Here is a 144,179-nt window from a genome sequence, read left to right as displayed (position 1 = left end):
GCCTCGGCAGGGCTGTTGCCATACAGCCACAATCTCTTACCTTTCCCCTGAAAAGCTGTAGACATCCAAATGGCCCCCACTGTTCTTAAACCCCAAGTTGTGCTCAAAAATTGCTCATTCTAAAACTGTGCCAAGGTTTATGCTAACCGTGTCACTGTAAGGATGGTTTGGGGTCATTACTCAGCCCTATCCCTAGCCCTGTTTGGATTGGAGCAGATACAGCTGTAGGATACTTTGAGGCCACTTGGGAAAACCCTGAGCCAAAGTTTAAAACCAAGGTGTCACAGTATTAAAGTGAAAATAAACAGATAAAAGATGAGGCTACTTGTGAGGGAAGAAGAGAGATTTGTACACATCACTTAGTCTGGCTGTTCGCATCACTAGTTTAGATCAATAAAATCTATTCTCTTATTACATCTGTGGCTAGCCTTACATCTTCCCTTTCCAGAGGGAAAAAAATACACCATCTGTTATACTGCATGTCAGCTCTCTATCAGCCCCTAGTCTGGTTTCCTTGCCTTGTAGGTCTCTGAAGAGAGATGGCTGCAGACTTTGGTTACTCTAGTACTCTAGTCAGCACTTTCCCATTATGTTGTCTGGGTCTGTGGCTCCTCTGCAGCCATCTCTTCCTGTCTGCTTCTGGAGGAAGCTCAGGATGTCTATTATTTTTTCTACAGGCTGGCCCTCGCTGAGCCACAACCTTCCAGAAAACATGTGTATCTTCACTAGAGATGACAATTTTGGTGCCTGTGCTCTGTCATTACACTCACAGACATTGTCTTGTGGCTAGGAAGGCACTGAAGTCATGTGATCTTTTATCAGAATATACCTTTTGCATTTGCTGTCTCAATTTGTTTACACCAATTCACACTTGCCCTGTTTTCAGCATGGTATGCTAGGTCCAGAGGCAGTCCAACTTTCAGTCTCTGCTGCTAGCTCCTTCTCTTAGCTAATACTGCTTTTGTCACTTGCCTGATCATGGTATCTAAGTCAATTTATTAACCTGGTAAGGTATTGTTGTGGCTTAACCCCAGCCGGCAACTAAAGCACCACGCAGCTGCTTGCTCACTCCCCCTCACTCAGTGGGATGGGGGAGAGAATCGAAAAAAAATAAAACTCATGGGTTGAGATAAAGACAGTCCAATAGGACAGGAAGGAAGAAGATAATAATAATAATGATAATAATAATAAAAATTACAATAATAATACTAAAAGAATTAGAATTTACAAAACAAGTGATGCACAATGCAATTGCTCACCACTCTCCAACCGATGCCCAGTTAGTTCCTGAGCAGCAATCTGCCCCTCCCAGCCAACTCCCCCCAGTTTAGATACTGGGCATGACATCATACGGTATGGAATAATCCTTTGGCCAGTTTGGGTCAGCTGTCCTGGCTGTGTCCCCTCCCAACTTCTTGTGCCCCTCCAGCCTTCTTGCTGGCTGGCCAAGAGAAGCTGAAAAATCCTTGACTTAGTATAAAGACTACTTAGCAACAACTAAAAACATCAGTGTGTTGTCAACATTATTTTCCTACTAAATCCAAACCACAGCACTATACCAGCTACTAAGAAGAAAATTAATTCTATCCCAGCCAAAACTAGGACAGGTATTATCTCTGTTTTTCTTTGTTAGTTTAGTTTTCCAGTCAGATGAATGACAGGCCAGGCACCACAGCAGCGGCAAGAGTGCAGATCAGTGAAGAGCAGGAAAGGGAAGGAGGATTAGGAAGGATGGGAGGTGGGAAATAGAAACAGGATCTCCCCTTTTTTGTTGTGGGGAATTGTTAATTCAGTATTATGTATTATGCTGTGTTATGAAATTGCATTTCTAGGTTCAAGGGAGGACCACTATTCCTTGCCTATTAGGTTATTTTGCATTTCTAAGGATCCTTTTGAAAATTTCAACACCTTTTTTTCATGATACCAAAGGACTTTGAGTGTCTTAGGTTCTACATAATATGCCTAAATCACACATTTTTTCAGAACATTTAATCTAGTAGAAATCTAATTGTAACCCTTTACCTGTCATTATCATAGCAGGGATGTTGTACCTGACAAATACAGATCTTACGAGATTACATATCTGAGAGTAATTTTCTGTGATAATGATGTTTCTTGATGGTGAGAATAAGAAGGTAAAAACAGTATGCAATTTTTTCTCCAGTGTATACAAACAAACGTGTGCCAGTCCTGGACAGGACAATGATGGTTTCGTTAAACTTACCTACCTGCATAATACTGAACTAGTAAATTTTTGCCATTTCATTCATGTTCTTTAACAACACTAATATTTTTAGCTTGCAATTTTCTGTATGGCACTTTTCATCTTTGGGGTATTTTTATTTTCCTTGCTATTTCTTCATTTCTTTTGCTTTAAATTGTATTTTTCTACATTTTTCTTTTTGTTTTCATGGGCTCCTCACATCCTATACATGGCACCTCTTTCAGGGACTCCTGGGAGATAAATACACCTTACCTCACTATATCTCCAATACAGACATTTTCATCTGAACTGGTCCTTTAGAATCCATTTATAGTTAATGGAGAGAAACAGGCGTATCCTTTAATATAACCTCAGCCATTGTTATAACTGTGGTGCCAATACCCATCTCATAAGTAATCAAGATTTCAGTTGTGTTCCAGTTTGTATCCCAGCTAATGATATATCCATCAGGTATTCTTACAAATAGTTTCTCTTCTTTTGCAAATTTGTTTGTTTGTTTGTTTGTTCAACGCTGTCCAAAGTCTGGACAATGCTTAGTATGTATTTTCTTCCACACCTTCTGCTGTCTTCCATGTTGCCTCCCTTTGTAGTCTTCTCTTTTGTTTTCTTGACTGTTCCTATGATTTAGCTCTTTGGTAACACAGCTGCGTCACACAATCTGGTCTGCCTCTGCTCTATAGTCTGGCAAACTCTCATGGTTTTTTCTACTTTTAATTCATGATTTTCTAACAGTATTTTTTCAGTTGTTGATCCTCATTATTACCTGATGTCAGATTCCACAACACTCTACAGACTGCACATTTGACTTTACAGACTGAATGTTACGACCCAGACCGGACAGACCAGAGGGTCGTAGAGGTTCTGGGATCTCCCCGGGCTAAATTAAGGTGAAACGACACCAAACGATCACTTTGAATGCTTTATTTGAACAGTCCAAACTGTGGAAGGCATAACGGTGGGCAGTGTGGGTTGCAGCAAAACGTTCACAAGAAGAGAGAAAAGAGAGGAAAAAAAAGAAAGAGGGGGAAAAGAAAAGAGATAGTCACCACCCTTGGATCCCGCCGTGTCGGCGACGAGCATGGTGATCCTCCGGTGATGGGCGCGCGCAACCTGGCTCTTTGCAGTTGTGTCTTTTATAGTCTAAATCTCCATCCACAGTCACGCCTCTTGAAGACTCATAAGGGTTCATTCTAGACAGTTCTCAACATATATGGTAGTGTTCCAGAGGGTTCTTCAACCAACTGAGCATGTGCGGTTTATTGGGGTGGTGGTCTTAGGGACTTTCCAAGGAGCTACAAGCCCCCTCCTCAGATAAGCTTTGTGTGGCCTCTGGCCATATGTGGTGGGTTACCAGGCTGGGTCTGCCAGAACACAGGACCGCATATCCTCTGCACACCCCTGTGTCCATGCCAACCAACTTCTTGCTGATGACCCTCCCTCTTTGTTATGCAGACTGTACCTTGGTTGCTACAATGTTTGAGACATTTACAGACATTAACTCTTTCAGTCCCTCACACTGAAGTCTGTTATAACTGTCCTCAGAGTTGCTCCGTCATTTCATTTTTTCACACAAAGCTAAAAACTTCCAAAAGCTCATTGTTGTAGGTGTGCAATATGCTTTGGATATTATGCCATTTAGTGCCATCCTAGGTTACTATTTGTGTGTGCTTTATTATTAAAGAAGTCTAGAGTCTCTGCATGAGCAATATTAAAATAAAAATCTTCTGGCAGCATTCACTTTCATGAAGAGACAGAACTCTCTTTTGAACCTCTTCCAGTTTTGCAGAAGAGAGAGTTTTGTTCTTGATACCAGGTGTTCTTGTATCTGGTTGAAGAAAGCTCTGGATTGGCATTAAAACTCTGAGGTATCTTCCTTGCAATGGAAGATAAACAAAGCAGCGATGAAGGGGACAGAGGCAGGGAGAGTGACCTCTGTGTTTTTTAACACCTACTAGCTCAAACTGCAGCTGCTTCAAACCAATACGTTTTCATTTCCCTCAGAGAAACTACCCAGGGTATGTTTACCATAGTGGCATTTCTTACACTATTTTGGCTACTGTGTGAAATGAGAAACAAAAAGATACAAACTCTACCGCATCTCCAATCCAATGTTCAATTTGCAATAGTGTTGAAATGGTTGCCTGACCCAGAATTCAGCCGGTCAGCTTCCTGGAGACACTGCCTGCTGCCCTGGGCGTCATGACTTCAGCCCTGTCCTAAATCCCTGTATTGTGAACATAGTGTATGTACATCACCAAAAGCTCACAATTTCGGGAGAGAATAAAGATTTTAGAGCCCTGGCCAGAAAGCCCCCCAGGGGGGTCACTGCCCCCCCTGCTTTGCAACAAAAAAAATTACAACTTGAATATTCTGGTTGACTTAGCTGAAGGTCAGATTTTTGAGGGGAGCTAGGAAGAGTAAGGGTCTTGCCACCTAACACCACACATTAAGCCTCTCCTACCACCTCGCCACTACTCTTAGATCGTTCAGCTGTTTTCAGTTTTGGGATGGCATCAGAGAGCTGTGGCCCTCAGAGAGCCCCATTCCAGACAGTGTATCATAGTGTGCAGTAAATTAAATGTGTTCTCTCAATTTGTGTCCTTTCTGTGCTACAGTGTCCCTGCCTGCTGTGCTGTCCTTGAAATGCAATGTGAAATTAGCTCTCGATAGTGCAGCATGGCAGAAATCAATAACAGAATTATGCCAGCATGTAGGATGGGCTGCTAAACCGTGGCAGCCCCAGCAGCATCTCAATGCACCTCATGACGAACACTGAACTCTGGAAAAGAGAGGTGTCTCTCTTGTTAACTGCTGTGGTTCTGGCTGATGTGTTCCCAGAATGGCTGAGACATTGGAAAAGCACTGAAATACATCACCTGGTGATTTCTAGCTTTTATAAGTACATTTCCTGACTATGTAAGCAGACTTTAACTCACCGAGAATACAAGCCTCTGCTTTATTACTACGCTGAAAATGATCAGATAAAAGCTTCTAGAGATAAATATTTTGGAGCATGTTTGTGTGTTCCTTCAAGGAAGCAGAATAATCTGTCACAGCAGATGAAACTTCAGTTAGATTTGATGACTTTTACATCAATTTACTAAGTAATCTGATTAAAGCCTCAAAGTCTTCTCACTATGATACTTAATGACTTGCCCTGGGAAGAATGTAATACTGTCTAAAAAGATGTGATTAGGACTTCTGGTTGTTTCTGGCTTCAAAATCCTCAAGGTGCGTGAATAAAGATGACTTCTAGTGATATAAATCATAGAAAATAATAATGAAATTATTTGATACTTCTGTGTTACTGTAGCTACAGAGAGATACAAAACTTAGCAGAACAGGTTGTTTTCAGGGGAATGAACTCCATAAAAAGGAAATAAATGTTTTAATCGTAATGCAGTGGGCCAAATTCTGTCCTGGCAAGAATCCTTTGAGCCAGATCCCTGACCCTTCTCCAGTAATTTTGTGCCATAAAAAAATGCACAAATCATTTTAACAGGCCTAGGAGAATTTCAAACTATGGCAGAGATTGCAAAAGTAGATTGCAATTTTTTTAACAAAATGTTCATTCACTGGAAAACATTAAGAAACTGAAGCCTAAACTGTTGGAGGAAAGGGGTTGCTTTGGACAAATTACTTCAGTGTATTATATTATCTGAGTATATGCACAACTTCGATAATGTTTATTTCTTGAGCTAGTCTTGTCTTCAAGGAGATGAAGGCAGGCACTTGTATTTTCTCCATTTCTGGTTTCATCAAGGATTCCAGTTTGATATTCAGTGCATTTTTTTGTGGGTGATTATCTATCTGAGGACCACCTTCAGAGTGTAGTAAAAATAAAACCCGAGGGTGCCTGCAGGAGCCTCGTTTGTTAACATGTTAAACAGCCATGGTTGGAAGAGGAAAAGGAGAGGATTTCTCCCGTTTCCCTGTCTCTTCTCCACCCTCTGTTCCGGCACGCAGTTCCGTATCACCCCTTTGGCTGATTCGGTACAGCCCTACATTGTAACTCAGCTTCTAGAGGAAAGCACAAGAAAACAAGCAGATGCACCACTGAATGTCCCCAAGGAGGCAGGAGGCCACCTCGTCAGCCTGACTTCTGCAGCTGCCAGGTTTTGAGGACTTCCTTGAGTGACATGTCCTGGAAAAGCAAAAGACATGAGCAACTTTGTTGGGGCCAGGGAACGGTCAGAAATCCTCTTCAGGAAAAGTATAAGGCTACCCTTACTCCTTATTGCAACATCAATTTTTTGATTGCCTTCTCTGAATCCTATCCTGTTGAACTGAGCCCTCCAGTGCTACGATCAACCTTTCTAATTTTCCCTCCCATTTTCCTTCTTCTTCCTGACCTAATTGCCATGAGGCACCCTGACATAGCTCCTGATGGGTCTCTCTTCCCTGCTGACACTCTCCTGCCAAATTAGTCAGTGGGGGAGAAGGAGGAGAGGAAAGGAGGCGACGTTCCCACGCCTGCAGCCCCACAGCGCTGGGGCCAGCCATGGCAAGAGCTCTGCTGGCCTCTGAGACCTGCACTCGCACACACACCTTCCCACAGAGCTGCCAAAATGCTTCAGTGCAGAGCCAACATCCCGGGGAGAAGGCGGGGATGCATCTAAATTATTTCCCTCAGAAAATATCCAAGATGTTTAACTGTAGCAAATCAATTCTGATTACCACCAGGTGGATTTCAGATGGAAATTTGCTCAGCCTTCTACCAGCCTATCCACCCAAGGCAACCCTGCCAGAACCTCCCATCTCCTGGGAAGCCTACCAGGCACACGGCCAAAGAAGTCCCTTTGACTCTGGCTTCCAGATTCTCCTGCTCTCCAATTCCCCAGACATTAAGGCTCCTGCGCCGCCCACCAGGAAAGCTTTTAGTGGCACAAGGCATTCACAGCCCTGTTGGTGGGCCGCCAGGGAGATGAAATTACTAAATACATTGCAATTTACACTTTTGCAAATTTTTTTTTCTTCTCCCCTCAATCTTCTTGGTTGAATTTGAATTAAAATACAGTTGGAAATGCAAATTTCCCAGGGCTTGGAGATTCCAGTTTTTGCAAAGATTAAGATACAAGCTTAGTTTTGGGGTGGCACTTCAAGATACGCACTAGGTTAGCTGCTGATTAGTTTGGCAGATGGAATGGTGCAAAATCCCCAGCATTGAGATTTTCCAGGGGAAGGAAATGCTGTAGAAAGACTAGAGAGACAGCCAAGGAAAACAGAGAGAACTAGAGACAGGAGGATGAGGAGTTAGAAGACAGCGGGAAAATGCAAGGTGAGAGGGGGGCATAGTTTTTGAACAGTATTATGAACTACAAATCTTTGGTTTTGTTGTTCTTTTCCTAATATAAAACTTGTTATTTTTTCAGTTAGAAAAAAAAATCTGAAAAAGAACCCTAAATACATTTAAGACAGGTTTAAAAAAGTTTTACTATATTGAACCAGCTCTAATTAATGTCCCAGGGTGAGTCTGAATGAGCCAATAACATCTGAATAATAAAACTAAAAAGGCTAGAAGTTCAGCTGCTACTCTAAGACAATGGCCTTGATTGCTAGACAAGCCGCCTTTTGCTATCACTGGGAGAGATACGGCAGTAGATTCACTTTATTCTAGCATGTTGAGTTTATATCCTGCCTCCTGGATAATAATTGAGGAGAGAATCCTGCCTTTTTATAAAGTAATTTTGACTTTGCTCACATAAATGAATCAAAGGGAAGAAAAGGCTTTTAAACAGAGACTTTATTTGTGCTTGAAAATGAAGGTGTGAAAAATGAGGCTGTGCTTTAAAAATCTGTCTTTGTGCAGTCTCGGGGCCAAATTACAAATTGATTTACATTCTCTCTTAACCTCATGTCAGGAAATCACTTATAATTTGTGCAACTCTTTTTTTTCTTTCTGAACAGTTCCAAGTGCTGTCTCTGATGATGTCACCCCGATCCCAGTTCTCCAGCTGCAGAGTTCCAGGCACAAAGAAGCAGATTCAAAATAAATACAGAAAATAAAGCATTCAGGCTTTCTTCATTCATCAAAAATCAAGGTAGAGTAGGCTGGAGGGGCCAGCAGATGCAAGCATAAACTATTTTTTTCTCTTTTAATATCTTGTAAATGTTTTTATTAAATGTTTTCTGGTATATTCTATCTAAATACTTTTAAAATGTGTAGTTCTCAGTACATAGCTAAGCATTAATTCCAAGTAGTGCTAAATAGGAAATTAATTTAATCAGTTCGTTTTAAGGTACTTTCAGCTCTTTGATAGGCATTTGGAAATCTGAAAGTTGGCCAGATCCCGAGTTCGACTATTTAAAGGAAGTTTCATTGATTTCAGCAGAGCTGCACACATTTACACCAAATGAATATTTGACCTATACTTCCTAATATGTTTTCTGAAAAGCACTGCAAAGAAAAGTCTGGATTTCTCTAAGTAACTGTTCCCTTTTCTTGGCTTAATATTGCACACATGTTTTCTCACTTAAACTTTGCCTCATTTGGCTTTGGTTTTTTATGTAGCCTTTGAAACCATTTCTAATGGAAAAATGCAGCTGTTAGCAAGATTTCCTAAAATGTACATGGAACTAATTTTCCAGGCATTTCTCTCAAGGACTCTGATGTATCTACAGAAGACATTCTGCCAAAAGGATTTTTAATGTAACTAAATGATGAAAAAAAAAAAAAGAAGTAAAAAAAAAAAAAGTAGAGAGAAAACATTCACTTGTAAGGCTAACAAGAAGGAAAAATTGATTTTTAGTAGTTCACATTTACATACTTGCTTTAAAGAAAATCTTGAAACTCTCTCACCAGCAAAGTTATTTTGCAGAAAAACATTGAATTTTTAGTGTGAATTAAAATAATCACAGATAAAAGGGTGCAGTAATGTGACGTGATCTAGAATTGTATAAATATCATCACCATGGAATCTGATTTTATACGTTGTCTCTCTGCATCATGTTTTCAAAGGCATAACTGACCAAGACTATACAGTCCTCAGCTCACTAAGAGTAGACAAGCATGTCATAAAGTGCCACCTTCTCAGCCTGTATGGCAGCACAAGGCAAGGGCAGTCAGAGAAGTCGGTCCGGGAAGGAATAGGTTCTCAAGATAAGAGGAAGCAAGATTCAGCTCATATATCCTTCCTGTCACAGTCTCTTCTTTGAGACACCAGTGCTGCAAATTTATCCATGTCCACCTCCACACAATTTGCAATATGAACCTCAGTTATCACAGATGAAGTTAAATAACAAAATTATTAGGGGAAATAGACATATTTTTAAACAATCCCATTGGAAAGAGACAGCCATGTAGTTAAATTTTAAAACATCGGTCTACTCTTGGCTCTGAACTGGCTCACTACCACTTGGGAATGTGTCTTAAATTCTCTGGGACTGATTCTTTGTTGTCCTTATTCTGCATTGTAATTTACAGCTGTTAAAATTTCAAGCAATTGAACAGGAGAGGTTAGACTGGAAGGCTCTAGTCCATTCTTTGGATAAGTTAGAAGTTGCACCATGAAGTACAAAATTGTAGAGAATCATAATTTCATTTCTTTATTAATCCCAGCAGTAAAATATATTTAAGATACTGTCTGGCCCCTGTAACTGATATATATAAACACATCATGAATTTTAATATGTTTATCCTCATAACAACACAGAAAGGAAAGTGTTATTATTTCCATTTTATCGATGAGTAATTGACGGCACAGTTTCATGTTAATGGAAAACCAATTTGATGTGAAGTTGCTGCCAAAAGGTGTGGTCCTATTTCGCCTTCTGCACCAGCTTGCTGTTTCTGCTTCTTCTCTTATGCAAGTCTAAGTGTATAAGTCCCTTATGCAGCTAAAGCTGCAGCAAGCTTACCCAGCAAGGTAGGAAGACTGAAGAAATTCTCCTTTCAGCATCATCGAGTCAGTAGATCAATTTAGCACCACCCTAAATGCACCTCACCCAATGGCAAGAAACTATTTCAAAATTAAGGAGCCAATTTCAGCTTGCCTCAAAATGAGTGGGACATTTGTGACAGAGCAAAAAATTAAACTTGAACTCTCACCTCCTATGCCACTTTTCTAATGACTTGGTTCTTTGCTTTTGTTGTATTTACTTTAGGAATGATATGATGGGTTTAAAGGGAAGACAAAACATGACAATGAAAATCAGAATTATAAAGGTTAATATACTTTGTTACAAGCAGGAACAATTCCACTTATCTCAGGAGTCAGACTGAGATCATAGTTTCATGATATTGGCACTCAAATAAATGACACCAGTTCATGGATTTCATGGCTCCTTCCTGCCTCTGGTGGCCTCCATTCAATAGCTCTTTACTATTCTGTTTTACCACTGCAAATGTGTGAGGGGTCAAGCAGCAAATGGAATCAATTAAATGATCCAGGTTAAAGAAAGACCTTTTTCTATTTTGGAGGTCACGAAAAGGTTACTTTTAAATTACCGCATTTACTGCATAGTCCACAGTCATCTGTGTCAAAATAACCTGGAGGGAGGAAGAATAGCAACACTGGTCAGGTTAGGAGTTGGAAGGCAGTGGGATGGAAACTAAGTCACACTTTCATTAAAACCAGAATATTGTCAAATTATGGCTTTATACTTGCGGTGGGTTGACCCTGGCTGGACGCCAGGTGCCCACCAAAGCCGCTCTATCACTCCCCTCCTCAACTGGACAGGGGAGAGAAGATATAACAGGCTTGTGAGTCAAGATAAGGACAGGGAAATCACTCCACAATTACTGTCGTGGGCAAAACAGACTCGACTTGGGGAAATTAGTTTAGTTTATTACTAATCAAATCAGAGTAGAATAATGAGAAGAGAAATGAAAACTAAATCTTAAAACACCTTCCCCCCACCCCTCCCTTCTTCCCCAGCTTAACTTTACTTCTGAGTTTTCTACCTCCTCCCTCTGACCAGCACAGGGGAATGGGGAGTGGGGGTTGCAGTCAGTTCATCATGTTGTCTCTGCCGTTCCTTCCTCCTCCACACTCTTCCCCTGCTCCAGCATAGGGTCCCTCCCACGACAGTCCTCCACGAACTGCTCCAGCGTGGGTCCCCCACGGGGTCACAAGTCCTGCCAGAAGACCTGCTCCAGCATGGGCTCCTCTCTCTCCATTGGTCCACAGGTCCTGCCAGGAGCCTGCTCCAGCGCTGGCTTCCCACGGGGTCACAGCCTCCTTCGGGCATCCACCTGCTCTGGCGTGGGGTCCTCCATGGGCTTCAGGTGGATATCTGCTCCACCGTGGACCTCCATAAGCTGCAGGGGGACAGCCTGCCTCACCATGGTCTTCACCATGGGCTGCAGGGGAATCTCTGCTCCGGTGCCTGGAGCACCTCCTCCCCCTCCTTCTTCACTGACCTTGGTGTCTGCAGAGTTGTTTCTCTCACATCTTCTCAATTCTCTCTCCGAGCTGCAATTGCTGTTTGTGCAGGTCTTTTTCCCCTTCTTAAATACGCTATCCCAGAGGCACTACCACCATCGCTAATGGGCTCGGCCTTGGCCATCGGTGGGTCCGTCTTGGAGCCGGCTGGCGTTGGCTCCATCAGACATAGGGGAAGCTTCTAGCAGCTTCTCACAGAAGCCACTGCTGTAGCATCCCCACTACCAAAACCTTGCCACGCAAACCCCATACAATACTATCAGAGGCAGAGGTGGCCAGAAGCATTTTTTTGGACTGCTTTAGATGACTGAAAGCCTAAATATCAACACAAATCTTAAATGCGTATTATGTGTGAGTACATATAGTAATAAATCTGAATGACTGTTAGTAATAATGGTTATTTCCAGAATATAAAAATAAAATGTAGGAAGAATGTCTAAGAGAGTATTGAACAAATAAAAATTACATAATTAGCCAACAATTTAAACAGAGAAAAAAATATTTGCTGTTAGGTGGTGACTACATGCTAACAGTGGCTTCCCAGTCATATACTTACCATTCTCCATACAGTCTTTCTAAATGACAACAGCTGGATGGCTCCCTAAATACAACAGAGAACAAGTCATAACATGCCACTCTCTTTGAAACATATATAGAGAGTTCAGGTAGTTAAAGTATCAATTAATATTATGTATGTTTGAGGGAAAGTCTGTACGAATTGTTTTCATTAGTTAAAGATGACAATTACAAACTAATGATCCAAGGTTATGGAAATAAAATAAAATCAATTAAAATGTATTAGAGCATAAGCAATCACATTCATCTGTAATTAATACAATTCTGACTGAACAATGAAAAGTTTTAAGAAATTCTGTTTGTTGTATGTTTGGCATATGCATTTATTATGCTTAGCACAAACTTAATCAAAAGACAGCACCTGTTCAAGGACTCCTTCATTCCGTAAGACAGGGGTTAGAAACATTTCATGGCTATGTCAGCTCTATAAACAAAGACTACCTCATGTTACCTCAAAAAGCAATATAGACTGTATGGTGTGGCTGGGAACAAGTACTGGGTGTGGGAAGTAACATAAAACTTGTTATTGCCAGGAAGCAAATATTTCATTAATACTCATCCTGAAGTTCATTTCTCTGCATTGAGAAAGCAGTGATAAAACCTCCCTGCATCTTGTCTCCATGAAATTTTTCATCCTGTTCTCAAATTCTTGTTAGTTGCCTTGCTAAAAAAAACATATTTATTTTAGGGCTAAAGATTTAGCTTGTGTTCACCGAGCAAAGAACTGCAGTGGTTTAAGACATTATCACTGTCCAGTTGTTTGTTACTGCTCCACTGGCTGCTACTGACCTGTTAAGAAAAAAGTGAAAGTGTACCTCTATTGCTTAGGTTAATGGTCAGACACAAGACACATTCTTCTGTTCCTCTTCTACTTAAAAATTAATTCAGTCTGTTTGCATTATTATAAATGTTCTATTCACCAAAAGGTAGAGCAGAGGGACATTTTAATATTGTCAAATGAAAACAAGAACATCTTGATTCTGAAATAAATTACTTGGAAACAAAAATTTTGCTTTGGTTACACTATACAAAGGATCGTTTATAAAATGGGCCTAGGTTATTTATGGCAGGTCTGAGAGGAGGCAGGCATTCAGATTAGGAAAGGATGTCATTTGGAAAAAAGTCATATTTATAGATATGTGTTCTCCTTGCTAGTGCAAATGTAGATACAGAATTGGCAGGGCTCCTGATTTGACTGTTTAAAACTCACAGGTATGAGTGCTTTGTCCATTGGGAAATAAACGTTACGCTCCCTGATTATTTTTCACAAGGACTTTGAAACAGAGATGGTTTCTAATTGCATAGTTTTCAACTGGTTACAGTGATATAAAAGTAGATTAGTGAATGTTTTATGTGAAAGCAAAGACCTTTTTAGGGAGACAGACCAAACTAAAGAATTAGCTATTGACATGGGATCACTATGTCAAGAATTAGGTATTGGCAATGGAAGACTTCGGAGATGTTGATGGGGATGGGCATGGATTCTGCAAGCCTCCTCAAGGCAGGTAGTTTATCTGGCAAATAATTCCTCAGGTCTATATGATCTCCAACTTTGTTATTTACTTTCCCCATGTCCTGTTTATTTCCTATGGTTTTTTTCCAGTCCTATAGTTTAGACAGTTGCAATATAGATGACACTATCTGATTTAGTCATTTGTTCTCCTTTTATAATTAAAGGAGAATAAACAGACTCTTACAGCAGATGAGTCATCTGACATGTATTTTAGATGTCCACTTTGAAATTAGATGAACCCTGTGAGATGCAGGTGTCTGCCTTTGGGCAGATCAATCCTACTCACTGCCTCCAGGTGTTGACTTCAGCTTTCCTTAAGCATACACCAAGGTAGTTTCTGAATTCAGTTCAACATAAAGGGAAAGAAACAGAAGGAAATCATACAATGAGCAGATAAGAAACTGAGTGAAAACATTAGCAAAGCTTTTAGAGAAAGAGAAATGCCAATGGAATTAGGTACATTTTAAAATACACACAGCACAAAATGGAAGACACACTATCCCATCAGTTCATGACCTCAAAAATTCAGAGCTAGCTGCAATAGAGAACTTAAATTTTTACGGCTAGATGCTATAATGCTTACTTTGTAGGTTCCTATTCCCTAGATTTGAATAGAAAAAACAGAGTAAGGTAATTAAAATCTAATACCTGTAGGCACTTATGCTTACTGTCATCCTACATTGAATGGGAAGGATTCGGACAGTCTGAAAAAAACTACAGTTGAACAAGATAGTAGAAAATGCTAAACAGAGGAATGTACCAAAAAGCCACATTTTCTAAAGAGCCCATATACCGAGATAAAGGTGCAAGAAAGTTTCTTCATTCATTTTGAATCCAGACTTTTAGTCTTCTCCTCAGAGAAGATGTCTGATTATCCTCATCTTATTAAGGCCCATCTAATTATTTTACAAAGTGCCTGGAGGAAAAAAAAGTATTGCTGGTATCTACAGAATATATAGGGGCTTGGACTATCTTACCATGATTATTTCAGTTTTTTAACCAATGACTGTTGTATGTACAATGACAGAACATTGCTGGGAGCAGAGGCAATAGCGCAGGTTTCCTTCTTCCTAGATGAAAGCCCCAAAACACTGAATGACAGATTTAGACTTCCTTCTTCAAACTCCCCTTTTCCCCGTCTATGAGTATTAAATTTTTTTCTACACAGGGGTGCAGTGCAATAAAAGGAGGTGGACTGAACCTTCTGAGGAAGTTACTGATCCTGGATGTCTTTTTCCGGGTCAGTGCTCTAACCATTAGATTATTAACAAAAAAAGAAAAAAAAAAAAGAAGACAACATTTTCTCCTCTAGATATATATTTGGAAGAAGTGTAACTGTGTCTACATTTTACTTCATCCTTCATTCAGCTACTGATTGTAATGAGCACATAAAACATCTAAACTCCAGGATTTTGTAGAATCCAGGAATGAGGAATTTGAAGATGGTAAAAAATGTGAACCTACACACAAAGATATGGTTTCATCTTCTTAACTACACATTTAACTGAGGCACACAAGCTCTGATCCATCTTCCAGGCTCCTCTCCCTAGACAGCGGAAAGAGACACAGGCATCAAGAGCTATATTGTCCTCTAGATTGGAACATTTTGCTCTACAGATGAAAGCTGCTATATTTGGTGTCTCAGACACCAAATGTCTAAGTAAGGAAGGATGAAGATGGGCCCACCCATATCTTAGCTTAGATGCCAAAATCCTTATTTTTAGACCACATTATTTTTTTGGATCCAGTCCTGACATCTCAAAAGAAAACAGACAAAGTAGAAAGAATGAATTAAGAAGAGCAGTAGCCAACAAGGATTTTATTAGTTTACATATACCAGGTTAGGTTCTCCACTGGCATATCCTGAGGCAACTCTTCTATTGGAACTACATCAATATGCATCCACTGAGATCTGACCTTATATTTTCAATAGCTTATTCTGTTCTTTGAGAAATCTGAGTCTTTGGGCACAACTGTAATAAAAACAGAGAGATGACAAGAAAATACATTTTTATATATATGGTCAGTTGTTTTATCAGTATAATCTCCCTCCAACAAAGCACATAAAATGGAAAATCTGAATTATTGAAAGACTGTGTGTCTACTTGGTTAGAGGATGAGTTGCATAGCAAAACAGTAGCTCCTTTATCATGTGACTGGATGCGTGAGTGATTGTGAAGATCAGTATGTCCCTGATATTCCCTTTCTCCATAGACACTCTTCTGGACTAAATCAATTACTGCTCTCAGCCTCCATGGAAATTCTGTATAGATAGGTTTGCAGAGGTTTTTTTTCCCCTTGGTCTTGAAAGAAAGTAAACCTGTGAAATAAAGGTAGACCATGAACAATAAAGTGTTAATGATTGCCAAACACTTTATCAAAATGTTACCTAAAAATCACTTTAAAACTTAAAGCATAGAAAACTTGGAACCAGATGACAGCTCTGTCAGCCTTAAAAATTAGTTTCATTCATGTCATCTCTGTGAATGACATACCTCTGCACAGCTTTTAAGATGCTCTCTGCATTTTTGACTCAAATCTTCATCATTCAACAACTTCCTGTCTTTGTTTTTTTAAATGGCCTCTTGATTTTTCCCACCATATCCCTCAGAATTGTCACAATCTTCACCAATACTTTAAATAGATGTGCACTATAATTTTTCTGGTAAATAAGATCAGAAAGAATAGACTTAAATTGGTGATTCAGGAGATTATGAAGGGTTGGGAAAACTAGATGACCTCTTGTAGTCCATCCCAGACTGAGGCTTTTTACAACAGTGGCCTGTGACCAAAGATAAACCCATGACAGCATGGCATGCCAGGCTTGAGTCTGACAGAATTTACACCCTCAAGGAAAACTCCAGCCGTCTGCAGGATATCTCATTTGACAATGCAAGAACTGACTGCTGGTCTTTTGTTCAGTACGTCTCTGAGTACTCTGTTGGTTTGCATATACTGTAGTAATCCAGGGGACAAAGTCCAGAAGGAATGTTTGTTTGGGCCTAGAGCTGACATGTTCCAATTCAGTCCACATAAAGAATAATATATACGTCACTGTTGTACCCTTTCATCCCCCCAAAAATGGCATAGTGGAGACTTTGTTTCAGGAAAGCTTCAGAAGAGCTTTCCTGTGCCTTCTCTGTGTTCTCCATGGTACGATAGAATGTTACCCATCCTCCTCAGGAATTGGTAGCATATATTTCTCTTCTTTTCTTCCCACCTTAAGACTGTAGCTATTTGCTACCCACGCACAGTCTTTTAGGCAGGAGAGGGAATAGCAGTTTGCTGTCAGCACTTTTCTCTCCTCTCTGATGATTTGACAAGTCCATATAGGGGAAGAAAACGTTACCTTAATCTCCTTATAGCTCTCTGCATGTGGCACCATTCTGAGCATAGTGTAGCTCATGCATATTTGCAGGCACAAAAAGCTATGAGCATTTAGGTCTTTCTATTTCATTTGTGCTTGCTTTATGAAGCTTGCTACTAGGCTGTTCTCAGCTCTCCAGCCGTGCACTGGATTCTCTTGAAGCAGAATTGTAAGGATCTCTCTCCTTTTCTTTTTTTTTATGCCTGTCTAGAATTGAAGCAAATTGGTGAACGTTGACTGTTCTATTTTACATTTTAAATTTAAACTGAGTCATGGGTTAACCACATTTCCACACCTGGGATTTGTTTTTCTTGGATTTATTTTATATCTTTAATAAGTGTTAGAGCAAATGTGCTAAGGAAATACTTTCCAGTTTTACCATTTTTATGTTGTTATACTGAACTTAGTTTCAATTTTTGTTTTGAAGTCAGTTTTATTTTCTTAACAAGTTCCTTTGAAAAGAAAAACTTTAATTTCAGTGCTGGGCTCTTCTCCCCTTCAAGTTACCTCCTGCCCCCACTTCTTTTAAGTCTGGTGGTAATGAATGAATTCACACGCAGGTGGGCACAGAAAGCTAGCAGATCCCATAGTTTATTTTTAATGTGGTTGGAATGGTGTTCCTTACACTCTCTTCTTGCCAAGCTGAGAGTGAAAGTGTTGGGGTGATCTCATCCACAGAAAGGTGTGTCTACATGCTCCCTTTCACAGGTGCAGCAATAGAAATCCTACCCACTCAGTAACCAAAAACCCATCATGTTTGCTCAGTATATTGCAGTCCTGCTTCTGCTCTTTGGGTGAGTGCTGGAATTGGCTCAAAACCAACGTCAATTTATTATTGTTGCTTTTTAAGTTCAAAGACAACCCCAAAATTTGGGGATCTTGATTCAAAGTTTCATTTATCATCTCAAGGAGGTTCCATGAGGATGACAAAATCTTTCTCTTCCCAGGGACAATCTAATTTCCTGTTTATTTTTATGCAATCTAATGCCATGTAGTTCATGTCTGTGCCATTTCAGGCTTACTCATGACTGTATAGTCAAGAAAATTATTGTGTCCAGTGTAATTTAAAAGGCACCAAATACCTCCTCTGGGACGTGCTTACAATCTTCAGATCCTACTCAGATGAAAATTATATCTTCGTTACTTTAATCTTATCACTTCTAGTTACAACCCTGTTTTAACGATATTAAATAATTCTTGTTCACCATTAGTGTTTACACTTAGCAAGTACATATAGCCTTTTATCCCACCTATTAAAGTGTTATAGCTGACACAAATTAGCTCATAGCTGTTAGGACTGGATAAGTAACAGGGGAAATTTTCAAACAATTATTTATACCTCTATTTGCATTCCATTTGCATAGCACATTTTACAAACATCAAGGCAAGCAAAGTTCTATCTGCATAAATGTGAATGGCAATGGAAATGATTTGGGAGTTTAGAGGCAAAACCCATTTCAAGTGGTTGCAGAAGTCAGGTGGTGACCATACTGAGGTCTGGCTCAGCAAGGCTAGTGCAGAAGGAGAAGCAGGGAAGTCACAAACAGTGCGCAGCAAATTGCATGCAGCATGCATTCTTCAAGAGAACCAAATCTGCTCAGGTATGACTGGAGACAGTGAGGGGACACCAGCAGTGGGGCTCAAGTTAGTTACATTTAACATACATGGTGGTACAGCTTTGAGCCTCAAGGTGACCCCAACCAGTTGACGGTTCACAGAGCAAGTGCATTGACTGTCATTCTCCCTGTGCTTTGTGGTCATCCAGCTGCCTCACCTGGCAGGGAGAAGTAGGAAAAGGGTATCTGCTAATTGAGACCTGTCCCTACAAGCAGTATGGACAGAATTGTCACAAGGCACCGTATTGCAGACTTGGGCGTGAGATCAGCTATCAAAGGCAGCATGGATTCACTACTCACTTTCACAAAGGGCATGTAAGTAGAAAGCCCTCATCAGTTACTGAACTTAGTCCAAACTGTTTTGGCCATGCACATAGGCACACATGTAGCATTGGGATGGTTTACTTTCCAATTCATGAAGGTGTGATGCAGTACGCATGCTCTTCCTGTTCGTCTAGGGAAAGCTAGGTTGGAAAATTTTCTTTCCAGTTTTACCTGCAGTCATGTACAAATCTCCTCCCAATATCTTTGGAGAGTACTTTGGAGAGGAACCAAAAGCAAAGTTAGAAAGAGCCAAGTGGAGGAGCCAGAATCAATACTCAGGAGAGGCACAAACCTCACAACCCAGAAAGGCAGATTTATATCTCTATAATCAAGGCTTCACTGTGCTTGCTAGTGCTCTCTCTTCCTCTAATCTCCAGAAAAGGCTTTGCCACTGGACTCCATTTCTGGATGCCAAATCACTGTACCATCCTAGAACTGTATCTGTGAGACACAATATAGCACTTAACTAATAGCACAGAGCCCAAAAGGTCAAAAGAGAATTGATATTAGCTTAATTTCAATTTTTATGCTTTTGCTTAAGGACAAAGGTAATATGATTTTGGCAGAAAGCCATTATCTTAAATCTGCTAGCAAGCTGGAGGGGAAAAAAACCCTCAACAAATACTGCATTTTAAAATGTGAAATAATATGAATAATAGCACATAAATTTCTGTGTGCCCTGTTTACAGGAACAGGTAGGAGGGAATTAATCAAAGGATATTGTAATCAACTGCACTTCAGTAAAACATCTACCATGTGAATGTATTGGCCTACCTGCCCACCTACCTCTTAACCTAAAGTTTGTATGCAGTGAAGGGGGGGAGAGGAGGAGGAGGGGGAGGAAGTGGAAGCAGAAATTGCGTGATGGAAAATTGTTTCTGCATGAAATGTGCAGGTCAAAACACCTGCATGTTGAGCAGATCATCACTCCAGCACTACAGGGAGATTTATGAGACTTTTTTAAATATAGCTTCGCTCCAGGCCCTTAATTAACACACAGATCTGTCTGAAAGTAGAACTAAAATCTAATTAAACTTTGCATTTAAAAAGAGTTTACATTAAAAGCACTGAGCAACTGCAAGAGCAATTTTATGTATTGCCCTTACAGCAAACACAGCAAATACATGCTAAAGTAAGGAATGCAGATTCTGTTTTCTTTGTGCAGTGTTTCTTTCATCCATATGCTCACACATACAGAAGATCGATGTAGGTCCCTCAGTATGGCTGTATTCTTGAAATGGGGGAAGAACAAATTCATCTGATCTCTAATTTCAAACATGGCTTCTTATGCCCACCTACTGTTTTATAACACTTCCTTGCTACAATTTATTTTGCTACAATTTATTTTACTTTACTTAACCTGTCTGAAAGCTCACTGTCTAGCTTAGTTTTGTTGGGGTTCTCTTTGTAGGCAATGAAAAGAGGCACCTCTGTATGGCAATTCATCCCACCTACATCAGATATCTCTTTTGGGACAACAGAAATCTCTCTATGGAGGTGCCAGTCTTCTATTCACTGCAAAGTAAGTTTAACACAACCAGCTTAGATTAGATGTTGCTTTTGAGATGATTAAGGTTAGTTGAGTTGAATCCCCAGGCATGAATTAAGTACATTCATATTTCTGTCTGTATGTTAGGATAATTTGAGGAGATACACTATAATGAACAAGTTTGGACGTTTCCAAGGCTAGAAATTTTAATCCGGAGGATCTGACTCTGGAGATAGCTTGCTCCATACTCCAGGGTTTTCACCTGAATCCAGAAAAATCTTTGCCAGTTCTTACTAAGAGGAGGTGCTTGAGTTGTGAAGATCTGCATGGACAAATAGCAGATCTGGGTAGTAGGGTGGATACAAACGAAGGGCTGCAGTTTGGGGTGCTGGAACAAAAGCTTCAAGTGGCAACAGCCAAGGAGGGAAGGAGTTAGAAAAACAAGCATCTCTGTATATAAATATATACCTATGCTTTTTGGTAGTAAGTAGGTTTGACATATGTAGGATGATGCATGAGGGCAGGAAACAGGTTGATTTCTGCTGCCCAAAGATGTTGAAGGCATGGCAATGAAGTGCAGCTTACTTTAGGATAATGAAAATGCACAGGGCACAGCAGAAGAGGCAAGACCCAGCTGTTCTCTTGGGCCTTCTGGACACTGTTTTTTAGGTGACCTAAATATTCTCTGTTATCTAATATAACTTCTGTAAATACTGGTCTGAATTTGCATCATAAAAAAGCTGCATACCTTATCACCTACATAAGAGAAAAACAAATCTTTTTTGTCCTTCTTTTCTCCTTAGACAGCAAAACAAGAAAGGGCTGAGGGGAAGACAAGCTGTATACTGTCAATCAGCATTGCTTTCGTTTAAGTCAGTGATGAAGGAAGGGGAGACCTTTCAGGCCTTGATGTTACTTGTAAGAGGTGTTAGATTGGTTGCATGTTTAAAAAGAAGTAAGAAGGAAATTTCGAAAGGAGATAATAATGGTGTATGGTCTTGCTCTTCCAAAGATAGGTATAGATAGTAATATGAAATAATAATCTGCTAAATACCTGGAATGTATTTTTCAGTGTAAAACTGTACCCAGAGCAATTTTTAAAGCTCCTGTGGAAACATACAGAGGCATTAGCACAGAAAATTTTCCATCCAAGGATAGTTTTACTTGTAATTGAGAAGTACTTCTTGGAGTTAGCTATTTGCTTGTAGCAGTGCACTTCCTGTAATTAAAAAAAAAAAAAAATAATTCCAGCCAAGAAAAAGCATTTTCATTACATTAAGTGTATACAGTGATCATTGGGGTGAGACTCACATTAGGACAGGTGAATTCATTTCGCCTGCGTTTAGATACCTACCTGTAAGATAGATGTCCAATTTAAGCTAGTTGTTTATTCTCTCCCATTACTCCATTGGAGTTCTCTCATTCATCCTTTCTCACTCTCTGTCCCTCTCTGTTGACTGTGGAAGTAACTAATTTAAAACTAGATATTTAATTTATAGGCAGCTAAGGTACATGTAATGTGTTTCTGGGTCTGTGTATTTCTCTAGCCAACTGTAGACAAACTCACAGCCTTAGAAATATCATCAGTAAATAATGCTAAGGACAAACACATTAGCGAATAATTGTCATACTCCTTTTCATGACTTTGCAGCTTTCTTTTTCCTCTGCATTTTTAAATCTTCCTAAATGCTTTACAGAGAACATAGAGGTCAGTGTTTTATTATTTTAAATAATATCATTATTTAGAAGTTCCCATATGAAAAGAACCTTGTCTTCTTATACATTTCAGGGTATCCTGTTACATTACATTTTACTTTAGAACAGAATCAAGAAATTTCAGGCATTTTCACAAAATGTAACTGTCAAAATTGCTATTTTGTTTTTTTTTTAAAAGCAGGTATTTCTCTTTGTTGTTGTCTAACTTTCTGGTGAAAAATGATTAGATAGTTCTGCACTTCAAAAAATTTCAGTGACAAGTTTTGTTGAGAGTCATATATCCTCCCAAAATGTTCATGCTTTGCTAAAACAGCCATCCTTCATCAAAAGAAAGTTTTTTGTTCCAACCAGATCTACCTATAAACAGATGGGCAGGAAATGCGCTTTATCTGAATAGAATTTGACAAGAAAAAGAGGGGTTTGTGGTTGAAGGCAATAACTAAAGATATGGATGATTTTAATTAAATTGCCAAAACTAACAGATGCTTGTGTATCCTTAGATGAGTCCCTAATTCAGATTCATAACAGGATTCAGTTGATATTCCATGGAATAGCACAAAGTTCAAAATTTTGATTTAAAAGATCTTTGGTGATTTAGGTGCTTTTGGAAATGTTTGTAAAACAACAGGAAAGTGGGATGATATCATGTGCTAACATCCTTTCGTTAGTTCAGACAGACTAACACTGGTTACAGTAACAGCACAGGCTTCAGCACATGAAAACAACGAAAATACCTGTCCTGGCCCTGGAGACCGTGTCCTCTAATTATGAGCTCATTTAAAAACCGTATTGTCCCAGCTCCACTCCTGTTGCTCTCTGACCTAATTAAATGAAGCTTTCACTAAGCTGCAACACATCTTCACGGTAAACATATCCCACAGCTTCAGCCTTGGGGAAGCATTTCCTATCTATGCAGCTGCGAGCCTGTGTACGTGGTGCGGTGTGGTGAACCTGAAAGTGCTGACGGCAGCGGAGTTGAGGCTTTCAGCAAGGCTATGATAAGGGAAAAGGTCTGGGATCCATAAGCTGGAAGACATCATAGATAATACCGGACCTTCCTCTCTCTCCCTTTTGGCTTAATGCTAATTCAGATTGTGTCTTTCCATACTAATGCAGAGGCACGGGGAATGGTTTTGGTAGGAGTGATAATATCTGTTTTCCCTCCCTTTCCTTCGCCAGTGCACACTGCCTTCCTCTAGGCAGCACACATGTCCTTTCTACCCAGGAGGAACAAATGATCATTAGCAGCCTGGGTCCCAGTTCTCCAGCCAAGGGCCTAAAACCCGTCTGGCCGGTGGCTTCACTCTGCAAGACAAGTTACGTGCCTCCGGTGGGTCCGGTTCCCCCCGGCAGCACGGTGGCTGGGGCAGAAAGGCTCCTGGGACGGGTTTGTGCATCGCAGGGAGGTAGCCAGCCGAACACAAGCTGATCCGCGGGTCTCAGGAAGCAGACCATGAAATACTGTCTTTAGAGGGTGCTCATGTAAATCAGGAAATGGTAGCACCAGCCTGAATGGAATTAAGTGTATGAAACAGCTTTTATGATTTTGGGTAAATGTCTCTGCATATTAGCTCATTTCTGAATATCAAGAATGTCTTTCATTGCCATTTACCTCAGGCTTACCGCAGGGTCCAAGTATTCACACAGGCAGTTACAGGGGCCATTTGATACCTGAACTCATCACACATGGTTACCTGTTCATTTGCCCTGTCTTTAGCATAACACCACGATGAAAATTTTTCTTGTTTCACATGTTTAATATTTATGTTGGATAGCTGTAAGATATAATGAAAATTCATTTTCACAGCTGGTTTGAACCTGCTTATTTCTGCTCTTCTGAAAGGCAAGAAGACAGAGAGATGAGATATCTCACACGGGAAGGTAAAAAAGGAGGGCAACAGCTAGAGAGAAAATAATGGAAGTGTTCTGCAGATAAAAACAATATGAGAGAAAAGATTGATTTTTTTTCTCCGAAATAAGACCTCCCCAAAGCACGCTCATTTATTTATCTAATGGCAGGGTAGGTCCCTTGATACTGCTCCTTTATATGTCACCAGTGTATGCCCACAAGGACCTGTCAGCTTGATTAGAACCCGTCAATTAGCTTCAGCAGGCTTTGAATCAACCTCTTATTGGCCTTCCTGGCTCTATTTCTCGATCAGATCTGTGTAAAGAAGCCTCCTGCCAGCAGAGGGTGGATCTGGTCTGGAAACAGGGACAAACCAAAAATGCATCTTAATGCACCAGACACCACCCTGTTTTAATCATTATATTTATTTATAACAGTATAATAGGGAAAGTGCCAAGACATTATCTAATACACGGATGGTGCCGCAACAGCTTTTCATCTTAGTCTGGGAACCATTAGGACATTTTGCTGCATAAATAACACAGTGAATTAAGTCTTCTCCTTGTATCAGCACCATATGTTAATAACAAACATATTTATAATGTTTATTTGAACAGCTTCAAAAAAGGATATTACAACAGATCAGTTGAACTGTAAACACTATTAAAACACTTTTTAAACTTTATCACTAATGCCTCTTGGTAGATAGAGAAAAATACTGGTGAGAAATTTCAAAAGTACTGGGGAAAACACAACATTTCTGTATATGAACTTTGAATTTCTAACTACCTTTATTAGCTATGTGAATTCACTGGTCTTAGTAACCTGTATGCCTACAATTCTCTCAGACGAATAACAGCAAATGCTGGGCTGTGCTACTAGTTTGTGGTCTTCTATCAGTAAAAACTTCTTCTATTACAGGGAGCTGCAATGCTGACATTTATAAGTTTCTGGGTGATGTATTAGAGTTACCATAAATACAGCTAATAGTAGCAGTTGCCGTGGCCACGAATTAGGCTAGTAAATCAAATGTAAGTACTCACATGGCTATTTTTGAAAGAAAGCTGCAAATTAGCAGATTATTCCGTGCAAGTTCACATATCACAGGAAAACGTTAGTGAGTTCAATCCAAGTGACACTCTAGTTTTTTCCATTCTCCTTGTTTGTTAACAGTACTGCCATCTGCATTTTTTTGCCCTTTTTCAAAGAGACTCACCATTCATTTCCGAAAGCGGTATCAAACAGCAGGTCAGCTGCATTTTTATTGTGTGCTGTTTCCTTTAAATGCATTCTTGAGTGAGCCCTGGTAGCTGTTAAGACAGTGATGGGACTACTCAGTGGGAAAGGATATTTAGCCTTCTGCAACACAGGGAGATGCTGATTTTTTGTATCTGTAGCCAGCCAGGTTAGTGAGCAGAAAATCTGGCTTCACAATGAAAATGTTTTCAAAGGTTTCCACAATGGATTAAAAATTAATTCCAGAGGTTCATGCATCCTGAATTAGTCCTTTAAAAGAAAAAATCAGTGATGCCAAAGTTTTGATCTAATGCAAGGAAACAAGTAAAATATTACATTGGCTAGGATTCACTTGCATCTCGTGACACACAGGCATCTAGTGTCATTTAAAATGTCCTAAGATATGTGAGACAGTTGTGTGTGGCTGGTGTGTATGATATAGGATCTATAGGGGACTCTTCTTCTTCAAAATCAGTTGGAGGTCTGACAGGATACCACAGAGCATCTGAAATGAATTGGCAAATGAAACCTATCCACACTGACAAAACCCTCAGTTGCCAGTAAGTACATTTAAATGTCTAGGTAGGTTCAACAGTTCGTTTCTGCTTACGCTCCAGAGACATGCCTCCCTCCTTGGCTATTTCCTGCAATTTCAGTCAGTCTGAGAAATTGGGTTCTTTCTGGATAGTGAAAATCTCCCCACATATGTGACTGGTCTAATTATCTGTCCCAAATTTAAGGGACTAGTTTTTTGAATGAGGACTGTTCCTGGCCACAGAACTGCTAGTCTCAACTTTGTAAAGGAGTCCAGGAATGGGTTTATGTGCTAAGCGTGCGCTTGCTTGTAGAAATGAACTCACTAATCGTACTGTTTCACCACGCTTCACACAAGTTGTATATGTGAAGCACTTTAAAACAGTTGAGCCCTTCTGCAGCTTCCAATCTTCCTCAGTGAAGCTTGTGTACCAAAACGGAGAGCCAGCACTGAAATAATTCAGCTGGACTTGGCAATTTTGAATGTAGTTGCACAAGTACAGTATTTTCCATCCAAATCCCTGAAATTTCATGACCTGGACATAGATGCTCACTGGCTGTTTCAGCATGTGTGGATGGATCTAGGGCACTGTGTTGTATAGACCTGACTCTTAGTACCAATAATACGGCTTAGAAGCCAAACTTTTGAAGTCAGTGCAAACTCAGAGTAAGAGAAAAGACATTTTGACATATGAACCTTAAAAACAAGCTGTCTGTAGAGCATTAAAAGAATATAATATTGCAAAGCCAAAGACTCCAGAAGTTAGAAAATACCAGAATTAGTCTGGTACTGGCCACATACAACCCTAATTTCTTTTTCTTCAGGTATATGTATTATAGCATGGCGTGTAATTACATTCAAACCTGTCACAGAGCATGAGCTATTTCAGTGCACAGGACAGCACAGGTTCTGAATAAGAATAAAAACACCAGACAGCTACTTGTGCAGTAAGCACTGAATCTCAGAGACCGAAAAAGAAAGAGCAGTGTAAGGCTTTGTTTCAGTCTATTGGTTTGTTACATTCCCAGGCCATAGATTTTAGCATGTTATATGAACTATGAAGGTGGGATGGAAATGAAGGTAATCACCAGCTGTAAACTGGATAAGGGGTCCCTAATCAATCCTGGCACCTTGTCTCCTAACAACCCCATTATTGTACTGTATGTGTACTCCCTTTTAATACCCATAAAATGTCAGTTGTGTGCTCATTGTCAAAGATGGCTTAAGATTTGTTGAGTACTTTTCTTGGTATCATAGTTTCAGAATGTGGCAAGAAAAGCTAATACAAAATATTGTGATTACTATTGCACTTCATATGGGCTTTAATCCATATTTCTCTTGTTGCAAGTAGTTTGCTACTTTAAGAATGGTTCATGTCTTGTATCTCTAAACCAACAGAAGAATACTTCTGAACATGCAGATGACACCAAGCTGCGTGGTGCAGTTGATTCGCTTGAGGGAAGGGATGCCATCCAGAAGGACCGGGACAGATTTGAGCAGTGGGTCCATATGAAACTCATGAAGTTCAACAAGGCCAAGCGCAAGGTCCTGCACTTGGGTCAAGGCAATCCTCAATATCAGTACAGACTGGGGGATGAACTGATCGAGAGGAGCCCTGTGGAGAAGTACTTGGGGATGCTGGTGGATGAAAAAATGGACATGAGCCGGCAATGGGCACTTGCAGCCCAGAAAGCCAATCGTATCCTTGGCTGCATCAAAAGAAGCATGGCCAGCAGGTCGAGGGAGGTGCTTCTCCCCCTCTATTGTGCTCTTGTGAGACCTCACCTGGAGTACTGCATCCAGTTCTGGAGTCTCCAGTACAAGAAAGACATGAACCTGTTGGAGCAGGTCCAGAAGAGGGGCACAAAAATGGTCAGGGGGCTGGAACATCTCCCTTATGAGGAAAGGCTGAGAGAGTTAGGGTTGTTCAGCCTGGAGAAGAGAAGGCTCCAGGCACACCTTATTGCGGCCTTTCAATATATAAAAGGGGCTTATAAGAAAGACAGAGAGACTTTTTACCAAGACCTGTAGTGACAAGACAAGGAGTAATGGTTTTCAACTGAAAGAGGGTAGATTTAGATTGGATATAAGGAATATATTTTTTATGATGAGGGTAGTGAGACACTATAACAGGTTGCCCAGAGAAGTTGTGGATGCCCCATCCCTGGAAGTGTTCAAGGCCAGGTTGGATTGGGCTTTGAGCAACCTGATCTAGTGGAAGGTGTCCCTGCCCATGGCAGGGGGCTTGGACTAGATGATCTTTAAAGGTGCCTTCCAACCCAAACCATTCTGTGATTCTATGAATATAGCAATGTCTAAACTAGCCTGTGATTTCCGTCACTCCTTTCCACTTCCCCTTAGAGAAGCAGGAATACATCTGCAAATGGCATCCTTGCTTCAGGGGCATGCAAGAGGTAGGTGATTCAACCAAACCACAGTAAAACAAACATCCGTATTGGTTTGCAATCCATGAGTCTGCGGACTGAGATCAGAGCTTTGAGCTGTGCTACTTACTTGTGACACCTAGCTGTGAATTCTGTAGTCCTGCTGGACTATTGGATCATTGGAAAGATCGGGTCAAGCCGGGGGGTGTGCAGGGGCGGGATGTCAGTTCCTGAATTTGCTTCTTCCCATGCACTGTTGGACAGGAAAGAACGTATGTTGTGACTACAATGGGATTATTCACTTAGTGTGGCAGGATCAAATTGCTCTTTTGAAATAACCTTTCCTGTATTAAACATGCTAACATGCAGGAAGGAAGAGATAGCTCATATGAGTACTCAGATCATCCTCCAAGATGCAGGAATGGCACCAGTTTTGACTTTTGTTATTTTCTCCAGTCTTATAGCCTCTCATGCACTTTTGGTCTGATTACCAGAATCGAGTTCGAGAGCTTTAGGGAAGTCCGCAGGGTACATGGCCAATCTCTGCAATGGCAGAGTTTATGCTAAATACAGCTCTTAAATATGATATTATTTTAATATTTTTTCATTATGTTGTTTGAAGTGGAGCCACTCAGTCTGCCTTGTGCAGTCTGCCAACTTTTAATCACGAACTGAAATTTGAAATGCTTATTTTATTAGGGCAAAAAATGCCAACATTGAAAATATGATTATTAATTAAAAATAATGTTTTAGTTTTTCTGCCTCCAAAAATGCAGTCAAATCTTCTGTTTGTAAATTTAGAAATGCATGTAACTTATTTATTCTGCTTGTTTCTCTAAGAATGTAAGAAGTGGGGTTTTGTAATAAAATCTTTACGTGATGAGAGACAGCATAGCCTGTAAACGTTATACCCACAAACAAGATGGATATATGTGCTATTTAACCCATATTAACCCATTATGTCAAAACATTTAACAGCTGCCTGCTCTTCATTTTTGTTCTTCAGTTTAATGGAAATTCCTCCTGCTAAATTCTTTGCTATGCAGACATTTTCCATTGCACACTTTTTTGTCATTGCTTTTTAAAAGGATTCTTTTTACCAGTGCTTATTGATATTTAATGACGGGCAAGCCACCAAAAGTTCAAGTCTCAGAATGACCTCATTACTTAATTTTGGCTTCACTCTACTTCTATATTTGAGGTTGAAACAAAAGACAAGTGGGTAAAGAACTCACTACACTATGGATCGCCATTACCTTGAAAGCTCTATGTTTCCCCTTCGTGTCCACCACCCATACTTTTCATGCAAATAGACTGCTTTACTGACTTTGCTTGTTGTTTGCTCACTAAGACGCTTGACTAGGTCTTTCTCATTGTCAGTCACATTTTCTGCCACATTTGGGTCTACTGCTGTGACTCTATGAATCACATTTCTTCAGTAAATCTCTAATGATCCTGGCAGTTATACGGTAGATTATACTACTGACAAGGCATATTCATTTAAACATCTTAAATATTTTAAGGGATCTCACAGAACTTTGCTACTGCCTGAAAACCATCACTTATCTAATGATATAGAGTATATATTTGCATTATAAACACTTTAAGTTTTGGCTTACCATGAGAATTTTTCACTCAGGGTTAAGTGCAACCCATTACCTCAGCTTATTGCTATTCTTAACTCAGGATATGTCTAATGGAAGTCACAGAAGTGAAATACCCTTAGATTCTTTTATGCAGTTTCTTCTCAGTCCTTCCAGACTTTGACAAAAACCCAAACACACCAAAAAGAAAAGCCAGGTGCACAGGTAGGACTTTGCAATTGATGCAGAAGAGAGAGAAAGATTAATTTATAAGAAGCAACATCCACTTCCATGTGAAAGGTACACCTTTACAAAAATGTGTCATATTTTCAGCTGGATTCAACAGTGTTTACCATGCCAACATACCTGACCTAGTTCCTAGAGGACTAGGTTTTACACCATACAGAATAACCATACCAGGGCATCCTTCTATTCAGATCGTGTGGGAGGAGAAAAGGAGGCATCTCAGAGTGGAGTTGAGAGCAGCAAGAGGAAGCATCCACCAGGAGGAAAACAATAAGGAAAGCTGTGCATAGATCTGCGACAGTATGTGCGTATGCCAGTATTTCCCTGGGACTTAGCTACACAGGAGGCACCTTGGGACTCACAGTCCAGTATCCTTTCTTGAGGTAAGTCCTTATGTTCTTCACCCCACGGAATTAAACAGAGAGAACTCTTCTCTTTTTAATAATTTTATGTAATAGCTTAATGGATATTAACATGGGATATTGGCGATGATTTTGTGAACCCCCTCACAACCTTGAGGAGATTCTGACTTACAATTCCCACCGCACCAGAGGTGCCCTTACTATTCTGGTAAGTTGTGCTCTTCTTCCTCCAGTTAAAAGCCTGCTGCTACACACTGAAGAACTTGAGAGCTATTGAGTTAAAAAGAAGGAATGAGGAGCAGACTGCCCCTAGCTTTCCAAAAGGAAGGGTGTTGGTTCTTCCCCAGGACAGGATAAAACCAGAAATAATACTGATTCCATAGATCAGAAGCCAGATTTTTCACCTGCCAGCTCAATACTCTTAAGCAGCAAACTGGGAGAAGCGGAGTCATATTCCACTGTGTTTCGTTTCTTTATTCGCGCTGGCCCAGGACCATAGTTACTGGCTCCACCACAACCGTACTTCACTGAGAGCAATGAATTGCTTCCCCGCCTGGACTACCTTATAGCTTGGTGATAGACACATTACCTGGGAATAAAGGGAGGGGAATTTATCTGAAAAGGAGCTGAATCCAGATGTCCAGCATGGGGTAACAATAGCATTCAGTGTCAAAGGTGTGTGGCTCCTTGTCTTTTAGGACAGACCTTCCATTTCTGTTCCATAAAAACTGTTTTAGAAAATATAAGCCCACATCAACTGATTGTCACTGACAAAAAAGCCTCCATGTTCTCAATCGTGAGTGCAGAGCAGGGAGACACAGGTCTGTGCTTGATATTTCTTACTGGCTAAGTCTAAACAAGCTTTCATTCTGGGTGGAGGCTTTCTGGTTCTCTGAAGTGTCTGATTTCCTCCTATCAGCTATGCAAGGTATCAAGGTACTTAACCTGTTTTAATTGCCTTGACAGGCCCTACATTTTAGGCTTTGCAACCTTTTTACACACAGAACAAAGCCTCAGGGTAAGATACTGACATTAGTGAAAATTTTACAAGAACTAATGTTCTTTGGGACTCTAACCAGCTGAATATATTGCTATAGAATGACACATTATATGGGATGTTAGGGGCAAAATCACCTTCAAAGTGCATTTAGTTTGTGCAGCTTGCAATAAATATAAACCACAATTATGATTCCATTTTTATCAGACAAGAATAACTTGTCAAAAACATTTTTAAAGGCCTTTGCATGATTCTTTCATGTCTATTATCATATTCTTGACAACTGAAGGATATAAGGTATTTAAGTAGACATGGAAATTCAACTAGAAATGAAGAAGATAATTTAGAAGTCCAATCAAAATTCCATTTTGAGGGGGAAATTAAACATAAACCTGCTGAACTCACAGGTTTTGCTTGATTAAAAAAAAAACAGAATGTGTGTGCTTACTTGCATGATTGATCCAATTGCTTGTTATTGAGTAAGTTTCTTTTTTTCCATGAAGAAGTTTCTTCTTTTTTTTTTTTTCATGAATCATGAATGCTCAGCATTCCTGAGCTGTGCTGTAGGCAGTTCAGGCTCATGTAGTAAAATGAGCTGCTAATATCCATTACCAGTATGGCTTGATCCATTTCTGCTGCTTCCTAACCTGGGAACCTGAGAATCCATCCTTGACTACAGGAGCAGCTCCTCATCCCCCAGTCTGATCAGGTTCAAATGCAGAATCACATCTCAAGAGAATTTGGGGTAATTCTTGCTGCTTCCTCACTTGGAACCATACATTGACACCATTTCTTGTCAGGAACAGGCTGGTATTCAAAGGTCAGCATGCTCCTGCCTTCTTCTTCCTTTTGCTTCTATTTCTCATGTTTAACAAAAAAGAAACCTCTTTCTTGGTTTGAGTCTATGGTGTTGCCTGTGTATAAAGAATTTTGTTAAAATAACTAAGTAAGTGATTAAGTGTTGAACTCTATGCTAAGGCATGCTTTCTACCTTCCTCGAGTTTGTAAAGAGCAATACTTCAACCATCTTGTAGTGGCCAGTCATTATAATGATGTAAATAAATAGGCATTTTGTATGTGGAATAAGAAACAATGGGCCTACAATTTTAGCTCCTATAATATGGGCAAAGTCCAAAACTCATGGGTAATGATCTCAAGTATAAAGTATATGGATATCACCCCAAACTTGTTACTAGTTACTCATGATTATGCTCTCACACAAATAACCCAGATGGTTCATTGCTGTTTGTGTAATTGTGAACAGACATTGTTGTCAGACATCAAAAATCTTTTGAAGTGCTATTTTTTTGTCCAAACAATAAATCAAGATCAGGAAAACAGAAAATACTAATGTGAGAGAAAATAATCTATGAAAAACAACAAATTAAAAGATACTTTACTTGGAACAGGCAATCTCTAGTTGCTGAAGAAGCTCCTAAATTGATGTCTGCATAATGATTTCAGTTTCTTATTGATGGAATTTTTAAAAGCAATTTTCCTAACTTCAGTCTTTTGAAATAGGTTGGGTCATTTTCACAGATATTTCAGATGCAAAGATTGTGACATATCAGCACCCCACCAGACGGAAATTGTCGCCAGGCTGCAGAAGTCCCTAGACACAAGTACACCACTCTAATCACAGAGTACGAAAATTTCATCCAAAAATAAAGTACAAGACAAGGAGTAAAGGAGCAAAGTTGGAGTCCGTGCCAGACTGGAAAGGCAACAAAGTAAACTCTGCAACTTAAATCTATATGGGGAAGGCCTTAGGTACCAATTGAAAAGTGAGCATCACCCTAGAGAGGACAATACACTAAATATGTTCTTCTAGCTGAAGTTCTTCTCAACTGGGCTAAAACCCACAATGCTTGTAGTTCCCTTCTTCCGTATTTTTAATGCTTCAGGCAGCTGTTCCAGTTGGGAAGACAGTGTGAAGCTTTAGCTTAGTCCAAGTTCTGAAAAGCTTGTAACTTCCTTCAAATTCTATTCCTTGGAACTGAAATGTATATTTAAATATTTTGGAACAAATAAATGGAGTCATACCTAAAATTCTCTAGTGACTTGTGGTCTCAATAAAGATGCTTCACAAAATCCTTAACTGACAAATTTTTCTTTTGTGACAGGACAGTTCTCTTTAATATTGAAGGAGTCCTTCAATAAGATTACCAGTTGAGACGGCCAAACTCAAACACAAACTCCTGGCCAAACTCAAACAGAAAAAGGAAGCATACAGAGGGTGAAAGCAAGGTTGGATAACCTGTGAGGAATACAGACACATTGTTCAAGCATCCAGGGATGAAGTTAGGAAAGCTAAAGCCCAAACGGAATTTAATCTGGCCATGGATGTCAAAGACAACATGAAAGGCTTCTATAAGTACATAGGTGACAAAAGGAAGAATAGGGAAAATGGGGTCCCATTGCTGAATCAGACAGGGGATCTGGTTACATAGGACATGGCTGAGGTACTGAAAGCCTTCTTTGCCTTGGTCTTTACTAGCAAGACCAGCTTTCAGGAATCCCAGGTCCCAGAGACCAGCAGGATAATCTGGAGCAAGGAAGATGTATCCTTGGTGGAAGAGGATCAGGTCAAGGAATACTTAAGCAAACTGGATACATATAAGTTCATGGGCCCTGACAGAATGTACACACAAGTGCTGAGGGAGCTGGCAGGTGTCATTTCAAGGCCATTCTCAATAATATTGGATCAATCATAGTGATTCGGAGAAGTGCTCGAAGACTGGAGGAAAGCAAATGTCACTCCTGTCTTCAACAAGGTCAAGAAGGATGACCAAGGGAACTACAAGCTGGTCAACCTCACTTTGATCCCTGGGATGGTGATGGAGAAGCTAATTCTGTATAACCATTTCCAGACACATTAAGGACGAGAAAATCATCAGGAGTAGTCAGCATGGATTCACCGAGGGGAAGTCATGCTTCACCAACTTGATAAACTACTATGATCAAATGACTGGTCTAGTAGATGAAGGGAGAGCAGTGGATATTGTCTACCTGGACTTCAGTAAAGCCTTTGATAGTGTCTCCCAGAAGATCCTCATACACAAGCTGTTGAAGTATGGGCTGGATGAGCAGGCAGTGAGGTGGATTGAAAACTGGTTGAATGACCAGGCCCAGAGGGTGTTTAACATCTTTGTTAATGACCTGGATGATGAGGCAGAGTGTACCCTCAGCAAGTTTGCAGATGATACAAAACTGGGAGGAGTGGCTGATATGCCAGAGGGTCGTCCTGCCATCCAGAGGGACCTCAGCAGGCTGGAGAAATGGGCTGACAGGAACCTCATGAAGTTCAACAGGGAGAAGTACAAAGTCTTGCACCTGGGGCAGAACAACCCCATGCACCAGTATATGCTGGGGGCCACCCAGCTGGAAAGCAGCTTGGCAGAAAAGGCACTGGGGGTCCTGGTGGACACCAAGTTCAAAATGAGCCAGCAATGTGCCCTTGCAGCAAAGGAGACTAATGGTATCCTGGGCTGCATTAGGTAAAGTATTGCCAGCAGGTCAAGGGAGGGGATCCTTCCCCTCTACTCAGCACTGTGAGGCCACACCTGGAGTACTGTGTCCAGTTTTGGGCTTCCCAGTACAAGAGGGACATGAACATACTGGAGAGAGTCCAGCGAAGGGCCTCAGAGGTGTTTAAGGGACTGGAGCATCTCTCACATGGGGAAATGCTGAGGGAGCGGGGACTGCTCAGCCTTGAGAAGAGAAGGCTCGGGGGCATCTTATCAATATATAAAAATACCTGAGTAGAGGGTGCAAAGAGGACAGAGCCAGGCTTTCTTCAGTGGTGCGCAGTGACAGGACAAGAGGCAATGGGCACAAACAAACACAGGAAGTTCTGTTTGAACAGCAGGAAACACTTTTTCGCTGTGAGAGATGAACGAGCACTGGCACAGGTTGCCCAGAGAGGCTGCGGAGTCTCCATTCTTGGAGATATTCAAAAGCCGTCTGGTCATGGTCCTGTGCAATCAGCTCTAGGTGGCCCTGTTTGAGCAGGAAGCATGGACAAGATGACCTTCAGAGGTCCCTTCCAACCTCAACCATCTGGGATTCTGTGATTCTGTGAAATACCAAAAGATGACAAAAATTAATGAACATACAATAATTGTTAGATGGGGGAAGAGATGAATATTTTATTTATTGAATTCATTATGTCTCTCTCTCGTAAAAGACTGCAGTTTTCTCAGCTATTTTAATTACTCAGAATGACTGCACTAATCCCAAAAAACATAGTATGGCTCCAGCAGTTTCTGGTAAACTGCCGATATTCAAAATTTAAAGTGTTTTGGTTCAAACTGGAATTCTTTAATTCAGTTTCTTCAGAAAATCAACCTGTTCCTGCATTGCTGAAATACTGCTATGTTCAGCCTTTCAAGAAAGTTTGAAGGCCCTTAGAAATCAACTTGGCTGTGATAACATCCTATTGCATGCGCAGAGCTGGTCTTACCTAACAGTTATTCACCCATCAGTTCATCTGCACTGGAGTTAAAGTTTGCACTTCTAATATCAGCAGTCACAAACCTAGACAATCTAGTAAACAGATCATCACAGGACCATCACACTCCAGGAGCCAGAACAATAAAAATACATCCAGAATCTTCAGGTAAAGGCAGGTGAAATTTTTTCACACACACATACAGACATATCATATTGAAGAAAGGGAAATCTAGGAACACCACCAGAATACTTCCTGACACTGCATTGATGCTACTGAGTGGTCTTTTGAAAGGAAGAACACTCTGAGACATTCCAGATTTAAACTGGAATATTTTGGTTTTCAGGGATTGTTTGTGCATTTCTTGACTATATTCGAACTAAAAAAAAATTGTCTTTTGAGCCATTTAGAAACTGCACAAGTTTCTGAAAAAAACATTTGATAGGGGAACATTTCCATTGCCAAAGAAGAATAATTTATATGTGGGACTGGGACAACTCCTACAGCTCACTAGAAACCCCCTGTAACAGTAGTCCCTCTTCTTCAAATGAAAAGACCAAGGGACCAAGGCTCAAATCCCAGTGAATGTACACATTTGATTCACGCTAAAATAATAGTTAGGCCTTAAGCTGATTAACTTGAGGGCATCAGGATTACAGGGGAAACCATTTTCACAGTCCACCCATTATGGGGAAATGAAGATGCACATGAAGATGTCCACACATGCCCACGGTGGGCATCACTGAAATATTTATATTTGGGTTTTCTTGGTCATTTTTGTATGACTGTACCTATTGAATTACTACCAGGGCACTACAAGGCCAGTGGCTCCTGTAGGCCGGGGCTGTCCATGGGGTCCATCAAGGCAGGGCCTGGCAGCCTGGGCCTGTCCCACCACCCCAGCCAGGAGCAGGGCAGCGGTGGGCTGCCAGGGCAGACCAAGCCCCGGGCATCGGGCACCTCCCTGGGGATGGGCAGAGGCCAGGCCGGGCTGTGGGCTCACGGGTGGACTCGGCTCGGCAGGGCCCATGGCCAGGCAGGGCAGGTCCTGGGCCATGGGTTGGATGCAGGTGGACCCCAGGGGAGCGGGTCAGGGACAGTCAGAGCTGGCTGTGCATAAAACTGATGAAGTTAAATGTCACGGCTAGTAAATGAGCTCACCAGTAATGCCCCCCACAGACTCACACTTCTACAGTGCTAAGAACCCCAGGTCAGGATCCATAAAAGCACACTCAGTGCACATCAAAGGCTCCCGCAATAGCATTACCATCCCTAGACTCCCAAACAACATTTGTAGTGCTGCAGCCACTCCAGCAGCAAACTGGGCTTGGGAAAGTAAGTCCTTCGTGCTGGCAGGGCGCGCTGCGAAATCAGCATGTTGCGCTTGTCACAGCCCTGCTGTGACAGAGATCTCTTCCTCTGGTGCTGCCTCTGCAGACGCAGTAAATCATTTTCCCCAGCTACTGTTTGTGAGGGGAAGCCAAGGGAAAACTTTAAGTTGTTACGGGGGTGACAATTCTTGGCAAAGATGAGTTACAGTACAGTAAAAAGAGCCAAGGAGCTGGTTTATGTGCTGTTCTGAACAGTGATGGATATTCTGCACTAAGTTGTGTTTAGGAGTTGAAGGGAAAGAGAGCATTTGCCATTTTCTCCTCTGACTCTTTCTTCATTTGAAAGTCTCTCCAAATTAAAACTCCTGTATAACATGCATGAAGTATGTACAGCACCTATGTTGTACTGTATAGAAAATCTTACTTTGCATGCATATTTCTTCCATTAGAATTAGTTGAATATTTTTTTTCCTACATTAGCATTTTTTATTTTCAGACTGATTTCAAGCCCCAGAAATATCCATGCAAGTAGCAAAAGAGGACTTGCACATCTTATTAATGCATTACATTTGCATTAGTAGAGGGGCTCTGGAGACACAAAACAACAACATACCTATCTTTACCGGACAGTTAAGAGTCGGCTGAAGGTCCCCTTTTGGTAGATATGGCTGTTACGATTCACTTTCTTAAGCCTGTAGCCTACTTTACCTATGCTAATCACAACAAATTGTACTCACTTAGACCTAGAAGTCCCCTTCCCAGTTCTTGCTCTAGAACTGTTTGTCATTGGTTTGACAGTATAGCCTTAATTAAAGTCAGACAGTAAGAATGGCACCCAAACAGACTTAGGTATGAGTGGGCAAGAGGAGAGAAAATTCAAAAAACTATGAACTTATTTCTCCTACTTGGCAGGTAGGAAGCTAAAGTGCAGTGATTCAGTGGCTCTATTTTCAACCATATTTTCTACCAAGCACCTCCTCTCTTGAGTACCATCCAAATCAAGTATTCTAACAACCAGCATAACTTTATTCCTCTATAGCAGGGCATCTTCCCCTATTTTGATTTACTGTAGAATTATAAAATGCAGTTGAATCTTGGTTACTTGAAATTCAATGACACAAAATCATTCCTTATTTGAAACAGATTTCTGCTGCCTGAATATAGCAGTGAACTACTAAATCCTTGTTTACCTGAAGTTATGAGAATACCTAAGATTACTGATAATTCTAAGTCTAACATAAGAAACATCTAGTAAAATTTAGAATATCAGTAATAAAAATACCTAGCAAAATTTTTCCCTAATCCTCTGAAGCAAAGTCATGGGACTTTGTTACACCTAACTCCACACTTTGTCACCCACCCACCCACTCTTTGATATGACAGGTGAAAAACTAATAGCTCATATTCAAAAACTTCTTTCTGGCTGGTTATTTTTTGGTGCCGCCCACCTTACTTTGCACTTAACATCAAGGAGAAGAGTGAGTGGACTTTAAAATTTATCCAGCAGGGAGTGAAAAATGTGAGGAAAAGTCTTCTAGAGACTTCAACTTCTTAAAGTAATTTACCTGTCCTTGAACAAACTGACTGTAAACCCTCACTTGGAGATTATATTACACAGATAAATTACCTTACATCACATGCACCCAGGGTTTTTGTCTGGTATATGTTTGTGTATTGGTTTTTCTTTTTTAATAAAATCAATCACTTCTATCTGATTTCAGAAAATTGTAGCAACCCACCTGTGCTGTGAAACAGCTGTACAGTCACAGAAAGGAAGAAAAATGATCAGACAATGTTTTAAGCTACATGCTGGCTCACTTAATTACTATTGATATAAAGAAAAGCATGTTAGTTTTGTCACAAAAATCACAACTTTCTCAAGAAAGATACTCTATCCTCTTTCATGAGCCTTAAAGAAAAAAGTACAAGTGAAAATAAGGCCACAGTAACAATTATTCCCACAAACACCTGTCAAAATTTGGGATGCAAACATGGATTTGAATTTTGCAGCATGAGGCTATTTCCAGTTTAAAGATTATTTCCTTTTGGGACTGTTTAAAATTTTCCTGCTCGTCTTCTGTGTTGTGCGATTTGGTATACTACTTATATAGAACTTGTTTAGCATAACTTGCTTAGCATTAGTAGCTAAATTTGCTGAAGCCTTAGGCTGCAAGCTGTGAACTTTCACCTAGATATGTTGAACTTTTACCTAGTCAAGTAAAAGAAGGCCCCAGAGCCGGTTCAAGCCAGAAGATAAGGAAGATACCTTCATTAACAGAAGCTGCAGCCTTAGAAATAAGAAAAGAAAAGGCCCGCCTAGAGACAATGAAAGGACCCAATGAAGAATGGGAAGACCCCAGACCCTAATATTACTACTTGTCCGCACTGTTGCATGAGGGGTGGGGAATTTAGATTGTAAGGGTATAATTCCCCAGAGATTTCTTTGTTCGAGGTCCCTCTTCGGAGGCACCCAGCTCGAGCTGTAGCGCTATTAATAAAAAGGACTTTATAGAAGAATCTCTCTTTGGCTTATTGATTCAGCGGAAACCTAGAGTCGAACCCTGTTATGGTGGCTGGCATGCGTAATTTCCATAACATCTGTAAGTTAGAGCATTGGTTGTTGGTTTTCTTTACCATGTTGCCTTAATTTTAAAGCTCATTAAGCTCATTTCTAGCTTTCCAATTTACTTTAATTGAACCCTTCCTAAATTTACAACTGTCGAGTCACTGAAAGAGGATTAGAGAGAAAGGCAGTTGGTGGGTTTGTGTGTTCTTTTTTTTTTTTTTTCTTTAGTTTCACTTTCTTGGTATTCTGATGCAACTGCCCTCCCTTGGGTAGTTGCCTCACAAACATCAGAAAAAGAATATTCCTTTTTCTTTCCCCTCAAGCTCTCAAGAAATTGAAGCAAGCCTCAAACAGTTAATAACTTTTTGATATCTCTTTCAATCATTTTAAGAAACCCTCACTTGTCACTGACAGTTTTGCCATTGCTGTCAAAGAAGGTAGACTTGACTAACAATTATTTTTTTACTCTTTATCCAAAGATAAATTTTACTTTCTATTTCTGTCTTAGTCTGTGTTGAACACACTTTCACCAGTTGGGTAGAGAACCCCTACAGATGATTATTTAATTCCCTAACCTCTAGCAAAATATCTTAACATGTCTTTATATTTGTATCATCAGCAAGATTATTTTGTAAATATGGAATGACCAGTATGACAAGAACATATGGAACAGAACAGTTTTTGCAACCAAAAATGCCTGAAACTTGCTCACTCAATAGGGAGCCATTAGCAACAATAAGAATAGTATCACTCTCAAATAATATTTTGATATTTAAGTATCTTCTTTAAATTAGTCATCTAGACTAACAAGATAAATAAACTTGTCGATGGGGAGAAGCAGGCACTCCCAGAATTTGATTAATTTAACTTGTTTCAAATGTATTTATTTTGGTATGATGAATCATGCTTTGGAGGTATTTATAAGAGAGAAAGGCAGACTTTCACACAAGTCTAGACAAGCAGACCTCTCGTTTTCAGAGGATTAAGTGTAGATGACATGGACTCTACCTTGCTGATTTGAGCAACTCCTTGAAGCTTTTCTCATGCATCCAGAATCATTATAGGGCCAATCATTATATGTAGAGGCAGATGGACAGGCAGATGTTTTTTTCTTTCTCTGCAGCAAGTAACATTTTCAACTGTTTTTACCTGCTGAATTTTCTCTCACAACAGTGACCTAGAACAAAGTTTATGTCATTAGTCCCTCTTATTGACTTGTGTTTGAAATTTTTGTTATGACATTGTTTCTAAATGTCTACAAGTGCAGAGACCTGACCATGATGGCATAATAGTCATTTCAAGTTTAAAATTTTTAAATTTATGGGATTTTTGGGATGATTGAGAATTACAAAAAGGAAAATGTTACAGATCAGTCCTTATGGACCAAATAAGTGGTCAACCATATCATGGCATATGCAAAAAATATCAATTTAAGCCTGTTGGGTTTGTTGGCATTATCTCATTAAAAGTGTGTTTTCATAGATAAAATATTTTTTTTCTACTGGGGAAGAAGGAAAGGAGAGGAAAAACACAAAACCAGGAAGAGAAAGATAACAATGGTATGACACATTATGGCCACTGTAAGTGGTCATGGTGAAAGAACAGAGACCAGAATCATAACTTACAGGAACCAGAAAGGTGGAATTGTAAAGGGCATTAGAGGTTGCTTAAGGTGAGAGGAAAACTTGAGAATGAATCAAAGTAGAAAGAAAACAGCTAGAGATGACAAAAAGATAACAATCTTAACACAAAACCGTATGTGGGTTCTTCAGAAACGAGTTGGTGGCTGTTACCAAGGCCAGGAGTGAACAAGCGGTAGCAATGGACTTGTGAAGAAAGTAGAAAACATTGAGCTTAGCCATTTTGTGTGTGGTGAGTCAGAAGAATTTAGCGACAGTCAGAATGTGGGAATGCCCGACTCCATTACTGGCTTGAATAAACCTAGTACAATTGCTGGGGATTGGAGGATTGCACCCATAATCATAGGTTTCGCCATCAGGATTACAGTCTAGAAACTGCTTCTCCAAATTAGTCTTGTATTTATGTGGTCATGTTTGTTTTGGCACTGCAATATGCATACAGTGTACTACATATTGCTGCCTTTAAGTCTTTTTAACAAATACATTATTCGTGGCTTTTCTGAAACATTATTCTAATTGAGTCCAATTCTTTGTTAAACTGCACACTTCTTTATTACAAGCATATCTAGCTCTGTGATTTATCCATGCTATAATTGTGTTGATGAGTTGTAGAGGACAATGAAATTCTCATTTTGCAGTATTTGATTTATTCCTTTTATTCCTCTAGGCCTTTCAGTCAGCCAATATGACACTTGTCTATTTTTGTAGCTTCTGCATTTCATATTGATACTCTGAGATGTGTAAAATTCTTGCACTTTAGAATTCTTACTAAATTAAATTGTATTTCTTGTTGGTTTATTGTAACTGGTAGTAAGAAGAATATTGGCCATTCTACTTATCTAATGACCAAAAAAGAAAACAAGTTAAAAGCATGTACTTAGTACACAACCTGGAGTTCATCTTTAGTCTAAGTCTAATCTGTAGTTAATAGATAATGGTACAGATGCCATTAGAAAAGTAAAATATGTATTCAATACCTGCTAGTATGTTCTTATTTTGTTTTTCCCCAACCATTCTCTTATAAAACATGCTGTTATGGATTTTTACTTTTTTTAATGGCTAAACTGCATGTAACAGCTCATTCCCAAGTAGAATAGTTCTCATTTGTTTTGCTTTGCCATATCTTCACCTTTCTCCTGCCTTATCCTGAGACCCTTCTCCTTCCCTGCCTTTCCTCATCACCTTAGAATCTTGTTCTGGTCAATGTTATGCCATTTCATTAGCTGAATTGACTCCCAGTGAAACCAAGTGAGAAGCAGAAATAGCTCATGGAAGCAGCAGATAAATTCCAACAAGAGAGAGCAAGAGTAGGTGATAGCAACAAAAGTGGAACCTGACCATTTTAGTCAAGGTCTGACCAACTTTGCTTCAGCTGTAGTGTGAAACCATGGCCAGACTGCCCTTGCCACCTTCTTCTTCCTGGTTTCATAGTGTATATTCCTCAGGATCTTCTGCATCAATAATCAAACATTTAGAAAACTGGGATACATACGGCTGAGGCATCATTTGGCCAGGGGAGATCTGATAAAGGATGTCAAGTTTCAGTCAATGTTAACTAATGTATTCAAAATTATTTATGCAAGCATTTACACTGAGAGACCACCAGCCGAGAATATCAATAATGCTGGAATCAGGAACTTAGGAGACTTAGTTACAAATCTCTTCTTTTGTACCATCCAAGGTAAGTGCCTTAACCACAGATATCTTCCTTTTTAAAGATGTCAGGATATTGCAGGTTTGTCCTACTAGGGAAGAAGAATTGAATAAAAATATCAGAAAGATTTAGTGAAAAAGAAAAGAAACACCCTACTTTTCTCTATTAATAACACCTACACTACTCATAGTTTATGCCTCGACATCCCAGGTCTTGTGGGTAAAGTTCTCAAGAGCATTCATACATTCATGAACTATGACTTAAGCACTACAAAAAATATAAATCCTAAGAGCTGACTGAAAGGATCTTTAAGCTGTTACTGCTGTTTTCAATAACTCTAGAAAGACTGGAATAATTTCAGAAACTGGAAGAAATTTAATGTTGCACCACTATTTAGAAGGGATAAACAAGATGACCTGCCTAAAGATATTCTGTCAGCCTGATCTTGACCCTAAACAAAGTAGTAGACCAGATGATGAAAGATTACATTGATAAATAATAAAATATTATTAGTGCCACTCAAACTAGTCTTCTGGAAAATAGATTCTGAATAGATTCTGTCAAGCTAACATGATTTTTTTTCTGGTGGGATTACAAATTGAGTTGACAAAGGTAGTAATATTAGTGTATATAACCAAAGCTCAGTCAAACCTTTGACTATGTATATCAGGACATTTTGATTAAAAATATAGGATGCTACAAAGCTAACACAGTGAACAGTACATATATTATCCATTAACTAAGTGACAGATGTCAGAGAAATCATCGTCAAGCAGGTGTGCTTTCAGTGTGATCCCATAGGTAATGCATTGGTAATGTATTTTAATGAGTTTTTATCAGTGACCTGGAAGACAACATAAGAATATCATTAACAAAGTTTGCAGTTATCAGGAAGAGTTAGAGCTTGGCAAATAATAAAGAAGAAATGTTATTGACAAAGGGCAATCTTGATTGCTTAATAAGCTAGAAGCTTACAAACAGTATGTGTTTTGATTTGAACAAGCAAAAAGAGAGAGAGAGAGAGAGAGAGTAAAGAATAAAGGATATAAACGATACAGGAGACGAGATGCTAACATGGGAAACAGTAATTCTGGGAAGATCCACGGTGATGGTCCTGCTCTGAACTGATCTGAGCTTCCCACGAGATTCTGTGTTTCGAAAGGCTAACAAGACTCTTGAATTTAATAACAAGGGGGTACTGAGCAAGTGTAAAGAGTCAATAACACTCGTGTGTTTGTCCCAAAGTAAATGTTACTGGAATACTCAAGTAAATTCCTATGCCTGCAGTTCAAGAAGGATTGATATTTGGAAAGAGTTCAGAGAAGATTTGTGAGAATAATTAGATTATAAGAAACATGACTCATAGCAAAAAAAGTCCAGGCAGCCTAATCACTTTATCAAAGATAAAATGAAGGTATGAGGTGATCTTAGTCTACATATACCCACATGAGGGAAAAAAAATATATAAAAGAGTTATTCTAAAGGTCATGGTCTAGCTACAGTAGTATCTAATTCAGGCTAGCCCGATGTCCTGTGTCACAGGTCAAGGTAGTTAACCACACTGGTCCTTTTTGAACACGTAATCTATGACTCATGCACAACTACTTATTTCAAACCAAGCAGAATTACAAGTTGGATTTGAATAATTTGAAGTAAGGTTATATATGGTTATATTGTTGAGACAAACTTCTGTAGGAGATTGTATCTTAAAAGATTTGTCTTGACTGAGATAGGACCTACCAAGCAGGAATGAAAACTGAAAGATTTGTTAGACTATAGGAATAATGAAGCTTAGTTATGGATGACAAACATCAAATATATAGTGCAAAGGACTAATATTTTTTAGGAAGCAGAAGAATAAATATCTATGAAAGAGATACAGTGTTCTTTTCTTGTTTTTAATCAAACTGATTTTTTTTTTTTTTCAGTTAAGGTCCAATACTTAATTCTTTAAGATAATTAGGAATAAGAAAAGGAATTAAGTTAAAATATGAAATGAACCACCTCTCTCCCAGATTCCAACCATATGTAGATGACCATGTGAAGAATGAGGTCAGGGCAAATGCTCCCTTAGTTTAAAGAGAACAAGTAATTCATATTCTTAGCTCTGCTCTGAAAAAATGGAGTAAAAATAAGTCACAGCTGCTGCCTGAACTACAAGTGCAGCTGCATGCAGATATACAGAGGCAGCTTCAGAGAGAAAAGCAGCATCACTTCTGCAACGACAGACAAATGGTTCGTCATATTACTCAATAAGCTGTAATCGCTGTGCCAAAGAGGATGCATACTGATGTTCAAAATGTTGCTGTGCACAAAAGGGAACAACGGGAGGAAGGACAATATCACCATCAACTCTTGCTCAGTTATAGGACGTTGCTTAACAACTTATCTGTCTTAGCATGCTTTGCTTTATGGTTAGAAAAGGTAAATTCAATTCTTTCAACTGCCTGACCTGTATGGGTGCAGAACCAGTCAGAGAAGTCTGCAGAAGGAAGTGCCACATCCATGAAGAGTTGATGATGAGTCTGGGCTCTCTTTTAGGTGGGGAAAGGCAAAAGGAAGAAGCAGCTGATAAGCATTCAAACTCCTGAATGCCTTATCCAAGCCTCTCTGGTCTGGAAGCAAGGCTGGAAATAACTCAAACAGGATTTCTTGAAAGATTTCCAGAAGCACTTGGGTTTGGCTGGGTCAGTAGTACAGCAAGAATAGCCTTTCTGGGATATTTTGGTATTGCTCTTTCCTGTCTCAGACACAAACAGAACATTCGGCCTCCTCCTTTCCTCTCCTCTCCTCTCCTCTCCTCTCCTCTCCTCTCCTCTCCTCTCCTCTCCTCTCCTCTCCTCTCCTCTCCTCTCCTCTCCTCTCCTCTCCTCTCCTCTCCTCTCCTCTCCTCTCCTCTCCTCTCCTCTCTTACTTTTCTACCGCCTTCTCCTCTCTCTCTCTCTCTCCCTCTCCCCCCCCCCTTTTAACATTACCAAACAGACCAGGCTGTGGTTCAGCTAGAGGTTAGGAAAAAAGCTTGGATCAATCCCATTGCTTTGGGTGAAATAGAGTCACCAAATGACCTACATGCTTCCTAAAGAAGACTGCTACACACCAAAGCCCAGGACTCTACAGAGAAATAAGAACATTTGGTAGAGAAAGAAAATAGGAAGCTAATGAATATTATCATTCAGGAAAATATATTTCTCTTTCTCCTTATGACTACTGTATATACAGAGATGCACGTGTATACATATGTGCACACATGCAGCCAGATTCTATCCTCAGCTATGCATACACTGTTCCCATTGAAGCACAGAAGCCACACACATGCATCTGAGGGCAAAATGTGGACCCAACAGCTGGATGTTTTAATGTAGCCACATTAATTACAGAGCTCAATGACCACTGCATACAACTGAAACTCTGACCACACTGAGCAGAAGATCAGCCATGCAGTGCCATTCCCAGATCCTGGACGGCAGACAGCGGTGTCTGAGAGAAGAGAAACAACACAGTTTTGAAAATTCTCACCTGTTCATTCTTTCCTTGGACACTAGCATTGGTACCCATCCGTCCTTCGCCAAGGACTGATTGTTACGTACATGGCCACACACAAAGCCTGCCTGGCAGCCAAGGAGCTCATAAACCAAGCACTGTAATCCACTTTGCTGGCAGGACTTAGTGCTATAGATGCAACTGGGATAGTGGTGTCGCTGACTTGGCAAGACTTTCTTTAGCTGCTTCTGTTAACATTTCAAGGTTTGGCTGCCACAAGGCCTTCTCAGCTGCCGTCTTTCACTGGCTTGGTTCAAAGGCCCAAGTGAATTGAGTGCATATAGACTGGTTTTACTTTGTTCTGGTATGTACACACACACAAAGCTGCATTTATTGAGCTGAAAGTGGTCTCTCCATACATATCCTCATCAATAGTTAAGCAAATGAAAATCAATTTCCAACTCACGATAATTAAAAAAAAAATATTTTAAAGTGATAAAAATTATGTGGTATTATTAAGTAATAATAATAAAGTGGGCAAAAAGGATATAATGAAAAATCTGTGACATAAAATGAATACATAGTAAGTGTTCTGTATTTCTGGGTATTGTACGAGGCCTTAGAAAATGCTCACCTGAAAAAAGGCAATGTGCTTTTTTGACATAGAAAAGAATCTGACATCATACATTGGATTCTAGCCCCACCTTTGGTGTCTTTGACAAAAAACATGCATCTTGGCCTGAAAGTCTAGTGGAATTACAGCAGGTTGAATTTTGCTGTCTGTGATTCATTAGCTACTTGTTTACCTCTTCCTTTGTTTTAATGCACAACAAAAAAAGGTTCATTCTTTGGGTGCATCCCCTTCTTAAGAATAAAGAAAATGCAAATTACTCTTCCTCCAAGAACCTGCACCACTGCACAGCAGCTGAAGAGTTACTTTCTAACAGTGCATCATTAATTTTGGTTTATATGCTGAATATACCTTTGGAATGTGGAAGACAAGGTGAAAGTGCCTTTACAATACAAATAATTAGCTCGGCTGATTTCTTTACAGTGACAATTCAGAGTCAGAAAGACTGACTACATTTTACCAGCTGGAAATCCTACCCTACAAGGCCAGAAGGGAGTAACGCTGCTAGCATCAAGTTAATATAATAACTGGCTAATAACAGGTTTTGGGGGTAGTTAATTCAATTGTGCACTAGTTGATTTTGATAATTTTTTTTCTCCCTGAAAGTATTTTATATATTTATATTTTAAATATTGTTCCTCCTGCATCAGAGATTTGCAACATTTTTTATTTATTGACCCTAAGAAATATCCAGTGAATGCACAGACTGCACTACAGGAGATTCTGTGGCCCCAGGTTGAAAATCTTGCTCTATTTTGTAAGTTGAAAATAAATTATAGTCTCATAATGTTCTATGAAATTAAAAAAAACCACACCACAGAAACAGTGGTATTCCAGTAAGGAAAGAAGCTGTGTTTTTCACAGCAAGGACCAATACCCAGTGCAATTAAAGTAAAAAAGAAAGTAATAAAAGAATGGAGGATGGCTATGAAGTACTTGCAGCTGAGATATTTCCATTTGATTGACGTAGACCTTGTATTCCAGATGCTCACTTAGCTCTCACCCTCAGTCTCTGCTCTTTCATGGGTGGGATTCACTCATTCACGTCTGTTCTCTATACCATTAATGGAAAGTGTCATCCCTTGAACTCGTCTTTGTGTAGCTAAGGTTCTCTATTTTCTTTTGCCCTCTTAATATAACACTCAGCCAGTGATGAGTACACCTAGATTCTTCATCTCTTCACACCTCCTTCACTGTTCTTTAGATACAGTATTTGTACTTGTTGATTTGAAAAGACAATGAAAAGAAAAAGAGAAAAGAAGGAACAGAATCTGCCGAGCAAATGGATTTCCCAAATCATCTTCCTTTTGCTGATTAAATATAATTATAAATATAATACAGATTTATAATATATATTAATATATAGTTATAAATATAATATAGAATTTTTAAAATAATGTTACTTTTAAAAGATGTATTTCCTACATGTTTTCTCAGGTATGTCACAGCACAGATTCATTAAATACACATTCCTCAAAATTATAATTTCCAGGATATGAGAACCTTTGTTCTGAAGCTGTAATCTTTAGCATTAAAAACCTGATAATGAATTAATATTTGGTCCCTGATATAGCTCTGCAAAAAACAAAAAACAAGCAGACAAAAAATTAGCTGCTGGCATTTTAACAAAACATTTAAAAATATTTAAATGATGGATCTTTTTAAGAAAATGGTATTTTGAAACAATGTATGCAGATATACTGAAAGTATATAGAAATACCAAGAAAATTTGCTTTAAAAAGAATGTCATCAAGACTTTTTAATTTTGGTAGAGGAAGCCAGGCTAAAAATAGCAAAATATTTACAGTTAAATTCTTTTGCTTGCTTTTTTGCCTTACTTTTCTCCATGGAATATGTTTCTGTTGCAGTGATTTCACATGTAAATAAACATCCTCTGCTGTAGTTTGGATAAGTCTGCTGAAGACATGGCTACGTGTGAGCCGGGCAAAGCTGCGTAGAAGTACCCATGTTAACTTTAAATGAACTACCTTAGAGACTTGGGGCAAGAGAGTTTCATTAGTGGGATCAAACACTATGGGAAAAAAACCACATCACTGTCTTCCAGTACACAGATTAGCTCATTTAGGACTGGTTCTTATAGCTTAGCTTAGCACTGCCTACTCTGCATCTACATTTAGTGAGTTTAATGCTTCAATGGACAACCCTTGAAGGATAACATCCTATGGCTTGGTCCAAGTCTGCTCTGTTTAATTTCGATTCAGAATGTGTGAAGTTTGGACTGCATCAAATACCTTGATGCAGAAGACAGCACATGTCACTTTTAATAGGACAAAAGGGAGGATACTGCCTGCCTTGCAACCTGGTCAAGAAGCTGAAGGAGCAGATGGCAAAGAGATTTACTGCACTGACTATCTGCTCTAATCTCACTCCCCAACAGTGATGGGTTCATATTATACTGCTTTATGCTTTCACTACCTCAACTGCTCCTTTTGTCTAGAAATTCTGCAGCTAGAGAGACATTAGGGATTTTCAGTTCAATATTTTTAATATTGTTATTTAAATTAAGTGAATTTTAATTCAACAATTGAGATGGTCAGGAACAATGCAACGAGCCCCCTGACATTTTTGAGAAATTGCCAATGTTCTCGCCACCTGCTGAGTCACAGATGCAAGTCTCTGTCTAAGATATATCCACAAGTGTACATTTGTAGACACATTAACTATTAATTTTAACTCCATAAGAAAAATGTTTTTTTTCTTTTAAATCATTTTTGTGTGTATCTTGCTACCTCTATTCATAATCTCTATTGATTCACTTACATAAATATTTGATGATCATACTCAAGCATATGATTACATCTCATATCTGTATTGAAGCATACTGGTCAATATTTGATTCTCATTCACTGCAGAATTGTTAAGGATCCTGAACACACAACATTGCACCATTATCATCATGAGGCATGCCATGTTTTGGAACACAACTCTATCACAATATCAAAAAATAGTGCAAGACTTCAACTTCTATAAAATTGTAACTGGGATTCATCTCAGCGAACTTTTAAGCACTGATGCAGCAGGCAGGTACATCTGAGTTACTCAGCTAGATTCTTTTTATTGTTGCTGGAGAGAAAAAGGCATTACTAAATCACATTTTATCTGACATTTTAAATCGGTTAATCAGGATGAGATGAGGGGCTTTCTAGGAGTAGCTGTTTCTTATAGCAGTCTGCAAAAGGAGACTGGAGTACCCTACCCTGTTAGGTATAGATTTCTGCAGCACAGATATCTATGTCAGAAACATTTTGAAAGCTATCATTGTTGTCTCTGACTGTAAAGGCGTCTTTTGAAATACAGCCCTTCAGAGAGAGCTATACTGGGCTTTTATGTACATACTTTAGGTTGTTAAGTTTAATTACTGATTTTCCCTGTGATTTCCTTCAATTCACCAGACCTACCTCTTGGCTATATTTTTTTCCCTATGAATAATGCAGATCACATCCCTCTTTCCTCTCCTCATGAAAAAAAAAACCCTGCAGTTATATCTCCATATGCAAGGACTAAAGGAGAGAAAATATAGTGATTTCTGCGTAGCAAACATGTTCTATTAATATATGTAGGATAAATAGCAAGATAGATAGATGAATGAACTTCTTGTATCCATTACCCTTCTTCAGTTGTAATCTGTTGCTAGTATAGCATTGAGTTGTGATAAGAGTGTCTGCTGCCCAAGTAAGATAGGAGCTGAAAAAGAAAATAAATGAGTTTGATTTATGTTCTCAAGGCCAATTGCCAGCCCAAAATGTATTATGCCAGTACCCAATGGTATGTGAAATGGTTCATGTTAATTCAACAGAAACTTAGTCCAAAGACCTTTGCCTGTATCTTTTCCAAGCTGCACTACTAAACCATTCAGATCAAAATAAATAGGAAAATAGATCATAAAGGAATTACAATCCCAAAGGTAGTTGACTGAGGCTCAGATGCTCTTGGCAGCACTACAAATGATGTGCATATGATCAGCAAAAAGCATGGAAAAGATGCAAAGGATAATGACATATTTTGCTATTGTGTTTGTTTTTCTTCTGTTTTGTTCATTATGTACAAAATTAGAGGTGGAAGCCACAGCCAGAAAGCAACAGCTCAATACAAAGTAAAACATAAAGCCCATCCAAATAGCTGGCTGAAATAAACTCGGGACAATAAGAAGAGCAGCAACAATGCAGAAGAGAGACCTAGGTAGGGGAAAAAAACCCAAAACCAACAACCAACAAACCAAACCAAAGAAAACCCTCATCTTTCCATGGCTGTCATCAGTGATGAAAACATTGAGAAAATAAGTTTAAAAAACAAAATAAAAATCAATCATACTCAGTGTTTCATTCTCGCATCAGCTTCAAGACAAATTCCTACCAGAAATCTCTGGGAGAACACTGCAGCTTCCCTGGGGTCCTGCTGGTTCCCACCTTCACTTGACTGCTCAGCCACCCTTGCTGTATCATCACTACCTGCCAAACACAATGAAGTTGTTGGGAAAAAAGAATTTTCTTCTTTAAAATCAAAACCAACATGAATCCCACAAAATTGCTCTCTATTTTTACAGAAAATGTCTTTATAAAGTGGAAAAAATACAAAAAGTCAGAATTTCTGACAAAAAATAAATCTAAAGCTTGTTAAAAGATATTCTATGCCAAATAAAATTTTAAAGGAAAATTTTCCACCAGTTCCAACTTATTGTTTCCGTGATCATTTAAACCTATCTTTACAAGAACGTTTTGCACTCTTTAAATTCACCCAACCTTTTCTGTGGGCCGTGCAGGAGGATTTAGTGAGTACAGGAGTCTCATGTAGAAATGTTCATGTCAGTAAGCTTTTGTGTTTTGATTCCAAGGAGATATCTTGATAGCTGTGCTTGTGAGCGAGCGTCCCTGAAAACTGCCTTTTGCACAAATGAATTAATAAAAAGCCAAACACAAACAGCGTTTTGCGTTGTTCTTGTGAACCCCTGCAAAGTAACAGCCTCAAGAGCTATCATTCAGATGAGCCTGGGAAATATACAGCAGGGTAAGTAAGTACCTCAAGTACCTTTCACTATCGACCCTTCCACTTTGTGTTCTGAGTTTCTCTCTTTATTTCAAAGCTTCCCTGTGAGCGCCACACAGCAGATTAAATAGAGAATGAAAATAGTGCAGTCGTGTTATTTTTTCTTCCTTTTGCATTTTAATGGATTGGGTTTTATCCATCTTTGTGTTCTTCATTCCCTCAGCTGGACTAGGTGCCTCTGAAATTTTGTGCGCTTCCCTCTGGATTCAAATCCAGCCTGGCCCAATGTATTAAAAAAAAAAAAAGAGAGATTTGGGTTCTTTTTGGCGCTGACTTTCCACGTGACCTTGGACAAGTCAGTATATGGTTGTCTGATTCAGTTTCTCCACCATCACAATTTTTAAAGACTATTTTCCTTTTTCTGATGCGTTGATATCATAAACTGAAATTACATTATTGCCAGAAAGCCTGTCACAGGAGTTTGGCAAACTAACAGAAATGGATGAGAGACTGAATCCCTATAAAAATCGCTTAAAATAGCATTGGGGGCTATTCCAGTTTAGGGAAGATATTGCACTATTAGTGCTCATGTCATCCCTGTTATGTATGTAAGGAGGGAAAAATGCTCTCTAGAACTGACAAAATCACAAGCTATAAATTCACTACATAAACAGATAAAATGTTAAAGTATGCTTCTCCTTTCTCATTATGGATTGCACTTGTAGCTTTCTTTTATCAGCTCAGCACTCTCCACACACACACACACACACAAAATTAAGGTGATTGTTAAAGACTTACAGGTTAAAACCATAAATAAACTGTAGTCAATCAATAGTTGTAATGTATCCCATCTTTTTCTTTTATCAGCCAAGTGTGAAACACAGGCACAGCCATTGAACATTGGTTTAATTGAATCACAGTTGCTTAAGTGATCTCAAGAGGTGATAAATTAAAAAGTGTTTTATGCATGAAAGAAATAGATTTCTGCAAGTTGGAGAAGCAATATGGCATGAACCTAGTAATAAATTATTGGTTATCCACTAACACCAAATTGTTACCAATAAAAATTATCTGTGAGTATTTTAACAAGGAAGGAAGAGTAAACAGAAGATTCTACCCCAGACATGATTTTGTTTTGCTTTTTTTAGTCAAAGTAGTGCCAAGTTAACTGGAGATCTGGTCAAATTATTTCTTGAAGGCAATTATTTCAATGAATCTAATTTATTTTGTCTTGAATAAATGTTCTCCAGAAGATGGCTGGTTAGATGATTTAAAGGCTGTTTTCCAAATTTTGAGACCATGACCTTTTATTTTCTGAAATTTTTTTTCTGAAAAATTCTTGTCAATTTTTAAAAGGATTTCCTTTCCCAAATCATATCGTACTGGTTATGTAAAGTCACTGAATATGGTAAAAGGTTTACAGGTTTACCTGCAAAAATCTTTTCTATATTTTAATGCAATTTTTTTTTTTCTTAAAAGTTCTTGGGTTTAATCCTGACCTGTCTAAAGCTAGTTGATTTCAGCAAGGGCAAGATGTTGTATTGCATGTCTTGTAAGTAATTTAGAAATGCAATGGAATAAAACAGGAAGGGCACTTAAAAATAAGTAAAAAACGATGGTATTAGGTAAGTTTAACAATATTCCCCAATTATGATCTCATACTGCCTTTTCCCTGTGTACTGGTTTTGGCTGGGATAGAGTTAATTTTCTTCATAGTAGTTTGTATGGGGCTATGTTTCAGATTTGTGACCAAAACAGTGTTGGTAACACACCAATGTTTTAGCTATTGCAGAGCAGCGCTTTCACATCCTCAAAGCCTTTTCTGCTTCTCACACCACCCCACCAGCAAGCAGGCTGGGGGTGCACAAGAAGTTGGGAGGGGACACAGCCGGGACAGCTGACCCCAACTGGCCAAAGGGATATTCCATACCATATGATATCATGCTCAGCAATAAAAGCTGCGAGGAAGAACAAGGGATGTTCGGAGTTATGGCATTTGTCTTCCCAAGTAACCGTTACGTGTGATGGAGCCCTGCTTTCCTGGAGATGGCTGAACACCTGCCTGCCCATGGGAAGTAGTGAATGAATTCCTTGTTTTGCTTTGCTTGTGCATGTGACTTTTGCTTTACCTATTAAACTGTCTTTATCTCAACCCACGAGTTTTCTCACTTTTACTCTTCTGATTCTCTCCCCCGTCCCACTGAGGGGAGTGAGTGAGCGACTGGGTGGGGCATAGCTGCCTACTGGGGTTAAACCACAACACCCCCCTAAAATATGAAGCATTAAGGCTTCCAGCATATTTGGCCAACAGTCAGAGCAAAGTATGAGAAGCTATTCAGTGCTGATGGAACTGAATGGAAAACCATCCCCTGAGCATAACTGTGCTATACTGGTATACTGTAGAAATATTGTACAGGGTAGAACAGGATCCCAGTGGAAAACCTCTATCCCTTGAGTTGGAGATTGATTAACTCCTCAGAATCCAGCTCAAGCCAGCTCAGAGTACTTCAGCTGCAATCTTATCTGGACTCGTTCTTAGCAAACCTCATAATTAGAAAAAAAAAACCCAAACAACTCCTTTTGTCTTTGCTGACATGTTGGGTTCTGTAGATGTATTTTTTCCTCTTTTTTTTTTCCCCCTAGAGAGTTTTCACAACCCTCTCCCTCCCTTTTCTCCTTTCACATGTGAATAGAAGTCTTTGCTATGGAAACAAAGATCATAGCCACAGCTTTATTAAAAATAAAGTGTAATATAATTTCTTCAGAGACCTGTTGAATAAGTGGAAACAAACAGATACAAACACACCCCAAATAATCCCAAACTGATAGATGCTCAGAGCTATTCCTCCTTCTCCCCTGCCTGCACATGGAGACTGATACTGTTATAGCTTTTAACGCAGATCAGGCTGTGAATTCATCCAGCCAAAGATCTAAATTGCACATGTGAGATGCCAGCACTTGTTTCGCACCTCACAGAGCCCTCCACCCAAGGGACCAATGCCTGGCTCCAGATCAAGTGACACAGGGTTGCTTATGTGCATGCTGCTCAGGAGAAACTCTCTTACAAAACCCTGGCAGCAGCCCTACAGCTGCTGTAAGCCTGGGTTGCCTCCAGGCTCCATTTGGCACCTCTGTGAATCTAAGAAATCATTATTTGTGGGGTCTTTCTTTCTTTCCTTCTTTCTTTTTCCTTCCCTTTTTTTTCCAGATATAATGCCCTGAAATGATGTAAGAACTGTGTACAGCCTATCAAGCCAATGGTTGTACATCATGATACCAAGGGTGTGTGTTGCAAGCTCTGGACCTTGATTTGAAGGCATGTGAGAAGGCTCTGCGGGGAAGAACAGTGTCCCTACTCCCTCCCCAGCTGGCCACTGGGAACAGCCTCGAACAGAGTCATCCCCAGAAACATATCTGAATTTCATCCCAGAAGTAACTGGTTGATTCTTTCATGACATGGACTTGTTGGAGCGAGTCCAGAGGAGGGCCACAAAGATGATCAGAGGGCTGGAGCACCTCCCCTATCAGGACAGGCTGAGAGAGTTGAGGTTGTTTAGCCTGGAGAAGAGAAGGCTCTGGGGAGACCTTATTGCAGCCTTCCAGTACCTAAAGGGAGCCTACAAGAAAGATGGAGAGGGACTTTTTACAAGGGCATGTAGTGATAGGACAACACGTAATGTCTTTAAACTGGAAGAGGGTAGATTTAGATTAGATGTAAGGAAGAGATTTTTCACAATGAGGGTGGTGAGGCACTGGAACCGGTTGCCCAGACAGGTTGTGGATGCCCCATCCCTGGAAGTGTTCAAGGCCAGGCTGGATGGGGCTTTGAGCAACCTGATCTAGTGGAAGGTGTCCCTGCCCATGGCAGGGGGGTTGGAACTAGATGATCTTTAAGGTCCCTTCCAACCCAAACCATTCTATGATTCATTCCAAAAAAGACATCAGGCCTGAATAGGGGAACTGAGATGTTAAGACAGTGAAGATATTCTCATATCCCTGCAGGCTGCCAACCTAGAAATCTCATTTTGCTGTGCAAATTTACCGATGCTAGGAATGAATCTTTCTGATATATGAAAGACAGGCTTTTGATGTATCAGAGCATCAGAGATTTCTGTTTCATCAGACAAACTGATAATGATGTTTGGATATTTCTGAAAACTTGAAGACACTGGTTGGGAAGCACCTGAAAATTTCACTAAGGGAAACTAAAATTGAAGATTCAAACTCAAGAAAAAAGCAAAGAAAGTAAAATAAAATTACTTTTTTTTCAATTTGCATCTATTTCAAAAGGTCAATAATTTCTTCAGGATTTATTGATAGCGATAATATTTTTTGTGGGAAAAAAAATTGTTAATCTCTCCATTCTGTATTTTAAGAAACACTTTATCTTTTGTTTATTTATCTGGGTGGTAGTATAAAATTATAAGAGTTTCCAGAAGCAAAACATAATTTTTCCATTCAAACTTACCAAATAAATACCTACATAGTGGAACATTTTATAACAAAACAATAAATTAAATACAATACTGCTTCATGTTCTTTGGGCTCACCTCTCAGGATTCATAATCAGAGTGAATATACTAGGTCTTCGGGGAGTGTGTGATAAAAACTGTGCCTGTTTTCACATTTATGATGTGCTTAAACAAAGAGTTTATAGTTCCATCCAATTTAATGATGAAATCCTAGCTATTAGAACCTCATACATGAATACAACATTTCTGAATATATGTTAGTGATAAAGTAAAGTAGTCTCTCCATCATGTGTGACAAGAGTAACGCAAACCAAAAGCCCAGGAGTGATTCTTGCTAACACAAGATGTTTCCCTAGGTCTCTGCCCCAAGCACATTTCATTGTCATTAGAGAAACATAGGCACTTCCAAAGGGCCACCTGGACCATGGGCTCAGCCAGCCTCTGCAAGGCAAGGATAACGCTTCCCTTAAAGCACTCTTGTCAAGTGTTTCAGGAATGATAGGATGAATTAAAAAAAGAAAAGAATTAAATTTTCTTTCTCAATGTGTACAATTTCTTGTATCTCTAGGTGGTTTTGTGCTCAGCTGACAAGGGGTTTGAACAGCCTTTTCAATTAAGGAAGTATTAATAGGAAACTAAGCATTCTGTTCTGAGAAAACTAATTCCCTTTAGATGATGCTGGCTGCACAATACGTAAGGACAAAACCCTTCGCCAAATACACAAAAGCAAAAATAAAACCAAAGCCAAAAGCTAGAAGTAAGCACCTATTGAGCTAACGCAGATTAATCCTGCAGCTGCAGGGCAAAGCCACCTGCCCTATTTGTGAAATCATCATAAGTGTGAGGAAGACAGAAAAAAGAAGCATCTGGTGCACAAAGCTGGTCCTGAGGGGTGAAATAACCTAGAACTGGGGAAAGCTCTGCAGGCAGCTGTGAAGCTGCCTCTGCTTACCGAAGGAATGACTCTTTCAAATAACCTGCTTTCGTCTGCTTGGCCTTAGCTTCATGTCAGGACATAGATAGAGACAGAGAGGCATTTAATAAATATCTGAGCATGGCAGCGTGGCAACCATTTCCACCTGAGGTTTATAATTCAGGTGATTATAAACTCTGAGAAAAGACTATGTTTCTTTTGTATGTGTCTCAGTTGAAAGCAAAAGGGAGATAAACAAGAAAAACAAGACTACAAAGTTTTGAAGGGACTTTAACTCTGTGAAAATACATTGAGAAAAAAAATCTTTTCTGCCAAACACAGCTAGGATTCAGACTAATGCATCTCCCAGGCCATACATGATAGGTGCTAGCTTCAGGGCATTTTCAACCATCTACCACTTCTTTTGGGATTCATTTCACCCAGCTTTACCATCTAGCAGTTAAATATCCACTCTGTGGTCATGGAGGTTCCCTGTGAAGGGAGAGAGACTGATCAGCCAAATCTCCTCCTGGAAATGCCAGTTCTAGGAAAGGTCCAGGGGAGTACCAGTGGTTCCTTCTCACCATTATCACTGAGGAAAGGCTGGATGGTTACATAGATGCCTTACTTTTAGGCAACAGAAGCACCGTGAGGTAAATTCCGACAACATGCAAGTTTAGGGTAAAAAATGTCATCCAGTCATACGCTGCCTGTATGGAGAGAAAAGTTCTTGAACCTCTGGGTAGTCTGCAGCTCAAATGCTTTGTTGCATTCTTCAACTTAGATGCAGGAGCTATTGCAGCAACAACGTTGGACAAGTAGGTGGTCTGAATATGACTTTATTTGCTTAGTTAGTTACTTTCTTGGGAAAGTTGAGGCTTTGCTTTTTTCCTTTCACTGCCACCTTCTGTATGTATCATTTCAGGTTTAAGGCTAGAATGTTAAATTGGTACAGTGTAATTAAAATTATTCATGTGCTTTAAACAACTAACATTCAGTGCGAACAGAAGGGAGATCAGACAAGCTAAAGTGTCAGAGTATGTTCTTGCTTTTCATTAAAATTCAGGTTTCTGAGAAATGACACATTTTGAATGTTGATCAAACTGATTTATTTCCATTAGTTGTAAGTGCCGGTTAATTGCTGGCTGCATTAATGAGAGATTAGATCATTTTAATAGAAAGATCTAAACCCAGTGTTGCATTGCACTGTTACCAGCCCCTCCACTCATCCTATACTTAACTGCTAGAACACTAATAAAATCTTAATGTAAATAGGAATATTACCATTGAGTTCAAGCAAGGCCAGCTTGCACCCAGTGTAACATGACCTGTCTCAGAACAAGCCAGTACCTTTTTGTGATTCTGCTCAACAGAAATTCATTTCTTCCTTCCTCCCAACTACATCAGTTCTTGTAGGTCTGCAGAATTTGTTAGGGCCGTATTACAGGTTTGGTGGACCCCACAAGGGGGCTTTAATCAAACATAAAGGACACACCTTGATTCACTTTTTTTGTTCTTTTCCTAGGGGCGGTTCAATATTTAACTCAATGTTCAGAATAAAGCTAATTTTTGAAATGACTGCCATTGTTGATTTACAGTGATGTTTGGTTGGATTTATAAATTTAGAAGAAAGAGATGCCAAAAATGGCTACTAGCTGATTAAGGAAAAGACAAGTCATATTCAAAGGGAAGTACAGAAATTTGTCTTCTTTAGCCCAGCAAGAGAAAGGCTGAGAAGGAATATGCTTGGTCTTTATAAACATTGGAGTCTAAATATTGGATACGGTTCCATCTACCTTCAGCACCTGAAAGAAAGCAAATGCCTGTCCTGAGTAAACTTGGGCTGAAAACCAGAAAGAGATTCCTACCTTTGTGAGCAAGCAGGTTTTAGTAGATTGGAGGAGGAAAACCCAGATGGCTTCTACGGAGGAACATTTTCTGCAATAATTTTTTTGTCATAGTATTGGCAAAATGGACCGAACTCTGACTATCTGTAGTCCACCTGTCCTCCATTCCTGTTATGAGCATTTAAAGTCAGTAGAAAAGAGTACCATGTTAATGATCTCAGCTTCAGCATCAGATGCAACACAGCTTACAATTAAATATCTGTTTTCTTGTTTGCAGCTCTTATAAACCTGTTTGGGGCTTTCTGAAGTCACCTGAACTGTGCTCTTTTTTCTCATTCCTAGTGAGGAACAAATATTGTTACAGCACAAGATTTACTCACCAACCCCTACATGACCAAAAGTTAGGCTTTTATTTTAATCTAGTTGTCTAAGGCTGTCAGCAGAGGTGTGGGCAGCCTTGAACAGCAGTGCAGCTCTTCCTCAGATGGGTTTCCAAGACACGTGGGGAGAAGCATCTCCTGAGATGCCTATCGCTTACCCACTGAGTCCAGAGGAAACCAAGACGGTTACCAGAGGCTAGAGGCCCAACTTCCTGTCAGCTAAAATGAAGCAGGAAGAACCCGAGCCCTAACTACCAATTGTATCCACTTGTATGAGTTAAAACCTCCACTAAAGTCACAAGACTACACAGTGTGGGCTCTTCACGGTGCATGAGAAGACGTGAGAGTGTCTTTCAGGCGTGTGGGTTGGGTGGTGCTCATACCAGACAGTGAAAGTATTTTTCATAATGATCTATGGCAGAGCAATTTGATTTAACTTTGTTCAAAGGAGCTCAAAATGTGCAGAGTAGACTCTCCTTGTGGCAGTAGGACAAATGTCCAACTTTCTGTTCTCCTTCCTCCCAGCCCAACCTCCAGCCTCCGGGGACAGCTGCAGGGAGGAGCCAGTCAGACTCTTTCTGCTGTTTTGTTTGGACTTTCTCAGGGTTTTTTGGTAGCCGATCATCCCTGTTCCTCCCAGTCTGTGCACATCTATATAGCCCACTCCTTACATTCCTCCCACACACACTCCTCCCTGGTCATTCTCTTTCTCTTTTCCTGTATTTGCTCCCCTCCGCATTATTGAGTTCCCACCCTAAGCTCCTGACAAAACCAGACAAGCCACCACACAACGCCACGTCCATATTTTAGCCCTTGCCTTCTCTGTGCAAGCTGGAGGTTAAAGGCAGGAGCCTCACCAAGCAGCAGGTAGTCTCGTGTGGCTTCTGGGCACTGACACAAGAGAGGGACCAGGAACAGCAGCAGTAACAAGGAGCTACCACTTTACCACTTAAGGGAAATTATACTATTTTTGGTCACCTTTTGGACCAATTGGTTTTAAGTTATACAGAACCTAGTTTTTAAGTATGCCATTTTGCAACATGCACGGTAATAATAATTTTTAAAAGTAGGCTGATTTTGAAGTCTGCTGAGCATAGAATTATAAATTTTCCCTTAAATCAAATACTTTGATGGATGAGAGGACTTAGGTTTAAGCGTGCTCTGTTTGGGAAATGCTGGTATAAATACTGATAACCATAAAACAGTAGATAGCAGAAAAAATTAGAATACTTACTGCATAGTCTTCCAATTAAGTTAGCTGATTTATTCTGCAAATTTTAAAGTCTAATAATCCTTGTCAGTTGACGATCCTGTTGTATATTAGTGGGTAGACTGCATTTGAAATAAAGTTAAGAAGCGAAAATACAATATACATACATTACCATATTTAAGAAATTGCTTGTTTCCAAGCAGCTAAAGACAGAAAGTGCATGAAGACATTGATAAGGCCAAATACTCATTTCTACCTTTAGCAATACCTGATTTTAAAGTCTGTAATGGTGAAAATAAGCATTCTTTTAACGCTAGTTTTATGTGCAGCTCAATGTTAGTCACTGTATCTGTGGACTATAAATATTATTGTGTACCATAACTTGGTATTTTGTTCTAAATCATGTTTCTCTATTGATGATTGAAATAATAGCTAAGAAAGAGATTCTTAGGCTGAGCTTATTATTTGGTTGTTAAGCAGTAATAGTTCCTAGCATTGATTGTAAGAAGAGGCGTTATTCATAAAATCAGTGTTCCCAGAGCCCGGCTTTCCTCTCAGGCAGTTCAGCAGAACCAGCTCATCAAATTCTCTCTAAGATACCTCCAAATGTTTTACCCTCAGCTATTGTGTAACAACTCCTGAGTAGTCCTACACTCATGGATTCCAAGGGAGCAGGCAGAAACTATTTATTTTGGGGGGAAGGATGGTCTAACTCCTTGCCAGGCTCAGCACGTGTTCAGGTGAAGGCCAGTTCCTGCAGGGGAGGCAGAAGGATCGGCAAGGCAAGGCAGGCTGGATGGGGGCTGCCTCGTCAGCACGGACCGTTCAATCGGATTAGCTGTATTGCTAAACATGACCGTACCTTTAAGTGGCCTAAGGACAAAAGGAAAAAGGAAATATCCAAACATCTTGCTTCTCGGAATTGATCGCACAAGGAAACAGGAAAGCAAAAGATGCTGGGACAATGCACATTCCCGTCCTTGCCCAGCGCTGCGAACCATCAGCATAGTGCTCCAGCTCACTGCTGATTTCTCTCGAAGACAAGGGGCAGCTTGGCTCAGCCCTCCGAGAAGCAGAAGCTCATGGTGGGTAACTGAAACGGCTCTTTCATCATTACCTGAAGCGCTGCTGTGAAGCTTGGCACAGCTTACCAGGGCCGGCTTGTGCCCATAGCAGCAATAGTCTACTTGCTTCAATTTGCACGCACACATTCTTTCTCTAAAACTTTGTTAGCAAGATTATTTTGATTTTAATGAAGGGATTTCTTTTTTTAATTCGCTTCAAGTAGCTGAATTAAATCATGGAAGCGGTGAACCACCTAGGGAACTATTTAGGAAGAATAAGTACATGCAACCTCTACTCCCCACCTTCTACGCACACACGTGCACGCGTGCACACACACACACACATTATTTATGACTTTGTTTCCACCTGCGCTGACATGGCTGGGAATTTACAACAGCATTGAAAAAGTTACAAGCAGTACCTCAGAAATTCCACATTTTACTGAGCTGCGTTATTATGGCACATTTGTCAGGCAGCCAAATGCTATGTCAGCCCCGTAATTGATTTACAGCAACATCTGTAAGAATATTTGAGGAAGAGGAGGAAACCAATGCCCACTTTTGAATCCAGTGTTTCAAAGAAACTAGTGGTGGTGGGAGATTCACAAACAGAAAACACAGAAGTAAACAACATGTTTAAAGGGATATGATAAATGTTACGGGGGGGGGGGGGGGGGGGGGGGGCAGAAAAAAAAGTCCATTACTTTTCAGACAGGAGAATAACCACAGCCTTTCCAGGCATGTTTTAACTTAGCTATATAAAACACCTGGCCCTAAAAAAGCAGACCTTTTTCTTTTTTTTTTTCCTGAGGAAAATATGAAGCTTAAACAGGAAGCCCACATAAGCTCAAAACTCCTTTGTGAAAGACCTCATTAAAAAAAAAAAAAAGAAAAAAAAAGAAAAATCCCACCAAATTTATATAATAGTTACTTTGTAATTGCTATGAACTATATGAACAAATCCCTACTTTTCCATTTAAGAATGTTTTGTGAGGAGAAAAGAGGTCCAAGACTATTGAAGAGCTGGAAAGGTTTGGCTAGAGAAAAGAGGTAGGAATGCCTTTCCGAGATCCCTCTCCTCAGCCTCCGCACCTACAATAACTTGCTTTTCTGTTCGCTTGTCAAACATTTTCTCTGCAAGACAGTAAGGTGTTGAAGAAAGCAGGGAAGATAGCTGATGATATTTGGGAATGCTGAATATGATTTCCATCATCCTGCAACATAGCACTGTTTAAGTTGTTGGGATTTTTTAACGTAAATGAAGTTGATGAAACATTATAGGCTTTAAGAAGTTTCCTCAGCTGCCTTGTTTGAGAGATGACTTTGTGATGCAGCCTTTTATTTGCACTTCAATTTAACAGGAATGATGATTTAGGCGGTGGTCACACACACAGCTCCTGAATCCGAGGTGCTGTTTGAGATCTGCTGGAGCAAGGTATCCCCGGGGTGGGACTCACCCCAAGAGTGGGGCTGTCACTGTGGCTCCCCTGCCCACAGCACGCACAGCGGTAACTCTAGAGAGTCTGCTTGGTGCTTGTTCACAAGCAAATCACCTTGGGTTACGCAGAAAGTGCAGGGACCAGCTCCCTACAATTCTCAAAGTGTACAGAGAGCAGAACATTTCTAATCACACAGAAAAATATTAAGCCTGGCTCTTTACGACTATAGAAACTTGTTGAGTCAGAACCGCTAAGAAGAAATCAGGAAGAGAAACATGCTCTGGCGGCAATGAGAATCAATTCGCAGGGACCTGCCAAACTCAGATCAAATGGATTTGGGAAGAGGGAGGTGCGGTGGGGAGAGAACAAGCAACAGCTCTGCCCACACCAGCCTCTGCGCCTGGTCTGCGTTGCCCTGATAACCCAAAGGGCTCTGCACTCTGTATTCCAGTTCTGAATGGAAATGCGAGAATTCAAAAACAAAAATGAAAATAATTTTGCAACAACAAATAATTTCAAAGTGAAAAATCAAAGCATTTCCATTTTTCAGAATTTTTTGATGTTCTGAGTTAAGCAATTTAGTAAAATGAGTTCAGTGGCTCAGTGTCACAGAGCTGCTTTTTTATTTCATCTTCTTTTTAAAAAAAAAAAACAAACTACTTTGAGTAAGAATGCTATTTCAAATGAAACTGCTAGAGTGTGCTGGTAGGTGAAATAACACAGTTGTTACAAGCTACAGAGCAATAAACAAACACATTTTTAAAATGAGGCACTTAACCTCAGTTTACATTAAAGCATAATTTTATTCATTAAGTTAATACAGCTTTCTGATTAGTCATATTTTCCATCATCGCCATCATTTTACTACTCTACCTACTGTGTGGTCACAGCTACGTGAAATTTAATTCATTCTAAGTACTATTTTACACATAGGTTTTTGTCCCCTCGCCAAAATCTGAGAGCAGATTAACTTTTCCCTGCTTACAGCAAATACCTACGAGGCTGCTGTGAGCGCCCCTGACACTTTCCATTCTTTAGTTTACATGGAAGGCTGTGTAAGCTAATTACGATGGAGGCCGTGTTTCCCCTTTCCTGAGGGAAGGTTAATAGAGAAAGAAGTTTACGCTAATAAAGAATACGATCAGTGTGTGGCAGAAGCCAGGCTCTGGGCAGTTGGCTGCTGTAGCAGTGATGCTTTCTTAATGCTGTTGGCGTACAGACCTGCAGCAGGTAGCAGTGCAAGTAGAGTTTATTTTAAGCCAGGAGAGTAGCTAGTTTCAGTTATAAGAGCTGGCTTGTTTACATGTGTCTTCTACCACTTACTCAAACAGTAGCTTCTTCATTGCTGTGCTAGTGAGCCATAGCTGTTAAAAAACTATTGAACAAAAGCCTCATTTGGAGATGCGTTATAACTATTATGTGGTACCAGTGGACCAAATATTTTTTTGTGTGAGCTCTGTGGTTTTCAGCTATGTCAGTCAATAGTCTGCAAAATCTTTCTGCGTGCAGTAAGGCAGGTCATGAGGGACCTCCTGATGCCGAATGAAGGACCAAGTCTTTCTGGTTATTTCTAAGAGTCTAGAATCACAATGAAATTGAAAAGCAGTTTCAAAGACTCTTCTAACATTTCTGGGGAAAATGTGCGTATCTCTTCAGATGCAATTCTCCCTGCCACCTTTGTCAGCAACAATTCTGCCATACATGGACTGAGCACCAGACAAGTATCTCACCAAGTATCTCCAGCTCCAATGTACTCTGTGTCCTGTAGAAAATGGCACAGCTGCCCCATTCAAGGGCTGATAAAGTGGCAGCTCTAACTCCTTGATAAGCTCATTGAACTGTGTTGTGAGGAGTAAACGTTAAAACCTGCACAAGTTATTCCCTTGGAACAAGAGGATTATTCAACACCACTTTATGATATGACAGGAACTCCAGCCTTCCTCTCCTGCATTCACTTTACAGTATCTCTATAGCTCTGTCTTACAGTAGCTCTGACTACTTCCCTTACATGTGGCATGCTAGCACGTTAGTAGCAGGACAGAATTTGATATGGCTGTCAAGTGCTGGCACATCTACGAAAATCAGCATGAAACCCCACTATTTGTTGATGAATGGAGACCAGAGCCCCAAACTCCCCATGCTATAGCAATGCAAAATGGAAGACAGCGGCATAAACAAAAGGACAACATAAGGACATCAACCTCAATTCCTCCATTACAGTCTTTTTCAGTAGATTTCTAAAATAAGTAGACTGGACATCAGGATTAGTGCCAAAGGTAGTTTCTTTAACTGGACAGGAAGTGATGTAGTTTTGCATCATTTTGCCGTAAAATAAGCTGAAGCCTCACCGTTCAAGATGATGTTATTTCAAGTGGCTGTATAATCAATACCTGAATTTTGCTTATCCAGCAGTGGACCCAAATCGTAAGGCACAGCTTCTCCATGCACATCTACAAAGGAAGTGCTGAAAATAAGTAAGATGCACATTGCTACGGCAAATGAGGGGGTCTTTAGGCCATGCTGCATACAAGTCTTTCAAAGTAAAGGCCTACAAAACCTCAAAGCCTGTCTTACATTCAGAGGGTCTTATTACCTCTGTCAAGTAAAATCTTAATTTCCAGTGCCATCATACTTGAAATTCACATGGTTTAAAATTAGTCACCATGCGTTTCAAAAAGTATAGACAAGTGCTCAGATTGAAACTCCTGCATTGCACTTGTTGGTGAACAGCACATGGTCAACAGTCAAGCTGAATGGGCATAACATGAAAGCACTTGTTGATGGCTGAGGAAGAGTGATCTCACTGAAGTGCTATCAGTAGTCCATAATCTAGAGTAATTTATGGTTCTGTTCTCTGTTGTGTGGGAAATAAAATCCTGGACTCAAGTCACAAAGCCTAAATTTATTTTGCAAGCAGTGCACTTAAATTACTACCAACTTCACTCTCAGGTCCTGTTGTCCCATGGCATTCTTGAATCACATTGATCACAGGCATTCTGACACAGTGGACCCCACGGACCACACGACTCTGGGAAACTATGCATTGCACCAGCAGTATTTAGTCTTGGACACAAACACAGAATAACAAATGGATCTTGTTTCTTGCCTACCAGAAAAGGAGATTTTAGATGCAGTAAGACATAACTCTCCAGATGACACACTCTTTGGTGCATAGCTGCTTTTGGCATTTTAGAGCACAGAGGGTAAGTGGAATTAAATACACAAAAAGTATTGTGAAGAGCACGGGAATGCATGTATTGTATTATAAATATTTTATATGTCTCCTCAATTATGCATTTACTGTGTATTCAACCAAGAGCTTCCCAAAGTTGTGGCTAGCCTGTCTCCCCACACTTCCCCTCTTCTCCTCCAGCACCCAACCACTACTGACTTACTGCGTTCAACTACACTGTGCTCTGTAAACTGAATAAATTTGTCCTAGCCTGCAACCACAGTGACAGGGCAAGCAAAGAAACTGGAAACAGAGTAGTGTGGGATACCAGAGAGGGTCCCCCAAGGACATGGGAGCAGTACTGAGCTACAAGAGAAAAAGTAGCATGGGAAATGGGAGACGCCTCTTGTGCCTTTCGGTAAGTGATAAGATGTGCACATAAATTATTTCAGTGGAACTACTGACTCCTAATACTTAGGCACAACAACAGTGAGAAGCACTTTTTGCCACACTGTTGTGGTTTAACCCCAGCTAGCAACTAAGCACCTGAAAAATCCTTAACTTAGGATAAGCGCTACTTAGCAACAACTAAAACATCAGTGTGTTATCAACATCATTCTCACACTAAATCCAAAACACAGCACTGTACCAGCTACTAACAAGAAAATTAACTCTATCCCAGCCAAAACCAGGACACACATATAAGTGTGAGCAAAGACACTGTAGCTTTTATTCCCTGCTGTAACACTTCCCTAAAATATAATAAAGGTAGTTCTTCATCTGAGTAAAACCGTATGTACAAGAACTGCACCTTGTTATGCATTGGTTTCCTCCCTTCACTAAACAGGCTGAGGCTCTCTTCCCCCCCCCCATCTTCTTAATAAAATAATTTCATACAGCTGCTAAACTAACATCCAACTAGTCAGACACATTCTCTATGACAAAGCAATACACAAAGTGAGAAAAAAAGGGAGAAGACTTCACTGAGAAAATACAATTCTCTGAGATGTGTCACGTCTGCAACAAGAAGTCTTGCAAGTAGCAAGTAAAATTTCTGCTTGCATTTATACTTGAAAAGAAACACAATCCCCAATTATGGTCCTGGCTTGTAAGGTTGGCAGAACACAAATGTTTGCAGTATAAATCTGCACACATTTAATAGATCTGGAATCTTAAGTCTTAGTTTTAAGCTTCTTTGAAGCAGTTTAAGGAATAAGACCTAAGTGTTCAAGAGATCCCTGAGACTGAAATAAGAAATGTTTGGTGACACTAATGAGTCCTCAGTTGGAAAAGTAGCAATATTCTTCAGCAGAAAGTTTGGGCCTAACTCTTTGCCATCATGGCACTGTCAAGATCCATTTACAGTTAAGAATTCTAAATTAAAGCATTTAGTCCTGAAATACTGTAGCGCTCCTTAAGATTTTGTGCGTTCAAAATAGTAACAGCTTGCAGTTAAGAAACTATGCAGGTATCCCCCAGTGCCATCTCAGGCACACCATTTAGATTACTCAGTTAGGAAATGCTTGCTCCAGAGAGATTCTGGGAAACAAGTAACTCAATTTATCTAAAATTATTAAAATTATTATTCAGGGCTTGCAGAAACTATACTCAGCAATTGTTTGTATGAGTTCATTGGGTAAAACATTTTGTTGTGTAAAGCATTAAGAGGATACTGCCTTTAAAGAACATTTCACAAGTTTTAAGTGAGCCTATGACAAGATTCCAGTCGCTGCTGGTCATAAAACTGCAAAATGTCTGTTTTACCATTCAGCAACACTTGTTTCTCATTCTAAGACTCTGAGATACAGTGTAAGCTTTACTCAGTGTTGGCCGCAATTTATTTCCCCATCGCATCAACTTACAATTTAGCTTTCAGCTGTATAAATATCAAACCACCAGCTCCCTAATGTCTGGATCTGGGGGGGGGGGGGGGGGGGGGGGGGGGGGGGGGGGGGGGGAAGAAAGAGAATGAAGGCAAGACAACTTGCAAGCCTTTAAAACAGACATTTGGTTACATCAGTGGTCTTAAAAAGAACTATTAAGATATTGCAAGTATCTTGCAATTTACAGATTGCCACTGTATTTAAGCACAATCAACTTACTAAACATGAAAACTGACACTGGCAGAAAAGAGGAATCGGGAATGTTCAACTTCCATTTCTGGGTATTTAAGGCATCAAATAAAATTTTAAGTCATTCGTATTTTTAGGATGCTAAATGAAACTTGATGGGAAGCATTTAAAATTCAGTCATTGACCCTGAACATTTATTTGGGTACACAGATCGATGTTTTTGGAAGATTAGGATCTTTATACTCTCCAACAGTGAGTTAAAAAAAGAAGTATTTAAGGGAGAAGATGAAAAAGGAAAAAAAAAAAATTACATTGCCACTGTTCCCAACCTTCCCCCACTACAGAAAATAAATTTAAAGCTTGTTTTTCATGATGGGTCTTTAACATGGAGTCTCAAGGATAAACATTAATTCTGGAATGAAAGATGTACTTACTGTTTTTAAGTTTGTTTTTTTAGATATGTCAAAAAGCAATGTCTGGTTACAAACACAAGCTATCACAGCCCCCAGCTCTCCTCCCCCTAAAAAAGCTGGAGTCACTGTGGGGGAAGAAAAAGGAGAGTTATTAAGTGAATCATATTTAAGATTTCTTGCCTTATTGACTTATAGCTTTGTGCTTAACTCAGGAAAAATTATTCTCTTTCAAAATGCACTTAATTATAATCAAATATCCATATCAATGTCTGTCACCACATCAGCACATCTGGCAGCAATGAAGACAAATTAACAATAAGAGTCAGAAAATCTGGCAATATGATCAACTAAAGCACGCAAAATCCATTCTCTACACTTAGACCACCAGTGACTAAGGACGGATTAGCTTCCTGTCTCTAATACTGGCGCCTAAATTAAAGGGAAATTGCATCGCAATCTGGGTACCAGGTTTCTGGCTACAAACAACAAAAACCCCTTAGCTCAGCTACACCAGGCAGCAAAACCTTTGCTCTAGCTTTAGCCATGATGTCTGTGATGGCCTACTCTCACAGCTGCTTTTAATTTAGTTTAAAAGAAGCTATTTGGCAACCATGTAAGTTTGCACCTTCAAAGTAGGCAGATTTAAAAAGCCGATGTCCTATAATATTAACCATTTTGGAGTCTCGCTGTTTTAATGCAGTGATGACGACAGGATTCACAGCTTTTTAAAATAGTAGGCATCTGTACATAGAAAAACAAAATAGAGTGTTTTCACTTAGTTTTAATTACCATTTTATAGTAAGCAATCCTTTCTCTGACTTCGTATAGTTAAAGGCATTGGGTTCATTACTGCAAATTTAATCCAGCAAGAATTTACAATTGCTCAATTTGACAGAGCAATTGAATACAGCACAGATCTCATCTATGACGAGAAAAGGGCAGCCGAGTAAGAAACAGAAGCATGAGTTAAACCAAAGAAAACGTTATCTTGTACTTGGATTACCTTCTCATGTTGGGCATGGAAGTGGTTGCAGAAGCAAAAAAGAGGGAGGAAGGGTATGAGAACGCAAAGACTCAGGCGTGCACTGGATATTTGGCAAACACTTAACACTACGCCACTTAGAAAAGAGCGATGCTACCAGACAGATATCCAGTGCCTTTTTTCTTCTTTTACTAAATAGCCTGATATGGATTTGTGCATCTACTGTCCATATCCTCTACCAGATGCATGCACACGGGCATGGGCAAACTGCTGGTACTACAGCCTTGTGTGCGTGAAAACTGATAAATGTGTGCACACACATCCGATAGTGGGAATTTGAAGTGGAAGATTTGCATACTTATTTTGGCACAAATAGCTTCAAGCCACCTTACCAGTAGTTGTGGCAGGACCACACCCACTCTTAGAAGCTGAACATATCTATTTAACACAGTAAATCTAAAGATAGAAGTTTTAGTCAAATAAAGGTGCAAACATGCAACGGAAGACACCTATATATGCAACACTATCCACAAACATAATTTACCCTTTTCATTCTTCATACACTAATGTGGGTCAGAGACCACATGGCAGCATATTTTATTAAAAGTAATGTGCAAATAAGATGCATGATACCTGCAAACAGCATGGAGTTTCCATTTGTAAAAAGGTACAAGTAACAGTACAAAATTAGAATGCTTACTACTCATTCCAATAAAATGAAGTCTGACATAGAAATACATATGCTGTATTATTTACACCATTAATTTACAAAAGATATTATTTGCATAAAACAAAGCTATAAAATAATTAGAAATATAGTATTTTTATAAGGAATGTTTTCCCTGTATAAAAATGTAGAGCATTTTGGCAATTATGCTTTATTTGAATAAAAATGCATTTATTTGTTCTGAATTCATAGCATCACGTGGTTTCTTTCTTCCCTTCTTCCTTTCCTTATTCCTTTTTTAAATAAAATTTCACACTGAGGTAGTAGTATGTCAAAGTATTTCTTTGGTTCCAGAAATCAATGGCAGGTCCAAAAGGAGCTATGTATCCAAATCACAGGATTGGAAAGTAGAAGTCCTAAAGTTTTCAAAGGACTGTTTGTAAGTATAAATGCTATTTTCTTCTCTAGAAACTGTCCTTTCCTTTCCATCTTCGTCTGCCTCTGCATCAAAGTCCAGTGAGGCATGAGGATTATTATGGGAGGTTTTTGGTTGGCAATTTGTTGGCTGTCTACAACTTGAAAGAGAGTCCAGCTGAGGCCTCCATAAAGGCTTTCCAAATGTTCCTGAAAGACAGTAAATGAGTAAGTACAGAAATACTGATGCTAACAGTTTTGTGTCTCACTAAGGGCTGCATGTTAGAATGCAAGCCAAGGATCGACACAAGCAAAAGTTCACCAAAGTGAGATTTTACTTAACTGTTATTTTACCCCTTAAAAGAAAACACCCATGTGATCACAAGCATAAGGCAACATTCTGCCACCTGAGACATTAAAAACATTTCCAAAGTAAATGTATAGCAACAGACAACTTCATTACTTTTGTTTTCATGACTACTCCCATCCCCATTTTTCTTTGGGGACAGTGGTGAGGGGGGAGGTGGGCACGCAGGCCAAACTGCAAACATATCACAAGACACTTTCTAATGCAAAAGTCACAACAGTCTCCCTGCTTTGTTCTTCAGTGAACGAATGGCACATGAAATCTGCCAGGCAGTTCAGCAAAAATAAGTTAAAAAAAAAAAAAAAAAGAAAAACCCAATATGTATAGGGTTATACAACATCCTCCCACTGTGCAATCTGAATGCTAAAACAATCTTTTTCTGGCTAGCATCTCCTATTAGTAATAAAGGTCCCACCAGCCAAATTCGCCATTCACACTTGTTCATCTCTCTACCACAACTGGCTAGAACAGATGTAGCCCAAAGAGAATTTGGCATTTCAGTTGAATCTGTATTAATAATTATCTGGATTCACTAGCCAGAAAATCATTAGTGTGCCTGTCACTCTTCACCATTAGGAAGGTGTTAGCATCAACACCTCTGCAAGAAGGGCCTTCTCTTTTTTCACTGAAGAAAGATACGGCCGTCGCAAATCAGAGTGTCTGTGACACTCAAAAGACTTCTTTCAGAGGACAATGTCCACAGGCTGATTTTTAAGAACTCAGTTTTTGTTAATAACTTAACACTACAATCATTAATAAATTTTGCACCCAAAAAGCCATACTTCTAGTTTTGCTTAGTTGCTAGAAGCAAAGGTTTCAAGTAAAACTGTAATCTGAGAAGTTACTAAAAATGGATTTGGCCAAGGTCCATATTTGCATCAATGATTTCCAGAGCAATTTTGCTCCTAACACAACATGAAAGGATGTTCCTCACAGCACCAAAGCTACAAATGAATCCTATCTTTAAAAAAAAAAAAAAAATCCAAGCTGTGAACTTTCTGGCTCATGCATCAATGCATGTTAATGCCAGCTGTCTTCTTCATTGTGATTGTAGAGGCAAAAGAGGGGCTGAACTTGAAGACAATGATACTGAAGAAGCGAATCCACAACTAAAGACAAGAAATCTATCAAGACTTCTTCCACAGCCACCACCTCCAAGATCTAGCCATAGGCTCTTTGAGTGAAGAGTGCTAACAATTATGAAGCATCCAAGGCAACGATGATGCAACTTGGGTGGGGTAGTAGCTCAGAGAACTGACAAAAAAAAAAAAAAAAAAGTAGCTCTGCATAGAGTTTTAGGGCAGAAAGGGGACTATGAGCCCCTGAGGCCGCATTAACTCCTGGGTATACCCCATACAGTAGAACTACTTTCTGCAGGAGACATGTGGTAAAGCCCTATCTGCACAGTCCCATCATGGCAATAGTGGCAGGCAGCCAGGAGGCCATGTGTAGTCCCAGGGCCTCTGCCGCACGTCATGGCATCTACAATGTTTTACAGTCCAAACATCTGGCTTTCGAAGGGGGAAAACTTCAGAGCTTGTACCTCCCTCCCCATCCCCTGAGAACAAAGAGCCCAGTCATGCACATTCCCCGAGGTCTCCTCGCAGAGCCAGCAGACCCAGGACTTGATCAACCGTGCTGACACACCAGCCGGGAGACAATCCACAGTACCAGGGCTGCACTTGGCGCTCAGATATCACAGGGATGAAAGCAGTATGTGGGTTTATAAGCGCTTTAAACCAACCAACCAAACCAACACCCCAATTTAGAGAGCTTCAGAGGTAAAGCAACGCTCTTCTCCTTCCTCCCACCTCTCCCTGCAATCTGGATTAAAATTGTAAACCCTGAATTAAGCTTCAGGAACTCTTGTCAGACACACCATGAGAAAAGAAGACAAAGGAGGGGTAAAGAGGGCATTTTTGCACAGTGTCTTTCTTTGAAGGGTAAATAGTTCTGGCTCACTGTGTTATACAATATATCCTCATACACTGGAGTTCAAGTCTCCCCACCTGCCCTGAGCCCTCCTGTGACCTTGCACACCTTTTGCCTGTCAGGCAAAACTCCTGGTATGCCTGAAGTTTGTTAAGGTGTATTTAAGTAAGTATCCTAACATTTATGGAAATCTTCCAGCTATATTAAGATAAAAGATAAGAATCACACCACTGAGATTTTTATATAAGCGTGAGCTATTAAGATCTCCTGGCAACCTAAATATGCTCATTACACAGTTTTACTGTAATCACTTTTCTGTTCCTGAACTTGAAACATTTGGGACTTTGTATCTAATGGTCCTTAGAAGTCAGGTTTCCTCAGAAGGTAGAAGAGGGCTCACAGTTACACCCGGAGGTGAACCACCTCACTGGACTACCACGTTTGACCTGAGGACTCCTTTGATGTATGTCAGTTCTGCTTCTGACCAACCCCCAAGCTGTTCCTTTTGCAACACAGGATAAGGCCCATCTCCTGGCAGGATCCAGAGGGCACCCTGAGTTCTGGGGCATCCAACCGTCCTCATGCACTGCAGTGGAGAGAGAGCGAGCCTACGTGTACAGTTCAGTTGTGTGAGCCTTAAAAAAAATAGATACTGCAGTATGACAAGTTACTCAGGGAGGAAGAGGGAGGAAGAAAACAAAAAGACAAGAACACATGCAAAACGTCAAGGACAACTCTCAGACTGCCTTTCCTCAGCTACTTCCTGTCTCTCCTCTCCTCCTTTCTAAAGTATTTATATTCCACATGCTGTATTACCTTACTAAATTCACGGACACCCGCAAAAAGAAGCCCATGCAAAATTGCATGAAATAAGTTTTTTCACAACGCTAGCTATATGAGCATCTAAACACTGCTACAGAATTACCTACTGTAGGAGTGGGAAAGAAAAAGCTGAGAAATCAGTTTTGCTTAGTGTTGGAAGTAGGAAGCAAGACAGCAAGGATACCTGCAGCTTGAATAAAAACCAATAGCTAGAACATACCCATGAAAGTGCTGTTACTGATAATAGATGAGGGTTCCAAACTTCTGTTTAAATCAAATGTGTCTGAGTTCAGACTTTTGCTTTTTAGTCCAGTTCCTTCATTTTGAGTATAAATGGAGTTAATCAGTTTGCTACTTGTACCCTGCATCCCAATAATGCCAACACACTGGTCAAAGGGATCTTCCAGTGGAGGCGAGTATTGATAGCATTCCTTTTTCTTTAAATATCCAGACTCATAAGGGTCCAGGCATATGGTTCTTTGGTCAGGGCTGCAACCTAAAGAAAACGAAAAATTGTTTTTATATAGATTCATCATAGCACAAGATCAAATTAGGACTAAAACTTCCCCCCTGCCCCCAACTTACTTGCACTGTATGCTTCAAAGGCCTCAGAGCCGTATGTGTTTCCTTTTAAATACAAAGTCCCTGAAGTCCCCAGATAGTGGCATAGAAACGGATCTGTAACACTCTCCAAGTCTGTTTCACTGCCGTTATCTAGATGGCAGATGCCTTAAAAATAAAATTGACGTGTCAGCATATGGTCTTTTCTTAGGCTTCAGCTTACAGTTTCTTGAGTAAGTTTTGTTCTTTTAAGAACCCTGTCTGTTCAACTAAGTTTCATAGTGTATTTAGACCTTGCTTAAGTTTAACCTACCCTTTTGATGAGAATTCTAGCAAGTGTTCAATTAATTAGCTTGACAGAGAACGTGTCACACTTTGCTTCATTATACAGTCCCTGGATAACAGAACAAACCCAATCACAGAGATCAGAACCAGGGACTGACTTCCTGTAAAGCACTGGAAGCCAGGCTCATGCTCTGTCACACAGCCACCTTTTGGAGCACAGAGTGCTAACAAGGAAGTCCCGGGGGAAGAATCTGAGGCAGTCAATGGCTGCTCCAACAGCTATACTGACTTTTAGCTCAATGGTTCCTGAAAGCTGTGGACATGATCTGTGGTTCTTGCTCCACAAAGAGGCCGTTCCTCTTGTTACCCTAGAACTGCAGAACTATCTCACCACTGCTCCATTCCCACCTGCCCCAACTCCTGACTGTATCTCGACCCCAACCCCTTCCCAGCAAGGTGCCTTTTCCTCCCTAACCCAGGTATGTTCTGGATTCTCAGGGGCCAGATGTATAAATATTAAGTACTGCAGCTTTTAACTTGCAGTCACCTTTAATCCTTTATTGACTCTGACCCTAATGACTCTTCTACCAGGAAAGTTTAATCAGTTATATTATACTAAAGTTACACTGGTATTACCACCCATGCCTACATTCCATTAAAAGCATCCTTTTCAAGCTATAACAGAGGAAGACATGCTGTTGTAATTCCTTTTGGACATCATCAGTTTAAATTTACCCTTGAGACTAGAGAAAAACTTCATGATTTAAGCAAAGCCGTAACGTCATTTGGATGAACAGAACCAAGTTTCTGTTATTATCTTGTTGAAGCAATCCCAAGCAATAAATTTCACATCCTCTCTTAAACTTCAGTGAAGATGTTTCTTTAGTGTTACTTCTATTAGTTAGAAAGACAATACCCGAACTGCAGCTACTCAAGCAACATGGAAAATCTGCTTAACATTTTACACCTACCGTTACTGTCCCTCTGCTGCAAGAAATACCCTCCCACGGAAGATGTGAGGAACTGATGATGACTGCCATTTTCCGATGAACCATATCCATCCTGCCTTTCAGCCAGTGTTCCCTGGGATGACAGGTAACTTGGAATGTCAGCAGGCAAATTTGTTTCATCTGTGGGGAGGCAAAACACACACAAAAGCCATCAGCATACTTCAGAGTTTGCAGAAGCATTTTTAAACCTGTCAGCAAAGTGCTGAAGGTAACAAGTAATTCACTCTTCTGACTGTGAGTCAAAGCACACAAATGTTCCTACAATAAAGTCATTGCAAAGCAACCACAAACATTTTTTTTTCCCTTTCCAAGGCAAACCTTCAGTTTACAAACCTGTATTTGTGATGCTACAATCTTCATTCCTCCTTCTGGTGTGGTAGATGATGACCACCCACACCAAGGAAGTGCCCACCACACAGCAAACCACAGCTATGATCACAATGCCAACTGTGGCCCATCCATCATCATCAAGTGATGGGGCAATGTTTTGAGGAGAATCACAGGTGGGAGTAGGAATTACATTAAGACGGATGTTGCCTCGTTCTGTTCCAAGCGTATTAGACATTTCACAAGTGTATTTCCCAGCATCTTCTACATCTGTATCCACAATAATTAGTAACTGATTGCCTGCAGCAAAGAAATGTCTTTCTGTTACCACGAGAGGGCTGTCATCCTTAGTCCAGTTCAGTCTGGGTGGAGGGCTACCACCAGCAATACACTGCAAGACTGCCGTTTCACCTTTTGTTACAGTTCGATCCAGCAAAGGCCGCAAAAATGATGGTGTTTCTAAAAAGAAAGCATAAGCCTTATATTCTAAATGACCTTGCATGAATGGGAACATGTCCCTTTCCTTCACAGCTCAAGAGAAAAAGCTAAATTAAATGCATCAGTAAGGCCTAATGAAGCTTACTCTCATTCTCAGAAAAAACACACTCAAGGAATTTGAACTTAGAGCCTACAGTTTACTTGCCAATTGATCAGACCTAGACGCTTGATTACCTTAGAAGGTAAAAATGCCAAATCATACATGCTCAAAATTGCAGAGAACTACATTTAAAATGGTTAACAAAACATCAGGAAATTAAAAGTTAAACAAAATCTCCTGTCTCCAAACAAAAATAACAGCCCCTTCCCCTACCCCGCATATCAGACATTGTGTACACACTGAGAAACATAACTTTTATTATTTTGCATCATAATAGTGATTGTGTGCTGGAGTACATATTTCTAAACTATAACTATGTGTCAATACAGATTATTTCAGAATATTTTTATTTCTATACAGCACTTTCATAACATTGCTATTTTTAATCAGCTGACAATTTTAAAAGTGCTCAGCAATAGTTTTGTTCTTCAAGGAGATTAAGGATTGCCAATGTCTTACCTAGTACTGTTAACGTTGCGTTAGCTGAAATGCTTCCAGCAGTGTTTTGAGCTGTACAGCTATAAACGCCTGTGTCCTCGATCTTTACATCAACAATAAAGAATACATCATCTTCAGGCATGACATGCATGCGTCTCTTGCGCGCTGCAGGAAAATCTGTTCCACCATCTTTCTGCCAAGCAATCTGTGGGACAGGATGCCCAACTGCAGCACATTCCAAACGTGCCATTGCCCCAGCCCGAATGGTTAAGTCCATGGGGATCTTTGTAAATGAAGGCAGCACTAAAGAAAAGTTAGTGATACCAAAATGAATAAATGAAACATACTTTTCCTATTTTGAACAGCGTTTTCTTAACACCCTTCTCGGGCCTAAAAATGCTGGAGAAGCATACAACCTAAATTTATCAGTAGCCAGCAAAGAGAAAGGGAGGGAGCTGTGAAGTATGTGAGACCATCTAGATCAAAATTTCATTTCTGCTAATAGCCTCCTACATGACCTTTCCATAGTACCTTGAAACAGAGTATACACTTACCTCCTGAGAAGAAAAGATTAATGTTTTTCTATCTTGTTACATAGATTTTGTCAGATTTACTATGAATTGGGTCTGTTATTTGTTTTTTCCTATACTATGGTTCAGCACAATGGGGCCAGATGTAAAACTGAATGGTGATCTTGGAAGTAGATATATTTTAAGAAATAATCTCAGCTTATTAAGGGATCTTCTAAAAGACACAGCTGATGAGAATGGAAAAAACTACGTTTACATATCTTGATTAAAATCATTCTACTTTAAGTCCACAAGAAAAAAGTAACATACTTACTGTTTACTGTAAGTTTAGCTTTGACAGAGTAGGATGAACCAAAATGATTTGAAATAACACACTGGTATTTCCCTTCATTACTGAATTCAACATTGCGCAGTCGAAGGATAGTAGTATACTCCATCACTTCACCGCCCTGTGCCCGGAGGTGTGCATAATTCTCCATTTCAGCATCTTGCAGTAGTTCATTGTCTTTCTTCCATGCAAAAGTCATTGGGGAATCACTGCTGCTGGCTGCCGAACATACAAAACTCAAATTGGAGCCCTTGATTGCTGACTGGGTTTCTGGCTGGACGGTGATCTGTGGTTTAGGAAAATCATCTGCACAGAAGGGAGAAGGGAGAAAAAGAAAAAGTAACACAGAGGAAGAGAAAAAAAAAAAAGTGAGGCCTGAGGACTCTCTTTAGAAAGAGTTTGTAAGCCTTGTTTTATAGGTTTGAGAGAAGAGTCAGATAAGTATTTATAAAATGGATACACATTGCTTTCATTTTAAATTTTGTTAGCCTTAGGGCATTTAAAGATGCCATATTTATGAGTTTATTGTGCCAAGTCATCTCTTATTGAAGAGGAAGCACATTTAAAAAGCAGACTGTGTGTACAGTCTGTTCAACAGCAGCACTAAAGAGGCGAGAACTACCCCCTGACATCTGTAAGAACTATTCTGAATGTCAGTCATGAAGCCTACCCTTCATCTTTACAACACCTCAGGCTGCTATGAGTTTTTCTTTATTGAAAGCATAGTTCTGCCATCAGAAACTGCAAGTTAAAGTGGAGGGTTTTCCCCAAACCCACAAAAACAATCATGTACAAAAGTCACCGTTCCAGTGATTTGTGGCTGTTTGGTCCACCTTACAAACACAGCAGTGCTGAAGATCCCTTAAGTAGGGCAGCACACAAGAATTTAAAGAGATTAGTTTTTGAAGGTCCCTTTACTATTGGAAAGCTACCTTCAAAGTGCCATTTCGTGAGTTTACAGAATTAGTTGCCTTCTGAAGTATTTATTCTGTCAATTCCGTGTAGATTGCATGTACAAAAGGAGTGGGCAATTAAATGCTTGGTCTCCCAAAAGCAAAAGCCTTAGCGTATTCCTAGCTTTCAAGATGCCTCCTACCTCCTGACAAAAACACAGGCCCAAACTTCACAGGGACTGCAGGAAGAGCCCTGGGCCCCAAATACTCCTTTACTGCAGACCCTGCTTGCACTGCAGAGAGTCAGGTTTTACCTAGCTGCTTTACCTCCTTACATCTCATTTGTTTGGGAACAACATACCAGGGTCAAAGAGTTATTTCCTTGAAGAACGTCCACGCTGCGTGTTACAAAAGAAAATGAGACGTGCAGATAGCCTGAAATTGAGCTGCCTGCAGAACACTTGCAAGTCTGGAGCTGTGCTCCAGTGACAGGGCAACATGGATCCCCTGATCTGCGACCCTAAGCATGGGCCTTAAGAATCTCCCAGGCCATTTGGTTTTCATGCTTCATACCCATGTCGTAAGTCCTCCATGACAAACTATACCATTTGCAAATTGAGTTGATAGTTACCCCTCTGAAAACTCAGTGAAAGTAAGTAAAACATTGTAAATACTTAAATTAGCCTTGTGAAAGGACAGGAGAACGTACTTCATTCTGGTTTAGTTGTACTACCACTGGAATAATAAAATATTTTAAAATCTTAATTATTTGGCAGGAAGGGGGGATAAAAAGGTCACTCTAAGCAGACACTACAGAATACAGAAGAACACTCTAGGATAAGACTGGCAATGTGTTTTGTCAGAACAGAATAATTTGAGAGTATATTTGAATACATGTATCATAGAAACACACACACATATATACACAGATACACAAACACATATACACACAGATGCATACACTCTCTCTGAGAAATATATTTCTCATTTTGTAGAAGCCACTTGACTACTATATATAGAAGCCACTTGACTACTATGTAACAAAAAACAAGCTATTTATCACCTAAATGGTACTCTTAGCATCGCTATGTTAACTTGAAGTAATTAATACAGGTCAAAAAAGCATCTATTGTATTTTTCTTCCACAGTTATCTTTAGTACAGAAATGTCTCATGATTTGTTTCAGCTTGAAAGACATGATCTTAGGAAGCACCAACTACACAGATTTTCTGGTTTTTTTAGTTTCACAGATATGGAACCCTTGCCTAACACATGCTTTCCTTTAACAAATTTAGGATGACTCCTCCTATCTCCAAGTTGTTTTCAAAAATGTAACTTCGCACGACTTGGAGGATTTATACGCTCATATAAATTATATGTAATAGATTATTTATTTTAATTTCAGACAGGACTTAACACACTCCTCTTGAAAATTCTATAAAAGCAGAAGTGGCCATTGTAAACTTATAAGCCAAGGTGTGTACACCCAAACGTCTAGTGATGGCACACTTTGAAGATTTAATAAACAGTGAAACACTCATTGATTGTATTAAGAGATTCTAGTTACTTCTCCATGACAATTACTTTATGTATTAAATGTAACAACTTACTCTTAGTACATCCCTTTTTGCTAATAAAGGGTTTGAAATTATTTCATTAAAAATGGCATTCAGCAGCTAAAAGAAAGATCACAATCCCCCGTGGTTTAACAAATAAGAGATATATATTTAAATCCCCCAATTCAATTTCTTGCCAGAATGAGCTTCTCATAAATAAGGATGTATACTTCATGTATACTCCATTAGCTATCAAGTAATCTGTAATTTCCTGCACTATGTCAGCTTCTCCTTTTCAGCAGTAGCTAGATTATGCACCATGTACTCATTATTTAACATTTAATATATTAAACATTTGACTGCTAATAGGAAGGGAGAAACAACATTTTTGTACACTATTTTATATTCTGTGCCTGCTTTCCCACTGAAAAAAACAGTGAGTGGCAACAGTAAAAATTAAGCAGTCATATTTGCTATGAGAGGGAAGTTATTGAGAAGACAAATACGGTTACTGTTTTGTCTCCAAAGAATATAAAGTTTGAATTTTCTTTAGTAAGAAAAATAAAATGTATACAACAAAAATACATGAAATCCAGTTAGCTTTTAATTTCCTGATATTTTCAAAGTTCCCACTTAATGTATCAGAGTACTCAAACATACATCTTTACTCTGAATGCTTAGCTTCACTTTGCTTTATATAGAGAACAAAACATATAGGTGATAATGAATGTTACTAAATACACAGAGAGAAATGTCGTTTTTAAGGTAGATGCTATCACCTCAAATCCTCAAGTCTTAAAGTAAAAATATTTTACTAGCATTTACTATCTGGCGTACTGAAATACAAAATATCAGTAGCATAACTGTGGTAATTGCATGTTTTAAACTACAGTTTACATAGAGGCAATAATTTACATGGTCCAAATAATTTTAAAAGTAGACAAGCAGCACATATAAAAAAAGTCAGAGCTGAAGCCAGTATGGCTATTTTACCTTCAAATTTTCTCAGCTCTGGAATAACCTCAAGACTGATAAAAGTATGAAAATAATTTACAAATGATCAAAACCAAAAATTGCATCTTAAATTTGCCAAAATATGTCTCACTTAAAAATGACAGTTATCTAAACAATATCCATCTTTTAAATCTAAAGATATATACATTTACCACCACAAACTATTGAGCTTTCTCTTGCACGGTATGCTATGTACTATGTAAGCAAGCTGTACATGAAATAAAAGTCAAAAAACTGTCACTCCCCATCTTGTACAAAGCCACAAGCTTTAAGCATCTACATCACAGTTTGGGAACAGAGAAGGAAGTGTTAACAAATATTAAATCCTCTCCAATTTTATTAGAGAAATAAAAACATATCAAAGAAACCACAACAAAAATCAATGCATTCAGCAAAATTTGTTCTAGGGAATGAGGAATAGAGGCTATACTCACCACAGACAAACCCATCCAGGCTTACAGCAAAAATACTTCTCCCTTTTAGCAGCTGAGGATGGGCACAACTGGCATTTACAAAGCTCTGAAAGTTGTTCTCTGCCATCCACTGTGGTAGCCATTTTAACTGGCAGTCACACAAGAGACTCGACGTGTTTAAGTGCCTAAGAAAAAGCAATTACATTCAAAGCCTGTTTGCTTGTTTTTTCTGTTTATAACACAGTTCTATATGAGCACACATCAGTAACAAAACTAATTTTTTAGGCTAAATACATATATCACAAGAGAAAGACAGCAATATTATTTAGCTCAGATGTGGTAACACCATTGTCATGACTCCTACATTCTACAAAGCAGACGTGTTATCCTGAGCTCCCAGCTTCTGCTACAGATATGAGTCCAGGCAGTCAGGCATGTTTGTAATGTCTTGGGTACAAAACTACAGTCAGCAGTAGGACACACAGAATGGGCACGTAGGAGAACAGTCCAGAAGGGAGGCACTCTGGAAGCTAACATCAAAAAATTCTGAGACAATTTCATTTCCTCATTTCCATTTCAGTCACAATTTATCTTGGGGAATATATTTAAAAAGGGGAGTGGGGAGACCAAGAATAGTCAAGTGTTGAAATAACAAGTGCAGAACTGGTTATCAGCTTACCTAACCTATGCGAATAGCTACATTCACAGAGGGAAAAAAAATAAGAAAGCAAACGGATATTCTGTGAAGCATTTAGAATCAGGAGTTGAAGTAGGAAGAGTTCTCAGTTTTGGCTGAAAACTAAGAATCACCCTTAAAAAAACATATTAAATAACACAGTCAGTAATAAAATTCCTCTCTTCAAATTTTACCTGTTCTTGAAGGAAAAGCAAAAATAATTTACGGATCCAGGGAGAGAAACAGCTTTAAAGATAAATGAAGACATACCAATTCTTGATTTTTTTCTTGAAGAAAAGGAGGAGCGTCTCTGTGCTTTTTTTCCACACTAACACTGCATGGTAAAACCTAGGGATGCCAGCTCACCAGTTCACATTGAGATGAAACAGGTCATCTTTCACTGAAGTTCTAGGGGCATTCTTGTTATTCTTAGCGGGCAGAGAAACCACAGCATTTTTTGCTACCCTGATGCAGTGGGCATCTGTCATATTATTTTCAAATTTACTCTCTAGGGGCCTCGGAATAAAATTACTAGATGGGAATTTATACTAAATAATCTTACTTCTGGGGAAGTACTTTCTACCATCTGTCTACATCTTCCTCAGACATAATGGATGTCTACCAGGTTTTTCAAGAAAAGTACAGAAAAAAAACCCCAACAAATCTTGAACAGTTATTTCATTGAAGTGTTCAGAGTCTTGTATCTTGTAGCATCTTACACCTCCTGAAGCAGTGTTAGTCTGTCATTTCATCTCATTTGATCACTCTTCAAATCATCTGTATCAATCCTAACTGTCAGCACTGTGCTCCCACCGCTTCTCTTGTGCCAAATCTAGCAATTGCCCTGCAGCTGGCTGAGTGAGTTCAGCAAACTAATCAAGCAATACAACCAGACCCAACTCAAGGAAGAGGAAAGGCAGAAAAACCCTGGCTATGGGTAGAAGCATGGCTGCCGCTTTCTAGAGCAGCTGCAGCTCCACCAGGATATGGGTCACATCAAACTGAACTCCGAATGAACCAAATATTGTCTAGATACAAGAAAGAAATATTTTACAGTGTGAACAATCATACACTGGAACAACCTCCCCAGGGATGTGGTAGAGTCCCCAGCACTGGAGGTTTTCAAGAGACAACTGGACAGGGTGCTAGATAATCTCATGTAGGCTCCCTTTTCCATGAAAGGTTGGACCAGCTGACCTTTTGAGGTCCCTTCCAACCTGGGCTGTTCTATGATTCTATGAAATACGCAAGGCTCCTCATTACTTTCTCTATGGCACCCAACATGGAGTAATACCATAAGATGAAGTAGAGAGCCAGCTGCTAGGGTGATACTTGATAGGAGTCTGGAGAACACAAATGAAAAGCTCCAGAAAAGCTTCAGGCAGTTTCTACTCATAATGACAGCAGCATCTTTTTGTTATTCTTTAGTTTGTTGACAGATTATCCACAGAGCAGCTCAGGACAACACATCTGACTAGAGAAGATTGATATGAATAGAGGAGACATAAGATATATGCAAGAGGAAGAATTAGCTGTGCTCAAAACACAGGGAACAGTGACAGCATTTTTCTGCATTGATCAACAGAAAAAGAGGGTAGGAGGACAAACACCCCCCCCCAAAACTCACTAGAAGAATACCTTCTTCCTAGTGACTGCTTCGTGACTTCTCTGAAGATCTGCCCCTTTGCTACTACAGGATAGAAGGACCCAATTACAAGCACTGACAACCAGGTCTTTACAAGAGAATTACAGCACTGCATTTCACTGGTCCAGTAAGCTTTAGCTCAGTGATAGCACTGCTGATCTTATAGCACATGACATCAAAGTCTCCCTTATCTAATACCTATTAGAGATCAGCCAATTTAAAATAAGGACTCCAGATACCAAATGCAGCAGAAAATGAACGCCTCCTATCCTACACTATCTCACTTAAATACAGTCATCACATAAAAAACAAACAAAACAAAACACTGGCATACCCTTTTTATGTGGCTTCAGAGAGATTATAGTGGGAGTTTATCACTGCATCAGCCAAACAGCTTACAAGGCTTTTATTTATATACTTATATGGATATATATATTTAATAGAGGTGATGTCTTTAGATAGACACTTACAGTTCTTTGAGTTTCTTCATTTGTGAAAATGCATTTCCTTGAACTGACATAATTGCATTGTTACTTAGATCTCTAGGGAAAAAAAAGAAAAACAACATTAAAGTAGGAAAGAGTAATTTATTAAACTGACTGTATTTAAGACTCAAGGAATAGTTTGCTACTTTAGTGATATACAAAGGATCCCCTAGCTCAAAAACTAGAGAGACAGGATTAAGGAGTTTTATAGCATACTTAATATATAACACTTTCTGCATTAATTCCAAAATTCATGTTCAGCATAACTCCAAAATAAGAGAACCTTCTCAAGATCACAGTAGCAACCAGGATAAGTGTATTTCATTCAAAGTCATAAGTAAAGCTTGTTAGTCCTACTTTTATTTCAATTAGTATCAAAACTCATTTTTTCAATGTTGGGTTAAATGTGAATTTCTACTACTTACAGGTGTTCAAGTGCATCCAAACCAGAAAATGCTTTCTTTGTAATGGATCTAATCCTGTTTCCTTGGAGTATCCTGAAAAATATAAGTACATTATGCAAAAAAGATGCAATAAAATGGAAGCATTTTTTGAGGTGAACAATTGTGGTTTTGGCATTTATTCCTAAACTGTAACTATTCACCATTCAGCCTTCTCCAATGCAGCAAAATATCTCACCTCTACAAGATACTCATTTATTCCCCTTGAGTAAACATCTAGATTTTACAATGATTTTAGAAGATGTTTAATGTGTACAGTTCAGTGATATGGATTATTCTAAATGTATACACATAAGCATCTTTTTATTTCATAGATGTGCATTTGAAAATTTCAATGCAATGAAGCCACTTCTATTGGATGCTGCACTACTTTATCAAAGACTATCCCTGTCACTATGCCTTTGTCACATAATGCACTTTTCACTTCCAGTTATGGGAAACCCTCATTCTTTGAGAAATGTTTCCATAAATAGTAGTAATATTTTAAATATTTCAGATTAGTTTGACTTGAAAAATCTGGAATTTCTTTTATAGAAAAGGAACATTTTATAGAGAACAAAATGGTAAGGGAGGAGGAAAAAAAAAAATCACCTCAGCTATGGAAAATACAACATCATTAGGTGTTGGGCTTGTCCCTTGAAACACACATAATCTAAGCTAATTTTTTTAAGGAATGATGAGATACAAATATTGTAGCAATACTCACAGCTTCCTAAGTTTATCTAGGCCAGAGAAGGCACCATTCATATCTTCAATAGTCCATGATATTTCATTGTTTTTCAGATCCCTGTTTAAGGGGGGAGGGGAAATCAAACCACAAGAGCTATTAAAAAGAACAAGGTACGTACTTCTTCCAGAGCATGTATTATTTAAAACAATTTCTAAAATAACTTTCTAGTAGGTTGTTTTTTGTTTGTTTGGGGTTTTTTTCATTTGTTTGTTTGGTTTTTTAAGAGCTTTTCCTGATTAGCTATTTCAATTTTTAGTGAGAGACTTTGAAGACGACTATTAGTACTTTTTCCACTGATAATTAAAAAGATCACAAACCTAAATCTCAAGAATCATTAGAAAACAAACCCACATTCCCCTAACAAGGGTATTCAGATACAGGACTATCATAAGAGAAGGAGCGTCACAGGAAGGGAAGGGATCAACTGTTGCCCCTTCGAAACAAAATACACTCATGCCTTTGTAAGTTCATAATATTAACACATGCAGAACACACAGAGATTTATTGATAAGTGAATCATTTTTATATCCTACAACATCCACAACACTAGCTTAATTACCTGTGAAGCATAAAGAGATTAGAGATTTGTGAAAAAACAGTGTGTCAGCAAAGAATCAACAGGGTAGAGCTAGAGAAGGAAAAAAAAAAAAATCTAGGACGAAAAGTCAAACATTTAATTTAATTCATAGACACCTCTCAAGTCTCTGACTTCCTCTCTTTATGATCTACATCTCTCTGTATACTTAAAAAACATAGCATACACTCCTCTGAATTGCATCTTTGCTAGATGCCCAAAGTGTGAGTATGTGAGCAAACCCCTCAAATTAAAGTGTTAGCACCCTCTTCAAAGCCTAGAGGGAAAGGCAACCATTTCATTCATCTGGCTAACAGATGTGTCAATGGCATGCAACTGGAAGATTTTAGTGAAGTGGAATACATTTAGATTAATTTACTTCTTTCTTCCTCTTCCTTTAAGAAACGCTATTTCAAAAAATGCTCAAATGCTTAAAGCAATTGCCCAGTCATGACAAGCATCAGCATCCATAGTAATACACAGTTTTGAGTTTTGTCTTATTTCTACCATGAGGGAAAATGTTGATTCAGCTAAGACACAACTATGATCCAGACCCCTAAAGCTGTGGGTAGCAGTGCTGCTTGCTGCCTTCGAATGGAGACATGCCTTTCCCATAATAATGCTACTGAAAGTTTGTATCGTAATTACCACCATCCACTGGGCACAGTCTTAATGAAAGAGGAAGTCCTCCCTCTCCCAACTATTCTGAAAAAAAAATCCTAGTGTAAGAAAAACATACGCTGATCTCTGAAAGTTAACAAAAGGTTCTTGTATATTTCATAAGAAAAAAAAATAAAAATCTATAAACACTGAGGGTTTTTGACCTTAAAAATTGAGTTTGTCAACTTACAAAGTCTGTAGACTGGAAAGTCCCCGGAAGGCACAATCAGCAATGTAATTTACTTTGTTGTTTCCAATGTACAGTCCAACCAGCACGCTTAAACCAACGAAGCTTGAATCATCTAACCTTGCTAAGTGATTGAACGTCAAATCTCTGCAAATTCAAGGAAGAAATGTATTTTAATGTTTATGCTGCAGTGCTTATTACTCAGTTCAACCCAGGTGAATTTTCAGGGAGGGACAAAGTTTTTTCCCTTACAACTATCACAAAACCTATTACACCATTTTTGACCACGCAGCTCGTGTATCATTTCCAACAATTCACAAATGACTGCAGAATGAATTTCTTTCATTTGAAAATGACTGTGTTACAGCTTTAGTACAACTGCCACAGTGAAATGAAGCAGTCATGGTTGGCTTCAACTTCTTTCAACAAAATATTTTTGTCTCACATACAAAAAAGTTGTTGTCACCTTGGAAACTTTGTTATGAAAAATTCACAGATCAGTGGTAAGAAGCTCATGCTTTGGCATGTACCCGGCTTTCAAAACTGGAATAGAATAAAAGCTACTCACAGCTCACTGAGTTTTTGGCAAAATTCCCAGGCATCAGGACTGATCCTGCTGATGGCATTTTGGCTGAGATGAAGTTGCTGCAGCATCAGCAAGCCATAAAGCCAGCCTTTGGTTACCTCTGTTAAATTGTTATGGTCCAGCTGCCTACAAACACACACAAACACATACAGATAAAAGACATAAGGTTCAGAAACTCAGCAGTGTGTATGCTTTGCCACGGGTCCACATCTGACTTCATGATACTGGCTAGAGAGTTGTATGCATGCATTCAGAATGTGCTGTCCTACATATTCACAAATGACTGCTTGCTGCTTTTCAAACCACACTAGAACAATTTAATTCAAAAACACCTTTAAATTTTATCCCGCAATTCTATTCATTTTGTGCAAATCTATTTAAGATGTTATCAGCAGAATCTTTCAGCAAAAAGTTGATACTTACAAGACTTCCATGTTGGTCAATCCCCAGAAAGCGCCATCCATGAGCCTAGTAACCCCATTTCTCTGCAGTTTTAATGATTTCAAAGCTGGAAGTCCTTGGAAAGTAAGCCCATCTATTTTTTTAATTTTGTTGCGATTCAGCTCCCTGCATCAATAAAATCTACAGTTACAGCAGAGTAAGTTTACCTGCATGCCAACAACCTTTCTTCCCTCTCTGGAAACAAAACTTATTTAAAAGCTTTTCTTGCACATAAAACAACAGAGACAAGATGGAATAAGAATCAAACATTTTACTGTAGTAAGTTATGTTTAACCATGCTAATACTGTTCTGCCTTTCTGATACTGAGGACAAGTACTCGGTAGTTCCTTGATTTTCAGATTTAAAGAATCCCTGTAGACCTAGAATGTCATGCTTAATCCTGTTCGCAAATTCAAAAGTCAAAGCAAGTTCCTGCTGTTTATCCAGCAGTAGAGCCACTAAGGTTAGCTTGTAATTGCAATCGATGATCAGTCAGAAAGAAAAAGTTAAAATTTTTAGTTGTGATAACTAGGCAAAATTAAATATCCTGGGTGATCCCTCTCTTTCTTGATCTGGAGCCAAGCATTCATTACACATGCCTCCCTCATTCTCCAAAACCAGTTACGAATAGTTCCTTCCCTCTTTCTCAAGCGGTCTTGGCACTCACCCTTCTGCCACTACACACCCCCCTTGTAGGTCAGAAGCTGGGATCTATGTGTATCCTGGAACGGAGTTATAAGGCATAACTAGCTGGAGGGCAAGCTGCAGTGACAGTAGTACTCAATAGCTTCTATTTTCCTGCTCTCCACAACACTTTCTTGGCTTTGGCCCTTTTTAACTCCAAACCATGCACCAAACCCAAGCAGCTTTCTGACTTTCTGAGCTACATGAAAAGGGAAGTCTAGCCTCACACAGGCACAAAGAACAACGTTAACCGGTTTTATTTGCTAAATTAACAGTTTATTTATTAGCAACAACTGATACATAGTATAAAGAGACAGGATTAGACAACACTAAGAAAAGGCCCTCATACAACAATGAGTGACTATCTGCCCCTTCAAGAAGGTCTTAGATACATCAACCTGCATCCTACCAAACCAAGAAGAATCCTCTCCTTCTAAAACTTACTTCCCCATGGGAGGCAAGGAGAATTATTTAGGCCTTTACTTCCCCATGGGAAGTAAAGGCCTAAATAATTCTCTCTCCATAGTTATACCACAATTATTTTTCAGAGTCTCAGTCTTGTAAGACTTCAGCTTTCCTCTCTGGCAGCCTGATACGAACCCTACCTCATAACAGATACCTGATAGAGAATTCTAGTCCTCCTCCTGTGTTTAAATGTGCATAACCAGTGAAGAACAGTCAGTAAGAACAGCCTTCAGTTCTTCCCCACTCCTCCTCTGAATACTTCTTTCAGGTGATAACACAAATTTTTGGCCTTCATTGCAGATTAGCGACCTAACATAACCAGGTCAGCCTACCAATTAAATTGTGGACGAGCAGAACTTTTTTAGGCAAGAATATCACCAACTTCCAAAATTTCAGTTGAATATGAAGACAAAGTTTACTAAGATCGTTAACAACTCCTGAGCTTTGCAGGACTGTTCTCACACTCTTCTACTGAGGCTTGAGTCAAACTCTTCCTGCATTTGTATACAGAAAAGACACAGTCACTGTTTCCAGATGTGTCAAGCATCCTAACACTTCACATGTGTCAACCATCCTAACACTTCACTGTTCTTAGGTGCTTTTAGTTTCAAGGTTAACCTAAGAGATTTCATCACTTAACTCTTGACTAGCTAATATGGAAAATAATTATTCAGGATTTGACAAAGTGCAGTCCTAGCCCATCCTCTTGTCAACTTCCTGCACTCTTCTAAGTTTAAAAAAAAAAGGGGGGGGGATATTTCCCCAGCCTCTTCCACATTAAATAACTTTATTATTTATTTGGTAAAACATTTATAGACAGCATTATATCAGTGAAGCTGATGGAAGTTTATTTACTCAAACATATTGCTCATTGTCCTACTTTCTGAAAGCAAATTAATTCCCTTCATTTCACCATGAAAGCACAAAATAAATAAGAGACTGCTGTAGTGAACTATGTAAGTTTACTTCACTTAGTATTTTTCCAATGCTTTCTTACAGGAATACTGCTTTTACCCCTTCTCCAGTCTTTTTTTTTTTTTTTTTTTTGCTTTTAATAGGCAAACACAATTTTAAACACAAAGACTATTCATATCTCACCAATATGTAAGACTAGTTTTGTTCAGGACAAAGCTGCAGTTAGTAAGGGTTGTAGTAATATGTTTTCTGTGTCTGTCTCACTGCCTCTGGTTAAATTAAAGGCTAAAGTTCAAGCACTGCCAGTGCTTTGGAAAACCTGAAAACAATTAGGCAATTGTAGGTTGCACTTACAGGTGCTGCAGATGGGAGAGTTTAAACATCTTTTGAGGGATTGCTGAAATTTTGTTCCTGTTCAGTTTCAATACTTGAAGTGTGGTAGACAAATTGTCAAAGGTACCAGGCTCCATGGAGGTTATTCGGTTACTGTTAATGTACCTGTTGAAACAATGTCTAGAAGGTTAAATTTACAGTTATTTAATAAGTTCTTAATACCAAGTAGTGAAACACAAAGCTCTTGCACTGCCTACTCCTTGATAAATGGAATTTCATTTATCATATTAATTAGAGCTCTTGACAGCTCAGTCTATGGTCAAATAGTATTTCACCACCAACATTTTGCTCTACTCTGCAGGAGTGTATTATTGGCAGAAGATAGCATGTTGCAACCCCATTGCCTTATTCTCACTCAGTATAGCACTGGCATTGCAGTATTACTGAATAAGGATTAAGGTAAATTCAAAAAAGTCCACCAAACTCCATGTAACTCAAGACTAGCCCAACCATGGGGAACTTAAGTTCATTTTGTTACATAATTATTTCTCTCAAGAGACACATCTATTTGTTTCATCTCAAGATAATGACCTTCACTTTTTATGAACTAAAACATCTCATTGCAACAACTCATGTATTCAAGTTAGCAACTTATGTTAAACTCAACAGGTGAAAGTAGGAACAAGTATTTAATGCATGTCTAATTGAAAAAGGAGTTAGTACCTTAACAAACAGCTGCCAATCTAAGTTTTTCAACAAGTTTTTTTGAAAGTAACCTGAAAGAAAAAAATGTAATACTAAGTTTTACTTACAGATACTTGAGCTGTAATGATGGAAATGATGATATTTTCAGCTCTGATATGTTGTTGTTGCTCAAGTCCAAAGTTTCTAGACTCTGAAACGGCTTCAGATGTTCAGATAAGATGTTGGCAATCTTGTTACTGGTCCTGAAATTTAACGACAGTAGTCAAAAGACTATCATTTCCAGAGTAAACACTTGTTAACGACACATGACTCTGACGAAAGTTAGTTCTTAATTCCCCCACTTGAAAATAATTCCTATTTAAACAAAACCAATGAAGTATGTTCTCTAGACATAACGTTCATTTCTAGCCACCCCAAATCACACATCGGAATGCTCTAAATAAATGTGTTCAACATTTCTTAAAACATATTCCCAGCAAACAAGATGAAAAAAATTGCATTATAATCCAATTACTGCATGTCCTGGTTTCAGCTGGGACAGTTAGCTTTCTTTTTAGTAGCTGGTACAGTGCTGTGTTTTGGATTTAGTGTGAGAATGATGTTGATAACACTCTGATGTTTTAGTTGTTGCTAAGTAGCGCTTATCTTCAGCCAAGGACTTTTCAGTTTCCCATGCTCTGCCAGCAAGCAGGTGTGCAAGAAGCTGGGAGGGAGCAGAGCCGGGGCAGCTGACCTGAACTAGCCAAAGGGATATTCCATACCATAGAGCATCATGCCCCGTATATAAACAGGGGAGAGTTGGCCAGGAGGCACGGATCGTGGCTCGGGAACTAACTGGGCATCGGTCAGCGGGTGGTGAGCAATTGCATTGTGCATCACAGGTTCCCCCCCCCCCCCTTCCTTTTTTTATTGTATTCCTTTTCATTACTTTTATTATTATATTTCATTATTACTATTGTTAGTATTATATTTTACTTTAGTTATTAAGCTGTTCTTATCTCAACCCACGAGTTTTACTTTTTTTTTCTTTCCTTTCCTCCTCCTCACCCCACTGGGAGGGTGAGAGGGAAACAGCTGCGTGGTGCTTAGTTGCTGGCTGGGGTTAAACCACGACACTGCAATTCATGGCTTTTAAAACAACATGTAAAACTCTGTGATCACTTATTTCCGAACAGTAGAAATATCTGGTATTTCCATTGAACAGTATGTCACAGTATCGTAATGAAATGAGATTAGAGTTGTTTTCTATTTTAACCAAATTAACATCATAGTAGCTAGACATAGTGTTTCGGTTTTTTGAAAACTCCTACAGCATGAAAATCAGACTGAATTTCCAGAAAAACAGAGCTAGATTAGAAAACATGGATGACTGCACCCCCTTCAGAAAGACATTCCATAATTTTGCAATTAGACCTAGTATTTCATCCTATAGATTTTTCTAGTGAGTTAGCAAAGAATAAAATTTCTGCTTATTACAGCTCATTACAGAGGTTCTGGACTTCATGTCTGGTCAAACTTCAGCTAAGCATCACACCCAATTCCACAACAAAAACTCTGCAACTGTTTAAAGACATGGGTATCCTAGTCTACTATAAGGAACACCCCTTCTTTCACTTCCAATGAAATGTACTTTTTCCAGCAATCATATTTCATGTTCATATCCCGCAACCTACCAGTTTTTCCATCCCAGTTGCATAATGTACAGAATCATACACGCACATCAGCAACATTAATAGGGTTATTCATTTGGGGCTAATGGTACATAGGGGAAAACAGATCATGACCAATTAAATGAATGTAACCCGAAATGATCCTTGTTACCTTGGGAAGTTCAAGTCAGTTCTGGCTGTGGTACATTCTGTACCTAGTATGACAAATGACGAAAATTCAGGAGCTTTCCCCAGCTCCTAGGGATTGCAGGCAAAGGCAATTTCAGTAAAGCTATCAACAAGAATGTTGATTCTGGAAGGTGTTTGCCTTTATTGGAAATACTTGCTCTGGATCAAATAGTATGCCACACATTTAGGATAGCATGGACAACCCTCACATATTCAAGGCATATGGGGGGATTACTGCTCAAGACAAAAAAGTCCTAACTCAAAAACTGAACCAGAAGTTAGATTAATGGGCCTTCTGACCACATGTGGGAACGGGTAAGTGATCTTGCAGCCCCTCCAATGCTGTGCTTGTATCATGTTTCATTCCTCAGGCTGTCTGGTAGAGGTACACTGCATTTTTTTAACTCTTAGCTGAAAGTATTTATAATAAATGGAAACAAATTACTTTAATAAAAAACAACAACAAACACCACCACCATGTGTCAGTTCCACTGGCCAAATAAGACTGTGAGTTAGATAACAGGTCATAGAGCCTTGCCTTTATGCATTAGTTTGTTTATAAGGTAATTACTAACAAGGTATTAAAACTGCCAATTACTTGAGTGACGAATAAAATTTTCCTTGCAGTAAAAGTGTGCTTCAGCAGAAGCCAGCAATTTCCTGAACTGCACGCCTCCTAAATTGCAGCATGAAAGTGTTCAGTTATAGAGACGGCTTGCACAGTGCTGTCTTTGTGTCAGCATTGCTCCATAAAACAGAAATTCCTCACAACTGGCAGGATAATAGCCCCTGTATTACAAAGTTTAGTTGGACCTAATGGAACCGAATAAAACTCTTATACAGCCTTCAGATTAGCACTTAAACTAACTGGCAAATTACCTGACACAGACCAGGTTACAACAAAAACAAACAAACAAAAAAACCCAGCTTGTTTGTGTCAGGGAACATTTTTCTTTTTTGGAGACGGTAAGGTCATATTGTGGGGAGAAAGCAACCTCTTTTGTTCACTGAAACAGAGCTACACATCGAAGTCCTAGTCCATCTCACAATGAAAATCAAACCAGCGCTCACTGCACCTTCCTGCTTACTCATATTTGTAGAAGCTACTCAAATGCAAGATATCTGAATGGTTCACTCCTTATTGCTCCAACATCCTAGTCCACTTTTCTCTTCAAAAATATTTAAGTGCCATAATTCACACCTGGAAGGAGATTATCCAGCGCTGAACATATCCAAATAGTTCTACTTTAAGGCCCAACTTTAGTTAAAATAAGAAACTTCAATTCTAACGTTTTTTCTTCACAATCATCACTTAAGTAAATCAAATAAAAACAATGTATTGGCTTCCTCATAACTGCCAAATCACCATCAAAATTAGTCAAGAAGGACATGTTTGAAAATGCAAGCCTACCTAATTGTCAAGGCAGGACCAAACAATATCTTCTGTGTTGGCACAACGACATACAAGTTTGTTTACGGGGGGGGGGGGGGGGGAACCACACACCCCAAAAAAATAACTTTCCAGCAAAGTGCTGTTATTACTGTGCTCCAACAAAAGGAGCTGCACACACCGCACTAGTTTCATTTCACAGACCCTCAAGGGGAGATCAGAGCAACAGAGATCCCCTGCAACAGAGAACCAGCGCATCAAGTTCTCACAGAAGCGGACCTGCAGCAATTTGATCACAATTTCTTCATGTGCAACGAACAGCAACGCGCTGCAGCTTCCTTACGACTTCTCCTGTTACAACTAAAGAAGCAGGAGCACCAAGGAACACAGATAAAACCACCAAAATTACCTGCACGAATTTGAACATGTCTTTTGCAATTTGAGTGCCTACACCCTGACTTGCAGCAAAAAAAACCCCCACCCACCCAAGAGTGCATGCAGACTGATTTATTTATTTTTATATAAGCCTGTGTGAATACTAGCTTAAGACAGAATATCAGCTTTTCATTATGGGTATGAGAAACCTTCGCTTTCCCTCTCAGCATTCATGACTTTAACCACACCACTAGGCCAAAACATCTATAACGGCCCTATCAATCATGATCTCAAGATTCATTCTATATAAACAACAGCTACAACATATCTGACATATTGACTTGTACTTTCCTTGCCTCTGGGGAAATATAAAGCAGGACAGCAACTTCCATATCCATTTTGTTAAGGATCTAGTTAACACCATTTAGACATAATAATTCTTATGTGCTGAAAAAAACCCCAATTTTTAAAGATCTGAGATAGTATGATTAAGTATCTCTTGATAAAGATTGTCAATATGCAATATTTTCTACCTAAGAGAATTACCTATGCAAGCTTCATTACTCCGATCCTATAACATGGAAACCCCAACTCAGAAACAGATTAAGACCTGAAGTCCGTTTCTATTCAGAATCTCAGCACAAAAAAAATACTCTTGCACTTCCTTCTCCAGCGTAACTCTTTCTTCCAGGTAGATCTTGATCTGCTGCGTTTTGAGAATCTCTTAGTCTTATCTTACACCATGATCCTGACAAAGAGCATGTGTAGGAGCCTGGACACGGAGCAACCTGGTAAAAAACAAGTTGTCTAGAAAGACCATTTTGGAGAGCTGTGTCTGTGCAGGCTGTTCTCCAAAGCTGTTAGATGTAAAATAACTGGTTTTAACATCTGTGTGATTCTGGACTAACATGGTATCTCCTGTCCCTCAACTAAGCCCTGAGAGGCAGGATATATTGAATTTGCCTCACGAACACGCAAATGAAATCATAGTAGAGTCTCCTGCTAGAGACTAAGAGGATATGTAAAGAGAAAAAAGCACTCTGCTAGGGCCAGATAGATCTGTCTGAGCAGTGCTGAAGCCAAGACACTGGCATTCATAGATGTTTAGTTTGACCGTCTTGTGTTTACATGGCTTGCAGATTAGAGCTGGCTTGGCAGCAGCCGTATCAGAGCACAGGCAAAGCAGACATGACTGTCCACATCTGAGCACGTACCGGGTGGTCTCCATTATGTGCCACTACAGCTCACAGCCTCCTTTTTCACATTTCCTCAAATCTTTGTGGTTGCTTCACCTGTTCTTCCCTCCACTCACTCACTGACATCATATGACTTCTGGCATATCATCTATTATTTCTTGCACTCCCGCTCCTGCCCTCCCAAACTCCTTTGGAGTTTTGGAGCTCTTGTAAGAAACAATGATGTCAAGACACTGAGTGGAAGAAAATTTAAGCAAAAAGAAAAAAAATAATTGATAGTCAAGATGAAAGATCAAGACTGTAATAAACTTCCTCAGAAAGTACTGAAAGACACATGCTCTGCGGCTTTTAGGATAAGGCTGGACAACTTTAAGGAGCACATATCAGAAGAAAGAGTCTCAGTAACTCCTACAAGAAGACAGACAGAAAAAAGACTTTTTTTTTTTTCTTCAGCTTACTCATTTGACTACCAAAAGTAGCCAGACTGTAATGAACAATTACATCATTTAAAATATCGTAATTATGGTTTCAAGCTGAACACTACCCTTACAAAAAAAATCTCCTGATATGAATGGGACTACATGCTCTTACCATTAGACACCCAACCGCACTGAATTAAGAACATCCAGTTTCTTGAATCTTTGCAACTCTTAGATACAGAAATATTTCAAGTGAAACTGTTTTTCTCCAAGATGAAGATGCCAGAAATAGAGCCAGGATTCTGGCTCACTTCCAGTCCTACTGGTAGGTCTACAAGTCTGATGCCTCCTTCACACACAGGCTTCTCACGTTCCTTGTGGCAAGCAGTTGTTCTTTCTTTTGAAGGTCTCCTTCATTCCGTGATCCATGCCTGTCATTGCTGTTCCAAGCCAGATGTCACAAGTCTCTGTTCTTATTTTTTGTGCTTTTTGGGGTATACAGGCATAAAGCAGAAAATGAAAACTCAGAACTCTGTAGGCTACTGACACCCTGTCCAAAACTTGAGACCAAAGGTTTATTGATTCCCATACCAAACAAACTGGGAAAAGGGGAAGAGAAAGATGCAGAATGGAACAGCTCTGGGATCAGAGATGTTTTCATCATCAAAAAGAAGACAGAGGCAAATCCAAACCTCCAAACACATGATACTTCCATAGCAATTCTCTCCTGACTCCAGTCATAGTACCAATACATAATTAATCAAACTTTCCTTCCAAATTCTCTTCTCGATACCCTGAAGTCCGATTCCCATTCCACTTTCTGGCCTTTCCAAAATAATCACAAGTTACTTGGCATGTGATAGCCAAGTGACTGTATAAGTTAATCACTTTATTTTAACGACGGTAAACAAAAGCAATGCAGGCATAGCTATTTCAGCATGAGCTGACAACAGGAATACTAACCCATTGCAGGACTTGGTGCGCTCTGTGACTGTTAGTTAATGCTAAAATCTTGGACAATTATAAGTATGACCTAGACTAAACCCAGCACAGTGCCCTCCAGTATTATAAATCATCTTTCTAATCTGATGTATGGGCTCGTTAAGCAAAAACATCTATCCTTTACTGTTAGAGCCAACCACCCCTTTTGGAGTGCACAGACCAAACTCTAGGCGCTTCACACCACACAAGTTGAGGGATGTTCTCCTATCCACTTCTGTTTCACTCAAGCCACTGAGTCATTACATTTCACTGCTCTATTGCAATAACCACCTACCACTTCTCTAAGATATAACCCAATACAACCCCAATAAGCCTGACCTCTTAACTTCATTCTGACTTCCCTCATTCTCCATACTGTCTGCCCTTCAACTTGGCACCTCCTCCTTGGTAAAATTTCCTACCATTCTTCTATTTTGGCACACAGGAACAGTGTTCTCTATTTTTCTGATCCATCATTATTCTTTTTAATTCATCTTTTTCTTTAACACCATTGATCAGAAAATCATGCCAGTTTTTTCCACTGCAAATAGCTCATAAAATTTGCATTCTTTTCCATTCTCATTGCAAAAGCATTCATCTAGGCCCTCACTACTTTATATTTTTGCTACAACAAACTCTGGGTTTCTACATACTTCTTCCCTTTCCCATCATTCAGCCTAAATTGCTGCCATAAAAATCTAGTTTCCATGTCTGCAAGTCTGACTAAGACAGGTTCCTTTTCAAATTCTTTCATTTATTTCCTCTTAGACTCCACACCAAATGTCAAAGACTGCAAGAACTAATTCCAGTAAGTTTCTTCGCTCTAGCTTTTTTGCTTGCAACTTCAGCCCAAGTCACACATGGTTTACCACCACTCTCACTTTTGGGACTTTCTCCAAGTAGCCTTATGCCTGAAGCCCAGTCTGGCATTGCTCTATCCTTTCTTTCAATCCTTCTTCAAAACAAACTCTTCCAGGCAGCATCCAAATCTTAATCCTTCCCATAATAAAGTGGTAGCTGAAGAGATGACAAGGATGTAAAATATTTGACCAACATTTTCTTAATATTGGGAACCAGACTTCAGTTTAGTATGCTAACTTTATAAACACACAATAGCACTTTCTCTGGCAAGCATAGAAGGGAAAGGCATCCACTCCTACTGAACGCAAGCTTTCATTTTCAGAAGTTGCATCTAAACTTCTTTCTTGTGACTGTAGCTTTCTAAATGCTAACTGAGACAGCGTTCTCCTGGATTTTACATACAGCTTCCACTCCCAGTCTACTGTGAGATGACAAAGAGGCAGATTTCTCATACCTACCCCTATTCCAAATTATCTTGCAAACAAGGATTATGAAGAAAACTTCTATCTTTACAGAAGGCCCTTTGCAGGAGTCTTCCTCATTAAGATACTGCCACACAGTGCAAACTATCACTCTTATTTCCACATTGCCAGCTGGGAAAAATGTATCATCTATTTTGCATGTTTGCTTCATTTAGTTGAATTTTACTTCTCAATATGACTATCTGAAGCATGATCTGGGATGCGCATTATCACAAAACATATTTACATATAGTTTTCCACATTTTAAACAGAAATGGACACACAATACTAAAATAAAACCCCTTCTAAATAGTATAAGGGATTAATCACCACTCTTCTTCAGTAACTACATTTGTGCATGAAGTTAGATAGGCATTTAGCTGTACATTGGTTAATAAAGCCAGAATGTGACAGTGCATGCTCAAATTTTGGAAGAGTATCTTCTTGGCAACAAAGATAATTTTTTTAACCAAGAATGAAAACTAGTGACCAGTATATGCTCTATTATTCCCCTCCAAATGAAGGAGGTAAGACTATTTTGTTCTTCCCAGTAAGGAGAATGGAAGCAAGCACGAATGTGCCTAAAATACAGATGAATTTACAAATCTTTAGTCACAAGCTCAGCATCTTGTTTAGCAAAGATCTATGATAAGCCACTTCAACTTAATAGTTTACTTAGTTTTAAGAGCTATACAGAAAAACCCTTTTTCAGATTGCATATTATAAGTTAGGTAGCATGAACCATCCCATTCACCCTGAAAGCCCTATAAGTAAAGATACTGACACTGCAGTATCATAAGCTCCACATACTAAAGGTTTGTATCACATCGGAGTTAGCTCTGTCTCCACTACCTGATAGCACAATGCTTTACCAATCTCAAGAAACAACCATGTTGTAACCAGGTCTTTCATCAACAGGATTTTATTCAGATTGGAGCAAAGCATGCTGTGCACTGAAGAAATTCTACTGATGACTGAAATCAGGATTAATGAGCAACCAAGCAAGGTAGCAGGAAGGAGCTGATATAAGAAGACACAAAGCTAAACCTGGGCTCTTCTGATAAGCTCTGAAATTTTAAAATTGTTTATGAAGCCTAGGATACAGTAAAACTTGCAGATCTTCTTCTCCAATAAATTCCCTGCTGCAGTTGTATGGGTTAGATGAGCAACAAGTAAAACCTCCCATTCAGAGCACAGACTACTGTGTGGACCTGAAAAAACTTTTTAGGCATTCCCTGGGTTTTTGTTTGTTTTCAGTGATCAAAATAATCATTTTTTTTAAAACAAATCATTGTTAATGGCTTAGGTAATTTTGCTATTTTTTTTTCCTTTGAAGAGAATGACTTTGTACTTTTTCAGTACAGCAGTTCACTTCTAGCTTTTAGGTTTGCTTTTCAGAAGTGTTCACTGAACACCAAAGGCCCTAGATTAACAATCCAGTAATCATAACCAAGTAAGAGTCATTTTATAGTGTCTGATCAGAAAGCTACATTTAAAGTTGAAATAATTTTGCTTACTATGAAAACTTGTGACCCCTGCAGTCACCTAAGACTGGCTACTTTACAGTCCTTCTGTCCTGTTTTTATCTCCTGACCAATCTTTTTTGTTAACACTTTTTGTTCATTTACCTTTTTAAACATCCAGGACACAAGACACGTATCTTCAAAGACGATGCATTTAAACTCAGCATATACCAACAGAAAGACGTTACAAACTGAAGGCTGTAGAAAGCCTTCAGAAAATGACTTGTGGATTCAGTCCAGCACCTAACAAACAAGTGGGCACATTTCAAGAAACCTCCTCAATACTGGCAACATTTTTCATCATCTCAAAACTCAAAAGTGAATGGCCATGCGATTCCTTGTTTTAACTGCCTTAAAGGCTTCCTGTACAGATGGGGTTGGAGGGTCCCCTCAGCACAGTAAAGGAAAACCTGTACCATGTTGCATATTCTATATGTCTCTTATGAAAAGAAGATTTCATATTCTGAAAAAAGTGAAGTGGGAACCTAATACAAACCACGTATGAATGTAAAACTTGAAAAACATTACTGAATTGTGAATCATCTATGCTCCTTTTACTTCCGCACCATGAACTTTGTATTTTCCGCTCTGGCTTTAGTAAGACCAAATATATGTTTGTGTTCTAGACTAACAAGATCAGTCTTTACAACATAACCTACAAGGATATTTCCTTCTAAATCACCTGCACCGTATGTACTAGTGCTTTTAAATAAAATAATTTCTATTCAATAAAATGTAAAATCACAAGTTTATTTAAAACACTCCATCATTTAAAGCTAGCCTAACGTTAGAATTTCACTATATGCACTAGAGACTTCGGCATGTACAGCTCTTCTAGTCCCTACATAGGCAAGATGATTACTATATAACGTATCCTCGATGTGGGTAACAAGAAACATGTTTTTTTAATATTAATTCTAGTTCTACATATAAATTTTGATAAGAACAGTAAAATTTAGTTGGGGAGGCAGGATACTTTAATACTCAAAGCTATTCTGTCTCTTTAAAGTCACTGCTGCTTTCCGTTTTCCACCGTACTCAAGGATACAGTGCATTGATGATGTTGGATGGTGTCTACAATTATGTATTTTTAAAAATTCTGCAAGTAAAGTAGCATGAGTTTCTTATTTAAACTGTATATCCTTAAACAAAACCTTAAATAATGTTGCAGCATTTGCAAATCAGTCTTTCTTCCTTACAAAGCTCTAATCACATTAGAAGTAGTTAACATTTTCTGAAGAGTTTTAAAGTAAAACCCCTATGGAAATGGTAGTTGGTAGTTAAACACCATGCAGGACTTCTATACAAGGCTATTGTACTTATATTACTTGGTTTCAGTCTATTTCTGGATTCAACCTAGGTACAAAACTTTACAGCAATGACAGACCGAAAAGGCAATACTAGTTTTCGTCTCATATATCTACATCACAGATTCTAGATTTTCAGGATAAACAGGACAGGACTGGTACATCTTGGATAAGGAATGCCATTAGAATGGGAACCAAATTCGGAACCTTTGCTTATTCTCCTGGAACAAGGGCATTAGTGCCCATTTCTCTACGTGACACAAAAGCGATCCACCTTATCCAGAAACAATGAAAAGTAACTTGTTTATTCTCCCAGAACTGCTGAATTTTCTACCACAACCATTTAAAGCAATTCTACATTAATTTAACTGTTTTTACAAGCATTTCAGGAATGCAAATTAAGAAACATCTAACATATTTTACTTCTAGGGATAGATAAATACACCTACATTTCGATGCATGGCATCTGTAAACTATATATTTGTGGTAATCAGTTGTTAAATCCAGTATTCTCCCCAAAAGCTTATGTCGTCCAGCACTTGGGGGGACCTGGCCTCCTGGATAGAGCTACTGAGCTGACTGGAGAGCTGGCAATCTCTGGCAAATGGCTGAACTTCTCTCCTTCTGCCTTGATAAACTGCTCTTCACTCTCACAGAAGACAGAGAAAAGGGCTGGGTGGCTGAGCAAAAAGAACACCCTGCAATTTCCATTTCAAATAATTGACTTAAATGGTCAAACATGCTGAAAGATGCAATCAGACCTTTGCAAGTAACATCACTGTAAGACAGGCATGCCCAAGTATATTGGCTAGACGTTTCAAAAAGAACCTAACTTTAGACATCTAAAAGTTAGTTTAAGATATCAAGATGGGCTTCAGTAGGAAAGTCATCTGAACTATCTTAAGGAAGACAAATCACTTCAGAGAGAGCTGCTTCTTCTCTACTCCTCCTGAAGAGGATCTACACTTAGTAACTCATACTTATGATGTCAAGCTTTTCAAGAATTTAGGGTAGGGAAGATCAATCCTACTCTTTGCTCTGTCCGGAACGTATTATATCTGTTAGTGTCAGGAAAGCCACCACAGCTTCACAACCTAAGGCCTCCTGACTAGATTTAGCCCAAAGTACCACCCATTTAGTTCACAGCAGTTTCCAGACTCCCAGGAAGCTCAGAAGCTCTCCTATGCCATGTGACAAGATACATACTCATCACATGAATAAAATCATAGATGCACCTCCAGCCACGTAATGAGAGTGTGCCTGCATGTGCTTGTATACTCCTTCACACAGACATAAGGTCTTCCCAGAGTGGTGGGGGGTGTGTGCCTGCCTGATACATTTCTCTCCCATGGTGTTCAACTCTCAACTGGCATCCATAAAACAAAACGCTGGCATCGTTGTTTCATGTTACAGACAGAGACCATCTACTGCTCTGGGTATGTTTACCCTGCATAATTCAACAGTATGTAAATATCTAAGCTAGATAAATATCAATTAGATAGCTAGAAATGAGGCAGCTCCAGAAATAGAAACTACGCTAACATGATAATCCACCCATGCTTGTTTATACTGCTCAAAGAATTCAGATATACAGTCCTGTATGGAGATACCTGCACTATTACTCACTGTAGACATACCAGTAGTGTCATTTCCTTTGCAGGGCAAGAAAATTCTTGCAGAACAGGTAAAATTCTAAGGCTTCACAGCTGAGTGACAAGTACTAAGAGGTGAAAAAAAATTCTTGCAAGAGAGTTTCTTCAACAATGAAGATTTTTGCAAGAAAGAAGGGCACCACTTCCACAGCATTCCTTGAAGACTCCTTGGAAAAAACAACAGACTGTTCAACAGACAGTAATGTACCAACGTATATGTATCTCATAAGAAAAGTAATCAAACCAAGTTTCAGAAGACTAGCACCCTCTTTTTTGCTATTATTTGAAAGTCAGAACAAAGACTCAACAAGGAAACAGTGGTTTGTTTTGGAAAGGCTCCACAAGCTCCTTTCATATAAAAGTTTAAAGTCCTGAAGAAAGTCATCAGATGTTTCGAGTACAGTTATTCTTTGAAGAGTGGTTCTAAAAATTATATTCTAATTGTTCCATATGTGTTCTCTTCGCATGACTTAGATATATTAACTCAGCTTGATTCAACCCCTCCAAATAACATCCAACACAGAAAAAAAAGTGAACGTATTTTTTCACTTCTAAAAAAAATTATCATCAGATTGAATATTTGTCTATGATACCACTATATTACATATATTTTTATCCCAGACAACTGCTGTATGTTTATTCCTCTTTATTTATATTCTCTTCTGTAAAATGGGATTTAACATCTTTACATAAATAACTTCCAACCTGTAAGAAAAGGAGGCTCAGGAGAGACCTTATCGCTCTCTACAACTACCTGAAAGGAGGTTGTAACGAGGTGGGTGTCAGTCTCTTCTCCCAAGTAACAAGCGACAGGACAAAAGCAAATGGCCTCAAGTTGCGGCAGGGGAGGTTTAGATTGGATATTAGGAAAAATTTCTTCACCGAAAGGGTTGTCAAGCACTGGAACAGGCTGCCCTAGGAAGTGGTTGAGTCACCATCCCTGGAGGTATTTAAAAGACGTGTAGATGTGGTGCTTAGGGACATGGTTTAGTGGTGGACTTGGCAGTGTTACTTTTACGGTTGGACTCGATGGTCTTAAAGGTCTTTCCCAACCTAAACGATTCTATGATTCTATTCTATGTTTTAAAGAGAAACCTTTGCAAAAGAAACAAGATGCTTTATTTTTTGAACAATGCAATACCACTCTCTAATTTTATGTTCCATGTACTTCTGTTTTGATATGGAACAAACAACTGTCTTAACTATTGTACACTGACATTCATAAATTAACATAAAACCTTTAAATTACTTAATGAATTATTTCTACCATATTAATCTCAAGGAATCTCTGCTGTGGTCATAGAATAGATATTACATCTCAGCTTGAGCACACTTATACTCAGTAATCTCCCAACACCACACAGAAAGTAATGGAAATTAGAACGAGAACAAGCTAGCACCCAACCAGACCAACTTTAACTACATTGGTAGGATGGTAACAGCTTTTAGAAAAATTTTTTTTTTCCTTTTAAGTGTCAGTATACATAGTGCAGAGCACAGATGTAACAAAGGTTTTTCCTTGCTAGACCACCTGAGTAAATGAACCAAGCAAGTGACCTAAGGATATGGAACAACCAATCCAGCAGTAACTGATTTTCATTTATTCTCTCAAAGGAATACAAAAATCTTTGCACAGCTGCAGAAGGATGATTTTAGGTGCATCTGAACTAGTTAAGCTTCTGTGAGAGGGACTAGAGGAGATGCTAAAACAAATTCTCAACTTTGTATTCATCAGAAGTAAGGCAGGAGGATATAAACCACTTCATTATGTTAATATTTCCAATCTTGTGGTAAAAAGAACCTTAGCAAGGTGGTTTAAAAAAAAAAATTCTTTAGATCAATTAGATGCTTAAACTACAGAATGCTATGCCAGTGTAAAAATAACGTCAACACTAATGCAAAACAGAAGATATGCTTAAATTCAACAGTTATTTGTCAGACACCGTCAGCTTTTTCTTTCATTCTTTTCTAATTCTGATCTGTAAGAAACCACACCAGTATCAAATGTCACTTAGTTCTTATTCAAACAGAGCAGTCCAGACATAGCGGCTGCACCAGCTGACTTAGCTGACCTGGGCCTAGAGGAAAAACAAACCCCTATAAATCACCAGATGTAAGCAATTGAATAGTGATCAATTTAATTAACTGAACAGCTTCCCAAAGTTTACTGTATTGTTTTAACCCTTCAGGCTTCTTCACGAAAGGTAACTTGCGATTTGTATTCAAGGGCAGGATTTGGCCAGAGAGCTACAAATTACTAGCTTTAGACACTTTAGATTCCCATTGATAAAACACAAATTCCACACATGAAAAACGTGTCTTTTCTTTTTTCCCATTAATAGTATGATAGTAACTATTTTTGTTAACAGTTCCTTCAACGTTTTAGAAAAATTAGATCACCGGAAAAAATCAAACTGATTCCAAGTGAAAACCTCAGAAATAGAATTTCCTTTACAATCAACTGTTTGGGTTATGGGCCCTATAAGTCTTTTACAACTTTACACTCGTATTACAGACGCCACATCAAGTAACCTACTAATTTCTTTCAAACAAAACAATGAACATAGACATAATCATGTGTCACAATTATATGTACCAACTGCAGCCATGAAATAATTATGCCACACATTAAAACGGGCTCAAAAAGACATTTTAAAGATATTGGCAAAACGTCTTCTAACCTAGATACTTGTCCTGAAGCTGCGTCTCGAGGGGATTTCCCCATGTTGCCCACTGAAATTAATGGAATTCTGCCATGATTTAACGCAAGTGGGATTTCAGCCAAGATGCATAATGATAGACTATAACTCTTGTTTTAAAGTCTGCATTGTACAAGTTTGTATAACGTTTACTAATGTTTGTACAGTGCCTAGCACAACAGGGCTGAGGCTTCTGGGCACTACCACAACATAAATTAATTCTAATGCAGTCTTTGAATCTGAGGGAAGCATAAAAACTACAAGGATTAAGCTCAATTATACACATTTTAAACAACCTGCTAAATAATATGACATAATCAACTTCCTAACCACAAGCTGCTCTATTTCCAATTATTTCACTTTAATCTCTGTAATGCACATATTTCCACAAACCCTGTAGAGTTAGTTCCACTAACTAAGGACAAGAGTAAGATCTACTTACAAAGACAGAAGAGTTATATTTGCAGAGACTGGTCCCAGATCCGGAATGATCTCCAGTTCATTGTTGTTCAACTTCCTATTGATATTAGAAAAGGGAGAGTCAGCTTTGATATTAATCAGAAGTATGTACATCAGACTTGCTAAATTGCTGAACAGTGTCACTCCAAAATTCAACAATAATTCCAGTTTCGCTTAATGTAAAATATCAGAACAGCAAACATCTTTGTTGTTCAACCAATTATCCCTAGAGAAACAGCTATACAATTAGCATACACAAACACTGGTTGGGTTTTTTGGTTGGGGTTTTTTTGAGGGTTTTTTTGGAGTGTGGTGGTTTTGTTTTTTTTTAATTAAGATAAATTAACTTACACTTCCTGGAGACTGTGAAGGTGATCCAAGAGATTGGTCTTGATTGAAGATAATTTATTGTGACTTAAGTCCCTATGAGGTTACAAAAATAAACAGCCTGTCAGTTTTGCTATAAAATATCAGGTAAAGCAATACAATTTCAATCCAAATTATGTTACCATTTGTTTCCAAGTACATAAAAAGTATTTTTTATATTAGTAAAATTAGAATAACTCATTTGAGTATACAAATAAGTGTAAATACCTTGATTGCTGCCAGCAGTGTCAAAGAATTTCCTATACTTCTGAACAATTTAGAACTGTTCATTGGGATGTGTGTAAGACCCATGAAAAACATCTTAAGATTTTGACTCATATACACCACCAACAACCTCTCTCCCCCTTCCCTTCACAACAAAAAATCTGGCTAAAGCAACCTCTTGGTTACAAGGAAAATTCATAAACCAATACTCATTGCAGTCTCATTCCTTGAGTCAATCATATTTGTATCATTTACTCTTCTCACTCACTTCTCTAAAGCAATGCACAGATCATAAGTATACAATGACGACTGTCCATAAATCTCAATTCTATTTTCATGCTTTCACACAATTCAGGACTCCATTCCTAAATAACCAAATTTAATGGGGATCTTAAACAAGCAACATCAGAAGAAAACAGACTTAGGAAGGCCTAATTCTATTCTGAGTTTTAAGATGTCTGTGTACTAGTCACATTAATAGCACACTTAATCGCACTTGAAGAAGTAGCTCGAGCACTTAGCTTGTGCGACTCTGTACCGAAGAACCCAAGTATACATTGATGCAGTTCATAAGAAATCTTGTTAGCGTCTTTGCAGTGTTTGCTACAAAACAAGCCAGGGTACTAAGAATGCAACACATTTTCTTGACCACTGTCAAGAACTTCTTTTCCCTACAGACACCATGCATCTTTACCATATGTCCTCTTGAACATTTGATAACACCATAAAATAGAGTCCTAAGAAACTTCTGCTGTAGCCTCAGAAGTACTGGAAACATCAGAGAAATAAAAGAATGACCATACAACAGAAGGCAGAGAAGCTAATTACAGAAACTCAAACTCGCACATCTATAGAGATTTGCACAAGTGGTACAGATTCACAACTGGTCTTGTAACCATGGCTAGCCTTGTTGAAGACCTACCCCTTCTTAGTCACTCATCCACCACAACATGCACATTCCTGCACCCATACTACAGCCTGTCACTACCTCACCTGCACCAACTCAGCCATCTGAGAAGCGCTCTGTGGATGTTATAACACTGAGTTTATCCAAGCCAGCAAACAAAACCTGCACTATTTTTAAGGAGTTCTTAAACTCACTCCAGTGAGAGTTTGCAATGTAGACACATAAAGAATTGCATAAGCACGCTTCAGCAGTGAGCTGCTGTAGCATCAGGTAAAGGCAAAGAAATTTCTCACACTTCGTGACACTTTTCCCCATGCTAATTAAGCACTGAACAGTCTTCCAACATGCCTGGGGTCCTCATCAAGCCATGCAGGCATGAAGTGTATTTCAAGTTGCATCTATGAGGAAACTCCGGGATTCCTTACTTTTTCTGGATAATATGACTCAGTACAGTCACCTATACTGAGCATGCCAAACACAGGCCTGACTGCCATGGACATGTCTACTCTCCATCTACAGTTCCAGAAGTGAAGAAACCTGATGCTCAGCATATCCTTGCTGCACACAGGCCAGAATTGGCTTAAATCAAGCCAGGTTCAGGGTCTGTGCTAGGTCTTCTGCTCTGCGACTAAGCCCTGAACAACTGCAGATCCGGAGAACTCCGGTGTCTCTGCACCCACCATTGCGTATCCTGGGACACAGGTGTAATGCTGCAACCCAGCCAGGCACCTAGGTTTCTTCAACAGCAGATGGAGATGGTAAAACCATGTTTTAGACTCCCCCAACTGTTTGGTGCTTTATGCAGTACTTGTTCAATGTTGCCAGGACAATTCCATCTTCCCTTTTGTCCTCCCCTGGAGTCAGCAGTTAAAAAAAAAGTAATAATAAAAATCAAACATTAAAAATAATCCCAGGCACGTACGGGCGTTACGAGGGGTACCACCAGTACTCAGTTATGAGGTGCACTCTGAACCTGTCAACTGGATCAGGCCCAGCGGGCTGCAGAGCTGTGGCACTGGTGCCTGGCTCATGGCCATGGGCAGGGAGGAGACAGGCGCACTACGCTTCCCAAGCCAGGGCTGCCCAGGAGCATGCACAGGGCAGACCCGCAGGTGCGAAAGGCATTTTCCAGCACAAAAAAGAGGGGTTGAGGGCTGGGGGGGCAGCCACCTAGAGAAGGGGAACACCCTCCACCACCTTCAGGTGGCCACAGAGGGGATGTTTTCTGAGACTCAGAACTGGACTCAAGCACCTAATATATATCTGTGCCTTCTTCCAGGTGTCTAAACCCCTACAGATTTTCCTCTTACAGATGGAAAACCCATACAGCGTTAACATTTTCAAAAACCCACAAATGTTAGTTTCATCATTATGATTTTGAGTTCTCCTGTAAATGAGGTTAACCACACTTGAGTTAGAGGACTGCATCTTTCACTGCTTAAAAATCTAGTGCAAACATTCATCTGGCCATAGACTGGAGAAAAATCCTTTTGTTTAACATCTGAAGACATTAGCTTCATAGATTTGAAATTCTCATACTGCATTCTTAAATGTAAATACTGAAAAAATATGCTGTTACAAAGATCTAGACAGGAATCTAACTCGGTCCTTTAAAGCAGACAGAGTAGAGAATTTTTACCCTTAAACTTAATTTGATATTTGGCTTTAGTCTGTAGGGATTATAAGAACTATGCAAATAAACAGCCAAAATTCAGTGAAGTTATGGCTGTTAGTGCCTAATATGTTACTGTTCTTCATGCTTCAGACAAGACTTAGGAATCAGTAATTATTTCAACAAAGAGCTTTCAACATTAGTGCTAAAAACCTGCATTTCTTCATTTCATCTAACAATCCTGCAAAAGGTTTATTTAAAACATGTTTGCCTAAAGGACCTACCAGACAGTAACAGACGTGAGTAGATTTGTTCTGCTGGAGTTATAACATGTTAAAAAAAAAAAAAAAAATCTGGCAGAGTCCTTAAACTATAAAAATCCTGCAATTACAACCACTGCTGTGCATGATCACCACACTGGAGCCAGACACTTTCACTCATAGCTCAAGCTCACATCCATCTGGAGTCTATCAAGGCAACCGTGAGCGTAACAACTTACACTAGGTTTCAAACTATTTCTTTTGTGTTTGTTTTTTAACACTAAAGATACCCTCAGATTTTCCACATTGCACCGACTTTAAAAAATACATACATATATACAAATTCTTCATTCCTGGTTTACTTACAGCAGGTTGTCAAACACAAGTTGCAAAAAAACCCAAAGCAAACAAACAAACAAAAAAACGCACCAGACAATACTGAATTGCCTGCTTCGCACAGCTGTATACATGCTTGTCTACCAATTATTGGATAAAACATGAATTATAAATATTTTATTAAATATTATTTCAGTACTACTGGCATGAGAAACTTCAGAGAAAAAAGCCTTGCAAGTCACATTTTTAAGTTAAATCAGAGTGGTTGGAAGTAAACCAAAAGTTAAAATACTTGTCTTTTACTAATATTCTAAGTGAAGCTTAAGCCTATAGAAGTTTCTGAAACTTATAAGCACTGGATCTGAGGCATTTTTTAAATATAAAAATCTATCATCCCTGTCGCAAAGCTACAAGTACATTTCAGTCCAATGCATTTCTCAATGTATCTTAAAACAAGTATGAAGAAAAGGTTTGAAAATGAATCGGTATTTTTCCTTCACAAAAATGGAACTGACAATGTTAAAACACTAAGATTATTACTATGCATTTTCCATTTCTGAATTTTCCTTGTCTGCTAAAACCACATTACAAGTGGGGAGAAAATCTCCTCTGTGATTACTTTTGCTACTAGAATTTCAAAAGCCATGAAAGATATAACAGTGAATGCACTCAGAAACTTCAGAAACCAGATTTATATTAAGAAATTCTTTATAACAATAAAAAGTATATATACCTGTTCTTCACCTCAGATTTCCAATAAAACTGATTGAGCATTTAAGTAGAATTGCCTCCACTTGAAAAAGCATGGCATAGTTTTTGAGGCCCTTTAAGAACCTGTTTTATGAAAGAAACCATTTTCTGTATTCCATTACGTTTGTATGACCATCTTTCGTAACTCACAAGTCTCTGCGTTGGAAAGCTGAAACGTAACTCTGAACATCAATGTTTGTGTGATAAAAAATCGAAAGGAAGGCCTAATGCATAAAGGGAGAGGGCGAGTGTTTCTCCACACATTTTATAAATACAACTTTTAGACTCTAACTTAATTTACAACACTTAGTCACAATTATCATTTTCTTCCTTAGAGAACTCAGAAACCTGAGCCCCAAGTCAAATTTTAAAATGCAAATCCAGCAACAGCTTCTTAATCAGTCCCACTGGGGCCTATAGAGCTGCTAATTCAGCAGAAATCAGGAGAGCTGAAAAACAAAAAGCCAGGCTGTAGCTGTTTTAAGACACTGATCCAAAGTGACTCATAAATCAGCTTGCTATGTTCAAGTTTTAGTCTGGAAAATATTGAAAAACAGCTGTGAAAACCATACGGCCCTTTTTTCTGGCAATTCTGGTAGAGAACTAGAGGATTTATAAAATGTAAATACTAAAGATGTAATACAAACACAAGTGAAAACCATCTTTCAGACTTTCCCTCCTGCCCCACCGACAGTTTTAGCATTCCTCGGTGAACCTGGCGAGGGGTACGGCAGTGCCACCGGGAGCTTGCACACACGGAGGACACCGGCCAATGCTCAACACTCTTCCTCCCTCCCTCCCTCCGCCTCCAGCTCTGCTACACCAGCTCTAACAAAGCCACATTCTTGCAATCTTGGGGGACACATCCTGGAAGTAAATGGAAATCTAACTTAAAAACTATTTGTACACAAAGCCATTACAAATGTTTATCAGTTTTCAGCAGACTGTTATCTTCCATGAAGGCAGGGTTACAGAAGATGGTATTTTTCGCTAAAATCACAGTAACGCTGGCAATTACAGCCTGTTTACACCCCATTTTGTGAAGCCACTTCTGTACAAAGCAGTAGCCTCACACTTGCCACCAAAAAGAAGTGCACATAACTCAGCACTCAGGCTCATTTTTTTTTTTATTTCCCTCCTTGTCCACCCTGAGGTCACGCAGCCTTTCCACATTAGACACTCTCATTTTATTTCACCAGGGGATTTGAACACATAAGGCATGAAAGAGTGAAACGGAGCTTCAAAAAACCAACTTCATCGAATCTGCTCTCCATCTGGGCGAGCAGACAGATGGGCAGAGGAAGGTGTAAAGCCTAACGCGGGCCTAGACCTTCTCAGGCACAAGAGCTTCCACTCTGCTGCTTGGGAGATCTCGCCTGCATATGTTGAGAACATGGTGTAATAGTTGTTGTTTTCTAAAGAGGATTGGAAAGTCTGCAATTAAACTACTAGCCTTTGGCTATACTCGCTATGGACTTCCATGGAAAACACAGTAAACATATACCAATAAAATTCATAAACAGTCTTTTACAATTTGTAAGCGCACAGTTTGTTGCAACAATAATCCAGGCTAGTCAAACCTTTTTTGCGTATGTAAAACTGAAACGCATTATAATCTTACAGATTGCACAATCCCAGCTCCAAGTACTGGGGTAGCTGGAGGTAACAGACAACACCGCACTTTTCCTTGTTCTTTTATTAAGAAGAGGGGAAGGAAGAAAGAGCAGGGTACTTCTAAGGCATTTGACACAAACAAAAGAAATATTTACACAAAAGCGGCCAGGCCACATGGTTTGGTGACACCTACAAAGATGTACTCCTGTGAGTTTAAGAGCAGCGACACAGCTGTCCAATGAGTAATCACAGCAGGGTTTCTTACAACAGACCAAAGCTTATTTATACAAGTGGAACTTATTTTCTCACACTTTTAAAGGAATGTGAACTTACATAAGGACAATTTACACTACCAAGGGAATTCTAATTAGAAAAACCTCCCCTGTGCTAACAAAAAAAGCCCTGCAATGTGTTTTATTGTCTCTCAACAACATAAGTGGAAAAGACAAATTTGGATTACTGCTAATGCAAAATGCTTTTTAAAGCAACTCTAAAAATGAAAGTTCTGTGATTTTTCCCCTTGTTTTTTTGTTTAACATGCTGTCACACCTGAATTTTAACTTAACAGTGCTGAAGTAAGCTAAGCTAAGAAACTAAGCTATGAAGCTTAGCTTAGTATCAAAAAAGCCTTAGGTTTTGTCAGAAAACTTATGTTAGCGTACTGAAATAGTTCAAAAGAACAGGAGGGATGAAATTTAATAGGAAGCAAAACCAGTTGTTGAATGTAAAGCAGATCCGGTATTTGATTGGTATGCTTCAATCACATAAGCCAGAAGAAAAAAAGGTTTTTTCCCCTCACACTTTCCTATACCACTCCTGGAAATATTCAACTCTCAGAGCCATTCCTATGCTCAGTTCCATATGGTGTCAATACAGCCATCCACATTTCATGAGTAAAGCAGCATGACCTCCAGACGAGGCAATTGCACAGAATTAGCCACAACTAATTGAAAGTCTTCCTGTTTACTTTAAAGTCCTTATCTCAATCTGCTTTGGAAATGTAATAGAAAATTAATACGACTAATATAGAAGATCTTCGAGTGACAAGAGATTAAAACCAAATGTAAAAAGTCCCTCAGCTATGTTCAGGCTTTTAGAAAGCTCCCGTAATTTATGCTTTGTCTGTAAAATTTCGTCACTGAAAGTAAATTTTCTGCAGATGGCATTTCAGTAGGCATTACTGCGGATTCAGTGAATCCGTGCCACCAGACCGAGCGGGGCAAGCTCCAGTGTTAGTAAAATCATTAAAGCCAAAACTATCGGGGGATGAAGACGAAGAACTCCACAAATAAAACCGAGACCAGTTTTCCCGACACACAAATCAGTATTAACCTGATGATTATTGCACGTTTTCCAAAAAAGTCATCAGAACTTTTTTCCTCCCCCTCTCGAATCACTGGGCAGCGCTCCCGGGCCCGGTTTCAGCCCGGGCGCTTATCGCCACCACCTCCCGGGGCCGCAGCCCGCCCGAGGGACGCTGTCCCGCTGCGGCCGCCGCCGCCCCCGCCGCGCTCGCTGACAGCTCGGCCGCCGGCCCCAGGCGCTGCCCCCTCCCGCCCCGCGCACCTCGCTGCCGGCACCTCCCGCTTCGCTACCGCCACGAAACCCGCGCTTCCCCTCCCCAAAACCCGCCCGCGGACGGGACCGCGGCCCCCGCCGGCACTTCGGGCCCCAGGGGCAGAAGATGGCGGGCAGGCGCGGGCCGGCACCCCCAGCCCTCCGCGGTGCCCGCCGCCCCGATACTCACAGCTGCACCGCCCCCCGCGGCAGCTGCTCGGGCAGCCGGCTCAGCTCCAGGCGGCTGCAGGCGACGAGGTGCCCGGCGCACCGGCAGGGCGCGGGGCAGAGGGCGGCGGCGGCGGCGGCGCGGCCCCCCAGCAGCAGCACCAGCACCAGCGCCAGGAGGGCGGCGGGCGCCGCGCGGGGCCGGCGGGGCATGGCGGGCTCGGAGCCGCTGCCCGGACTCCCGTCCCTGGCGCTCCCTCACTGACAGAGCCGGGCGCAGCGCGACCTCCCGCCTCTCAGCGCGGGTGGCGGCTCCCGCTCATGCCCCGGAGCCGCCGCCAAGGGGGGAAGGTGCTGGGGGGGGGGGGGGTGTACAAAAAAAGTAAAGGGAGAAAGCGGGACGGGGCGGGGGGGCCGCCGGCCGCCAGCCACTCCGCAAACTTTCCGCCGCCTCAGCCCGCCTCCGCGCGGCCGGGGGAGCCCCGAGCGCGGCCCGCCCCGCCGCAGCCCCCTCCCCCTGCCATGTGACAGCCGCAACCCCCGCCCGCCACGCCGCGGCCGGGGGCGGCCGGCCTGAGGGCCGCGGGGCCGGGACGGGGGTGTAGGGTGGCGGGCGGGGGCGCGGGTTGGGCTGGCTTCGCGCCCCGCTGCTGCCAGGCCGCGGCGGCGGCGGCGGCACCCGGGGCCCGCTGCCCGCCCCGGGGGGCAGCCGTCGGCCGGCCTCGCAGCACGGCGGGCGCACGTGTGTGCCCGTGCTGCCTTTCCCGGAGGCGGGCGGGAGCGGGCAGCGGGCCCTGGGTGCCCTGGGCGTCGCCGGCCGAGGCGCGAAGGCGAGGGCGCCGAGGCCCTGCCCGTGCGGGATTTCCCTTCGCTGTCGCGCCGGTTAGCGTGAGTCGGGGCAATGCGGAGGCTGCTCCGGAGGCCCCAACAGGTTCCCAGCCAAGCCTGGGGTCACTGGCATGTAAAAGGTGAGGTGAGGTTAACTCCTGCCTTCCGGGTCCTGCGCGGCTAGTCCAGACACCGTAATTAAGCCCATTATGTTCCCCACAGGATCCCAGCTCCAGAGGTTCAGGGAAGTGGGCAGGGCGCACAGATTCCACATCTCTGAGGTAATCTATGTAATTTAAGTAAATACCTATTGTTCAAGTTCCATATGTAAGCCTGGACCCTGCAATGGATTCAGTTACTGTAGACTTCACACACCTACTCGGCAGCAGCAGACGTCAAACTGCTCACGGATACTGTGCTTTCTCTCCCACCTTTATACGTTTCACTTGAAAGATTGTAGACATCTTAGACACTGGGAACCTGGAGCCTCAAAAGCCTGACAGCTTCGATACCAAGATTTGTAAGGCTGAAACTTTGTCCCTGTTTTTATTGTTCTCATGTGTATCGCAGGACACAGGTTAAATTAAAGAAACAAAACTACATTTTAGTCAGGAATGATGAATTTGCAAGCCAAGCAGGCAAATCCTGAGTACAAACATTGACATGCCGCTGTCAACATGACTGTTTCAGGTGCATAGGGTGTGCAGAGCTGTGCAGTGTTTTGTCAGCTTGTGCTCCATTGACCACTGGTGCTCCTTAAGGAAATTACTGTGGGAAAACAAACAAACACTGCAGGAACACACATTTTTTCTACACATAAAGGCAAGCAAGCAAAGAAACAAAATACAAGAAAAAAATTAATTAGTATCTATTTACAAGTTACTCGTTTGTTGTAAATGAAAACTGTCTTGGCAGCATTGGCGTGTCATAGTTGTTCAGTTTCTTTGCAGCTGCCTTCTTCCCTTCAAAAACGCTAGGGTGACATTAGATCAACAAAGCCTGTGAAACACTGAGCTGTTTGAAACAGCCAGTAGGACAGTGCCAAATTCAGATTTTCAAAGCTATCCATCATTAGCCTGTACGTGTTCCCATTGAAGTCAGTGGGAAAGCTTCCTTCTGTTTCAAAAGTGCCAGCATTTGTTATAGCTGTCCAGTTGTTTCACACCATTATACTAAGATACAGTCACTTGAACATGTTGTGTTCATACTTAGATAAAATATGCCATACTTGCTACTTTTGCAAAGTAATCAAAAATTCAAGAGGAAGACCTTCATGTTTATGTTGCTCCAGAGAATTATTGAGCACCATACTAAAATTAAAATGGATTTGAAGTAACTAAGCCTTGTACTACAGTTCCCAGAGTGCACAGCAAAGGGCCTCTTATTTGGGAAAAGTGAGCTTGTCTTATCTTGAGTGTTGGCAAGGGCAGTGATTCACTAGTAAGTGGCGACAGAGTCATTAAGCGGTCAGTTTTAACATCCAAGGGAAAGAAAAAATAGAAACAAAGCATTTTGAACTTACTTTATCATAGCAGTCAATAATATACGCAGTGCATATGTAAACTACGGAACAAGAGAGAATCTGAGAAAAGAAAGTAGAAAAAAAGGAGATGAAAATGTTGAAAAGGGCAAGAACTTCTGGTTTTGTAATTTTGAAAACCACTCATGCAGTCATGGAATACTGTGCCCTTAGAAAAACCTAATGCATATTTAGTGTAATAATATATGAAGCTGTTTTAAATTAAGCAAGGTAAATCAATTCAGAAAATTAATCCATTTGTCTTTGCAGCTTTTTTCTCAAAATACTCAATAAAACATTTTAAAACTGATTATATTATGAATTCTAAGATGCTTATATGCGGTACTTCAGAGCCCATGACAGACAGTCTTTCTTTCCACAGGGAGATTTGCTCTCTTCAGAAGTCTCAGGGACCTATTCTGCACCTGATAAGAACGCTGCAAGCGCTGGCAGCCCCCAAACCCAGGGGTCTCTTCATCATTAGTTTTAGGTTGAGAGTGCTCCGTGACTGTACATAAGCAAATACAAATGTCTCCTCCACAGGTTTGGCTGGACTATATCTGCCCTAAGTAAGCTTATATCAAAATGAGAGGTCTCACGTTCCTCTACCCTGTTATCTCCACATGTAGCAAGGGATTTCTGCCGACCCTTGTTTGGCATCAGCATTAGTGTAAATGCATATTCAACAGGATTAAGGGACTGATTTGACTGAAACCCCATCAAAAACAATAACACCCCCGCCGCTTTAGTTCTAAGTTGGAATAATTCCCTCGTCCAGTTTTCCATGTAGCTGCACAAGGAAGAGGACTTATTCATGGTGGTTACGCAAAGACAGGCCCTTTCCATGGCAGCCTGAATATGGGTCGGCCTGGGGGGATGATGTTGAGGAGGGGGAAGCACAGAGAAAAATTCTTGTAAAACTAGACCCTCAAGCTCTCTCTTTGGCTAATGAGATTAGTTTCCTCCACGAGACTACCGAGCATAGCAGTCTGGGTGAGTTGGGAGTGGAGGAAAGGAGGTTGCATAGTGAACTGTAGACCCTTCATTGGGGTGTTATGGGTTGACTCTAATGGTGTCTTTTTCAGTCCCTGATTATTTTAAATTAGATAAACACGGGTTTACAGATTCAAGTCCAAACATACGTTAAAATATGCATTCACTTCAGGCAACAGACACACCCAGAAGCTGTCTAAGTATGATTTTTTTTACATATCATTAACGCATTGAAATCAGGCACTGCTTTCAAGTAACCTACCTCCAGAAAAGGTCAACCTTAAATCAGGCTGGTTTTAGCAGATTATTAAAAGTAATTTACCTATTGCTAAGTTAAGCAAAACCAAATTAAGATACTATCAATTTTCTGTTCTGAGTTAAAATTAGAACATCTTTTATAACATTAGTAACTTTAACAGTTTGATTAACCTAAATTCAGGTTTTTTAGTCAGTTTTCAAAGGAGTCTCAAGCCACTACAAGAGACAATTACATGTAGTTGTATGTACTTACGTATAGTTAAACCTGCAGGATTTATGTCAGAAGGTCAAAAGGAGTGAACAGTTACATCTACTAAATTATTATGTCCATTAAGGCCACCCTGGGAATGAAGAGTCTCCCCATGTACTCCTGGATCACCAGGTAATCCAAATCTGTGTCTAGTATTCGTTATGGATTTTCTATTTTTCATGGGTAAAAACAGTGATGTAGGTAGTGTTCAGCAGCAAAAAGCAGAAGCAAAGCAGAACAACATTGCTTATGCTCTGACACGTCTCAGTTCTGATTGAGATAGAAATCAGTGGCCCATCTATCCACTTTCCTATCAGTAAATGGCCCTGTAGGAGTATTGGCAGAATTAATGTCCTGTCTATTTATTCCTAAACTTTCCCAGTTCCATTTTATTTCCAGTCAAAGAAGACGTTTAGGACTATCTGGGAGAAGGAAATGCAGAGTTCATCCTCTCAAGATCATCACTCCCTATTGCAGGTTCCGCAATTTAATCTGTTAAAAAAAAAAAAAATCTTAGGGCTAACAAAACTTTTTCTAAAGCCACAGCTGGAGAGAGAGATGAACCAGTGAGACCCATCCTGCTTAAAAAACAAAAGTGGAGCAGGACATGCTTTTTGTGGAGGCTGCTTGCATACATGAAATAGCATGCATGAATAGCTTGCAATAGGCAATAGAAGGTTTTGCCTCAGGCACCTGTCTGGAAGTTACTAGAGAGTCCCACGAAAACTCCATATTGGATGCAGAAGTCCCTTTTCACTTCTTCACTTTGTGTGTAAACAAGAATCTCATCTAATATCATGGAATATTTTTCATGGAAATGACTCTAAATGCAAAGGTTTCCCACCCTCCTTTTCTTCTGCCCATTGGGTATAGCAACTGATATTACTTTTAGTTTATAATAGCACTGAGACTTCGTGAGCATTTATTTCCATTCCTGTGATTAACCATTACAATTTCACTTGCATTTGAGGAAAACAATAAAATGTTCTTAAATAATTTCCTAGTAATTGTGCATCTCCTACTAGTGTGTCATAAGTCCACGGTGAATATCCCAAGGTGCATACAGAAATTTATTTTTGGTAGTAATTATACTTGACTTTATGTGATCCAACACTGAAACCATGAAAACCAAATTATGCATAATTTGAATGCACTGATTACAACCAGAAAAACCATATGAACTCTTTCTGAAAACTTTGCCTAGGGCGGAAAATGTTCAGCTTTTATAGAATTCATCCAAACAGTGAGTGTTTGCCTCCATTACAAATAAACTTAAACGTCCTAAGGCAATCCACATTAGTGACGATTGTTAATGTCTTCAAGTCATGTCCTGCATGGGACTAAGTGGGAAGTTAAGTGCATGATTGGAAGGACAATTAAACAATCAGCATCTACAATGATGTAACTTCAAAGAGGAAAAAAAGAAGAGTTAGTTTTATGTCATTAAGGAACACTCAAGTTGAAATGTTGTCAATTTGAATAAAAATAAGTAGATGTAATTTCAGGATGCTGCTACTGTAATAAAACACTTGCCAGGTCTGTTCTACTCGTTGTTTTAGTTTGTTGGGGTTTTTAAAATAATCTTTTAAAATAAGTAAACGTTTTGTGGTAAGAAGGATCCAAGAAGTGGCCAAAAAGGGAGTCTAAAAGAGATGCTCTATCGAATCTAGCGGTGGCTCTCCCAGACGGTAATGTCTTCAGCTCTTCCCTCCTCCCCTTCCCTGGTTTGGGGGGTTACTGCACCTGAACCGCGAACACACGTTCCCTTCTGCAACAGGGACGGGAATTTCTGCCAGAGGAGAGGCGTGGGTGCTTGAAGGCTGAATCTGCTTAAATCGTCACGGGCAGGTTTGGTAAGATTTTTGTCAGTGTTTTGCAGCCCCCGATGTTAAGCACTCACCCCGTTTAGGTGTGTAACTCTCATTGAAGTCAAGGGCTGAAAGAATCTCACAGTGAGAAATCAATGGGAGTTCGGGCCTAAATCTTTGAAGAATTTAGGTCTGATTGTCTGTTCCGGGGCGGGGGGGGGCGGGGAACAAGCTGCAGCTGGGACTCATCTTGTGTAATTTTAGCTATTTGGAAGTTTGGTATCCATTCTAAAGCAGTTGTCTTGGCTTCTTCTGTAGTCAGTGGAGAAAGACACATCCAGAGAGTGATTACTACCTTTCTAAAATAAGCAATCAAGGCATTTGGAATGAATCAGCCTCTGGAGGATTTTCTCCTTCTCCATTGACTAGAAAGAGCCTTATGACTAGTTTAGACTAGACCCTGGATTTTTAGATGATTCCCACTCTGTGCCTTCAAACATGCACATTAAATAGCTAAATAAGCTAATACATAACCATATTTCTCAAACTTTTCTATTATAGATACCTTAAATGTCGTCGTAACAGTAATAAGCAAAATTTCTCACAAATACGAATTGTTGTTGTTTTTAATTTTATTATACACCTGTAGTAGTTTGCTTTGTTGTCTGCTGATGTAACAAGTTGTATTAAGGACTTATTAACAGATTAAATCTTACAAGATTTAGTAAAACAAAGGGGAGGTGCTATGCTTAAGTGAAGTATCATGTACGAATACAAAATGAGGACGCTGTGGAAAAGGATCTAGTAGTGCATCAGAAACTAAGTATGTGTCAACAATGAAACATCAAAGAAGGCATTTTGGGGTATATCAGAGTTTTCTACGTGAGGGAAAGAAATAATGTTCTGGTGAGGGCTGAGATGAAGTACTATATCCCATTTGGGAGTCAGATATAAAAGGAGAGAAGTGGAAAGGAATGGAGTGGAGAGGGGAGGGCTACAGAAAGCTGGTAACAGGCTCAGGAGGACGGACACAGTTTACAGCTCTCACAAAATGAATACCCGGTGTCGCAGCGCAGCAACAGCACTTGAGATTTTGCACAAAGCTATCTGATTGCCATCATTGGGAAACCAGTGAGTCATAGCAGACTGTAGTGTCGTCCAGACTTGCTCCCCCCTTTCTGCTCTCTGCTGCCTGTTGCTTTCCCTATTATTATATAAAACAAAATAAGCAAGCACTGTCCCGGTAAGAAGTTGGCCAAACACACATTGCACCACTTCCACAGCTGCTCAAGTGGTTACTTGCAATAGCCATGTTTGCCAATAAAGTCTGACTTTCTGAGCTGGGGCATCAAAGAACAGGCTGGATCAGACGGCAGCAAACACAGCCTGCTGATCTGGATGGGCTGGGCGGCAGCTATAGCCCAGCAGGAGTTACAGCAAACACCAGCACTGTGCACCAGCTGGCCAGATTGGTGAATGATGGTCGGCAACACGCTCTTTGTATTGATCTTGTTGATACGGTATTGGGAGAAGCTGCAAGGGATACTGGTATGAATCCTGTTCATGGCTCTGACACCTTTTGGGAATCTTACAAAAGCAAAACTTTCTGTGGCCTCTTTTGCATTTCTCGCATTCAGGCAACACGGTTCGGGAAGCCTCTGAAATGCAGAAGTCGCCCTCCAAATAACCCTGTTAGCTGCCAGCTAATACTAGGAAGCTGAGGTTTGTCCATTTCCTAATGGCCATGGCACTTCTTCTCTTGGCCCTCAGTGACTTTCTCAAGTGGGTTTTCTGCTAGGGTAAGCTAAGAGAACCATCAGCGCACATTTCCGTGAATGTTGTCTGTTGTGAAGTTTTTCCTTTGTTGTTTTCCCTCCCAGGTTTGCAGCCTAGTCATCTCCTCTCAGTCATTGCTCCCTTTCACTGGCCTCTCTACACTCTCCGATCTATCAAAGGAAATATTTAGCAGTGCAGAGAGTTGCACGTGTTGAATCTTGAAATACTTTTCTGGTTGAGTGCTGTCATCTCCAAACAAGAAACTTCTGGTTCAGGGACTCTCCTTGCAGTTGTGTTCTCTAGTGCTGTTGCAGCTTACGGAGAGGAAATAAATAGGATAAAAGGGTGCAATGCTTTAGCGTTGCTACAAGGCAAATAGCTCAGTGTACAGTTCTCTTTGGACTGTACTGACCTTAGCAGTAGAAAAAGCAACCTTATAGAGAGACACCAACAACGTTGTCAGCATCCTGCCACATCCTAGGTGGGTAAGAAGACACAGTGCCACAATGTGAGTTATTAGGTGCCTTGGCCCACATGTCCAGTGTCAAAATCAAAGCAGTACCACCACATGCATGATCAGGCTGGGCACAAGTCTGGCAGCAGTGATTAAGAAACCATGGCTTTCACCGAATTGCAGACACTCAATAATTGAGTTATCCTTCGAGTGATTTATAATCAGAAGAGTCTCCATAAGGTTGGCTAAGTTACTTCTACAGTATGAATTTCCCAATTTTGGGGGGGGAAGCTAGAAACTAAAGTAAACAGGAAGAGGTTTGCTGGTGAAAAAAAAATCCACCACTAATATACCACATTATCCACACTAATATTTTTCATTCTGATTTTTTGTTAGGAAAAAAATTGCTAATGATAAACACAAAATTACTTTCCTAGAATTTTGATAAAATCATATACACACTCACCAAGTACCACATGTGAGTAATATTTCAGTTATCCCACTGATGTCACTGAGATGGAATTAAAAGTGCTGAAATTTTCAGTGATGGATATTTCACCGCAGCTGTGAGCAATGTGTTCCTCCGAGACTGTAATTCTCCCGGGGCAATGTTAAACCCTTGGACTTGCATCTTATTAGTAAAATAATACAATTTAAAAATAGTATCAAAAGAGATGTAGCCAAGAAACTTAGCCTTGTGTATATTTCAGTTTGTATATAAATTAATCTCTTAAATTATAAATAAAAGTGCTTTTTACACATATATATGGCTGCGTGTCATAAAAAATAAACCATAAAGTATGTTAAAATAAAATCAACAAGAAGAAGGCATTCAGAGTTAAAACTAAAACCATAATCTCTTACACGGCTTTTGAATGTATGTCGTTGTCTAAAAAATGGCAACAGTTAAGTATGAAGTGGTAGGATTTTTTTTAATTTTTAAGTATAGCTGCCTGACTTCTTTTGCATTTTAAATCTCTTACTCTAATGCTTTCCAAATACTTCATTCTCTAATTTCTTTTCTTAAACAGACATTTTTAAATTAAGTATATATTTTATTATAAAATATGTTAGATCAGCTCACACAAATGAATAATTCTACCAAAGGAGCTACTACTGACTACTTTGCAAATGCAAAAAACCCTTTGTTGTTGTCATTGTTATTTAGTGGCATACACTGATCTCCAGAGCTGCAACAGGCTGTTGTAAAGAGCCCTGATTCAGAAGAGCACTGAAGCATGTATTTAAGAAGAAGGTTTGGACACAGAACGGAAAGCCCGGTGGGGTGGATGGTGAGAACCCTTCCTGACCGGGACCCCTTCATGAACTAGGATCTGAGCATGCAGACTTCTGGTGAAGCAGACCTGACTACAGTTGATGGGAAAGTCATTATAGCTGCAAGCGTTCTGTAAGCGTGAGTGGCCCAAAGCTGTCTCTACTCCTTCAGCAAATCAGATGTGCCTGAATAGCCTTCAGCCTGTGGCCTGAGGACCTTTCCATAGCCATGTACAACTTTTCAAGTGGGGGGGATGAGGGAGTGCAGTGCAAACAGAGTATCCCTGTGAATGTTTCCTCATACCGTTTTCTCAAGCAGCGGTGGCTTCAGATTTTCCCATCCAGCGTGCTGCCTGCTCAGACCTGCCCCTACAACCCTTTCCATGGTGTGAGCACAGCTACTTGTGGTGCCTTACAGGAAGCCGGATCATGATTTTTTGTCGGAGTTATTTTTAACCTGGCTCTGTTAATTCGTTTGGTTTGTCATTTGGCCTCGCAAATGATGCCAGGTGCCATAATATGAACCAGGGAACAAGTGGCAAGGCATTAGGGGTCCTGGGTGCACCTTAAGCTGTTATTACCACTGAAAACAACGTATGAAATAAATTGTGGCTTGAAGAATCTCATTTAATGTGGTGGTAAATCCAGTTTTTTGGGCACTGAGTCTGAGATTAGAAACATCACAATCCCTTGAACTTAGAAAACCTCACTCTGCCTCTTCAAATGCATTCAATATTTTTTCCATAGGTATCTTTGTCCTTGAAACTCTGCTGGCTCAAATGTTGTCTCCCTCCACTGGTTTAACTTTATGCTGGATCAGAACGGATCTATCTGTAGCTCAAACAAAGCTAGTATAAGATCCTAAAGACAGCATTAAACATCATACTGTCCACTTTGGTAGAATCCAATTGCGTATTCACACCTGATCTGGCTCCAACTTGCACTTCCATTTGCTCCAGTAATGTGCAGGTCTGGTATTAATGATCATGGAACCTGCAGTACAAGAAAAACAAGCTCATTTTCATAAGCCTGACAGGCATTCATATTGCCAGTAAAAAATGTATAGGGGCTCAAAAATTGAAAAATAGTTGAAAGCAAAACAGACAGCATGCATCAGTGCTTGTACTTTAAGTTCTTCTTCCATTTCTAGTGCTGTAGAAGCTTGTCTAAAGCCACAAAGTTTGCATCTGTGCTACAGTTCTTTAATGCACATTTTTTATCCTGGTTTCTTGATTTGAATTATGTGCAGTTAATGCCTGGACCCCCATTTTTATATTGTACATGTAAATCCATATATACACACATCTATATATACATATACACACAAATATATTTTATATGTACTTTAACTTTCTGCACACATGATATTTAACTTCCTGTACTGCATGCATTCTTGTCAGGAGGAGTGCAGTAGGTTCCAAGCACAAATAGTGTGCAGCCTTCAACTGAAACTATCTATGGCAGCCTCAGGCTCAACAGCCTGGCAGGAAAACCTGCAAATCCTGCTGTGCCCCACAGATTTCTGGGACTTGCAGTGCTGATAGAAACATCCTCTCTGCTGAGGCATTAGAAGTTCCCAGATGAGGAACCTTTGCTTCACTCTTTCAAACTCACCAAATTGTTATACAACTGCAATTTTGAGGTTTTTTGATGCTAAACTTGGAATATGTGTTATTGCCACACATACAGTAAATAAACATCAAGTGAACGCTGAAGCTAATGGGTGTTTTATTACATGGCTTTAAAAAGGCTGGCATTTCTCCCCATGAAAGAAAAGGCTGGGTATTTCTCCCCATCAGAAAGATGCTGTTCTGTCCCATAGTTAATAGTATAGTGCTATCTCATAGTGTCTAACAGTGACCTTAAACACAGTCCTACAGCTGCCATGGATTTGGTGAATTACTCTGGGAACATATTTGGTCAATTCTGGGAAATAAAGTAGAGCACTCTACACTGCATCACGAAATCTGATTTATTTGTTTTTTGTAAATTGATCTGTCACAGATCAGATTTTCAGCTGGGAACTTCAGGAAAGACCAACAAAGAGTCTGAAGAGGCACTGGAGAAAAATGTGCTGTAGGATGTCAAGGCTTGTATACCTTGTTTTCATTTGTGGTCTCAAAGAATGGGCAAAAAACGTTTTGTGTATATTTATAATTGGTAAAGACTATAAACACAACAGAGGACAGCAAATAATAAATGCAACCTGGAGATATTAGAAATAGAGACAAGAAATAATTTAGGCCTCTGTTCTGCAAACAGTTATACACATGCTTAATTTTAGGAGTGTGAGTGAGACTCACAGCAGACTACTCCCATATCTAAAGTCACACAAAGACATGAGAGCGTTGTTTTCTGAAGGAGATTAATCGTACAAAAAGTTAAATCAATATACATAGTGAATTGTACTCTGAAATTTAGATTGCAATAAAGGAGAACACTTAGAAGGCAAGAAAATTAACACAAAAGTACATGTACAAGTGAAAGATCAGGGAAATACACTTCTGAGCTTACCACGCAGCACAGACAAAAGACTCAATCCTCTTTCACCCAACCGGACATTTGACATTTTCCTTTCATTAGCTTCATATAAAGATGTGAGTGTGACAAGCCACTTAAAAGTTAAGAAGCCTTTGCAAATCATTATGTTTACTTGTAAGAAAGAGGCAGAGTATTCCTATGTTACATCGAATAATAATTATAACTGGGCTTTTAAAAAGGTATTTATCTGCTATTTATTTGCTTTTTTGAGGTTGCCTTCGACTGAGAGATGGTAAGAAGCTTTCCGGAGCCATTTCCAATGCATAGTACTAATTAGAGCTCGAAAGAGCAGGCCTGTTAGCACTTACTTTCGCAAAGTGCGAGGCAATTTGAGATGCTGAATGCCCTCAATAACTTGTCGTTTAGGGGCATTATGGAGCGGCTGGGGTTATGAGGATCCGAGCGCAACTACAAAGCGGCTCTCGCGATCCGTGTCGCTGTCGTCGGGGGCGATAGGCTCCCGGCTGCGCTCTCATTGAAGGCCATGGGATGTTTTGTTCCCTGCTCCTGGGAGAATAAGAAACCCCCCTCCGAATAAAGTGTTCAGCCAGACAGTATAGGTAGACAATAAATGTGTTACTAAGCACTTTTTCCTTTCTGAAAATAATTATATTTGTACAATTAAACACACTTCAGGTAGTAATCACTTTTGTTTTTTCAAATACTACTATCATATACCAGCAAGTAAAGACATTCCCTTTACTTGGAAAGACTTACTCGAGGTTCTTCACTATTCAAAAGCTGATTAATCAGCATATTAAAGGACACTAATCCTTCTAGAAAGCCCCTTGGTAATTACTTTTTCAGACCATCACTGGCAGCTTCAAGTCTGTTTATTCCTCGGAGCTCGGCACACTGAAAAGCTTTTAGTATGGCGAAATGTTCGCACCTTTTCGAGTTAGCTGAAAGAGGCAATAAAGATGTGTTTTAACTAAACAAATGAGAGACCTGTTGTGAAGTCTCAAGATGTTTATTGCCTAAGAAGGAAAGAAAAAAAAGATCTTTTAACGCTTCTCTTTAGATGCTATTTCAATTTTAGGATTCAATTTAGGATGACTACAAAATATTGGAAGGAAAGAGAATGAGGAAATCAGACCCAGAAAAATTTTGAAGTCAATGGGATGATTGTCACTGTTAGGATTTTTAAAAACTGTAAACTTGTAAAAAACTTTTTTTTTCCTTAAGGAATAGAGCAAAATGGAATAAAACCAACTGCATATACGTGCTGAAGGGAGGCATGATAAAACCAATTCCACTTGAGGACTGCAAGGGCTTGACATTAGTAGGTTTAAAGGGAACCTCTAGTAAGAGTTATTGAGGGAAAACATTATTATGAAAAACAGTCCTTTCTCTGGTTGTGCTGGTGGGAAATTGCCAAAGAATGTATTAATAAAATGTTGTACTTTCCACCATTCTACCACTAAAAGGGGAGGACCTTGTTTAGGGGAACAAGGTTTTACATTTAAATAATGAGAAAAGAGCACACAAACTCTTGGTAATAGAATCTTTTCTACAAAAAAACACCAATTCAAATGCAACAATGGGTACCAATAAGGAACTTGCAGTGCTTCAGTTCAAACTAGTTTATTTCCATGTTTCATGACCAAATATCCTATTGATCAGACAGAGGATGATGCCTGGGAAACAAATGGAAAACAGACCATAAACCCCTGAGTCTGGAGAATGAATTGTGAACAGGCAGATGCCCATTTGCTTCACACAGGTTTTGTGAATGCTCAGACTTCTGAAAGGATGGAACTCATGGCAGGACTAAGGCCCATGTGCTTTAGAGCCAGTGATTTCATTGGAAACTTGTCAAAGCTGAACAAAATAGATTTAATTCCTCCATCAAACATATTTTTTGCCTTCTTAATGAAAAAAGCAAGAAAAGTAACTTCCTTTGCTGTTTCTGAGTTGAAATTCAGTAACTGAAGCGCTAGGACATATTTTTTTTCAAACTAAACAAGACCCATTCCCCATTGCCTGCAGAATAAATGTGGTAATTTTCAAGCCAAGGCAAGTCAAAGGTATAAAACAGCTTAAAAAAGGGCTTTGTAATGGATGCAAACCTAATTACAGATAGTCTGTTGCCTCTCCAAAATAAACACATAATAAAATAATAAGTAATAAATATGTAGTAATTACCTCATACCTGTGTATAATAAATCAGGTATGTCGGTGCAGTGACTGATGGCGCTCTCTGGGAATCACGTAGCCTGTGGAGGTGTAAATTCATTTCTGGAATAATTTTGTCAAATTTCAATAACAATAGAAGGTTGTGCTTTGTTTGTGGACGTAGGTAGGCGTTTTGTGATTCTTTGATTCACAGGAATGAGGAAAGCTAGGGTCCAGCTTAGAGCCTGCTCTTCACTGTGCCCAGTGTAGCCCCTGCAGCATGGCCACACAAGCTGGCTGCCACATGCTAAGACCCCAGCAGCTCTGGGTTGCAGCCAGGTAGAGTGGAAGCGAAGTTATCTGTGCCTCAGGCTTTGAAGCAGGCATTAACTCTTCCTTGGGTTTCCAAGTGGAAATATGTGGGGTCAGCAGGGGAAGCTCCTGTGGCGAGCAGATGGGCTCCCTCTCCTTCTGCTTTCTGTCTCTAAAACTTTGTGTTATCCAAAGGCAGGAGCTTCCACAGAGTGAAGAGACATAAGGTCATGGAGAGACTACAGATATCTGTAGACAGATCCAATAGGTCTCAGTTCTCTCCCTTACATAAACTGAAAAGACTGTCTTAGCCTCAGGCAAAATAGATGTTACAAGTTGATCAAAATCTTATGTACAGAAAAGTAAAATCCTAATCCTAAAGTAAATTCCTAATCCCAAGCCTACTGTTATCAAAATCCTGCCTAGGTTTTGATTGCTGGAGTTCCCTAGTGCACACTGCATACTGCCTGGAGCAGCATGGTAAGAACAGTTACTTATTTTGCAAGCAGTGAATTCACCAAGCAAGGATTCAGAGATTCTTAAAGAATATAGTTACTTGTAGACAAACATCTGCAGCCAACGTTTGAATAACTTGTGATGACTTTCTTAACCGTTTCCCTGTATCTGTCAGCACCCCCTTCATTGATTTCCTCATTTGATTGCTGTAAATCTGCTTCAATGTAATGTAAATCCTAACACATATATAAATAATTTACTCTGTTTTAATAAGAGATGCTCTCACACTATTTGTTTTCACCTCTGGATGAAGAAGGAAAAGTGCTAGCTGCCTCCAACATGACCATCAGAACTGTATTGAGAATTTCATGGACAGACCCAGAGAAAATCCTCTTTTAGCACTAACGCAGAGTATGAGGTCTGAATTGGAGGTATTTCCAAGATGCTTTTTTTGGAGAATGCACATCTTAATACCGATCCTTTTTCAGAGAAAATATAAACAGTCCTCATTGCATACTGTTTATAACTTATCTCCACTGAGTTAGTACGAGCTCAGCATATACTTCTTTAACAGCTTTGCTGTAGGGGAACCTCTCTCCACAGCTTAAGAAGCAACTAATGAACAGTTCCAGGCTGTATCTCTCCATTTGAGCTGTACATACAACTCCCTTTAGTAACTATTGTGTGTTTCTGTGAAAGTCTTTCTTGACTTGCTGGGGCCAGACATTAGCAGTGTGCAGATGTTCTAGGAAGCCATCCTTTCCCTTCATACCGTCATGGTTTTACTCATCTTTCTATGTGCTTGTTTGGGTTGTATTTAATGTAGCCTCCAGCATGCTCCTGATGATGTTTGGTATTATCTGATGTTGTTTGCAAGTCTTGCAGAAAAATTAGAAGCATTGGGTGTCACTGATCGTTGTGATTCTTGTTAAGTTCAGATCCTGGCCTTGGCCTAACTACATATGAGAAGACTGATCACTGATAACTCTTCATTGCTTGCCTTGCCTACTGCAGGGCAATCTGCCACATGTCTCTGTCCTGGTTTCGGCTAATTTTCTTCTTAGTAGCTGGTACAGTGCTGTGTTTTGTTTTGGATTTAGTGTGAGAATAATGTGGATAACATGCTGATGTTTTAGTTGTTGCTAAGTAGTGCTTATCCTAAATTAAGGATTTTTCAGTTTCCCATGCTCTGTCAGCAAGCAGGTGTACAAGAAGCTGGGAGGGAGCAGAGCCAGGGCAGCTGACCCGAACTAGCCAAAGGGATATTCCATACCATAGAGCATCATGCTCAGTATATAAACAGGGGGTGAGTTGGCCAGGAGGGGTGGATCGCTGCTCGGGCATCAGTCAGCGGGTGGTGAGCAACTGCATTGTGCATCACTTGTCTTTTCTTGGGTTTTCTTTCTCTTTTTTGGTTATATTCCTTTTCATTACAATTATTATTATTATTATTATTATTATTATTATTATTTAGTACTATATTTTATTTTACTTTAGTCATTAAACTGTTCTTATCTCAAACCATGGGTTTTACTTTTTTTTCCCGATGCTCCTCCCCATCCCACTGGGAGGGGTGAGCGGCTGCATGGTGCTTAGTTGCTGGCTGAGGTCAAACCATGACAGTCTCCCATGTTCTCTGTTCTAGTGCAGCTCGGGCTTTTGCATTCTCCCATTCCTTGAGGGCTTTACCCAGTTCTGCTGACCTGAGTACATTGGCCTTGGATCTTTGGATCATTATCATCCCCTATGATTTACTGCTTTTTTGTTCTGTCATTCATTCTTCTGCTAGAGTGTGAAACAAAAACATTGTTCTTTGATGCATCCTTTTCTGAGGTCCTTTGTTGTATGGTTGATAACTACAGTGACACTCTAGGATGTCTTGCAACTCTGTCTTCATTTGCTTTCAAAGCACCTATTAGATGATAATTTGTGCTTAAGTTCCCAATTGACACTGACTGATTTGTGTTCTACCGCGGGGCATGGAGGCCTGTTGTCTCAACAAGTCAGGTTTGCTACACATCTTTCAAAGATCAAAAAGAGAGTCTCTGCCTGAATTTGTGTGTAAGCTGAGAATCAGTGCACACAAGTTGAAGTGATGATAGGGAAGTGCAAAGAAGCAATAAGAAACTCTTGGTTAGCGTGGTGTTGGTGGTCTCAACACAATCAGAGCAACCAGTTGACAGGCTTTATAAGCAACACAGACATTTTTGCCTGTGACCTTAGTTTTGCCCTGCATTCAGCCCACTTCCTAGAAAATGGAGTACTAATCTGTTGCTATCTTGTAATTTCTGTAACTTTTAATAATTAAAAGATCTATTACAGATTTCCTGGTTCTGTTAATTGCTGGAGTATGAATATTTTTTCATAGATCTGTGTATGCGACTGATTTAGCATTTCTGCTTGTGAAGTAGCTGTTCCCCAGCTCATCTCAGACACATCTCTTTCTCCACATGTGATGAATGCATTTGTGCCAAGTTCTTCTGGAACTACTGCTTTATCCCTGCCTTCTTAAACAAAACTCCATCTTGTAGCTTTGTCTATAATAGGGACTAACTTCCTGAGGCGTTTGCTCCTTGAGACATGGCTAGCTCTGGAGTAGGAACTTTTCTACTGTCTGCCATTCTCAACACTCTCAAAAGAGAAACAAAGGTATTGCATTTTGCATATATTTTCTGTTTTATAGAGCTGGAAGAATACTTGTCTCCAGAAGGCATGCTTTGATGTGTATCTCTGTCATTAGTAATGCTGTTAGTGAGTTGTTCCTGATCCTTGCAGCATAATGCTAGTGTCTCAGTAACGTTAATTGTGCTTAGTCTTGCAGCATGCAGTGTTTTCTTTGTGATGGTTACTGGTGATGAGACCACGCATCCCACTAACTCATCCCTTTCCAGAGAACATGACCTTGGGTTCTCATGCGGTGCTAATGCTGCTCCGGGCAGTGCAGTTCTAGCTGGCCTGTAGGGATTGTGTATATTGGGACTAACACTTTGCTTATGTTCTGTTCTTGTGTCTCTGTCCGCTTTTACACTGCATAATTAATTGCCTGAAGGATACATCGATTTCTCATAGGTAATTGCAGTATCTGAAAAGATACGTCGCCACAGTCTGTTTTTATTTTTTCTTCTGGGCACTGCACTCATGGCTTTCTGTGCCTCACTGTCTAACTGGAATCTGAACGTAATTTTCCCCCAGTTTGCTTTCAGCCTGATATTTCTACCTTAGCAGCTGTGTAGGCATCTGCTGAAGCTTGATGCTGTGATCATGGGCTGCTTCTCTCCAGACCTCTCTCCTCCAGTAATGAGAATGTTCCCAGCTGCTGTCTCGATTCGTGGGAGTCCCCTTGATGCCTGCTTCTGTTTACAGTGAACACCTTCCGGGGTTGGGATGATGCCCGTTGGCATTCATACCAAGCGCTACCTGCCAAAAAGTGTGGGAAAGGCTGTCAGGTGGTGGGGTGGCTCATCTGGCCTGACAAACAAGAGCCCATTCTTGATGAGAGCTGGTTGGGAATTTTCCAGTGAAACTTGCTTTATTGGAAAATATAGAAACTGGTATGTATCGACCAGGTGGCATGTTTGGTCAAAACCGAAGGCAAGAGACCCACCACAGAATAGTCTGGCCGGTAGCGCAGCAATGTAGAAGAATATCATTCATACCCATGCTTTGCACAACTAGTTCTTTACGCAGCCCCGTGGATGTCTTAACCACAGGATCACTGAGTACTCAGTCACACCTCTCAGCCTCTCACGGTGCAGCTGCTCAAATTTGTATAAGCAGTTCAGGAACTTGAATCCAGAGCTCTTATGCCGTGCTTACCTCTCATAGCTACTGGCTGCTCTGCTATCTTCTTTATGCTTGTTTTGATCAAAAACTCCATGCTAAAAATCTCCCCTTTAAAAGCTTTTCATTAAAACTTCATTTTCTCTCTCAAGAAAGATCTGAAACTGTATGATATTTCCTGAAAATCATCTAAAAATCCTAAAGATCTAAAAATCCTGGATTAAGTCTATCAGTGCCGTCATCACTGGATGCATTGCTGCTTTCTAAATTCTTAATATGACATTCAGATATAACGGAGTTCTGGTTTTCATACGTTTAATATAGGTCATTTTTTTTCTGTCTTTGTTTTGCTTTCCACAATATGGAATTGTACCATCTTAGCCAAGACATTTGCAGTCAGTCTGTCTCTGTCTTGCGTTCCTTTATCCTTGCTTCTTCTCTAGGAATAACTTCAAATTGGAAATTGAGGAAGGAAAGTTTGCTCCTTGATTGAAACAATTTGTGTTATTTTCATGGATAGATCAAGAAATCATCTCATTCGATAACAGTAGTATTTGTTAATATCATCACTTCCAGACTGATCTGTAATACTTTATTCTTACATAAATGATGTATTTATAAGAGATACTTTCTCTATCGTCTTCTAGAATATGAACTGCTGTTGACAGAAGCTCAGGAAAACCAAATACAGTGAAACTTTTGAATCATGCAATAAAATATTTTCTAATTCCAGAGGAAAGTGGCAGAAGTACCCTTACTGTGGTATATGACACTGTAACATACAGCAGTAACGATTCCATTTTCCATGCAGGATATGCTTCCAGGACTTTGCTCTCTCTGGGGGTAGCTGCAGTTCTCAGATGGAACTGGCAATTTTAATTTTTATATATTTTTCTGGTTTTGTTGTTTCACTTAATGTAAAATTACTTATTCCAGAAAAGAAAATATTGTCTCTTTTTCTCTGTGGAAAACATAACACTTCACATTTTCTTTAAGTTTGGAAACACTGAGCTGTTATTTGAACTTGTTTAATAAAGGGGAATTTCTGATACTGGCAGAGAATAACTGTGGAAATATCTTTCTTTCTGCAGTAATCTTTAAGGATTTAAATTGCGCAAGATACTCAATACTTTCAAAGTACTATTAGCATTTTCACTTTTCAGATTTCCATTTGCGCAAATACGAGAAAACAAAGGAATGCCTTTTTCTGGTTTGTTCCTTTGCAGAATTTCAGTGCCTCTTTGCTTCAGCTTGTTCTTTTAGCTCTGTTTGCCTGTGTAACTTAAAACCAAAATGGAAGTGAATGGTTTGAAAGAAAGATATTTTCTTAACAGCTAGTGGCTCCAGCTAAAAAAATCTGCAGTGTCCCATTGCTCACACACTGGGTGAGGCAGCCTGGATTTGACTGCAAAGCTTATAAAGCATTGGGTATTTCTTGTTTAAAGTAGATACTTTTTTGAGTCTTCTGCTGTGATTTTGGTAATGTTTTTGGTGCTTTAGCCTATGTTTTCCTAAAGACATGTAGTTTAGAGGATTGAGCAGTCCTTCTGCACTTTTGTCTGTCAGATCATCCCATATCATTTTTGAACCTACTTCCAGTTTTAACCGAGACAGAGGGCCAGCAGGTTATATGCCACTAAGTTTCCAGAAAATAGACAGAAGAAAAGGAGAGGGGCCATTCTGAATGGAATGAAGAGAAAGGTTGAAGGAGTAGTTTATGTTTAGTAGATATGGGAGAACTCACACAGGGCAATGCTGTTGGACACTTAGACGGCACCCTCATCTTCTGAGATGGACAATGTAGCATTTGACTTCCTCAGTTTAGAAAGTTACAATATGCTCATCGTGTCAAACTCTCACTACAGTCAACAGGGAAAAATAAGCATTCATGGAGCTAGACTACATTGATTTTGTTGACTAGATCTCCACTAATCATAAGGAGTGCACTTTTGTCCCCACTTTCCCTGCTTTAGTTCACATTGCAGGTGTATTCCAGGACTGCACTCGGGAGGCTCCAATTGTTTAATGGGCATTCAGTCCACAGGACCAGACTACAAGTAGTCCAAAATAAACACTTCTGAAATATGTACAGCACCAGCTTGCATCTACTGGTCCACACTACTTGCTTATGTAGCGTGAATGTAGAACGTAGGTTTTTCTTTAATAAATGATTGCAAAGGCATCCTTTTTGTGCTCTCTTTGTGGCTAGATCATGTCAATTTATGAGCAATGTGTAATAGTATTCTGCTGTGTTCATTCTACCTAGCATCAGGCAAATCAATTGTAGTTAAACTCTCAGTATTGGGGTATTTTCCCATTTTCTCTTGCTCTGCTGCAATTGCTATAGCAACAGAGGGTATGCTAAAGTAGTCCAATTAAAAACATTTTAACCACTTTCTTTTGTCTAAATGAATTTTATGGTAACAAATTTGAGGTCCATTTATTATAACTCTTCCACTATTGCTACTGTAACAGAATAAAACCAAATTATTCTAGTGTCAACAATCTTTGGTTATGGTGTGGAAGAGACTTTTCCACCACAAAAAGTCTCTTTTTCACTCAAAAAGAGACCCTGGGGGGTTTGCAGAGCTGATTTTTGACTGTTTGAAGTACCTAGCTTGGGTGTGATTCAAAGCTACACACTGAAAGTAGAAGCCTAAATTTGTCAGTTAATGTAACATCTTAAAAGAGTTATTCAAATCACTTTTATATTAGCCTCTATTCTCATACAAGGAACATATGACGGAGAAGGATTGTCTGGCTCATAAAGTCCATTCCCTTGCATGCAGCTGAACATAGGTTTGCTCAGTCCCTAGTTTCCGAGTCCTCAAATAAATTTTCATAGAGTTGAATGTTTAGGCTCTTGAGAAATTGGTGACCTGAGCTTTCTCTTCTTTCTGTGAAAGAGAAGCAGATGCATAGTTGTCTATGTATATATCCACAAACCTTGTATGATCCAGGCATGGATCACCAAAGCTTTTCTTGTTAGTTGCCACCACTGGTGGCATGATGTCAGGGTATATCACACATAATAGTGGCAGCTCTGCACGCTGTGCCTGCATGTATGCTAACTTCAACATGTGTGACTCATGGATCATATCCATACTACAGCTTGATTTATGCTGTGCAGTGGGAAAAACCCTACTTTCAGGTTCTCTGCTGCAAATTTATGACTCCACACATTTCAAAAGAGGAAAAGAGTTGCCAGTACAGTTTAGAGCAAAATCTGGTTCTTTGCCCTTAGAGTAATAACAGAATGGCTCGTGTTTATAAACTGTTGTTTGGAAAAGTCTGTTGCGTTAAAGATTAAGTTACATACATACAGTGTGAGTAATGTTCTGCAGATAGCAAATACCCCGTGGGCTAGTTAAGGAAAACTAGCCAGCAATTCAAGCAACACATTATTTTGTCATAGAAGATCCACTGGTAGGAATGACAAAGAAGAGGTAAATAGCTACCCAATTCATTTTTTTCATCATAGAGCTTTTATGTTTCTCCTGATTAAAATGGGGAGGGTTAAATCACTGGCCTTGAAAAGTAATTAGAATGTAGAATGAAAAAGAATTTAGGGAGAAAATTATGAAAAGAAATGATTTCTATTATTTTTTCTGAAATCTTCATATATTTCTGTATTATTTTCCAGTTTTCATTACTACTTTTTCCTGGAATAAGTTCACTTGACTGTATACCTCTGATGAGCCTACATTGCTCTCACTGATACAATAAAAGGTCAGAAATATTGGATACCAAAGTCATCATTTAGACTGTTCACTTGCTCAGTCCATTTATGTGGCAATCTCACCACATGCACATTGTGTGGTTACGGGTAAACAAACAAGCTCCTCTCTGGGTCAAAACATATGTTCAATTAAGCTTGCATTTCAAAATAAATGATGTGTTAATCTTTTATAGCTTTTTAATTTAATGTGGGTTTAGTCAGTTAATAGCTTCAATAGTAAAAAAGAGATAAATATACATGGCAAAACTGGTTAACGTGAAGTCATGAATACTTTTGGAAACTGACTTTGGATCATGGAATATATCGTAACTGAAATTGTTCTTGTGTCACTCACGTCTTTTTCTCTGAAAATGAAAACCTTAAAAAACTCCAAAATATAGTAGTTCCTCCTGTCTGAATAAAATAGACTTAATCTTCATCTCTGAATGTCCTCTGTTTGGTACAACCCTAAGAAATGGTCTGTGAAGCTAGTCCTGTGTTCTCCACATCAGGAGGCAGTACAGTTGTGATGAGATAGGGTCAGCTCTGTCATTGAAACTGTTTCTGGACTCTCTGCATTGTGAACTGGAGTAAAGGACTTAAACCATTGAAAAAAATGTTGAAAAGGTAAAATAAAAAACCTCCTCTCATATTCTGTATTGGTTTTCCATCTTAATTTCTAGTCTGTAATCTACCATATTTCTCCTGCCCTTGTCCCTCCTAAAATCCGTCTCCCCCTGTCAGCATGACCGTATCTCCCTGCATGTCATTACCATGCTTCTTATCTTCTATCGAGAAAATAACATTGTGGTTAGCTTCTGAAGGGTAGAACCTCTTAAGACATCCTCTGTATGCATTTTGTACTGGATGCTGCTTGTGGGCTCCCCTGCATTCCTTTTGGTTTCAGCTACTGCACTGTTTTCTTTCAGAATATTGAAAGATAATGTCTGATTCCAGACCTCTTCACTTGGGGAAAAATTTTAGTAAGTTGAGTTTTCTAGTTACTCCAGATCCAATGTCGGAGAAGCACTTAAGTCACAAACCCTTCAAGACCCAAATGTCAAATTTGCAGGCAGTTAATGGAATGCCAAGTGAGAGTAAAACGAGCTGGATATGTCCTTTTGATTAGTGTGCACTGACATAAGAAACTGGATTGAAAGATCATTCACTTTATCAGATGGATTTTCACAACATCTAGCACTTCACATTTCAATGTCTACAGAAGTACCTGGATTTTTAAAGATTTCCCACGTCAAAGTCCTTACTGACAATAATGAGAGCGGGTAGGCACTGACCTATCTTGATAACTTTTTCTCTTCCTTTCAGAGCCTTAAGATTTTGAAAATCTGAATTCAGATCTTCCAATAAAGCTTATTTGTCCATATGGCTATTGGCTTATATCCTTGTAAACTGGCAAAAATATGTTAAATATTATTTGCAGTATTTTGAACAGAAATAGGATGTGTAAAGCAACGATTCAACGCTCAATGTTTTCAATGTTTGGAACTATTTCCAGGACCAAAAAGGCATACTTAGAGGTGCAACCTTAGATTCATATCAGAGCCTAGACTCCATGTCAAATATTCTGAGTACTTGGAGAATATTGAAAAGACTTTCTTGTTCTTTGTAGTAATATAGATTTACATTTCTTTCCCATGCAATGCAACAATGATATTTTAAAGGAAGAACAACCAGAGATTCACTAATATCCAAAATGAACATGAAATATGAACTGGCAAAGTCTGTTAAACAGATGATAGAGCAACCATATATTTTACTTAAATACTGTCACTGTATGTACTAGACTCCTGTGTTTAATTCATGGAAACATTAATTACAGTGCTAAACTTCTCCTGACAGGCGAAGTATAACAAGTCTTCAAATAATAAAACACACCTAATTTCATCTCAACCCTTTTTCTATAAACAAATGCATGAGTGTGTCTCCAGAAGTACACAGTCTCATCTACATGGAAACCTAAATATTTAAAATTAGAATCTCTATTGAGGGGGAGGGTTACTATGGAGGGACTTGATCTACAGCTGCTGTTTAATACCAGCCAACTTAAATCTCATGCCAAAAATGTCTAGTGTTTGTTTTCTTTTGTGAAGAAGCAGATGATTGTCCAGATGATATCCAGATGATTAAAAGGAAGCTGAATCTGTGTCCTATCAAAGTCCCTCTGAAGCTCCTCCATAATTTCTCCATTCTCCCACTATATATACTTCTTTCATGTGCAAAAAGCTACAAAAGTTTCAGACAAACCAGAGACTATTCATTAAACAAAAAAGAATACAGTAGTGTACCAAAACTAAATTTCTGCAGTACATTGCTAGGTGATCACTATCCGATGCAGTAAATATCCTCCTTGCAATGACAATTATCCTGTGTTCTATCCTACTTCATAAATGACCTCAGAAACAGTCTGATATAAATGTCTTTATGGTCTAGGCCAACATTTGTAATATTTTACCATTAACCAAATAATAGTGCATTTGTAGTAAATTTGTTTGCCAAATTTTTTTTGAGGCCTGTTTTCAAAGACCAAAACCTTCAAATCTTGTTGTGTCAAAGACATGAGATTGCTGCAGTTGAGAACAGATTTTTTGAAAATTTGTTTTAAAGTTCTTTTTAGGGACCATGACACTAATTTAGCACCTTAGAATACCCCCTACATATCTTCTGTGCAGAATAAGCACGTCAGTTGTATTTTTATTTTATAAATTTTAACAAATTCCACTTTAGAGTTCTATGTAACTTACAGGAGACACTAATTTTGTCCAAGTTTAGTCTCCTTCAGTGTAAATAACTACACTATGCCTCCTTTATTGAAATAGGCAATTTTAGAGCATGGTTCATCTCACCTGTTTTAGACAGTTACTTTAGGATGGGATGAATCACTCTTTAGACACTATTGATTTCATAGACAATTTCAAATTTTTATAAAGGGAGCTTAAGCATATAGATGTCCCGTAGACACCTCAGTATGATAGATTTTAATGCACACGGCATCCTGTCTTCCATCACTTGACCTCACAGAAGGATATAAAAAATTTTCCTCACAGAATTTTATGAGCATCTCTCACATGGGTAAGGGCTGAGAGAGCTGGGGCTGTTCAGCCTGGAGAAGAGAAGGCTCAGGAGGGTCTCATCAAATATCTCTTGTACACACAAAGGGTGTACAAATATCTGAAAGGAGGGTACAAAGAAGATGGAGCCAGGCTTTCTTCAGTGGTGCCCAGTGACAGGACAAGAGGCGATGGGCACAAACTAAAACACAGGAGGTTCCCTCTGAACATCAGGAAACACTTTTTTACTGTGAGGGTGACAGAGCACTGACAGAAGTTACCCAGGGAGGTTGTGGAGTCTCCATCCTTGGAGACATGGTCCTGTGCAACCGGCTCTAGGTGGCCCTGCTCGAGCAGGAGGTTTGGACCAGATGACATTCAGAGGTCCCTTCCAACCTCAACCATTCTGTGATTCTGTGATACTACATCTGGATTCTGTAAATGATATTTAAATAAGGATGTTGCTGATTGCAGACTATTTAAATAATATGTAGGATTTTTAAGGGTGCAATTTTGCTTTACAGAAAGTCCTGTTATCCCTCAATTTATGCTCCTTCTGCTCCTCTTGCATAATCACTGGTGCTTTGGCTGGCTTGAGTTGTTTGTCTCTTAAATGAACTGGTTCAGCTTTCTGGGTCAGCAGCATGTTAAACCTGGGGGGGGGGGGGGGGGGGGGGGGGGGGAAGAATAAATTTCTTCTTGTTTAGCTTCTTGAACCAGCTCATGTGCATCACTTAAGTGTCAGTGGTGTAAGGGAATTCACAGCCAATGGCAGAAAGTAGTTTTCCCTTCCTTTTGCTATTGTCTGCAATGTCAAACTTAATCCTAAGAAAAGGAACAGCTTAAGGAGCAACTGTGTAATTTTTCTGTGCATCCAACCAGATTCTGCATGGTCAATAGTGCTGATGGCAGCATATGGATCTAGCAAATGGGTATCAGCAATTTACTGTAGCAACTGGTAAAAGAGCTTGAGGTACTTGTGATCAGTACTGTCTTGGCTTAATGTCTCAATCTGGACCCATGTACTCCAAATCTCAGCCCAGGCTGGCTGGAATCTTCTTAGAAACTTCATTTGGGTAACTTCATTCATTACCTTCTCTAAAAACAAAGTGTCTGGTTTTGCACGATTTCAGCATGAAACCAAGTGAAACTCAATGGCTGTGATTTCGTTTTGCTTAGACCTCCTGGATGCGTGTGGGTCTGTGAGTGGGAGCTGGGGCCAGCGGCGCAAGAAGCCGCACAGAGCGGAGCAGGACCAAACAGAACAAGCAAATGAAGCAAATAGGCAGCTCCAGTCTTGCAAAGGGAAACTGCAACTTCACAGGCAATTTAGCTAGTACAATTTATTCTAATTTATTACAGTAAACTACATATTAGCAAACATTAACAAATCAGGGGCAGATTTATGACAGGGAAGGCTACTGTGCTAATGAGTGGCCCCCTCATTAGCATTGCCTGGAGCAGCATATGCTCTCTCTCAGCCTCTGCTTACCACATTTTCCCATTACCATCACAGCAGAAACAAGCCTTTTATATCCTGTAATGTCTGACTGGGAGGAACCTTGTTTGGAAGCTAAAGAAGGGAACTGGCAGACAGCTTTTTATATGAACTACAACTCCGGTTGTTTTTATTTGGACATTTACTTGAAGAAGCACAGGAGTTACTGGGTACTGGGCACCTCTCAAAATTCAGGTCCCAGTTGCGGTTACTGCTAGAGTGGTAGCTTTTATGTGTTGCATTGGTGCTAACTGGCCGTGACTATCAACTTCTCTACTGTTTTATTCCTCCATGTACAAAATAGGATTCCTAACACTTACCTATCAGCAAAAGATTTTTATTTTGTAAGATTTTTTTCATCATTATGTATATTTTTTCATTAGTATGTATCAAGTATTTGCATTTTCAGCATTATTGTATCTGGCTTAAAGAGGGAGGAACGGTCTGTGTGTTTCACTGATTAATTACTGTAAAACATTTGAGATCTTGGATTGGCAGGTGCTGTCAAAGCGTAAAATATGATCAACATACCTTTAAATCAATGAAAGACCCAGAGTATCACAATTCAGAGAGCAAACAAACCTAATTGTTTACTCTCCACTCTGCTGCAGTCTGTAAGCACAGACTTAAAATTAATGTAGTATACTTTGGCCACCCAGCTAAAAACCACAAAAATCCATATAAAACACCTTCCAAATTCCTCAACGCCAGATTGTACTAGTTTAAGAAAACTCTTTCTATGATATCTTTTCTCCCTTTAAATGCTTGGTCTTTTATTAAGTACATAGCAATTTGAAAGGGTTGGAGTGATTTTTCTGTCACAGATTCCTAATCCAGCTGTTGATAAAACTACTCCTAAGTGTCTCTAATGGTAGGCTCGGCATTCCCCTCACCCTCTTCCCTGGAACAACTCTAAAGAAAACTTTCCATACTGAATATCAGCAAACTGTCTAAAGACAACACTGGGATTTTTTTGTAACCCGTGAGAACATGATTAAGTCCTGGTTTGTAACAATCATTTAATTAATTGTTGGTCCTTTTGTCAGGCAGTCTGGATTTCAGTCTACAGACATGTGCAAGGTTCCTAATTTTTATTTTTTTTTCTGTTCAAGACAATTTACATTTGCCATGTAACACTTCATTGAAGACAGGGAAAAGGAGAGCAATGCAAATGCCCAGATTTTCCAAACTGCTCTGGCCACTTCGAATCACCCCATAAAACTTCCAGATCCCTCTTCCTTGGGGAAAAGTGCAGGTGGTGGTGGGTTGCAGGAGTTGCTCCTAAGCTAAGCTCCCCCTGGCCACCAGCAGAGAGGGTGCGGAGGGGAGGGAGAAGGTGTTGCTGGGGCTGTGGGGTGTCTGGCTGCTGCCCGCCTGCCATTACCCCGTGTGGGTCTTGGCGGCTGGCGAGAGACGGGGCTGCTCAGAGCGGTGCTTGGGGAAAACAGCCAGGGCCTGCCAGGCGGAGACCTTCAGTTTTCCTTGAACTACTCTGTAACATTTTCAAAACTGAGGAATTTCTGAGAATAACAGAGAGAGAAGGGGGGCGGGGGGAAGAGGACTAGAAATGGAGTGAGACCCCCGAGCATCGTTCATTTACTGGTGAAGGGGAGGGGGAAAGGGAAAACACGGGAATGCAGAGTTTTAAACAGTTGACATTTTGAAATTTTCAGTTTGGAAAACCTCGAATTATCTCAAAAATTGTTGAGATTTGTTTGCAGTTTTCTTGTTAAAATAATAACTAGACACTTAATTACTATTTCTTGTATGCTCCACTGATCCTCTTGGGATGGATAAAGCTTTAGTGAGGGTAATTTTTTTCCCCCATACATAAATTAATATATTTTAAGACCAGAAGGGACTGTTCATCTGACCTCATACATAACAAAGGCAACTGATTTGCTGTATATTAATTCCTGCTTCAAGTCAGATAGCTCTGATTCAACTGCAGCATACCACAGAGAAATCTTCCCACTTCAAACCATTATCCCCTTGTTTATATGTCAATGAGCTCCATTATCCTTTTTGGTACCACCATCACTTTGGGAAGTCTAATCCACCAGGGACTCTGAGATCCCGTAGAAGTCCCCTCCTCTTGGTTCCCCTCCTCCAGTCCTGGGAGAACGGTCATTAGTCTTTCTGATTCAGTACATGACTTTACTTTTGATCATGACAAAAGTCGTATCATTACCTAAGCAACTAAAATAAAGCAGTGTCAGTAAACCAGCTGTTGCTTTTTTTTCCCCACCACTCCTCTCACATTTGTGCCAAAAGCAAGCTATGGTGATATCTGTTTTATTTTTTTTCTCCTTTAATTCATTAATTAAAATGTAAATTAAAATTAGGGTCAAAGATTGTCCCTGTGCGACTTTACTCAACAATTACTCCATGTTTATAGTTGCATTTCAAGACCTGCTGGTTTCTAATCTATTTACTGATTTACTGTATGCCCTGTTGACTTCACAGCATTCTAGTTTATTGTTCATAGTATTGTGTGGTGTCCTGCCAAAAGATATTTGATTTCTTTACATTGTTACCTTTATCAAATCCATAATTTCACTTGCTATTAAATAATTAATTGCCATTGCAGACAAATGCCGTTGGCATTTTTTCTGTAGAGAGGACGGAAAGCAGAGGTGACAGCCAGGAGCTGTGACAAGGCAGGAACCCGGGAAGGATACAAAGGAAAGGATATGATTGAGGGCAGTATGGGCAATGAAGGGCTTTAACAGGAACACTTTAAACAGGGGT

At 39.7% G+C, this 144,179-nt stretch overlaps 1 protein-coding gene across 1 annotated transcript; it reads right to left on the bottom strand.

Annotated features, from left to right (window-relative positions):
• Nucleotides 1–70,654: 70,654 nt before the first annotated feature.
• On the bottom strand, nucleotides 70,655–114,992 carry LRIG3 (leucine rich repeats and immunoglobulin like domains 3). The gene is made up of 19 exons (XM_050897849.1): nucleotides 114,802–114,992; nucleotides 107,336–107,407; nucleotides 106,968–107,042; nucleotides 91,931–92,065; nucleotides 91,140–91,283; nucleotides 88,703–88,846; nucleotides 88,262–88,405; nucleotides 87,697–87,840; nucleotides 86,249–86,329; nucleotides 85,507–85,578; nucleotides 85,067–85,138; nucleotides 82,297–82,460; nucleotides 78,385–78,705; nucleotides 77,563–77,844; nucleotides 76,512–76,964; nucleotides 76,140–76,298; nucleotides 74,908–75,051; nucleotides 74,543–74,818; nucleotides 70,655–71,411 (listed from the first exon to the last, which is right to left on the bottom strand). The coding sequence occupies exons 1-19, from the start codon at nucleotides 114,990–114,992 to the stop codon at nucleotides 71,167–71,169; spliced, it is 3,318 nt and encodes a 1,105-aa protein (XP_050753806.1). The 3' UTR covers nucleotides 70,655–71,166.
• Between the last annotated feature and the right edge of the window lie 29,187 nt (nucleotides 114,993–144,179).

The sequence above is a fragment of the Gymnogyps californianus genome, chromosome 1 (genome assembly GCF_018139145.2).
Source record: "Gymnogyps californianus isolate 813 chromosome 1, ASM1813914v2, whole genome shotgun sequence".
Classification (NCBI taxonomy): Eukaryota; Metazoa; Chordata; class Aves; order Accipitriformes; family Cathartidae; genus Gymnogyps; species Gymnogyps californianus.
The sequence above is the reverse complement of the archived record's forward strand: the minus strand, read 5'-3'. Positions and strand labels throughout refer to the sequence as shown.

Coding starts and splice junctions, on each gene's coding strand:
- LRIG3 (XM_050897849.1), bottom strand. CDS start 114,992: ATGCCCCGCCGGCCCCGCGCGGCGCCCGCCGCCCTCCTGGCGCTGGTG. Junction 88,406..88,702: donor TTGACCAACATGGAAGTCTT/GTAAGTATCAAC, acceptor GTGTGTTTGTAG/GCAGCTGGACCATAACAATT. Junction 78,706..82,296: donor CCTGGATGGGTTTGTCTGTG/GTGAGTATAGCC, acceptor CCTTCTGTGCAG/ATGATTTTCCTAAACCACAG.